Source organism: Gordionus sp. m RMFG-2023, chromosome 1 (genome assembly GCF_954871325.1).
Source record: "Gordionus sp. m RMFG-2023 chromosome 1, tfGorSpeb1-WG-v2, whole genome shotgun sequence".
In the NCBI taxonomy this organism is placed as follows: domain Eukaryota; kingdom Metazoa; phylum Nematomorpha; class Gordioida; order Chordodea; family Parachordodidae; genus Gordionus; species Gordionus sp. m RMFG-2023.
The window spans coordinates 11839328-11944929 of NC_088775.1; the positions used below are offsets into that span (position 1 = coordinate 11839328).

The 105602-nt window shown below is 26.3% G+C and overlaps 1 protein-coding gene across 6 annotated transcripts; it reads right to left on the reverse strand.

Moving 5' to 3' along the window:
• Positions 1-29429: 29429 nt before the first annotated feature.
• LOC135928447 (uncharacterized) lies at positions 29430-101079 on the reverse strand. Of its 6 annotated transcripts, none has more exons than XM_065464938.1 (7): positions 67432-67594; positions 38703-38795; positions 38425-38544; positions 36328-36371; positions 35901-35966; positions 35414-35531; positions 29430-31686 (listed from the first exon to the last, which is right to left on the reverse strand). In XM_065464938.1, exons 3-7 carry the CDS (start codon positions 38485-38487, stop codon positions 29812-29814), a joined length of 2166 nt encoding a protein of 721 aa, XP_065321010.1. In that variant the 5' UTR covers positions 38488-38544; positions 38703-38795; positions 67432-67594; the 3' UTR covers positions 29430-29811. The 6 variants fall into 6 exon arrangements, with proteins under 6 accessions (XP_065321010.1, XP_065321005.1, XP_065320994.1 ...); XM_065464933.1 differs by lacking the exon at positions 67432-67594 and adding an exon at positions 40531-40726; XM_065464922.1 differs by lacking the exon at positions 67432-67594 and adding an exon at positions 100953-101079 and having other exon boundaries at positions 38425-38795.
• Between the last annotated feature and the right edge of the window lie 4523 nt (positions 101080-105602).

Consider the following 105602-nt stretch of genomic DNA (forward strand, 5'->3'; position numbering starts at 1 on the left):
CGAAATCCTTTATAAAAGATAAAAATTATTTGATATATACTATTTAAAAAAAACACATCTTGTGTCGAGATTGCAATTCTTTTACAGGTTCCGAATTTATAAAAATATTTTTTTTATAGGAAATATATAAAATGAATGTATATGGCCGCGGTAATTTAACCATGCTACGCACAAATTAAACGTTTCAAACGTAAATAATGTGTTATAAATTTATCGTACAAATTGGGTAAATGGCGCTAGAAATCATTTTATGATAATGCAAAATGGCATGCCTTTTTCAGTATTTTGTTTTTATAATTTAAGTCTAGCATTTTTTTATGTTCCAAATCGTGTAGCCAGAAATTTTCTAAAGTGGGCGGAGGGGGGTGGGGATAATTTTTTTTTTTAAATTTTCCTTGGAACATTAAAAATTTATTAAAACTAATGAATATAAAATTTATTATAACCAATCATATTAAAAATGACAATTTCAAACACATAATTAATATTATATTGAATACAAAATATTTAAGAGCGAATATAATATTGTTAAAAATAGTGTTGTTATAAAGCCCGATTGGAGTCGATTTTTTAAAAAATGGGCTAATTAAGATTTTAGCCAAAACATTAATATGTAAGCATGGAGATTTTGCTCATAGATGACCTAAAGGTTTAAACATCTGTTTGCTAAATCTCGAGGCTTACATAATATTATTTTAGCCAAAATCTTAATCGAGCCCGTTTTTAATAGATCGACACAAATCGGGCTTTATAACAAGACTATTAAAAAAATATTATAGCTACAACCGGTATGTAAATTCCAATAAAATATAGAATTAAAAATTATATAATAATTCAAAAAGTAATCCAAATATCGTTATCAAATGAATTTTAATCTTCTTTGCGATTGGGCCAATTTTTTAATAATTAATTCTAAATGGGGTTTAAATAGCGATGTATATTAGATAAAGCTAGTCCATTCGATTTTAAGATGTCGTACTTTTGCGATGGGTTTTTATTCTCCGTAACGAAGAAAATATCCTCATTTGTGCTTTCACTAATTGGCATTATTGGCAGAATATACAGTATTTAATATATTTGGATAAATTTCCAAAATATATTTAAAGTGAGCAAATACATCTATTGCGTTTCTTGCAGGATTATCTACTAAAATTAATCTCTCATACCAATATTTAAATTCTGAAATTAAGCCTTCAGATATATTTATACACTCTGAATAAAATTTAGCTATTTATTTAATTTTTTCAATATGATTTAATATATTCTCAGCTCAAAAGGATTTATAGTTGATAGTATTTATAAATTGGATAGAGCCATTCGATGAATAACAAATAGTTCATTGATTTGAATCAGATGTATCCAAAAGTGGAATAACATCGGTTATTTTCAAATGAGTTCACGTTAACATTGAAACCATTTGTTTGTCTAGGTACAAGTCTAGACTTACGAATCTCAAAATCATATATTCTTCTATTTTTCTCAACAACATAAACATAAATCTCTTATGGTCGATATTATATCTCTTAGTTTTCTAAAAGATTCGCGATTCTTATGGCTCTAGCCAAATCAATATCATTTTTTGAAAAATTTATAGAATTGGGGTGTAGTTAAATAATTTATTAAATACATTCCAACTCAAAAAAAATCGGCTGTCATATAAAGCTAATAATGCATCGGCTGCAGGTGATAATTATCTGATTCAGGTCATTCTAAAACTTCCCCCAGGGCATTCAACTCTTTTAGATACAAAAATGCTGTAACAGCTTGATGTCGAAGACTCCCACTTGTCGAGTATGCCTAATTATTCTATTCAGCAAATTCTGTCTCTTTTCTAAACATTTCATACACTCTTGAAATATCTCGTCATAGATTAATTAAGTAGAATTTTTTTGGTTTAAAGTTTCGAAAATGTAAGAAAATACACTTTAAATTTTTGTGGGATAAGAAACGTTTAAATTATTTTTAACTTTTTGAGAAAATTTTAAAATAGAATGTATAACCTATTTGTAATAGAATATTTTGCAATTCACAATTCATGAAAACCTTATATATTTTTTCAAAATTTATGCTATGGGGAGGGGGGGGGGGGAGAGGGGGAATTCCCCCAACACTTCTGGCTATGTGCCTGTTCCAAACTAACATACTTCATTTTTTTTATATAAAATTACAAATCTCACTTCGACTTAAACAAGGAATGCCTCACGTTTTTTTATTTTTTAAAAATACGACAAAACGTAATCTCTCAATCTGTGTGCACCCCCCCCCCCCCCCCCCCCCCCACTCACAATTAGTGCCAATTCGCATTCGCGACGAAGTATACAAAATTCATGGAGAAGAATACACAAATATAGCATATCTTATAATTAACCGCTAATTCGCCCTAACTGGGAATGCAGGGTTATAAAGCTATCTTTTTCATAGATAAATTATCATTTTTAGAAGCAAAAAAAAATATAATTTTCAAAAAATATTAATTATTTACATGAATTGGTAAATTTGAAGGAAAAAAATTACTATATAACATAAGTATTATGTACAATATTATTTTTTAAAAAAAGTGTTTATAAAATATTAAATAAATATTATATGAATTTAATGCTAACATAAATAACCCAAATGTCAATCACATATAAAATGGCGTTTTAATGTGGTATTTTATAATAATTTTTTTTTTTGATAGGGTGTTTTTGATTATTTTTTAAAATTTTAAATAATTTATTAAAAATAATAAATCTTGCTGAAAATGTATTTCAATATCAATAATTCTTCTAATATTTTTCAAACAATTTTATTATATAACGAACTTTTGAATAAATTTTCGATTTATATTTCCCAGTGTTGTTAAAAAGCCTCATTTGGGTCGATTTTTAAAAACGACCCAATCTGATCAAAATTTCTGGAGATTTTTCTCGCTGGTGGCAGAAAGGTTTAGATCTCTATTTGCCAAATCTCTAGGCTCTCACGTAATGCTATATTGGCTAAAATATTAATTGGGCCATTTTTAAAAATCGACCCAAATCAGGCTTTTTAATAAAACTAATTTTTCCAAATATATATAAATATAAACTTGTCTATTGCAAAAATATTTTCTACTTGGAAGAAAGAAGAAGGGCAAGCCAAAAAATATTTTTGGAATAATTCAATTAATACTAATCCAAAATTATATCTATACAAACCAGAGTTGTTATAAGACACAAAAATTCTATATAGTAGAAGCTAGTTCACGGTGATGTCATTTTTAACAATTTTTGCCCACTTCGCCCCGAATTGGCGCTAACTGTTAACTAGTGATCTGCAAGGCCCGGCCCGATCCCCCCGGGTTCCGAATTTACTTTGGTATAAGCCTAATTTGAAAATAATCGGGCTGAGAGAAGATTATAAAAATTTAAAAAAACACTCCCCGATAAAACCTCTTTAATTAAGACTAATAATATAATATTCTTTAGTATAAATATATAATTTAGATATATATAATTTTAAAAAAATTTGATGTTCTCCACAAATAAATTTTGATATTTAGGACCAATTGAATTATACCCGGTGAAAGATAAGCCAATGCATGGGGCTGTTGCGGAAACCGAAAATTGGAACATTTTTGCATATAGGGGAGACCGGAATCTTGTGAACTAGGGCCCTCTTTTGGACGTTCAGATTTCTTTCTAGAGTATAATTAAACGCTTATAAAAATTTAATTAGTTTAACGAGGGTTTTCCCGATATGCGTAGAAGGCTTTAATTCCAATAAACTTACTGGTTAATTTATAGACACTCTTAAATATAGAATTTGTTTATTTTTAAATTATAAATATGAATACATTTGACTTAGCTCAGAATTTAGTTTCTTCATTATTTTTAATTATCGGAACCTTGAGATTTAAAGTCATGGCAAATAAACCCGTTTTTAAAAGGGTTATCTAAATAAACCAAAATTTAAAATTTATTTAATTTATTTTACAACTAAAAATATATCAATTAGGGAGGCAAAATAATAATTTTAATTATAATCAAAAAAAAATTTCATGGATTAAATTGTATGCAAAAAAACTGAATGATAATAATTTTTAACTAGGTCTTAATATAGATTTCAGAGTTGTTAAAAAATACTTTTTAAATGGATCTCGATATAAATACCAATACATCACCTAAAAGTATCTAAATACAAATAAAATTTAAAGTGTATCTGTATATAGATACATTTTTATCACACTTATATACAGGGTTTGCCGTTATTTTTGAACAGAAACTCTTACTATGAGAGCACACATTTTAATATTTTGTTCGCATTCAATAAGAACTCCATATAAAAAATAATAATAAAATGTCAAAACCCCTATTTTTAACGTTCTTTCAAAATGAGCATTTATTGCAAAAAATTTTTTTTACATAATTTATTCATTAAAAGATAGCGGAATATTTATAAAATTATTTTAAAAAATTCTAAATAAATTTATTTGAAAATAATTTTATGGTATTGTTTCTAGCAGGGACCCGAAGTGTTATTTATAACGGTTCAGTTTGATTACGGTTCAGTATGTAAAAAATTTTAATGGTTATGTTTTGGTTACGGTTCTAAAGAAAAAATTTATAAAGGTTCGGTTTAGCTAATTATAAAGGTTTATAAAAGTTTATTACGGTTATAAATTTTTTTTTATTGAAGCAACACCATCGTCTAATTTAATTTTATTATAAGCATCTATGAATTTTATATAAAATAAATATATATGATTCATAATAACTCATTTTTAAATATATTATTTGAACGTATAAGTAATATATTTTCTAATATAAATGGATTCCTTTTTGTTCATCGTAATGATAACACAGATTTTAGCTCCGAAAAGGCCCTTTCTACAGAAATTTGTGTTGCGGGAACCACCAGTACCATAAGAGCAAGTTTATATAATTCTGAATATACAAACAATTTCCAATTCTAAAATATAAAAACTGAACCGGTTTAACCTTTTTTATAAAGGTTCTTTATACTCCTTAAAAAATAATTATATCGGTTCGGTTACGGTTATGTTTCAGATCTTTATAACCGTTTATAATGGTTTAACGGTTCGTTGCGATTCACTCCGGGTCTCTGGTTTTTAGTAATTAATGGGCGTCATGGCTAAGCAAGAAATTATATATTCCTTTACATGATAAAAATATCCTTCACAGTCTTGAACTGATATCTATAGATTTAAATGTAATGAATATATTTACATATATATTAGTTTTAATATTATATATATATTTTTATTCCTAATATATTTTATATATTTATTTAATTTATATATGCTCATCAAGATAAAATGAATATTGCATTCAAATATTTTTATTTTTAATAAAAAAAGTGTTAAATAATAGTGTATCAGATATATCTAAAAACAGATATACATACTTTTAAATAGTATAATAGATATAGATTTTTTTTATAAAAGTGCATCTAGATACAGATATGATATTTTTGTATTTAGATATACTGTAACAACTCTGTTAGTTTTAAATGATAATGGAACGCTATTAAAACATATAATAGATTTTGGCCAAAAATGTTTAAAAAGAAAATATTTTTACAAATCACACGATTTCGATAATTTGTTTTTAAATTTTATTCGAGATATTGATGATCTTGGGGTTACAAAAAATTATATTATATGCAATAAAAGCCTAAAAAAAATGTATAAAACGTAAAAGATAATAGAGAACATAGGAAGATACAATAAAAATCAGATTATTTAATCTTTCAAAACACATCTATATGACTGTGATATATAGACCCAGGAAGATTAATGTATGAAAAAGTTATGACTAAAATTTAGATAGATAATGGCAGCAAGTTGGCGAATCTAATAAAAATAAAATGTGTAAATTTATAATGATATATTAATATATTAGCAACTAAATGTGTATCAAATATAATTATATAATTTATATTATTCTGTTTGCACAATTTTAATATTAATTCAATAATTAAATTAGTAATGATATGTTAAATAAAATTTACAAAAATAATTTATTTTTCAATCCCTTTGATTGTAGAAACAACTAGAGGGTTGCAATATTTTAGTTTATCTAATTTTTTAATTTTATTGTTAATAAGCTCAAAATTAATATATCATTCAAAATATATATATAAATTTAAAAATAGTATTAAAATTTATATATTATAATATGACTTCAGATATGATTATAAAATAAAAATTATTATTATTATATTTATAAATAATTAAATTTAGAAAATATTTATTTAATATAATTAGAAAAGGGCGAAATTGTGTATAGCTACTTTTCAAAAAATGCAGCGCGCTAACGTAAAAAAAGTATTCTTTTCAAAAAATTTGACGTTCTATCGTAAAAGATACAAATAAAATGAGCAGGCTAATTAAACAACACTGCAAAGCTAAAAACCAAATAATTATATCTAATAGTTCAAAATGTTTAAATATTAATAAATTTACAAATCTTTATTCACTAAAAGATGTCAATTATAAAAACTATTTATATATTAATTATATTGAGTATAGGTGGAAACAGAAATGCCTTAAGCGACTTTCCCATTTTGACTTTTAATCTGAAATGGTCAAAACATGTACCTCATCTACGAGTTCATTCATTCAGTTGACCAATCAGAAAATATTATTTTTAATATATATACCATATTTTGGTAAGGCGATAGTTTGATGGATATTGTTTTATTTCTTGTATTTTAAATGATTAATTGAGCGTGTTTTATTGAATTTCAAATTTTTGATTTTGTCGAAAATTCAAACACGTGTAAAACCACCTTAAAAATTTAAGATAATTTTATGACAAATATTTTAACTTTAATTTTTATATTAACCTTTTCATAATGTTTCCAAATATCTTTAATGTAAAGTAAATTCTTCAAAAGTTAATTATGAAATTGTCTGAAATTCATAGGGTGGGTATTCTAAACATTATTAGGATGCTCTGGCAAAATCAGATTTTTAAATTTACTAAAGCGCGCTCAATTAATGATAGGATGCAAACCTACTGCGCATGACGGGAAAATTCATTAAACTATTGCTTTACTTATATTTAGATCAATAGTTTGTGTAATATACTAGTTCATACTTATTCCGGATCTGATTTGGACATCTGTGAATTGGGCGAACTCCGATCTTTAAAATAATTATCGAAGGACCCGTTCCTACCATTTTTTTTAAAACAAATTCCGAAACTGAACCCGTACGCCAAATCTGGCGAAAGAAAGAAAGAAAGTAAAATCCCTGTTTTTTATTATATACACTTTTTTTATTTCTTTATATGATATAAAATCTAATAATCGGTAGCAATACCTTCACGCTATTATAATATAAAGTTCATGCAAGGATTATTTATAACCTAACTAACGTTGAGGTGTTAACAAAAAATACGCGCAAATTTTTTATTGATATAATTTTTTTTTCCCTAAATTATATATTATATAATTTTCTTCCTTTTTTATATTAAAATATAAATTTTACAACTTATATTTTTATATATTTTATTTTAACAAGTTATAAATTTATAAATAGGGCAACTCATCATCCTTTTAGGAGTTATCATAACAAGTGACTAATTAAAACTAAATTAACAGGAAGAACTCAGAGCAGTGGCAAGTCGGTCAATTGGCCGATGGCAGAGTCTTGTTCTATTCCATTTTATCATTTTCTTTAATATTTTTAATCAATCTTAGGTTATTATATATAAATTTACCAATTTTCTGGTTGTCGAGATCTTTAATCGATTTTTTTTTCTTCGTATTACCCAAAACAGACCTTTCTGAAAGAGAAGTAGAATTAGGAATTTTTAAAGAGATATTAGTCACTTCTTTTAATATTCAGGTGGGCAAAGCTCATTCCAACAACTTGACCCCTAAATCTGATTGTTTTTTATGAAAGTTACTGATTTTCACATATTTTGGCTATTAAATATATATACCGCCGCTTTTACTTATACTAAATTATTTTGATTTGACTATCATCACCTTTCAAAATTCCTAATTCTTGTATTAAATCACATGCTTCATCAAACTAAATACTAGTAAACTGCTCTTCCTATTTTGGGGATCCAATAAATAATCAGCAGTGTGAGCACATGTATTTGAATTGTTTTTTCTTTTTCAAACTTATTTCTTTAATTTTCTTTCTTCAGGTTGAGAAATTATAAAATCATGGCATGATTGAATTATGTGTTTTCCAAATTAAGCATTTCGTTTTTTATATGGGTCAAGGTACAATTCTCCCTTTGCACTTACAACAATAAGATGGCTAAATGTATTTTTCCCAAAATATTTCTTCATTTAATATATATGGTAATTTCTTTCAGACAAATATTTAACTTCTTCGACAGCTGCTTTCAGAGCTTTCTTATAATATTTATATTTGCTCCTTACATTTTTAACGATCCATCTTGTTTGGATAATTGTATATAATGTAATATAAATTTGCAATTTGTAATTTTCTCAAACCATGCTTTAGCAAAATTATTATACTTAATTTTATATTAAGATTCAATCAAATTAATAATGAGAAAAATTCTTTTATTATTATATTTCAAAGAAATTCTAATATTTTAATATGAATCTTATAATTAAATAGATGCCTTGATGACAAATATATTTTTAAATAAATTGTAAACTAATTAGATTGATAAACATGCTTTAAATACATATTTGTTAATTAAATCAATATATTTATTCACCAATAACATTTTAGAATATTTGACCGTATTTGACCAGGTCAAATACTCCTATGATTAATTGACATATTTGCTAAATCAGAACAAGACTTTGCCATGGAGAGCGAAGCATTAATTATAGAATTTTAAAAAATATTTAATATTACATAGATTCATTTTTTACTGTATATATAAAACAAAGTTTATATTGTCTCTAAAAACATTTATTTTAATATAACCATATTTAACAGGTCAACGGTCAATTGTCCCAATTATATTTGACCGGTCAAATGCATAACCCTGACTCAGAGTGATTTTTTTGCCTAAATCTTTATTAAATTTTAAACGAAAAAACTATAAAATATTTATGTATCGTATTGGGATCAATGATACATATATACTAATATATTGGAGATTCATTTATTTAATGCTTTTAAAATGTACATATATTGGATTTAACCATAGCCACCATTTTTGTGGTTTGTATGTTGATTAAATGACATTAATGTGCATTCTAAAAATAAAGGCAATTAAAATTGTTTTTAAAGATACTGCTATAGCGGTGCTAGGAATGAAAGTCTAAGATAAATATAGTTAATTTAAAATAAAACCCGCTATTTTTACAGAATGGCGAAAATTATATTAAACGAGGAAGCATTCATATCACTTTGCCTAACTTACTTATAAAGATAAAAATTAGCATATGTTAAACACCAACATATGCCTATGTTTAACAAATATTCTAGTAGCAGAATATTTTATGCAAATTATGGAGTTTAATTTATTTTAGGCCTAAGCTCAGATGTTATATTAACTGGTTTTACAAATTAAAGTTTGAGATGGGGGGGGGGGGGGGGTGTGAGTTCGAACCCAGATATTCTCCATTTTTTTAAGAGACGTGGGAGTCTAATATTAAATTAGTTTCATAAAAAAATGGGGGTGATCGACGGATCCTGCTAAAACACAGATATATGGACAATATACAGATGGTTAAACATGCATTTAATGAAAATATTAAATAATTAGTTGATGTATCAGATTTATTCGTCTTGCCATACGGTTATGTTAAGCATTACGCAGGAAAATGAACTAACTCCAGGATTCCTAGAAATCTGCTTATAACGAGCCCTAATTTGATATTATATTATTTAACCTTATAGCTGCTTTTAGCTCGTCTTAATTTTGTTTTAATTTTTATAAAAACATTCAATAAAAGAGTTTGGGACACCCCTATTAAAAAATTCATTTTAGCAGAGATAAAATTTATTTCAGAATCTGAAAATGATTAGGCGCCTTTCATAAATACATGACTATGTAGCGCTATAAAGAAAAGGGGAGGGCACGGAGGGATTAAAATTAGAGTTTTGTAAACCATATTCAGGCCGGATAACCCGGCCCGCTTTAGTTAGTCAAGAATTTTTGCATAAGTTATCAGGCCCGAAATTTTTTTAACGGGGCTCGGCCCATTATGATTTTCTAAAAAAATTCCCGGTCCACTTATAGTTTTTTAAAAAATTTGCCCGGCCCATAAAAATTTTAGAAATCACTACACCCGTTAAAATTTTATGAAAAGGCTTCTCCGGCCTGTTAAATTTTTTTGTAAGAATTTTCCAGCCATCATATTTTTAAATATCTCTATATAATCTGGCCCGTGGGCAGGGTCTTTAGACGGTCTAGACCTGACTTTACGGATCTCTAGTTCAAATAACCTATGGAAAGCTTCTCTTACCCTGCATTCACAGTTAACGCGAATTCGCGGCTAAAAATACAAAATATTTGCATTTTTTGTATTTTTTACTTCGCCGCGAAGATACCAATTTTTGATCTAGCAAATTTTAGATAAAACTAATAGGACTTTCCGCTTTGCAATTATTTGCTTATTTATCCTATCCGATATTTGTAATATTTTCTAAAATCGGATTTGATGCAATTTTTTAATTAAAAATGGCTTTGTTAAGGTTATTAATTAAATTTGAAGCGGGCCGGGTTATCCGGCCCGAATATGGTTTACAAAACTCTAATTTTAATCACTCCGTGCCCTCCCCTTTTCTTTATAGCGCTACTGAGTCAAAGGCGCTACTAATCATTAATAAATTTTATCTCTGCTAATTTTCCTTCCTTCCTTCCTATAAAGAAAGAAAGAAAGAAAGAAAGAAAGAAAGAAAGAAAGAAAGAAAGAAAGAAAGAAAGAAAGAAAGAAAGAAAGAAAGAAAGAAAGAAAGAAAGAAAGAAAGAAAGAAAGAAAGAAAGAAAGAAAGAAAGAAAGAAAGAAAGAAAGAAAGAAAGAAAGAAAGAAAGAAAGAAAGAAAGAAAGAAAGAAAGAAGAAGAAAGATGAAGAAGAAGAAAGAAAGAAAGAAAGAAAGAAAGAAAGAAGAAGAAAGAAAGAAAGAAAGAAAGAAAGAAAGAAAGAAAGAAAGAAAGAAAGAAAGAAAGAAAGAAATTTTCTCTTTAGAACATATCTTTATTTGTATGTCATTCTTATAGAATTATGATAATAATAAAAAAATGGATAATCGGTTAATTCAAGGAATGTTCTAATGAAGGAAATTTTTTAATTGAATGAAATATATTTAAAATAAAAAAACTATCTAAAAGTAGGGGGTAGGATCAGTGACCCCTACACTTTTTGAGGGATAGAAGCAGAATACCCCCCTAAAGTACCCCCCCCCCCCCCCCATTGTAAATTATTTTTTGACACCAATAAATTTTAAAAATAATTTTTATTGCATCAATATTTATTATAATATAAATATAATGTAAAAAATATATGCTTTAAAAATATTATTTTTAAATTAATAATTTAGATAAATTAGGGGAAGAGAAAGCAAAAGAATTTATAATTTTATCAATATTTAATTGTTTAAATAAATTATTTTCCATTGATAAAATGGTTAAATTATTAAGAAATGGATCTTTCATGACACTACGAAGTCTTGTTTTAATTAGTTTAATTTTACTCATGACCCTTTCGGCAGTACATGATGTAGTAGGAATAGTTAATAAATATTTATATAATATTGTTAAATTTGGGAAAGCAGAAAAATTTATAAGCAGATGATAAGGTAAAATAAATGAATAGTTTCTCCAGTCTGAATCATTCATCTCAGAATTATTATCATCATCAGAAGAAGCTAAATAATGTATTAGTAAAAATATTTTAATTAAATAAATTTACAATTCTCAGAATCTGACAAATCTTCTTTAACCTCTAGGTCACGAGTAATAATTACGTCCCCCGTTTTAGCCATTTTATAAATATTTCTAAACATCAACATTTCCTCAAAAACTTGATTTGTATTTAATTGATAAAATTCACAGATATCCTTGATATCATCTTTAACAATTGCCTTTTCCGCCATTCCCTTTGGGGTAAAAAATGATGTTTGACTCAAAAATTTTATCGATTCATCGTTAAATCTTTCACTAAACTGCATAATAATTAAAACAAGTGCAGCATAAAACACACTGATTTTAAAGCTAAAATAAAATATTATATTTAATGATGAAAGTATATATATATCTCTCCTTTTTGGATTGTAATGTTTGAAGTCTTGAACTTTCAAAATCAAAAGGTAAATTTCTCTTCTTCATAAAATCTTGGGCCTTTGAAAAGACATCCAAAAATTCAGTGTTATTATCTATTTTAGGATTATAAAATAATAAAAGATAATAATTTAAATTATACTTCTCATATTAATCAGGCAATCTTTTACCAATTGAATTTGATTTATTGCAAACCCTATATCCTTCGAAATGGTTTGCAATTTTGTACAAGACAAGCTTGTTATCAACAATATTTTATCCAAAACACATAGTGATAAAATAAAATAAAATTTTTCTATTCTATAGACTATAGCACTAGCCATAGTGGAAGTGGCAGGATCTTCAGAATCCTTTAAATTTGCCAAAGCTGCCCTCAAAGCATCATAAAGTAGGAAAAAAATTACAATCGCCTTATATGATGTTAGCCAGCTTCTATAAATATAAAATAAACATTATATATCGAAACAATTAAGATAATATTTAAAAATCTATGTGATTTTGTCAGTAAATCACTCTGACATGTTTTGAGTACTTCATATCTTTTAACACCATTAAAATATACGTAAATTTCGTCTAATATTCCCAAGACATTTCGCAGCTCTTTTACTGATTGGCATAATTGAACAACTATTAAATTTAATCGATGACAATAGCACCAAATAAAAGCTGCCTTTGGCGCCTCCGCTCTAATCAAAGCCTGCACTCCATTAATTCTTCCACTCATGTTTGAGGCGCCATCATAGCTTTGCCCCACTAGGAATTCGAGGGGTAGATTCATGGAGCCAAGCTTGGATATTATATTCTTTTTAATATCGAGGCCCGTTGTATTTCCCGTACAATAAATGTCTATCAGCCTTTCAACGGGCTTAGGTGCCTCGCTATTTTCAACATATCTCACTATCAAAGCTATTGCTTCTGATTTCGATACATCATATGTGCCATCAACTATAATTGAATAGCACCTGTTGAATTCAATCTCCTTTTGAATTTTTTTTATAACCATATTTTTCATGGTTTCAATAAGAATATTTATGTTATTATATGATAACAGATTTGAATATAATTTAGATTTTAATCCCTTAATTTTTTTCTCACTTCTTCTTTCTTCATTATCTTGTATATACATTTTAAGAACAGGCTCAGAATCTGCAATAAGTTTAATAAGGCTCATCATATTGCCATCTTGTTGCCTGTTCCCCCAGAAGGCTTGATTGCGGGATAAGCATTTATATTTTTTTGGTTAATATTTTTGGGCATATTTTGACAATGATCTAAAAATTATAAATGATTATATATAAGATTTAATATTTAAATTTTTACTATTCCCTTTGATAAAATTTTAATTTTGCGCCAAATCTTGAAAGTGGAAAAATAATTTTATGATAAGAAATATCGGATAACAAACTAATTTGCTAAACATCGACCATAAAAATAAAATAATAAAATAAAAAAATTTTTTTAAAAAAATTTTAAAATAAAAAATTAAAAAAATTAAAAAAAAAAAAGTACCCCCATAGAAATTTATAGAAGCAGTTGCTTCGGACCCCCCTCCCCCCCGTTGTAGGGGTCACTGGGTAGGATTAAAGGTCAGATATGGGTTAGGTTTTTTGGAAGGTTTAGAGATATTAGTGATCTGAATTGGGCCTAATTTTTTAAGACCGGCCAAGTCTAAAATTTTCTTAAAAAAATTTGTCCGGTTCCTACCCGAACCTCAAATTAATTTTAACGGGCCTTGCAGATCTCCAACATGGGTAAATGATTAGATTGGTCTTTAATAAATTAGATCCTTTTTGATAATAACCTGTCAAACCTATCAGGTCTTGTGATTGATTGCAAATGGACGAATATAAATTTAGATAAATCAGCTGTTGCAAACGCAATTTCCTTGAGTTGAACCATAATCTAAAAAAAATATTCAATAAAGTGTTTCTTTTTTTTGGATGTGCGTGTGCCAGGGATTAAAATAATTTATTAGGCAATTATTTAATTTTTAAATGATCTTGGGCCATCCTATATTTTTTGAAGCTGACCAATACTGTTACCAATATGATTTGGATCTTATATATAGAACTGCCCTAAAAATTACCACCCCTTTTTCTAAATTTATATATTTTTTTGCTGTTTTACATTTTTTTTGTTAATTTTTACATGTTTTTGATAATTTGCCCCTATTTTGTTAATTATGGAATTTTATAAATGACCCCCTATAATTTAAAAAGCTAGATACAACACTGATGTAACAAACGTCTATTATATCTAGTCAATTATGTTGAGGACTTGCAGTCAAATATCTAGGTCCGGATCGGATAATATTTTTGTTTTCAAGTCAGTCTAGAGATTATTATGTTTGATCATTTTCTGAAAGGCCTGGTAGAAATTTTATTAGTTTTGAATAATGTTGATTGTTTGTTCTTACAACTTTTCTAAAATTGAAATCCAAAATTGAAATCCAAAATACCAGCAATAAATGAAATATCAGATGCTACATTCATTATATGATTTTTAAAAATTTTGCAGCTGACCAGTTAATATAGTTAAGGTTTTGTTGGATTCCTTGCTTATAAAAACCGGTGCGATTATGCGAGGATGGGCCTTCCATATATCATGTGATTTCTCTTCATGACGGATAGTAGACCAACGTGCCAAATGAATGAATGAATTAATACATCGGATTTAAAAGTTTTTTGATCCCTAGCCAGATTTAAGAATTTTTTAAGGCTGAAACCGGATTTTAAAAATATTTAAGCCCAGGCCGGGTCTTAAAAATAATATCATCATTAATTCCGTTCCTTGCCTAGTCGTGCCTACAGGTTTTTGGTATAAAAATCACATAAGGGTATAATCAAATTACGTAACTTATGAATTCAAAATTAATTTTTTAATTTTAAAATTATATAACCTTGATTCTCGATAAAATTTGAAAATAATGAAGTTATTTTGAAATGTTGAAGAAATAAAAATTATATAAAAAAAATAAATTTAACAAAAACCTTGTTCGGTCTTTGATCTGAAAAACTTAATATTTAATTAAAAATAAAAAAACAATTCTTTGTTCTAAAGTAGGAGAAATGAATTATATAGAACCGGATAAAATTTGAAAATGTGAATTTTAAATGAAAAATGTTTAGTGTGAGTGTCTCAAAAGGTTACTAAACTAGCTTATCTTTCTATTATATAGAATTAAAAAAATGAGCATCATAGTATATGGGTATGTAGGACCAAATATTGTATAATATATTTTATTGATTTTTGTCCTCAATTCTCTCCTTACTAAACTAATTACGCTTAGGCTCCTCTAGATGACTAAAATATACAATAATTTTAGTTTATATTGACTAAATGTATGTTGATTGTTGACGAAAAGCTTTAAATCTCCCAAACTTGCTAACAAATAGATATTAAATGTATATGCGATTGAGAATTTGAAGGTGTCAAATTTCCCGCGTTACTTTTCATATTATCATTTTTTTCCCAAAATTATCACTCGAGAGTTTAATTATATAAGAAATAAATGAAAAATATCCAAAATTTTTATTTAGCGGGAGAGGGGGAAAATTTTTGGGTGACCTTTTTTTATCAGGAATTTCATTGGATATTTTTAGGTTCTATTCTTTAGAGGTATTTACATATAGGAAGGACCAGGTTAGGTTGGAACATTCTCTTTCATATCTAAATATTTGAGCCACTTAAATAGTTATAATAATATTTATTATTTAAAAAAATTATTTGTAAAATTTTATTGTTTGGACATACCATACAACGTGGTAAGTCGATTCAGAATATTTTTTTTAGTTGGTCTACCAAGGAAATGATATTTTTTTGTTGTTAACCATACAACGTGGTAAGTCGATTCAGAATATTTTTTTTAGTTGGTCTACCAAGGAAATGATATTTTTTTGTTGTTAAAAAGGTATATTCATTTATTGATATTATCATAATATGTGATAATTAAGTAGATATTTAATTTAAAAATTTTTATAAATTTTTAAGAATTTTTGTAAAATAATAAAAATGAAAAATCTTTTAAAAATATAATATATTTTAGATTGATAAAATATATTTAACCAGAATTATTTGCAATTGTTTTATATAAAAATAAAATTAAAAATTATACAAATAGAACCAACGTTCCACGGGCCAATCATCAACACACCCTCAAATTTTTAAATATATTAATTTATTTTTTGTAATTCAGAATTGTCAGATTGAATTTATTAAAGATTTTAAAAAAAGCTTTATTTTTAAATCGAAAACGATAAAGTTTGCATTTACTTTTTGTTACTCTTGGTATATATACATATATATTATATTAAAATATATAAAATTTCTAAGTATAATTTAATTTGGACTAAATAGCTTTGATTTTAGTAGCATCTAGGTTGGTTACTAATATCACTTAATACCGTCTAAAAAATATATTAAAGCATGATATATGATTATATAACTTTCCAAAATACTTAAAAGAGAATTTTAATATAATATCAAATTTTATTATTTTATAAATTGTCCCATTTTTAGCGCCACTTTGTATAGTGATGTTAAAATATTTTTATTTTTATCTCAAAAACACATTTTATCATAAAATAAAATTCAAAGAGCTGAGGGATTTAAAAATAAATTTCCCTTTAAATATGCACATTATAAAATGCTATTACTTAAAAAAAATAAACTTCTAAACATTATTGGGCTTAAAATAAAACCATCTGTGACAAACTCCTTGCGCTGACTAGCTCTGGACTCCTCTATCAATAAAATAATTCTTTTCGCGCAAAGAAGCTTAATTGGATTTAATATCACTAAGCTAGCATATATGCATGCCTATTTTCTCTCGAATATTTTTCGGTATCTTGAATTTACACTTTAAAAAATTTTTTTTTTATCGAAACTGTTAGTTTGAGTTATATTTTTGGATCTATTAATATCACGATTAGTTCCACAACCAATCACCAATATTTGAGAAATTTAAATCTTATATCTTTACAAACAACCAACCCTACATTATTTAATCTAAATGTAACTTAAAAATTTTAAAAAATATTTAAAACATAAAAATGTAATTAATATTAAACAAGAAAGGAAAGATATGTAAGTTAGAGAAAATAGTGCATATTTAAGTGGTGGGATTGATTTGATTCCCTATACTAGAGTGACCTAAATTGAGTTTTATTAATTACTGAATAAATATCCCTACTAATTATTAAGGTAAGTATTTGAAATGTATTTAATATATATATTGAGAATAGCCTCTATAAGATTTAAAAATTATATTATTAGATTATTCATCATGTCGAAATTTAATAATTTTATGCTGATAAAACTTATAAAGATTTAATTTGTTTTAGGGTAGTATTATAATATTCTGTACTTGGCATCAATAAACGATATTAAAAAAAACAAATAAATATAATATAAAAATAGGAAAAAGTGCCAAGTTTTAACAAAAAAAATTAAGCACGATCTCATCTCATTTTATAAAAAGGAGTTAAGTTTTCCCTTTGTAATTTAAATATGATGCAATAAAACAAAAATCTTATATATTATATACCCATAAATTATCATTTTTATATGTATTAAATGTAGTAAGGAATTCGCCATTAGCGCCATGGCTAGATGTGGGATAGTTGGAATTATAGGAGGGACAGGGGCTAGGCAAACCATCGTTTTATCTATAACTCTCCTTTCGTACCTTGATGTCTTACTATATATATCGATTGATACCTTTAATTATATACTATATAAGTTAATATATATTAAAATCTATATTAATACAAAATTTAAATATTCTTGAGTTTTTTAAATGAGATCAAGTGGTTTTCCGCGCCCAAAAGTTTAAGTAACTCCGATATTTCCCATATATATTAGATAAATATAATAGGCTAAAATGTAGGGTTGAGGATGTACACTAATGGTTTTTAATTCAAATATAAAAAAACGAGAAATACACATTGGAAAACAGTGTATATAATTTACATGCTAGGCTAATATTATTCGAAAATTGAAATTTATCAAATATAATAAAAACCTTAGCAACACGTTTAAGTTAACCGGGCAGATAAAGAAACAATAATACTCCATAGAAATAAGAGATTTTTTTTAAAAAAGATTCACTTTTCTTATTTACACAATAAATTAAGAAAATTCATTAAAAAAATCAAATAAATTAACTCGGAAAATAAATTAAAAAATTCCTTTGAAAATAAAATTTCGGACTTATATAATGTCGCCTAAAAATAATCATTCAGCACGGGGATTTACTTATTTTGTTACCTGCAATATTAATGAGTCTATAATGAAGCTCCAGTTAGACAGGTTATACAATTATATACATTCTTATAATTTACAAAATATCTCGATAAAATATAAATTTATGCAGCAATTATATATTATTTTTTCCAAATGATTGAATTTTGTAAAATTTTATAATATAAATAATACAATAAAAATTATTTTATAAAGTTCCGGGTTATGTTAGCATCATAATATGCATTTCACGTGTATATAGTCTTTCCTTTCTTTCTTTCTTTCTTTCTTTCTTTCTTTCTTTCTTTCTTTCTTTCTTTCTTTCTTTCTTTCTTTCTTTCTTTCTTTCTTTCTTTCTTTCTTTCTTTCTTTCTTTCTTTCTTTCTTTCTTTCTTTCTTTCTTTCTTTCTTTCTTTCTTTCTTTATAATCTTTTTATTACGTTATATTTTTAATTTGTAATTCTAATTCGTATTCGACTTTTACATTTATATCATAAACTCGTCTTATTCCGCTCGTTTATTTATACTAATAAAACAATATATTCTAATCAGTAAAGTCACTGGGGGGGGGCACACAAGGACTCGAGCCCACTGAAAAATTTAAAGAGCCCCAATAAGAAAATAGGTAAGTTAGCTATAAAAAAAAAGAAGGTAATTTTAGAAAATGTTAACTAAAAAAAGGGATAATTTTAAAAGCTAATGACGCCCCTAATTAGGTGTCCTACAATAATTTGTGCGGAAAATAAAAATCTTTAAACAAATATGTTTAAATACGTGGTTGAAGTCATAAATTAATTCATACAATAGAAAGATATTTTAAATAAAAATTTAAAGGTTGGTAATTGATTTTTAAAACATTAAAATCTAGAGTTCTCACGTTTATAAAATTTGAGAAAACGAGCCATTTACCAACACCGGACATATTCCAGGAGTGGAACTTGGAAAAAATTATGAGATGATAAGGGAACTGGGAAGGTGATTTTGAAAATATTATTAGAATGTTTGGAAAAATAATAAGAAAATATTTTATTTAATTAATTAACATAATTTATTATAAATATCATAATATTTACAATTACTCATTCATAAATATACATTTAAGTTGTTTGCTTTACACATAACAATATCATTTCCCATTAATTAAATATTATTACGTGATTTTTTAGGCTTAAAACAATTCTTTTTCAAAATCAAATTTAAAATTATTTTAACAAGATTAATATATACATGTTAGCGGAAATGTGTTTTTTCCGGCAATGTGTTATTTTTCAACTTTGAATCATTTTTTGAAGACCTTTTTAAAACTTAAGAATTTGATTTTACCAGAAATGTATTCCATCATGTTTGGAATACCTAACCAAATGATTTTCAGAAATTTTGCCATATCTTTTTAACTTAATTTAATTTATATTCGTTTTTCTATAGATTTTTTATTGAATTTATAAATGACTCAAAGGTATGTAGCAAAATTGACTATAATTCATAAGAGAGGCTGGAATGTATTTCCAGAAAAATTAAATTTTAAAAAAATAAAAAACACATTTAAAATGATTTATAACTTGAAAAAAATAACACTTTCCCTGAAGAAAGATATTGCCGTTACGTTAACATTTACAATATATTTTTAAATTTCGGGAAAATGTTTTTTGACAGTTTAACTTAAAAAATATAAGTGATTGTCTTGATCAATATTTAGATGTATAATAATGGTTATAAAGATTGATAAAATCTACATTAAAATACCTAAAAAAATTTTAACTTTCAAGTATAAATAGCATTTTTTAAATAATTCACACATGAGTTCTCGATGGAAAAAGATTGTATACTATTTATTTCATTTAAAAATTCAAAAATTTTCATTTTAAGAAAATAATTTTGAGGAAAATATTAAACTTTAAATAAGAAGTTATTTTTTAAAAAACGAATTTAAAACAAAGGTCTCTATAAAAAACAATTACTAATGATTAAGTTGTCATATAAATAATAAATTTGTAAAATAAAGAATCAATACTGTGATATATTTATAATTATTGTTTTATTTATTCAAACAAAAAAATATTTAATTTAAAACTAGGTCAACTTATTCCATATTATTATATTATATATTTATATATGTATGCAAATAATTCGTAATATAATCATCATTCCCTATATAAATTAAAAACCACAATTATTCAATTATGTCAATTGATAAAGTTTTAATAATATGCCAGGCAAGGTTTGATTCATGGGCAAAATGGCTAGCCATAGGGGCAAGTTGGAAAAGTGTCCACCAGGGTGCCACAAAACACGGATTTTGGAAATGGTTGATTGAGTGACAGATTTGCTGGCCATAAAGGCTAGTTGGAAAAGTGTTCACGAGGAAGACGCCACAAAATACAGATTTTGGAAACCGATTTACGATTGTGCCAAGGGATCAACAGATATAATAGTTGATTAGTAAAAGTATTATGTGGTTTTACAACAGGAACTAATTTTGTTTGCTAGAATATATGAAAATAAAATACTACAAATAAAATATCGAATTGAGAGAAGTTTCATATAACAATGAACCTTTGTACTAAATACCAAAAAATTTGTGTGTATAATTTGATGCATAGTACCGATTTCCATATGCATTATCACCTGATTATGAATTTATACCAATATTATCAGTTGCGTAAGTAAGTGATAGCTATAGCAAATTAAATTAAATAGAATATTGATTGCGTTAGTATGGATAGGAAAGTTTTTCCACCTATATGTCGATGGAACATAAACTATTGGATCAGATTGAATTTGAAGAATCCCTATCTACGAAACATTCGTTTTTATTATATAATTTATTAAAATACAAATTAAATATAGATATTATTAGTGCATAATGGCCAATTTTTTAAACTTATCAATGCAGTTGTAATATATTGCTTGTAAGGGAGATACCATAAGTAATACGCAATAATTAAGCAAATTAAATTAAATTAAGGGAATTTTAGATATTTTTGTAATTCTTGGAAAATAAATTAAAACGAAAAAATCATTTAGAGTATATATTATAAGAAAAATTAATATTATAGATTTGTTCTAATCAAAATGAAATATAAAGTAAATAATTAAAAGGATCAACCTATATATATTTTTTAACATATAGTTTTGAGATTTTTTTTGTCAAAAATTATAATAAATAACATTTACAACATTATTTCCGTTTCGATTTTTATAAATTAATGCATAATTCTATGCATTATACTAAAACTAAGCTCTTGCCTAACATATAATTTGTATAATAGAATAATAATTTTAGATTTTGGAATAAGTCAACAAAATCATTGACATTTTACAATTTTTTTTTGAATATTTTGTTCAAAGTCATTTATTGCGATATTATATTTGAAAAATAAGAATATACAATTTTTTAATTGCTGCATATTAGAGGTAAACTTTATATTTAGATGTACCAAGAGGCTCCATAAGAAATATGTGTTTAGAGCGTTTGGAAATTTTTATAAAAAGCGTCCCTAGTTTTCTTTCATGAAATTTTTTTTATTTAAAATATATTTAATGGAACTTTAATATTCTCAAAAAGAATTTGATAGAGTTATCGTTTAGAGAATTATGAAATTTTTTTGTCAAAAGCTGGCTAGAAGAGTTTCCATTGTGTTGACTCGATGATATGTATAAGGCCGAAACTGTAAATTTACTCATTTAAGTGTAAAGTAACTTGTTACAAAAAGAAATTGTAACCAGTTATTTTTGAAACAATACATGGTAACTGTTAATTCTTTACTTTTGTTGGAGTGTAACGAGAAAAGTTAACTAGTTAATTTTTTAAAATATGTTTAAATATTTATATATAATATCGCATTGAAATACTTTTTTGAGGATGTAACTTGTAATAGTAATTCGATACTATCAAAAAATAACTTTTAAAAACATTTTAAAAAAATTATTAGCCAATAAATTTCTTGTGTTTAGTGTAGATCCATATTACCATAATCTATATTAGGAGATCAAAATTATACTATCCTAGTTTCTCTTAAATCTAAAAATGAGAATCAAATGTCCCGCGTTTAGACTAACCTAGGTTTTCCTTACTCATAGTCGTCTGTATTTTGTGATGCAGTTGTCATTATATTTCTTTATGTTGCAAATTTTTAATTTCTTACACTTATATTTAAATGTAATTTAAACTATATTATTCACTGTTATGTTGAGTAATAATTATTTGGGGGTTTTAGTAGTATACTGTGTTAATAGGAAATTAATTTTCAATGGAGAGGTGACCAAAAATTTGGGGTGGAAACAGGAGGTTAACAATTTTCATGAGGAGAAGAAATAGAGGATTTTTGAGGGGGGGGGGGTGAGTTAATAAAAATCTTTGTGAATATCAAAATCCTAATATTTTTAAGTGTCTTTTTAAAAAAATTTTGAAATTATTCACCCAAAAGTAGTGTAACTAAAGAGCCCGACTCAGGTCGTGTTTTGAGATTATAACCAAAATAATACTACGAAAGTCTGGAGATTTTGCTCATAGAAAGTAGAAAGGTTTGGACATTTTGCCAAATCTCGAGGCAATATTATCTTGGTTAAATCTTAATCAGGCCGTTTTTGAAAATCGACCCAAATCTGTCTTTTTAACAAAACTACCTAAAAGAGAATCGATTAATTTATTCTGATTTTTTTAAAAAATATTATTTATATTGCAAGGTAGCTTCTATGTAATATTATGTAATATAATACATTTTTCGTATTTTTAAATTTTAACAAAGATTCTATATTATCATTATAAAAAAAAACAAATTATATATGTATAAAATAAATCTACAACTTATTATAAGTAATATTTTTAGTTATTTTATTTTATTTACATCATAGAAAACAAATCAATAAAAAAAAGTTTGAGGTTAATCTTTTAAAAGAAACTATTAAAGTAATGATGCCACATTTTAAAAACTACAATGTTACAAGGTAGTGATGGTACATTTAAAAGCGGGGATGCTACATTTAAAAAGTCCCTTTGTTAGATTTGAAATGTTCAGCGATTTCTATCTGTGCAAAGGAAAAGGTGATGATGCACGATTGTCATTAAAATTTGAGGGCGAGTAGATGATTGTGTAGATGTTATCATCATTTGTATAAAAATTGGAAGATGCAGGGCGATAGTTTTGATTTGAATTTTTTTTGCTGATTTATATTTGGTAAAGGGTAGTATTGTGGTAAGTTTTAGATTGAGATAACATCGTCATGATTATGGGGGAGGGTTGGGTATAGAATCCCCGTGACTGCTACATTTTAAAAATAGCTAAGTCTCATTTATGAATTGTGATACTATCTAAAATTATAAAAGTTTACAATTCGAGAAAATAATATTACATTATTTCTTTTATTTTTAAGATAAAGGAAGTGGTAACGATTAGTAAATTAATTTTTAAAACTAATTAAAATAGATTCAGAATTTAAAAAATGTATAACTTAAATAAAAACATCTCAATCAATAATTATAATCACATAAAATCTTCTGTCACGAGTGTATGACGAAGAATCTCTAGAGATTGAGTGAGAGAAAAATAAAATTGCCATCTGGATATTTTAAAAATTGTATTTATTATTTAAATTGTAATTTTAAGAAATGAAAAAATGATAAATAGTAAATTTTTTTGTAATACAATTTTGTCATCACAGGATTTAAAGAGACATTTATTTAAATTTAGTGATAATATATTTTAATTTATCTAAGTTGGTTGTTTTTTTTAAAATTATTTTATTTTTTGGGATAAGATCCTTTCGTCTTATTTTTTACTAGCCTAAGCTGAAGAAATTTCTATATAACAGATGACACCCTTATTTTGGTTTGTTTAAATTGTGTAACATTATTTGCCATTTATATATTTTTCCCACAAGGACACTTTAACCTTTACGTAAATTTTAACGACCCCTTTCTTTTTTTAAGCGGTTTATAGGAAGCTATGGTACACAAACAGATTATCGTTTAGAAATAAGACGAACCGGGACACGTTTTCTCAACGTTTTTTCGGAAATTTTTTTTCCCTTAATTTTTTTAAAGATTTTGAATTTTAAGTAAAATTGGTATCAAAAAACTTGTTAGAGCATTCTCAAAAAATATTCAGAGATTGATATTTTTGTTTTGAAGAGTATTTCAAATTCTTAATTTTTTTAAAGTAAATTATTTTGGTGGATAAAGGTGTGTTTTGTTTACAATTATATACAACGCTGACGCGAACTTTTTTCTCTAGTAAAACAAATATATTTAGCCCCCCTCCACACACTTTTGTGGGAGACTTTTCCCTCCCCCAATACACCTCCGTAAACTTTCGGCCCGGGTTTGCCTGGTCAGCTGGGTTTATATTCATAGATGTAGTTAATATCATTTTGGTAACCGTGACTATTCCTTCGAAGGTTTTACAATTTTCTAGGAAGAATAAGGAATATTTTTGTTATATAAAGATACACGATAACCACTAGATATAAAAATAATTTAGCCACTAAATTAGAACGCTTTAAAATTAAGAAATTAATCGAAATATAAATGTAAATGAACTATTGTAATATTTAATACGTTGAAATAAATGGAACAATAATTCAATTGAATTATAATTAGGCAAGAATAATCCCTTTTCCCTACTATTTCTGTTGGATATATACTATTTTTAAAAGCCAATGAAAATCGGGGTTTTATTAATTTTTTAATGAGTTGGGCTAAATAAAAAAATACTATCTGTAATATCAGCTGTTGAACATTTAATTGCATTATTAAAAATATGAGATATTATATACACATCATACCAAGACAAAAATATGAGCTAAAAAATTCAAATCAAATATTTTTATAAAAAATGTTTTAATGTTAATTTGCATTTTTGTTGAATCAGCCGTTCTCAAAAAATCGTAATCACGCTCTTATTGTATTGCTCTATCCGGGAGATTCTAAAATTATTGAATTTGCCATACAAGCTGCATAAATCACCTTATGGGGCTTCCTAAACCACTTGGTTTCCTGCCTTATAAGATAAAAGTTTATTTTCATTTCTCAGGATTGACAAATATATTAGTATATATATAAAATACTTGGTTCTTTGCATTTTTTTTATAAGACCTTGCGAAATTTGATTAATCCACAAAATGATCAAGGATGAAATATAAATTACAAAAATACCTTATAATGATAAATACGTTATTCAAAGTCCCCTAGTTTCGCAAGCCCCCATTAGTTTTACTATTCAAGATTAAAATTATCTTTAGGCACCATAAACTTCTCTTGAAATTTTTCAAATTATAAAAGAGAGTTCAAATTTTACTATAAAAGTAAAATTGTTAATATTTTCTAAATTTGATATAAATTATATCATAACTTTTTTTTATATCTTGTATAATTGTTAATATACTTAATTATTTCAAAATTAGATGCACACAACTATTATATCACGGCAGAATTCGAATATTCTAGTGTCTTAAATTAAAAAATGGGATCAATGAAAGGTTCAATTACCCAATCTTCCCCAGTCACTCTATGAATTTTTGACAATTTCGTCATAAAATTTTGTATATTTTTTTTGTAAATTTTACATGGGAAAAAAAATAAATATACTAAAATGGTTTAAAAATATGGGAAATGGTTTGGAACTAATAAGGTAAATATTACGGTATGATCAGATTTTTATAAAAATTTATAAGAGGCATCTGTAATTAGCCACATATTGAAAAACTTTTCATATAAAATGAATTCACATTTATTTCAAGTCTTGATATATGCTACTGCTAGTGGATATATTAGATATGGGTTAAGTTTGATTTTAAAATTTACACTTTTATGAAAATTTGTTACAGAAAACGCCTAGTTATTCTATTATTGTCGATTTTATTAGAGATATCAAATTTTCGAAAAGTTTGTGAGATATTTTCAAAAAATAAACTATTTATATAATGCGGTTTGAGCAATCATTATTCGAATATTAATCAAAATACTATAATATTTAGAAATAGTGATGTAAATTTGCTCCATTTGAGCCGATTTTTAAAAAGGCTCACTCAGAATTTTATCCAGAAAAATATTACACATGTCTGAAGATAAAGGTTTGGACATTCATTAGCAATTAACTCGAGGCTTAGGCAATATTTTTCTGACTAAAATAATGAGTTAACCGTTTTTAAAAATCGGCTTAAATGGAGCGATTTTGTATCACTACTTAGAAAGTCAAAATTTAAAAAATACTTCATAAATCTTTGAGGAATTTATATTGGGGGAGATCGGGGTAAAGCGAATGACGGGGTAACAATGCAACGCAAATAACTTCTTCTTAACCCTTGAGCATAAAGACCTTAAATATTGTGTGAAGATGTATTTATTAGTGATCTGCATAGGGCCTAATTTTTCAAGCCCGGCCCGAATTTTTTTTAAAAAGTTTTACCGGCCCAGCCCGAACCCGAAATTTATTTAAAAATAATTTATCAGCCCGGCCAGGCCCGAATTTATTTAAATATAGAAATTAATTTTTATAATTACTTAAAAAAAAAGACATATGTTATATAGCGTTTAGTTTCTATAAATTAAATCAAAATTTTTTATTTTACATAAAAAATTCAATATAAAATTGATAAATTTAGATATATTTTAAAAAATTTCCAAGGTCCGACCCGATCCGGCCCAAAATTTTTTTAAAAATATTAGGCCCGGCCCGATCCCGTATATTTTAAATGGGCTGGGCTCGGGCCGGGTACGGGCTGGGCCTAACTTTGCAGATCTCTAGTATTTATATATCTAATTTCTTACCTATGTTCATCTTTTGAAAAAATTTTCTGGTTTGATATATATTGTTGAAAAACCATTTTTCACCTAGAAATTACAAAATTCACCCTCTATTTTATTTTGCTTTTAGCAAAATATATAGACTCGGAATTTAGAAATTTGCATCCCTTAAAGCCATAGCTATAAGATAAAATTTATAAGCTTATAGCTCAACTAGAAATCACGCAATAACTTGTACAATATATATCGCCTGGGGAAGCTATGAATAAAAAGATTAAAGTCTTCAGTATAATTTAAGCTGTAAAAAGATAATTTTTAAATATAAAAGTTTACACTATATAAAAAAATAATTTTGAGCAAGAGGGAACATTAAATAATATTTTGTGTTATTTTGAATGAAATTTTAAGAATAGTCGTAAAGAAGAATAATTGAAATGCATGATGTGCCTAAAATTCACTTAATATGTAATATTTTTGATATAATTTTTTATATTCAGGTAATGTATTAATTCGTTTATACTAAAAATGATAAATGGATGTAATTGCAATATTTTGTTCAATTTTATTTTAACCACGTTACCCCGATTCTTAGCTACTTTACCCTGGGTGGCACACTTCACATAATTAATGATAGCTCCTAAATTACTATAATAGAGAGCTACACTTTTTTTTATTTTGTAGAGGGATTTGTTTTCATATAAATCTATAATTTGTTCTGTTTTGTTTTTGTTTTAAAATTTTATGGTCAAAATGCAAATCGTTTTACCCCGGTCTTCCCTAAATTTATTATAATATTATCAATGGAATTTTCTTTTTTTGAAATATTTTTAGTTTGTTTCGAAGGTTGCTCATTATATTTTCTCATCGAGGAGAAAATTGGTGCATCCTGTTCCCTTATATATTTAGTGTTTTATACAAAATTTGATCTCACAAAAATACACTCAAATTATGTATCCATTTGAAAACTTTTAATTTAAATGGATATTCTTCCATATCTTGGCGAAATTAAATCCTTCCAGAATCAAAAATAAAGCTATACACCAAATTCGCCATTCCTATTAAAACCAGTATGATAATGGGTTTCCGCGCCAAAACAAAGAATGGTTTCATGAATTCCCAATTATCAATACTATACCTTCATCCGATAACGATCAATATCGCAAGGAGAATTAGTATTTATATGGTTCTAACAAGTCATTTCCTCTAGACCATCAGCGAGATAATTCAGTAGGAAATTTCCTGGGTCAGGCCAAAATTTATTACTGGTAGTAGAGGATGTTGGAATATCGTGCCTCTTTTTTCGCTTAAAAAACATCTTACTCTTTACATTTCTAGTTTCTAATTCAATATTTGGCCAAAATTCAATCAGAATATCCTTAATTTCTTTATAAAAAAATTCCTACAGAAATTAATTTCATATGCATTGCAATTGTTCTTTATTAAAATAAAGATTCTTATAGTGTTATCCAGATGACAGCCATTTATTTTGTTTACAAAGACCACAAGAAGTTCAAATATTGACAATAGAAAAAGGTATTTATATTTACTTATAAAATCTAGAAATGTTTTGGATAGTTTTTTGAGTAGTTTGAAGTTAGAAATATTATATATAATATACTATTTTATTAAACAATATAAACAATTATTCAATTATGTTTCTAGGCTATCAAGATATTATTATAACTCAAATGTATTATATAATATTATAATTTTTAACTTCTTTTCCTTGTTATAATTTAATTGAATTATATATTATGAGAATTGATCCAAATATCAAAATTCTGTAATAGTAAAGTGGCGTATAGAGAGTAAATAGCTAACTCAATAAATGAGCAATATCATATTCGAGAGAAAAAAATTTTCAAACACGCTCAAACTAAATCCATAAAATGGACCTTTTTATACTTAAAAAAAGCCAATCTTAATTTTTGGGAGACATGATTACCAAATGATTTGTCCAAAAAACTTTAAATTATTTTGATGGACGCGAAAAGTAAGAAATTTCATATTCGAACGAAAAATCTCCTTAAACTTGGCTAAAAGAAATCAATATACACTTTTTTTATGATTTAAAAAATTCAATCTTAATTTCTGACAGACATTATAACCAAATGACTTGACTAAAAAACTCAAATTTCGATATTATCCAAAATTATAACATTAGTTAACTATTTTATTTAGAATTAAATCATATTATAAAAATGTTGTAATTGTAATAAATCGCTGGTTTTATAATATGTGATTTGATTTTGATATTAAAATTAATTAAGGTTCCCATTAATAAAATTTTTATAATTATTATTGATTATTTATTTTTTTGCGAATATTTGATTCTATAATAAAATATATTCATAAATAAAATATAAATAATTAAATTTTATTAATATAATAATATATATATTTTAAGAAAAAAAACCCACGGAATAACATGTATTATCTATTTTTATAATAATCAAATTTTATATTTCAAATTTTTTTTATATCCTCTATATAAATAAGGTTTAAATTTGACAAGATTTCATGTTTTTTTTATAATAATAATAAAAAAAATTTCTAATTATAAATATAATGCACTATGAGATTGGGTTTATTATTTTGTACAAATTATCGAATAATCATTGAACGAAAAAGTCCTTCGGATTATCGGACGTGCACTCCAATATAGTGACGGGATAATCGGTTCCCATGACGTCTGTTATCATGAGCTTATCGATGATTCGTTTGTGAGTGTCGTAGAAGGTGTGAAAAGGCATGCATTTGGGATGATACATAATGGGGAAGGTATTTCTGGGCTGGGATACCAGCGGTGATGGCATCGATTGAAAATTCGAGACTGGAGAAAGTGGTTTCATGGGTGTTGTTGTTATAATCGAGCTGGTTGTAGCGGTTAAAAGTTTCTCCGAGTGACCAATTTTGTCTTGCTTAAGGAGATCACAGGTATGCACGATAATATCGGAATGGGCGATCTGGGGTTGTTTAGGATTTTTAGATTTGGTGTGGTGGTGATGTATTTTTTTCTCCTTTTTGGAAGAAGAATTTTTTTTACGGACCCCTTTAACGATAACGCGGGGATGAGAAGGAGTTTTATCATCACGATCATGATTTTGGCTGCGCGAAACGAAAAATTTATTAGGTTTCACGGTTTTAGGGGAGGAGATGATTCGGAGATCTTTTTGAGAAATAATTAGGGGTTTAACGGTGGGCGCTTGATTATCGTTCAGTTCAACTATTCGTAAAACAGTTGTTTCTTCTTTTTCGTCTTCCTCTTCGATAATAAGTTTATTTCCGGATTTGGAAGATGATATGGAAAGGATTTCGCAATCGTCTAACTGGGATTCAGAAATATCCTTTGATTTAATCAAATTATCGACGGTAATAGTGACTGGGGGGGAATCGAGAGAATGCTGAGAGGAGAATGAATAATTGGACTTGATAACACTCGATTTCATTGGCAGCACTTTTACATCAATTTTATCAGGGCAGACGGAGAGGTTAGGATTGCGCAATATAACCGCGTTTGATTCGGATAGGGATGTGACTAAACCAGCACTCGAGATGTATTTTATCACGGCGGAGGTCTTAGTTGCGGTAGTGGAATGAGGTAAAGTCGTTATGATATCATCTGGAATAAATCCGTCGATGTTAAGTTTTTTAGAAGAGCTGCTGTGAGACGAAACTTTAGCGGAACAATTTTCGCTTCTTTTGACGAGAAGATCACACGAGGGTGATACTGGAGATGAAAGACTAATTGTTAGGCTAGAATTAGAAATGGATGAATTGGTGGAATTATAAGAGAGGGTCAAACTTGTACTAGCGTCAGACAAGGGGGAAATGGCATGGTCGGGTTCAGCTGAGTCTGAATTGAGGAGTATCCTTTTCATGGGTTTAGAGGCTTTTCTTTTGTTGCCCCCGCCGTTGGAGTGTGGTCCGTTTGGACTCCCGTTGTTCGAGCCAATACCTATACCATTTCCGTTTTCCATCATGAGAGGTGATAAACGGCTAGCCTCGCTTTTAGCGTTGGTCATCAAATGTTGGGATTGCACCAATTTTTCTACAAAAGAATCTATCGAACCTCCCACGTTTCCGCCCGATTGAGAAAAAGTGCAAGGCAATGATATATGGTAGTGGAAGGACGCTTTATTGACCTTGTTGTCAATTTGATCGGCGAATAACGATGAGGAAATATTCCCCATTTTAGCGAGGTTAAGTGGATTTATAACCCTGTCTTCCATGGGATTTAAGGTGATCCTACGCGAGTCAATGGAGGGCAAGGCATTAGGATCGAGTATTGTGCTAGTTAGAGATGTAATGCTATGAGCGTGCGCTGATGGCATATGAATATTTGGGTTGAGAGGTCGATACGTGGATGACATTGATGTCTGTGGAACGGAATTTATATTGTAATCAGGGAGAAGTTCGGGTCCTTGATCGACGTTAGAATTTCTTCGAGTCCGTCTAGAGGATATTCTGTATCTTTCGCTCGTGCTTGGCTGCAAATATAAAAAAAAAGTAAAATAATTTCCATATTGTTTTGATTTAAATCATTATATATGATTACAAATTAGCAAAATGTAACCCCTCCTAACCATTCGAGCATTAGGTTGTGGTCAAATGCTATCAATAGATAGTATAAGGCAAATAAGGGCTAGTCGACGCATTGGGCTTGTCATTTAAGCGAATTTTATTTTAAAAATAGTAAATGTTTCGAAGTTAAAATTTAACTTAAGAATAGCACTCTATAGGAAATGTATATTTTGATGCAAAAAATGAAAAATATTTTAGCATCGCGATATTAAGTTGTTTTAAGATGATAAATTGAAAATCTTCCTTTAGTATTGGGGAAAGTTTCATAATAAAAAATTATGCTTAAAATATATTTTTTAGAAGGCATTGAATAGTAATATTAGTAAGTCAAGAATTAATAGAATCAGAGCTAGTTATTTATAAGATATTATATATCATGCATGGTATATTTATATTATATGAAATTAGCGTTCAAAAATTTTATATATAGTGATAGTATTATTCTAAATCCCTGTTTTTTATATAATTTTTCAATAGAGCATTTAAAAAATAATACATTTCTTATATTAGAAAGGAGATCACACTATAATAATGCTAAAAATAATGGATTACTCTAAATTATATTTGTTTAATATTTTTAATGGTGATATGTAAGAATATGTATATTTATCGGAAAAATAAATTCTGTATAAATGTGATATAGAACAATAATATAATACTCAACCGAAACTATATATTTTAAATTAAAATAAATTTTATATTAATTAAACAAACCATAAAAATTGTGCATCAAAATATGAAAATAAAAATTAATTAATCTTATAGGAGACATTAATAGCCACTTTTATTCGAAAAGCCCAAAATTGGGTTAGTTAATTCAAAAATTCAATTTTACTAGAATTAATTTTGAGGAAAAAATTGTCAGTTTATAAAATTATAAGTTAGGGTTTGAGTTAACTTCTTTGTAAATTCCAATTACGAAAATATTTTCTGACCTATTATAATTTTGATCAAAAGACACCAAATAGCCCTGGTCCGTCTCTCCCCTATAGTTAATAAGAATCTTTAATAGGATTGTGACAAGAGGTCAAGATAAAAAGGTTAAGTAATATAATATTAAAAAGAAATATACAATCTTCATATACACTTTTCATTTCTTTCACATAAAAAAAAAGAAGGTTAATATAAAATAAATTATTATTGAAAGATTGCGCCAATGAAAAACAAAAAATAATAATAAAAACGGGGTAGGGACAATAATAAAAAAAAGAATTATTTAACTTTTAGGATTGAATATTGTGAAATGACATGACATTTTAAAATGACAATAAAATAATATAAAAAATTTTATTTTACGTTTGAAAAAAAAAGGAAAGAAGAAAAAAAAAAGGTCAAAACGATTTGATCCTTCCTATCTTTTTTGTTTTGTTTACAAATTACATACAAGGTATATAATATTTGATGTAATGATTTTATGTGTGTAGATATTTTTTTTTATTATATTATTTACAATAAATGAAGTTTTATTTTGGTAATAATATAAATATACCAACAAATATAATTTTTTTTTTAAACCAGCGATGCAAAAATTAACAAATTAAGAGATATAATATATACTAGTGATCTATATCGAGCCTCTTTTTTAAGCCCGACCTGATCAGTTTTTTTTCTATTTGTTCCTGAAAGACCCTACCCGAAATAAAAATTATTTATCGGCCCGGTCTGAATTTATCTAAATATAGAAAAATTTAATTGTAAAAAAATTATTATAAAAATAAAAAGATGTTAACGTCTTATTCCTTGCAAGAATTTTAAAATATATCAATATATTCCATGAAAATAAAATATTTATGCCCAAACCCTTAAAATATAGACCTGGCCAGGTCCGAAGCACGTTAGGACCGGAATTTGCAAATCTCTTACATGCATATGAGGCGGGGGAGGGGGAAGATGTAGGCTAGGGTGATATAATAAAGTTCAAAAAAGCCGAGTTCTCATGTTAAGTTTAGGATCTAGCCTAACTCTAGAAATTTTTTTTATAGGGTTTGTGTTAAATTAGGTAATAAAGGCAGGCATCGGACCGTTCGATCGGATCCAAAAAAGTTGCCAAAACCGGAATTCGGGCCCGGCCAGATAAAAATTTGAATCCGGGTAATGTGAGTTGGGTCAAATCGGTTAGATTCGTAGAGAGCCCTAGCAAGTAATGTTTTTTCGTTCCTCGATAGAAAAAAAAATCAACAAATATTTTTATATATTATTTTTTTTATACAACCATTATTTATAAGTAAAATATAATAATTTTGTTTATTAAATTAAAAAAAAATATGGAGGAAAGAAAAATTCTAGCTAAAATTAATCAACAATGGTCATTGTTTATTTATATTTATTATGTTTTACTATATATAATCAAAGGAAATTAAAATATTGAATCCTTTTCAAATGTAACAGAGTAAACGTGCGAATGCTCGGTCGTGGCCAGGGCGAACCGATTTTCGGGTAACATCTTGCGCAAAATATTTCCAAAGGGCCGAGTCAACATTTTAATAATTTTTTTAAAAAACCTTGTTTGAATAACCCAAATCTATGATCTTCGCAAAAAATATATTTTCTGGTCAGAACTTGTATAAAAATATTATACATAAGCCGAAAATAATTTTTTTTAGATAAATGCAATAGAACCAAAAAAAGTTTAAAATTATTCTAGAGCCGGATCTACCATAAATAGTTTCGATGCTGAGAGCATCGACCGATACTTTTGAGTTCTACCCAAATTTTTAAAATTTCATATTTTTTTGTGGAAAAAAATGTTTTAAGAAGGGTAAGTTGTAAATATGTGAAAAAAATGAATGTTGAAATGATTCATTTATATAAAATTCACCAAATAGTTAAATTTTAAAAAATTCGGTCCGGTCGAGCCGGGTATTTAGTCCGGTTTTAAAAATCAGGCTACTTCCGACACATTCATTGAGAGCCAGATATACGGACCAGAACCGGCATCTAATTTATCTTATTAATTATTTTTTCCATATAGAGAAAGAATTGTAGTTTGGAGCTATTCTTATTTATTCCGGGCTAGTAGGATAAGTGTATATTTCTTATTTATTCTGGGCTAGTTGGATAAGTGTATATTAGATACGGATAAAGGCTGGATTTGGGCGGAAATATAAATTTTTTATTAAAAAGATACATATTTAGAAAACAGTGACGTCGTTGAGGAGGGAGTGCGACAAAAGGTTCTTTGAAAACCTTGGAGAGATCCCATGAGGGCCCTCAAGTTAAGGAAGATAGCAACGCCACTGCTCTAAAACAACTATCATTAAAATATTCACCTGAAAAGAGGTGGGGAGGGGGCTATTTTTGAGCGAACGGTATTCGACCCTAAGACTCAATATTAAATTGAATATTACGATACAAAAAACAACATGTCTAATCATCTCATTTATAAATACGTTCTTTTTCGTCAATATACATTAAAGACATGACTTTATAACACTTTATATAGGTAAAATTGATAACGGGAAGTAAATATTATAATCGTTATTTTTTTAGTCCGAATCAGATCAAGCTCGCATTTTATTTTATGGGTTCGAACCCGGGTTTAGGCCGGCTTGCAGTTGGCCCCGGTTATATCTTCAAGGTAATAATATCTGCTTTTGTTCTTATAAGAAAAAAATAATTTGCCAATTTATATACCTTATCTAGGTTTAGGTTTTTGTTACGCAATCCGCCGGTATCATTATACTCCTCGTCCTCGGTCAAGATTTTATTCTTGGGTCCTTTTTTGTTCTTTTTCATGAGCAATTTCCTCTCTCTTAAATAATTATATGTATAACATAAAATAATGATATTTTATTTTTCTGTGATTCGAGACTTAACAGGATAAGCCCGGATTTACATTTTCCGGGCAACATAAATGCTTTAAATTAAAATTGATTGTCTGGTCACATATTTAGGCAAAATTCCAAATCACCCCTCTCTATATGTGGTTACAGTCCTACCAGATTTTTATATTCGGTTTTTCGACATCATTCCAGTTTGTAAAATAATTAATTTTAATACTCGGGCTGAATCAGCAAACGAGGGCCGTTAAGTCTCTGAATAAAGAATGGAAAAGCTAGTGTTAGCAATCCCAATTGGAAGAAAATATAAAAATTTTATGTCAAAATTTTTCTTTATAAACCGTAATTTAAAGGAATCCAACAATCGCCGATCTAAAATATTTTCTTGCGGTTCCCATGTATTATACCTGCAAGAAAATAATTGTATAAAAATATGAAAGTATTAGTCCTCTAAAATGAATTTTTTATTTTTTTAAAAAAAATAGTGTCCATTTATAAGTAACAGAGATTATGAATTTTTAAGAAAATGAGCATTATACCAATTATGTTATATCGCTGAAAATGGTATATTATGTGACTAATAAAGGACTATAGTAATGTTAGGCCTATTCGAACGAATTAAATCGAATAACGAATTATTCATATTCAATTGTTATAAATACGAATAGTTTAAAAGAATAGAATACGAATAATCCATCATTCGGTTAAGATTATTCGTTTTTGAATAAAGGTCTGATACATAATATGTATGTTTAATGTACAAATTACTTGTCGCTCCAATCCCTCCATTTGACAAAATAAAAGATCTTGCCCTAAAAATAAAATAATATATATTAAGTTATGTTTTGTTATATAAAAAACGTTTTTTATATTTTGAAAGGGGAGAGGGGAAGGGATTAGATTTAGCTCCCAGTTCAAGTGCAATATTATAAACGGTTAAGGTTTAAAGTGGAAATACGGTTTTATATTTGCAAATTTTAAGAAAAAAAGAGGATACATTACAAAATTTAAAATATTCCAGTTTAAGTTTAGAGAAATGATACCTTTAGCATAGTTGTACAAGGTTTAAAATATTATTTTTTATAGGCGTTAAAAAGAAGGTTTAGAAACTAAAACAGGTTATACATTCTTCTAAAAAACCGAACCCATTTTGCCGGAAATCATATATTTTGGATTTTTCTATCCGTTGTAGATAATCGAAATTAGAATATTTTTCTTTAAAAAAATACAAATGTGTTTTAAAATTAACTTTAGGAGGGAAACATAATTTAATGGGCAAGGAACGAGATAGTAGGAAAAAAGAGCGCTCATCTCAGCGAGTCTAAAATATTTAAGGATTGAAGCATGACTTTTTATTAGTTTTTTAAAAATTCGAATCGAAACAAGAACCCTAGGTAACAGGTATGCTTAAAAACCGGAACCAAACAAAAATCAGAAACAAAAGAATTAAAATTTCCGGAAGGAAACAGGAAATCTCAATTTAAATAATTTTTTATAGGAAATGGAATCAGAACGGCTTATTTTTTAGTTCGAGTTTTCCAAACTCTTTCTAAATAATGAGAACTAATGACATTGCTCTATTTTAGTCTCTGTGGTTTGAAAGTCTCACTTTTTAATGACTGGTTTGGATTTACTCATTTTCTAGCGCAGCACGGGTTGAACCCATATAATAAACCTAGACTGACGATTCATTCATTAAAAGTGTAGGGGACGCCATCTTGGTTACACTAATCATTATTAAAATTTTAAACGATAGCCTAATTTATTCCTATATCTGATGCAAAATTTATTAAAGAATTTCCTGATCATCGAGATAATTAAAGAAGCAAGTTTCCGATCTAATTGTAGTTTTTAACATGAGAATAATTATCATAAGGGTTACCAAAATGGCGGATCCAGCTGATTTGCTTTTAACGACGCTTAAAAATGCATTTTAATGAATGAATCGTCAGTCTAGGTATTATATATGTCATTGTTTGAACCAATAGTCTTAAAAAATAAGATAAATAAATAAATGGCATCATACCCGGGTCAGGCTTCAGGCCTTAATGTTTAATATATATACACATTTTAGGTTCTGGTTTCAAGAATTACGATTCCAATATCCTTAAATATATCTGACTAATTATTAGTCTTGTTTTAAAGTTACTTTTGAAAAGTAATTATATAACTATACCTATTATATTTTCAAAAAAGTTTAATAATTATACCCAAATATATATAATATTTATATTTCATATAAGTTAACGATTGTCTACGATACTTTATTCAAGAATTAGGTAACACATATAAGAATAATAAGATGGAGGGGCATTAAAAATCATCTAATACTATTTAAAATGTAACAAAATAATATTTCTGAAATGAAATAAAATAGCAGAAGATAATTATAAAAAATCAATTCCTTCTTTTTTTCTTTGTAATTTAAAAGTTATTTGAATCGACAATACTAATTCCAAACTAAAAAAGGTAAATACAATTTAAACAAAGAATGTGTTACATTTTTTTAAATTAAAAAAGTAACAGCAAAATGTAAAGCTCAATTTGTGCGACTAAGGTCTTTATTAAAAATTATCTGAAAATTTATAGGCAAAAATCAGATTTATTAAAATGTAATAAAAAAAAACATTTTTAAACAAGTAATTGTGCTTACTACCTTTAAATAATTTATATAGCACATTTTTTAAATTTTTTTTAATAATTTTGTAAAATATTACGCGATTTTAATGAGGCAATAAGCCATTTGATTGTGGACATAATATATATTTTAAAAAGAGTAACGACAAAAGTAACTAAATTTTTTTTAAAAACATAATAACAACATTATTAACATTATAGTATATTAAAAATGAATTAATTGTTTACCTTGTGAAGTCGTGATTTTATTATTCTTTCGGCCGCGTAAATTTTATCGCTAGAATTACTCATAATTTTGTAAGAAAATAAGTAGATTTTTTTCTCTTCCTCTTCTTTATTGAATTTTTCCTAATTCCGAAAAAAAAATAATTTTCCGCCTTCGCAATTAATAATATTTTATGTTTTTAAATTTAATAACCGATTTACGTAATAAATATAATTATTTGTTATTTTTGCTGCGTTTTGTTTAATCAATTGTGTTTTATTTTATAATATGAATCGTTTACGTCATCGTCAGTCTTTTTCCGATTTGCTGACGTAGATTAGTTGCGAATCGAATAAATCTATTTTTTTTTGGAACAATTTTTCCTGCAGAGGTTCTAAAATAAATAATTTCAAAAATAAATTTGATTTTAAAAATAATTAGTGGAGATAAATAAATTATTGACCAAACCAGGACATTATGCGGAAAAAAAGTTGGTAATTTATAATAAATAATTCCCTTTGAAGGAATAAAAAATTAAAAAATTCTTAAATTCACCGACTATTATTTTAAAAAATGAATTAATAAAATTTAAAAAAGTTATTTGTAGATGAGGAAATAAAGTTAAAAAATAATAATAAAAGGTTCCCCAAGGAATATGTTGAATTCTTTACGAATAATTTCGAATAAGTTTGAAGGGTTGGAAAATCGGTTAATTAACCGAAGGGGTATTTGATCTGGTCAAATAAGGTCAAATACCTAAAAACCTGAAAAAATATAAATTAATTTATATGCTTGAAAAGGGTTAACACAATACTTGTTATTTATTCAATATATAAGTTTAATGAAGCACGTGATATAATACAAGAATTAGGCATTTTATAAGAAAATATTTCATGTGATATCATAAGTAAAAACGGCATAATTAATAGCAAAATTTGTGAAAAGTATTAACTTCCATATGAAAAAAAATTAGATTTCGGTCCCCAGTTGGTGGAATGGGCTTTGCTCACCTTACTCATTAAGAAAAGTGTCATTTTACTAACAACTCTGTGGTATTGGGGATGGATTCTTCCAGAATGGGAAAAAATTTCCCCTTCCCTAATTTTTAAGAGTTTCAAACTCTGATTAAAACGAATTAACTTCCAATAGAAAGAAGGGTGGCTTCATAAAAATGTCTTGATTTTCGGGGAAGGGGGTACAATTTGTTTTGTTAGATTCATATTTTATATAAATTATATTTATGACGAGGTTAATTATAAGAATAAAAAATAATTATGTAAAGTAATGTAGTAAATACTATTTTATTTTATATTTTTTAGTTTTAAGTTTCATATTATTTGGGAATAAATAAAATATAAAACCCCCGACTTGGTGGTTTTTTTTTAAAAAAAAGAAGAATATAAATACAAATATTTGAAATATCTAAAAAGGTAATATTTCTAAATGGGGAGGGGTAATAACTTTGATAAAGTGACCTAATTTATTGTATCAAATTTGGACAATCATTATAATTAAAACTGCATTTAAAACGCGTCCAAACATATTTTATTTAAAGATTGTATTTTGCAAGCCCACACAAACGGGGAAGCGGCCATGGATCTAAATTTTTTTAAAAAGGCCATTTAAATTAGGACAAAGCAATTAATAACTCTAGTTTTCGTGTATATTTTTCAATTAAAAGTTTTTGGGCGGGACACTTGGACCTTAATATAAATATAATTTTCGCTGGCTTTCCGCATATATCGGCCCGCGGACCCGATAAAAAAAATTCTTGCGCCAGGTCGAACCTGAAGTATTGCGCAAAATATATTTCATAGTAAGTTTCCGCCAAATCTCTAGCATTAATATCTGTAAAATTCCTATTTTTATTCTTCCCATTTCTGTTTTTTTTAAAGCTTTGTTCAAATGAATTAATTATAAAATTTAAGATGGATCATTTGTAAAATTTATACTAGTATTGATAAACGGGTCAATTTAGTCAAATTAAGATTTTAAGCAAAATAATATTCAAACCCTCGTGATTTTAACGTTTAAGTTTGCATAAATATTCGGTTAGCTGTTTTTGAAAATCGAACCGTTTAACAAAACTAATTTAAACAAAACAAAATTATTAATAAATTGTTTAATACCTTTATAGGATTGTAAAGATAATGGACATTCATTAGAAATATTTTTTTCCGGTACGTTTTTTCTAGAAAAAGATTAGACATCCTTCAATATTATATTAAAATTTATTTGATTTTCTTAATTATTTGGGGGAAAAAATATTTAGGTATGAATCTTATACTTTTCCCCAATCCATTATTGTTAAAAAAGATTTTAATTATTTTATAGAATTTTTTTTTTATTTTAAAAAACAAAACATATGTGGATTTTATTTTTATTGAAAAAAAATTGAATCAAAATTTAGATTTTTTAAAATAAAATTTATTCTTTTTTTCGTGTTATTTTATTTAAAAAGCCCTGAGGGCAGAATTGTATTTTTTTTTTGGATTATTTGTATTAGAATTGTTGCGATGGGTTCTTTAGGAATGGTTTAGCGGTTACTTACGATACAGCGAGGACAAAGAATAAAATTAGAAAAATAAATCCCAAAATAAATAAGAAATCTCTGGAATTACTATTATTCTCCAATTGCGCCAACATCGAATATTTGTATAATTATAAAATCTTCTATTCTAATAATGGTCTGGAATATAAAATCTTTCATTTTAAATCGTCAATAATTTTTATATAATTAAATTACATAATTGAAGATGGTCAAAAAAAATAATAATTTTAAATAAATTTCAAAATTTTATTTATTCAATTTCAAAATAATTTTTTAGGAGTCAATTTTTTTTATAAAAAAATTTTTTAAATTCACAAAAAAAAATTTTCAAATATATTTAAAAAAAAATAAACAAGAAAATGAAATTTAAATATAAATATAAAAAATATTATTTTTATTATTTATATTATTATTATATTTTTAACGAGAAATAAATAAATATACTTTTCTAATTTGAGCAACAAAGATGAGAAACCGGCTGGGGGAAAAAAATTAAAAATTTGTAATTTTTTTAAAAATTAAAACAAACATCTAATAAATAATATTTTTAAAAAGTCCCTCACTCAAAATCAAATTGGACAGTTGTTTAATGAAAAGAAAATGATGAATAAATTGTAATATCATATTTCATTAATTTTTTTATAATTTATTACATCCGATAAAAAAAAAGAAAAAGAAAGTATATATAATACCTAAAAGTTTTTTTCACCAAAAAAAAGTAACTATATTTAGTTACAATTTTAGAATAAGTCTCAAAATGGAACTCACGTTTCGCGAGACAAGCGACAAAATAATTATTTTTGACTCAATTTGAGAGAGACAAGCTTTGTTTGACATTTCATTTTTATATTTATTTATTTATTAAAAATAATAATAATTATTTATTTTCCTTTTCTACTTATTTATTATTTTGAAATAATTTTATTTATTATTTTGTAATAATTTATTTTTCTATTTTTTTTTTCTATCATAGTCTGTAAAATATTTGATTGATAACCCTTTATCATGTTCATTTTCCTCCTTTCTTTCTCCCTAAAAATAATAAAATCATTAAAAAATTATTACATTTTATAAATAATACATATTATATATAAATCTTCAAAACCACGTTTTTTTTATTTAGTATTTTGAATTTTACAATTTATTACATAAAAATCTTATTTGTACGATTGATAAACTTGATTAATTTGAGCGTAGTCAGTAAAGTTAGGTAGGGGGACCCAAAAACTTTTCTGTATAATATAAAATTTTACATATAGGTGGATGATCCAAATAAGATTTTTTTGCCACGTAATATTATCACTTTGTTACCTATTTTTGAACAATTTTTTTTTGTTTGCCAAAAACATTTTAGCTAATAAATAATAACTACTTACGAAACCGTTTAGCGTTGTGTGTTTTTTAAAAATAAAACGCTTGCGTTGTTTAAATTTGCGTTTCTAAACGAAAAAAAAAGTTTATCAATTTGCATACAACCGTTTTAAATACATTTTCAAATAAAACGAAAAAAAACAAAACGCTCAAATCAGAAATTAGTAAACTTATTGGCGAATTTTTTAGATATCTAAATAAGTGTTCTGTAATCAGTGATCAATATAATAATTGGGTTAGAGACAAAGTGTAACAATAACGTGATTTATATAATACCTAATTTAGATATAAATTGTACCCACCCTGAATTTAGAAAATTCGATTCATCTTGGGATTATTATGAGCAACACTAAATTTTGATTCATAATTATTTAATTATTATTTGATAATTAATATTCAGTTAGAAACAATTTAACTTTTTATAAATATTTCGGTATTCATTTTTCTTTGCAATGATAAAAAAAAATTCATAATATATTAACTATCGATTTTGTCATTATATTAAGAATTTTATGAACTTTTTATATAGCTCGGATATTTGTAGTCAACAATAAATGAACAATTGTAGTACATTTAAAGACAAAAAAATCCAGAAAAACAAAAATTTCTATGAGTTAATACAGTTTTAACAAATAGGTTTAAAGTTAACATGCCAATTGCACTCCTTTCAGCATCACCATGCGAAATAAAAGTAAAATTAACCTCACCTCCGTCCTCACTATCAAAACTTTTATTTAATCGAACATGGGCATTTTCTGTATCTTCTTATTTTCCATTGGCGTTTAAATAAGTGACTGATTCTTCAGGTATCTAAAGCCTTCCACAAAAACGTGGTGGGTCCTTTTTATAATTATTTCTCATAACTTTCTTATTTTCTAGTATATAGGACTTGACGCTTAGTATTATCATATAAAAAAAATAGGAGAAATGTATATTTTAAAAAAAAACGAATTAGACGTCACTAGAAATTATGATTAAAAAAATTTTATTTATCATTTAGATAGTGATAAAAAGTGAAAGCTGTTTTAAAACGAAAAAAAAAACGATTTCTCATAAATTGTAAAGTTCGTAGAGGTAGCTTGGGTGGGGGGGGGCAAGGGGAAATCCCCCACCCACAAATCTTCCACTTCCCTAAGTCCCAAAAATATATACATTATATCACCATAAACAAGATTCTGAGAGAAAAATTGTAAATATTTTTTAAATAACGAATATAATTCAAATATTTTAGAAAAAAACATTTTATTAAAATAAAAAGTGAAAACCCTAAATTATTTTTATAACAATTCTAATATAATCAAAAGTCTATAATAAATAGACCTAAAGACCTTTAATTGAAGGGGGGATCTCATCTAATAGTGCTCCAGCCCCCCCCCGTTCCCCCAGCAAAATCCGGGTACGTCTTATGCTAAAGGTGTTGCCTCTAGTTATGTTTAAGATGTGCTGATGATAAGCTCATTTTTTTTGATCATTCCTCGGTGATCCTACTGTTTTTAATCAATACCAGATTTTTCTTGCACAAGGAAGCACCAACAATCCGTTTCCAAAATGAAATGCAAGAAACAATTCTAGAAAGTGCGAAAAAAAATGTTTTCTTTTCTTTTTTTTATAGCTAATACCAATAAATATATACTTGTTTTTTTTTATTTTATAAATAAATAGCAAACGTAACCAAAAAATCGATAATATTTTTTCTAAATTAAATATTAAAAAAAATTTATATTATATTATATATTTTTTTAAAAGTTTCCATTCCCTTTTAAATGAAATAAGGTTTTTTGCAATCCTTTATTTTTTTTGAATAATAATTTTTTATTATTCATTAAAAATTCGATGATAATTAAAAATGAATGTCATTTTTTTTGTACCATATAAAAATATATAATAGAGCATTATAACAAAAAATTTTAAAAGAAGATTTAAAATGGGGTGTGGCGGGATAGCCTCAGGAACGGGATGGTCACTCGTGAAAATTTTAGTGGTATATTGTATAAGATTTATATAGAAAAGAATTTATGAATATAATCCAAGTAGTTAAAGTATTAAAATATAAAAATGTAGTATCTGTATCTAGATACAGTTTTATAAATAGTATCTATATCTAGATATTTTTTCTCTCTAGGTATCTCTCTTATAATTTTTTTTAAAATTTTTTAATTTGAATTCAATTCATTAAATATATCATGTTCGAGTTTATTTTATTATAAAATCTAACTACACAAATTCCATTCTACACAATGGATGATGACACCATAGTAAATTATACCTAATATTTTTATTTATATTAATTAAGGAAAGTTTTTTTAATATGTGATGAAGAAGAAACAGAAGAAATAATTAACCCAACATCAGCCGGTTTAAATATTAAATTTCCTTGGCCAAGCCTATTTTAAAAGAATCACTAACATAAATGCCGGGATAAAAAGACCCAGATAAAAGTACCCGGGAAAAAACCTGGATAAAAATACTCACGGACAAAAAAACAAAGGACAAAAATGCCCCAATTTTCGAAAAAATTTTAAATATTTAAAAAGTATAATTTTTTGATTTTTAAAAGCATTTAAATTTTTCCCAAAATTTAGGTATTTTTAAAGTCTTTTTTGTTAGTGGGTATTTTTGTCTAGTGTCTTTCTGTCCGGGGTTCTTTTGTCCTCGTCTTTTTGTCCATTGTTAGTGAATCATTTTAAAATTGTGATCCTTATCTCAAACTAGATTAGACTTCGATTCGATTTTTTCCCATCACGCCATGGAGGATATGATTATGACTAATTAACAAAATTGACACTCATTCAATTTTTGGATGATTTTTTGACAAAATGAGTGTCGAGATTTTAATATATTTAAAAATTATCCCAATATGAAATTATTCATAAAGTATAACACCATACTACCGTCAAGTGTCCCTCCCGGTAGAAAGACTTTTTAGCCTTTCTAAAACTGTCTTTACTGATAAACGGGGAAGCTTTCATGATGAAACATTTTTACTGAAATTTAACAATTAATTTTAAACATTTAATTATATATTTTATATATGAATGAGATATCAACTCAATAATTTTTCTTAGCACACTTCAAAATTGATAATAGAATTCTAAATTAGGCATTTTATCTAAATACATTTGTATGAATGTATCTGTTAGTGGAGACTGGGGATCTTATAAGTCCATGGTTCTGGCGAGCCTGGAGTTTTCTTCTAGAGTACTCAACTTTAAATAGTCAATTTTTATGCATATGTGGTTTTAATATCAGATAACATATAAAAAAATTTATAACATATATGATTAACATTTATAAATATTACAATTTATGAAAAATAAAAAATATTTAAAGGTTTTAATTGCCAATAATTCTCTCATATAAAAAATTAAACTCTATTCTATAAGAAATTATTCTTTAAACAAAAAATATGTTTAAACTACCATAAAATTAAATCTTAAAGATAATGAAGGTCTGGGGCTACTTTTCAGAGATTCATATGAGCTTTTTGACGAGCGAAATTTTTCAAATTTATTTTTTGCTTATTAAAATTTGAATATGGTAAGAAATTATATCAGAAAAAAGAAATAACTAAAAAATGATAAAATTTTGTCCCAATTAAATTCTCTATTTGGGAATATGGATCATCTTGCTATTTTATTCCATTCTTCATTTGTTTAAAATGTCAATAAATTTCACTAATTTTTTATAATTATTTTCCAATATGGCTTATTTTTATCAATAAATTAGTTGCAAATTATTTTTATATAATTAATATTTTGCAGCTCCAAAGCGCTTCATGAGAAAGCTCACCCTTCTCCGGGTTTAGCTCATCTATTTATCAATCTTTTTTTTCGGAAAAATTAATACTTTTGAAAAAGTATATATTTTTAAAAAATTATTTTTTATATATAACATAAAAGTAGTTAAGCGGAATAAGATGAAATATTATTTATTCAATATATTATCAAGTAGTTTTAATTTTATTGACGTTTGCCTTTTAGGGTTTGCAGCCTTCCCGGTCTCCCCTACTTAGATAAATTTTTAGACGATATATTCATATTAGTTTTTAGAATATGTAGCTTTATATAGATCCATTTTAAAAATATCTGTTAATAACTTTGATTATAATATAAATTGTATTGGTCATTTTAAAGGAAACATGGAGAATTCTTTAGTTTAAAAGCAGATGATCGTAACTATATTGTTTACATCTTCCACCTAAAGATATAGTCCAACTCAAGGAAGTTGCTGTTAAAACAGCCGATTTATTAAAAATTGTTTAACGTCTGTTTACAATCACATGACTGCCAGATTTGACAGGTCCTTAATAAAAGATCCAAAAAACTAATTTATAATGTATCTTGATACTATACCCATATCATCAATAACCTATAATCCTATTCCTTGCTTCTTACTTAATCTAAATTCTTCTTACCCAATTTCCTTCAGTTAAACATTCCTAAGTTGTGCTATTTCCTACTCATAAGGTCTCTTGACCTATGAGTCTTCTTATTTAAAAGAAAAGGGTGACACCATGATCAGTTTAGAAAATGGGAAAAAGTTTCGTGTAATCTTAATAAATTTATTGTATAATGATGGGTATTACGCATGCGAAATAATTTCTATTGGTGGGTATATAACTACATCTTGTAATCAACGATTAAAGGATTATTAATAATTTAAAAAAAATAATAATTTGGACCTATATACCCCTTGATTAGATGTATTACCATCCCTCTCGCTTAACTACAAATTCTGGGATACATATGGCTAATCCCTCACCCCCCCCCCTAAATACAGGAAAAAAATTGCGCGAAAAAAAGTATGAGTGACGTTTATTACCTTTTGGGACTAATGTCTTCTTTTGATTTTATTGATAGTGATTGGATTAAAACTTCTTTCCTTTCCAAATACAAAAATCAGAATATTTTTAACTTACAAATATAAGGAAATGAAATCAGGAAAATCAGAAGTTTACAAGGAGGCAAGATTTTTTAATGAGGGAATTAAATTAAAAAAACGTTCCAAAACTAGTATTTTTAAATATTTATTTAATGGATGAAAAAGATAAATAAATATAAAAAAATAATCGTTTTCAGCATATTATAAACACAATATATAATAAATTATGTATAGTATAATATGTTACGGCTAATATATAAATAGCTAATTTTAGCTAGTGTATAAACTAGCTAGAAGGCATAGATAGATGTTTTTGTAAAAAAAATCAAAGATTTTAAAAGAATTTTATGATTATAAATTTGTCAATTTTTCTCCTTCTCATTATTGGAAAATATTTTCTCTTCAATATTCATGATTTGTAATTTATTTTTTTATCCGTTTTCGGTTACCTGCGTATTCTACTCATTTCTAAGTAGGGGAGACCGGGGATGGTTGGGACACTTTTCGTTCAAACCTTAATAATTTTAATATTAGTAGACTAATCTGAATAATTAAAATATCTTCTGAATCCCAAAAGTATAGGCTATTTGAAATAATTAATATATATTTTATGAAGATTATATATTTTTAGAAAATTGAATTTAAAAAAAAATTTTTTTTTGTCCCAACTATGACAGACTCTGTGTACGTTGGGACACACATATGTGATAGTTGGGACACTCGTGAAATAGAGGTCTAAATAAATTAAAAAATTTAAAATCAGTAATCCAGTAAGACTAGAGACTATGACACATATGATTTTATTGATAATATTATAATTCATAATCAATAACTATATAAAAAAAATTTTAGCAAAATTTAGGAAATTTATTTTGGCGAAAAAAAAATTGTAAAGAAAAAAATGTAAAAAAATTTTTTTTTTAATCATAAACATAGTGAAAGATAAGTATTTAATTATTTATTATTCACAATACTAAATTAATAATAAAATTATAAAATTGTTGATAAAATGAGCTAAAATGGCGTGTCCCAACTATACTATGACCAACTATGACTGAGCCCACTAACTTTATAAATATCATCCAAAATCATATTAATTCATATTTATTGATTCTGAAAGTTTGCCAGATTGGAAAATAGGGTTTAGGCTTTCCTAAAATCTATTTATTATGATTTTTGAAGCTTTATTTATAAATATAAACGATAAAGTTTGCAAATATTTTTTATTACTTTTGGTATGCCAAAACACATTCTTCTGTAAAAATTAAAATACTAAATATTTTTCAAATCTTTTTTAGCCAATCATGTGTGACAAAATTATCTATGTTAGGCTCAAATTTCCAGTCTTATAAAATAATAGCTCAAATTATAATTAGAATGTCCTAACGTTCCCCTGTACTCAATGTACCCCGGTCTCCCCTATATGTTAGCGGCAATGTTTTTCCAGGCAATGTGTTATTTTTTCAACTTTAAATCATTATTTGAGCACGTTTTTTAAAATTTAAAAATCTAATTTTACAGGAGATGTATTTCAGAATGTTTAGAATACCTGTCTTATGAATTGTAGGCAATTTTGCCGTTAACCTGTAATTATTCATAATTTATATAAAAAAATCTATGGAAAAATTAATATAAATTATATTAAGTTCAAAAGTTTATGGCGAAATTGTCTGAAATTTATAGGGTAGGTATTCCAAACATGATAAAATATATTTCCGGTAAAATAAAATTTTTAGGTTTAAAAATACTTGCTCGAATTATGATTTAAAGTTGAAAAAATAACACATTGACGCTAACATATACATTTTATGAATATAATTTAACCTGATTTTTCCAAATTTTTATCATACTATTTTGCATTTTTTAAAATCTATTTTTAAACCTATTTATTATTCATTTTCTTGTATTTTTTGAAATTATAAATTAATTAACCTTATTTTTTTTTAAATTATCATGTATCTTTTTTACCCATTGTTGAGTATTATAAATTTTTTAAAAATTTACTTAACTTATATTTTCGTTTTTCTGTATGTTACGATATTTAGGCATAGTAAATAAATTTAATAACTTCTCTTAGCGTTATTACTATTGGGCCCTAATTGTTTAATAGAATCTATCTACTTTTCATCATTTAATATTTTTTCCTAGTGGTATACAACAACAACTTAAAGTATGAAAAGGCAAAGTTCTTGAAAAAAAATTAAAATTGAATCCGAAAGTTTCTTCAATAAGTGACTGATGGAATATCATTATGTATCAAGTCTCTGGAAATGGTTCTAATAAAAAAGAAATGCTAAATTAAGATGCTAAAAAGAAGCAGAGAAAATGTCTGCAGTATTTAAGATAGCTATAATTCCCGGAAAGAGTCAGAAATAATACTGTTCGGGTTTGCATCCCCAGATTTTAATAATTCGAATCAACACCATGAATTTATTCGATTTGCGATGATTCAAAGCTGCATTTATAGTATAAGCGTGATTTGCTCAAACGATACGAAATTAATCGCTAAGTAGGTTACAATAGCATGCCAATAATAGGTTATAATTAATAAATACTGAATGAAATTATTAAATCGCCACAGATGTGTATATATTTCAAAAAGTATTATAACTGTAACGAATAAGCTGTGATTTTGATAACGATTATAGATTGAGAGAATCGCGCCTACTCTAATTGAGCCGTTAAGGGGGTTTAAAAATTCGTTTACGAGAAACGAATTCGACATATGTGATACTAAGTTTTTTCTTATTGTTGAAATCTCTACCAAAAGAAAATATAACGCTAATAGATGTTACTGAAGTTTTTAGTATGTCACAAGCAATGTTGCATTTTTTAAATAAATCTTTAAAGTTATTTCTTAAATAATTCCTGGTAATTATTTGTGAGGGGAGAAGGGTGATATGAAAGCAGACCAAAAGGGAGAAAAAAAAATGAGTTTATTTAATAAACTCATAAAAAAAAATACTGAAAACGAGAAATTTAAAATCGTTTGTTCCTCTTCTACAAGCAAAATCTTCAGGCTTGCATAATATTATTCTGGATGAAATACTGACTTAGCCGTTTTTAAAAATCGGTTCAAAACGAGCCGTTTAATAACACTAATCTAAACAGAAATAAAATAAGTTTCAAAAATAAGACATATGAGAACAAGGTCTAAAAATAAGTTGTTATTTTTAACGGATAAACCCTCATGTATATTTTTTATGTTTATACTATAATAATAGAAATATTGATAAAAATATGTAGTGTAGTATATTATATAATTAAACTGAAAAAATTTAAGAATAATTATTTCATTGCTCACTGCATTACACATTTTTAACTGTATCGGCTATATGCCCAAGAGGCCACAAGAATATGTCAATTTTTGAGGCTGATAGAAGAAAAAAAAGTATCAGAAAATATATAAAATAAATATTTTTTTTATTATATAAGTAAACATGATTTTTTTTTCAGTGTTGAACTGGATTGGGTTGATTCTTAAAAACAGCCCGATTAAGATTTTAACTAGTAATCCTAAAGAATTTGCTAATAGGTGGCAGATTGGACCTATATTTACCAAATTTTAAGGCTTACATATTATTATTTGGGCTAAAATTATAATCGGGTCGTTTTTAAAAATCTACTTAAATCGTAGTAAAGTACCATTCAAATACTAACTCAGCTTAGTGATGCAAAATCGCTCTATTTGAGCCGATTTTTAAAAATGGCGAACTCAATATTTTAGAAAAATATTGCCTAAGCCTCGAGTCCAAACTTTTGTGCTATCTATGAGCAAAATATTCAGGCTAGAGCATATTTTTTAGCTAAAATACTGTTAGCCGTTTTAAAAAATTTGTTCAAATGGAGCGATTTTGAATCACTAAGTCAAATTACAATTAAATTAAAAGGTTTAAACGTCCAAAAATTTTTTTGGGAAGTGCCAAAATTTTTTATTCGATACTTATAAAAATAAAACCTATCTCTATAATTGTTTCGTATTATTTTTATTATTTTTTTCACTAACTTTTTTAAATACAAAAAAAGATTTAGGAGATGATTTTATAGAATTAGAGAAAAAAGATTTATCAAGATATTAATACAAAAGGGTCATAATTTTTTTTACCTAATCATATTTTCCATGTGGTGGTAGAGTATGTCAACCCTAAACCACCCATCACCACCACTGCCATTTTGTAATTCTTAAAAAATAAAGTGAAACCTTTGAAAAACAAATAAATCATATTTTCTATTATTATTTATTTTACAATTATATGCCAAAAAAGTTGTATTTAAAAAATGTATTTCGCTATAATTGCCTAAAGATAAATTTTAAAATACTTCAGATACATTAAGCCAACAGCTTAGCTTAACTCAGTAGCCTTTGAAAATATATTTCGTTACAATTGCTGAAAGGTACATTTAAAAAATGCTTCACATATATTAAGCGAATAGCTTAGCTTTACCCAGTAACTTTTGAAAAAATATTTCTTTGATGTCCAACTCTGTTTATATTTTATAAAACTATGTTCGGATAGCTAAAAGGGTTCAAATTATAAATTAGGATATTATCATAAATAATATTTTTCGTTTTTTTTCTTCTTTAATTTTATTATATCTATTAAATTATAGTATACATACATATATAATATAAATATAATTAAATATTACAACGAAATAATTGCTGAGTATACACGAAGTCTGAACTGGATATATAAATATATTTTACATACTTACCAGTATCATATGATAATATGATACAATAATATTTAATAAAATTTATATCTAGGAAATTTATAATATTAATTTTTTATTATTTATAATAGGTATTTATTTATCATTATATCGAGGATAGAAAGGAAAGGACTATTAGGTATAATTTTTCAATTTTTTTTAAAAAATTTGTCTGGCCCGGTCCGATCCCGAGCGATTTTTTTATTTGTCAGAAGAGCCAGACCCGAAATAAAAAATGTAAATGATTTGTTCGCGCGGCCCAGCCCGAATTTACATTTTTACACTGAATATCAAGTTTTTGCTCATTCCACAAACAATAAAAATAATATATGGACCTCTTGCGAAAATTTTAAAATATATGAATTTTATTTCAAAATTTAAACCTGGTCGGAATTTTAGCCCTATCACGGTTAAACCGATTATTTTAAATTAGCCTGGCCTGGCCGGTTCAGCCTACTTTTGGCAATCTCTACTATTAGGGGCTCTAATCCCCAACTTATGGAAAGCTTTTTCAATTTTTCCTGACCATTTATCATATTAGTAATACCGCCATCAAAGGCCCTCTATAACGAGCCATTAAAATTATTCGGAATACGAATAACAGTTTGACGAGTATGAATTTAAATTATTAATTATACGAATTATAGATCTGCAAAAGTAGGCCCGGCCCGTACCCCTCCCGAACCCGGCCCGGGCATATTTTTTAAAAATAAATTGGGTTCGGGCTGGGCCGGGACTAATATTTTTTAAAAAAATTCGGGCCGGGTTGGGTTGGGCTTTGGAAATTTTTTAAATATATCTAAATTAAAAATTATATGTTGAATTTTCAATGTAAAATAAAAATATTTGACTTTATTTATAGAAACTGACACCATATAACATATATCATTTATTTTGAGTAATTATAAAATTAATTTCTATATTTAAATAAATTCGGGCCGGGCCGGTAAATTTTTTAAAAAATTTCGAGTTCGGACCCGGCCGGCAAAACTTTCTAAAATATATTTCGGGTTCGGGTCGGGCCGATAAAATTTTTTAAAAAAAATTTCGGGCCGGGCTTGATAAATTAGACACGATGCAGATCACTAATACGAATTATTCCTATATTATACGTAAATTTATGGAAATTTAAAATTTTTTCCCCACTATTTTAGTAAATTTTAATAATTATATAAAGTAAAAATATATTGTAATGTTTTTTTTATTAAAGGGGCTATAATTAAAATATTTTATCTTTCTGGCATCTGAATTATTGATTTTATTTAATTATGAATATGATATTTTACTCCAATTTTTTAAATATTCCTAAAACTTTTAAACCAAATTAAGGCGAGAAAATAATAGTTCTTCTACATCTAATGAACCTAATTTTATAAGCGCAAATGTGATTAGCAAAAAATCACATATCTCTATTATAAGAAACAGATTAGCCAAGTGGAATATTTTATGCTTGAAAAAAATGGCTTTTTTTAAAATAAATTTATTTAAAAAAAATAGTTAATTATAATTGTATCTTATATTTACCATTATGAATTTTTGCAATGTTTAAATCTTAACTTTTTTATCTATTCGTACAGTTGGTAAGTGATGAACATATGAAAATTATATTTGGGAATGTTTTAGAATGATATATACAGGTGCCCGTGAGAATTTTTTGAGGGGAGTGTAAAAAATATTTTATAAATATGGCAAAATTTAAGGGCATTTTTGTCAAATAAAACGATCTGTTAGATTATTGTTTTTCTCCCTTTGGAAGCTCTTACGTCATTTTAAGTGCTTTTATGCACATTTTGCTTTGTGCGACATTTTACTTCTTTTTTTTTATTTTGGGTGATTTAAAAATAATTTTTTTCGCAGTTTACAATTTTGCTGTTTCTGCATTTTTTGTCATCGTTTTCCTTGTTTTGCTATTTTTCTTAGTTTAGTAATTATTGTTTGATTACTTTTTGCGCCTAAAAAAAATTCCGATGCTTTTGCCTCGGTTTTGCAAAAATTTATTATATTTTAGTCAATAATTATATTATATATTTAAAAATGATAATTATTCATAATTTTGAACTTATATCCACAAGTTTGTTTTGGACATAAATTGTTATAATATTTATATCTACATTGTAAGTTAAATGATCATTGAAATCATCTCGACTTTTGTGAAAATATTGATTTATCTTTGCCTATGATTCGATTGAGATGGAAAATTAACATATAAATGCTATTGTTTACAGAAAATAGTTATTGACTTTTTTTTCAAATGTCTAAAATTTTATTCTAAGGTAGGGAGACCGCGGATAGTGGCAGCCCACGACGGGTATTTTATCATCAAATAATTTTTAAACTAATATATTACCTTGATATTTGAGATTTAAGCCAAAAAATGTATCCTAAAATAAGATGCCAACTGGTTCTAAAAATGATTCGGGAAAATGTGTTCACCAATTTCCAATATTAGCACCTGAAAGGTAACTTAAAAATTTTTTCTGCTGATAAAATTTTTTATGAGAGTTTCTTACGTCTAAATATTAATTCTAAATGATGAAACAATCTTAATCTTATCATGCATAATATATTGAAAATATTTATAAGTTAAATGCTAATTTAATGTAAAAAAAATGGGGCAGTTTTGGCTTTATTTCATGAAACACTAAAGGCGACAATTTAATCTAGTGCCACAAATGACAATAAAAAGTTAGCTGACTTATTTTTTTCAAATTATATGTCAGTTTTAATTGACAAGTTCCACCAAGTGATATATATATACGAATCCCATACATTACCATATTTGACAAGTATTTTCATTTATTTATATAGGATTGACATTTTCTATTAAAAAAATTGGTAGATTGCAAAAATAAATAGACGCTAAAACACGCCCCCCGCTAAAGTCTAATATGTACCTCGGGTATTTTTCATAATTTTTTAAAAAAATCTCATAAAAAAAATATTTTATAATATCTACCGTATAAATTATATGTAAAAAATCTAAACTAGATTGCTTCATCTATTTTTTATATTGACCTTCATTTTTTGGATGATAATAACTCCATTCTCCCATATGTGTCGTGATAAGTGTTGATTAGCTAATAGTGATAGGTGTTGATAAGCTAATAAAAGTGCGAGTTAATTTGATTTTAAATATATTATATCTTTTAGTATAACTTGGAAATAATCATTTCAATAAAATTAGGAAAATTATTATATATACTGTGTATTTTATTATCTCATTATCTTTTTCCGAATTTTCACAAACTCATTTTTACCTAGAAATTAAATATATTATAAAAAATGGATTAATTTTATTATACAATCTTATAAACCTCTTTCCATTACATTTTTGAAATCTGCCGATGAGGGCGCCACTTTAAATAATATGAATTTATGGTTTATATTATATTTTCCCAAAATCCTAATGAATCAAAAGTAAAATTTTCTAATAACTAAATTCTCTTCAAAATAACATAGAAAAATCAAAAGTATATATGTCGTAATGAGATATGGAATCCATGGGAATTTTATCTCCTAGATTAGTCACTGAAGGCCATTTTAAAATTTAAGAATCCGCCATTGGGAAATGTATTCCAATATTTGCAGAGTAATCTGAAGTGGTGGGGGGGGGGTCGAATGCCTGGTTTACACACCTTTTAAATTTGCCAATGATCGCGTGTGTCTGAAATTCATAGCGCGTGTACATTTCACACATTAAAATACATTTCTAGTAAAATCAGATTTTTTAAAATTTAATGCCCTCAGTAAATGATTTAAAAATTGAAGGATTCCAAATCACGATGAACGAAATATAAATGATCTTTAAATTTAATTTTCCAGGTGGGGAGTAAAAATTTAAATTAACACAAAAAAAGGTATATTAAGATAGGCAAGTTTAGGGGAGAATAACATGACTTGCCATGATTTTGTTTTTTTTAAAAACGGGGTAAAGAATTTGGGTTTATAAAATAAATTTAATATCAAAAATGTTGTCCAAACCTTAATCTATAAAAGTAAGTTTAAATATAACTATAATATTATTTGAGGTTAGATAAGTATAAGTAAAAATTTTGTTTTGTTATTATAGTATCTTATTTAAGAATATCATTATAAATATGGAACATTTTATAAGTTCATATACCATTTCTATTTATTAATTTATTTTAATTTTTTTTAAAAACTGTGATCAATTATATGCATGCAAACATGCTCATTTTACTATAAATTTAAACAGATTCATCTATTTAATGGTGCCACTGAACTATCTATGTATTATTATTCAAATCCTTTATATATAATGAAGAAAGGGGTATACGTTGAATACAGGGGAACATCAGGTCACTCCAATTATAATTTGAGCTATTATTTTATATGAAATTTGAGCCTAACATAGATAATTTCGTCATACATGATTGGCTAAAAAATATTTAGTATTTTAATTTTTACAGAAAAAAATGTGTTTTGGCATACAGAAGTAATAAAAAATAATTGCAACTTTATCATTTATATTTATAAATAGAGCTTTTAAAATCTTAATAAATAAATTATAGGAAGGTTTAAACCCTATATTTAAATTTGACAAACTTTCAGAATCAATAAACATAAATTAATATGATTTTAAATGATATTGATAAAGTTAGTGGGCTCGGTCATAGTTGGTCATAGTAAAGTTGGGACACGCCTTTTAGATCATTTTATCATTTACTAGTTATGCGAAATTACATTAAAAAGGATAGGAGTATCTTCTGTACAGAAGATTATAGCCTTAAATTTATATCAGAAAACCTCAGACAGAATATTATCATTATTTATAGGTAAGATTATATATATATTTTTTAGGCATTTCAAAATCAAACATAGTAAGATATATATCAAAAAGAAGAAAGGGGAAAAGAATACATGACCTACAATGGGATATTTGCTTTATAAAGATGTTTTTAATAAAGTTGAGGAAGATAATATTACTAATTACATATTAAAAACATCTAATAATTTTTTGACTGACCAAAAAGGTAAATAAGATCAGCAGGCGCAGGCGCGTACGCAGAAATTTGGTCTTGGGGGGGGGGGGGTAATAAAATTTTTAAGAAATATTATTGTTAATTAAAAATGCTAAGTATAAATTTATTAGGACTAATACCTTTTCTAATACACAATTTTAAACTAATGTGAATTACAAAAAAATTATATTGAATCACTTAAATGACCCAAAATTGAAAATTTTTTAAGCCTTTAAAATATATAATATATAAAGTATAAAAAATTTAAATCTTGGAAATATAAATTAATACACAAAAAGTTTCTTAGAAATAATTGTATTTTGTATGGTTTGAGCTAATTTTTCAATAATCTATCCTTGCTTGGCGTTAAATGTCTATGAATATTCAAAAGATACAAATCATTAAATCTACTTTTAGAAGTTGTATTTCATAGGTATGTTTTTCAGAGACTTGCAGGTCCGGCCCCCGAGACGGACCGTATTTTAATTATTTTAAACATACCCGGGCCGGAAATTTTTTTTAAAAAATACCCGGGCTGGGTCTGAAATTTTTTTAGTAGAAAAAATATACCGGCCGAGCTGTATTCAAAACAAAATATTTGAAATCGCCATTATTAGCTATAAAAATCAAAAATAAATTTAATTTATTTTAAAAAAATTCGGGCCGGGCCTGAAAATTTTATTTTCACAAAAGCCGGGCAGGGCCGAAAATTATTTTAAAAAAAATCTGGGCCGTGCCTTGCAAATGGTACCTCTGCAGGCCTCTGTTATTTTTCTTAAAAAAGAGAATGTTCTCTCATTAGTTTAATAATGGGAAGAGTTGCTAATATATATATAACCATTTTAATACATTGGGAATATAATCTAAAATGTGTTTGAAATAATGCAAAGCATTCATATCATTTTTTGGGACTGTATCAACCCTAGTTAATCTTTTAATCATAGTTATTCAGCTAATAATGCATCATAGGATATTTTAACATCTTCATGATAAAAATCTAATTTTTTTTTTTATCACCATCTGAAAAAGTTATAAGGCTTTTGTGGAAGTAATATCTGCGGATTTGTAAGTGCTGCATGATGAATTAAAAACCATTCATTTATTTGGGTTATAAATGTATCTAAGAGAGGGAACATTTGTTTTATAATACTCTTAAACTGATCCTATATTAATGTTTTGACGATGAGCTTGCTTGCTGCAAGTCTAGGGGGACAAATATTAAACACGTATAGCTCTGCTTTTGACTCAATAATAACATATAAATATGAAATTCTTCATCAACATTAGCTCTAATATCCTTGAGTTCTAAAAAATTGCTCTCCGCTATTCTCATCTTATTAATAAAGTCAATGTTGTCATGTTTTTGAAAAGTATTACATAAAATAGTTGTATAATTAAATAATATATTCTAATGAGAAAAAAAAATTTGGAATAAGTATTGAATCCAATAATTTTCTTGCTTCTAAGGAAATATATCTTTCAAACTATTGTGATATTTCAGTAATAGCATTAATCGACTCTTCACTCCATAAAAGCTGTTATTGCTTGATGGCGGAGACTCTCTCTCGTTGGACAAGCTTGCAATTTCTTTCTCCCTGTTGGACAAGGAGTTTCAGAGATAATTATTATTTGACTAAAAATTTAGATAAATATTACGCCACTAAAATTTGAAAATAATAGATAAATTACGCCAAGGAAAACTTGAAATCGAAATTATTTGATAAAATAACTTAGTAGATGAATGTGAAAAATAAATGTAATTAAATATATATATATTAGATAGGAATAAATATTAACAAATATAAATTAATATTAACAAATAATATTTTTGAAAAATATAATCCGGCATCTGCATATTTTGGCTTGGGGGGGGATTTGTCCCCCTGCCCCAAATTTTAATTTAATATTTTATATGCAATGATTAAGGTAAAATTTTATTCCAGTTCTTTATAGGCTTAATGAAATTTATTATTCTTAACCTGGGATTTCTTACCATTTAAAATATCATATTCACAATACTAATTAATAAATTGGAATATTCATTTAATACTTAAAAATTATTAATTTTATTATAGATTCTCACTATGATAATGTTCTAATCATTTAAAATTATATCACTATTCCAATGGTAATTAATACTGAAATGTTCATTAAATATTTAAAAATTACTTGTTTATAGATTTTCATTGTGATAATCCTATTTCTGACCATTTAAAAGGGGTATAGAACATTATAATAATATTATTTATACACATATATAAAAATTTATTTTATTAAGCCAATAAAGGTCTACAATATGGTTTTACCTTAATCAGGAATAATTAAACTAAAATTTAGTATCAATATATATTTAAAATTATTAATAAAATAAAATTAAAATACTTTTGTATATATATCATTTAATTTATATATTATTATGCATTTAATGCATGGGTTATTGGATGGGCACACGAAAGTTGTATCAAATTTGATAATTTTTTTATGTGGAATAAATATAAGATTTTTTTTTAACCAAAATCAATTTCCTAAATTTTGCGAAATTTTTTTTATTACAGTTATTTGTTATGAATCACAATATTATCAATAAAATCAAATGTATTATAGTTCCTAGTCTTACTGGAACACGAATTTTAAATTTTTTAAAATTTATTAAGACCTCTATTTTATGAGTGTCCCAACTATCATACACTGTCCCAACGTGCACAGAGTCTGAGTCTTTATAAAATATATAAATTAAATGACCTATATTTTTGGGATTCAGAAGTTGTTTTACTTATTAAGATTAGTCTAATATTATTGAAATTATTCAGGTTTGAAAAAAAGTGTCCCAACAATCCCGGGTCTCCTCTATACCCAGGCACGTAGCAAGGAGTTTCCAATTGAGGGGCAATATAATTTTTGAAATATAATAAATAGTTTGACATTCATATAAAATTTTTGCTATTTTTATTAATAATTATGAATATATACAAAAAAATACTATAATATATAATACTATGATTTATATTTAAATTTTAACTTATAAATGAATTATAAGCCAAATTTATGGTTATTTTTCTTAGATTCCCTGGTGCTCGATAAAACCCTCTTGAGTGTAGAAAATGAGGCTCATAAAGCTGTTGATATCCCAATTATAATAGCTGATGAATGACATTTATATAATTCTTATTTTTTTTTTTACATAATAATAATATTTCAATAAAATAATTAATTATTTCTTAATAATTTCCTTTTAAAAACGTCTAATTAAAACCATTCTCACAATCAAATTTTTTTGGTTGGGTTCCAAAAAAAGAACCCTAGAGGTTCAGAGGTCCGAGTTCGGTCCAGAGTTCTGCTTTAAAACGACTAAAATAATTCGTTTGCGAAATTAAAAATTACAGGAATACTGTTATGTTAATTATTAATCATAAGATGCAACTTATGATTGAAACAATTATATAAGGCATTTTTTTATCAAATTTTTTGGAGCAAGGGTTGTACTCCTCCATTTCGATCAGACATGACATTTGCACTATCATAGGCCTGGCTTATTATATTAAATCATAAAGTTGTTTTAAAATGAAATTTGCAACGTTTCAGCAGAAAGACTTTTCTCTTGAATTTTTCCACAAAATAAATATTGAATAATTAAACTCAAATTATCACAATTTGCTATATCTTTTGTTTCATCAGCTTTAAAAACGGCATCTCCCTTTTGTTATAATCTAATAAAATAGATTCAAACACCATATCCACCAAGATATGACTTCATTTTGAATTTTAACCTATGTTCAGTGGGCATGTTTGATATTGATTTTATAATTTTTGAAAATTTTTCATCTTTTTGTAAGGTGTATGAAACCATTGCAACAAAATCCCCTGAAGAATGGATTGTTCTTTCCTCTTCAACCTCGTTTATTATGGTGGAACCAGATCCACAACTGTATGCTGTGAAATTTATCAAACAAGTATTGAATTCAAATAATATCGATTACGCTAACTTGATGGTTCATCAAAATTGTATATTTCTGTATCCTTCTTTATATAACCATTTTACCAAGCCTTATTAAATTTAAATGATTTTTAGAGATTTCGTCTTTTAACATCCATATTTTTCTAAGATCCGTTATTTTTTCATTTAGATTTTAAGGGTTAATGGTCACTGAAAAATAAAATATTTATATTTTTGTAAATTTAGGAGTCATAAATATTTTTGGAAACCATTTCTGAGGCCAACAAAATATTTGAAAGCCAGGTTTAGAGGTCTGAAAAAAAATTTGTGAGCCCCGTAGCTATGCCCTGAGTATACCGAATGAAACTTGTCTGTTCTAAAAAAAAATTTGTGGGAATAATATTAATAGCCTAACCCTGAATTCACAGATGACGCGAATTCGCGGCGAAGTATACCAAAATTAATTAAAAATTATTATATTTCATATTTTGTGTACCTGCCGCTAGTGTTTGCAACGGTCCGGTCTCGTCCGGTCAGGTCCTTTTTTCTAAAATAAGACCCGACCGATGGACCGTTAAGTCAAATGAGACCGGACCGTGGGACCATCGGTCCGATCCAGTCCGGTCGGTCCGGTCCCATCTAATTTTTTTATTAAGCTACAAAAGTTTATTTACCATTAAATTTATTTAAATATTTAATTAAATCAAAATCATTTTTATAATATTATACAATACTTGCCTAATATTACAAAAGAATATTAAAATACAAATTTATTTCAATTTGATTTACATAATTAATTAGTTATATATATATTGCGATAGATATTTGATTATTTACATGTTTTCCCAGCTTTATCTTTTTTATAAAATTTATAAAGATCTTTCACATCCTGTAAAGAATTTGATGAATTTTTTTCCAATGATGAGTGTTGTGGTTCATCAATAGTTATTATTACATCCATTTATAAGTAAAATACTAACTAAATATTGAAACGGAAGAATATAAAAAGTAAAAGGAGAATGAGATATTATAAAGTGTTAGGCATTAAATAATCATGTTTTATGTGTTCATGTACGTGGCAATGGCACATTAACTAAAAAACAATTCATAGTATAGTTTATCTTCTTTACGGTCTTCGGTCTGACCGGACCGGACCGGACCATAGAACCGCGTTGTGGGACCGGACCGTCCCATGGGACATAAAAGCATGATGGGACCGACTTGGACCGAACCGGACCGTCGGTCCGACCGGGCCATTGCAAACACTACCAGCCGCGAATTAGCGATTACTGTGAATTCAGGTCAGGCTATAGATAATATATTATCTGAAATATCAGTAATTTGAATGGTTATTTTTTTTATCGAACAAAAGGATATTTAACCAGATTTTTTTTAGGAAAGTGGTACTAAAAATTGTCGGCTTTCTTTCGGGATAAGAACCAACATGAATATGTGAAGAAGGGCCTTGCATACTTCACATATGCTCTTATCAGGACTAACCGTATACTAACGTGCTATGGGTTGCTCAGTTGAATAAATGAACTTAGATAGGGTAGTACTGTTCTCACATATGCGCATCATGACCAATTTCGAGAGAATATGGTCCAATATATTCACCCCTAGTCAACAACAATATATTTATGCCCATCATAGTATCAAATGCTCATTTGGGAAAGAAGCTATATCCCTAATTAAAAAAATTAGCCAAAAAGAGCCCTAAATCAACAATCTCGAGGGTCCTTTTGTTCAAAACAAAAAAATCAGCTTTGAAATCACGTTACAATTTTAAATCATTCAAAGATTCATGGCCGTCACTCACCAGAGAAGGATGACTATTTTTAGCATCATAATATGTATTTTAAATTTTAATATATGGTCATTTTAGACATAGTTTACATGTTATTTTTAATTATATTAATATCCATTATTAAATTTATAAAACTCTAATACTAAATAAATTTTTATATAAAAGCAAACCAATGGATAGGTGGTTAGAAATTTTTTTTTAACCTTTAAGAAGGTATTTCTAACACCATGGTAGCATGCATCATCAACACTGATGGAAAGACGTCTTTTCAGTTTTGTCACCCTCCGACATTTTTATTTCAATAAAAATGTATTTTTATATAAACTTTTAAATAGAGGGCTTCATTCTTCATTTTCCGTCAAAGATTCTTTATCCATTTCCTAAGTTTAGTGAGCTCGATTTCTCACAAAGGACTTATCCTGAGGATTTAATAATTACTTTTTTTTTCTTTCATGTGTTATGTTATTATCTTATTTTTTTTTATTATTTATTATGAAGAATATAATAAAAATGAATACAAAAAAGTTCATAATATTAATAAAATTATCGATTTTTTTTTACAACAATCAAAGGGGAAACCGGAGTTATCCAATCCACCTTTTTAAAATCGTTTATACTTTTGCAACTTTTAATATTACCGCAAATACTATTATCCATAGATACCTGCAACTATTTAAAATAGGTGAATGGCACTGTTTAATAATAATAATATATTATAATTTTTTGAATTTTTTTGTAAAAGTAATAATTTTGCCTAGCAGTCCCCAACCTGGGGTAGGTCGAACTCTATTGCGGGGCTTCATCCATTGAATTTTGTGCCTTATATGAATGATTAAAAATTATATTTATTTCTCAAGATTGATTATTTATTAATAATTTTAATATTTAAATCAGGGCTGAGAACACGAACCCTATTAGAACTCTCAAGATTTTACTGAGCCCAAACATAAACTCGAATTCCTTTTTAAAATTTTTGGTTCAGGGTTTCAAGAATTGTTTTTTTTTACATTTTCAATATTAAAATTTTTTTTGTCAAATTCATTTTTATTATACTTTATGTAAAAATTTTAAAATTTTACTGTCACATTTTGTAAATTTTTTTTATCATAGATAACTTAATAATATATATTTTAGGAATATCTATTGATGGAATTTAGTATACGATTTTAGCAGTGGAGTATCCAGGATTTTCTTATTGGGGGGGGATTTTTTGGGGGGCTTCGTCCATAAACCCTTTTTACCTGGCCTAGGGCCAGCTTTTCTCCGGCCCTCTGTCGGGTCTTATGTTTTAGCCTATTAAATTATTCATAATATAATAATAATTGTATATCTATTTTTAACTATTATATACTAATTCGTGCTTATGGATATTACAAGCCAATTATTTATTATTTTAAGTTAGGTATATTATATTTAATAAAGTTTTTTAAATGTAAAGTTGAAATAAAGTTTAATGTCATTTTTTTTATAAAATTTGTTTTATAAACTACCCTCAGCTTAAATTCTCATACAATATAAGTAGAATATAATCTTTTTATTTAAAATACTAATAGTAGTGTGTATAAAATATTGACTAGAAAATAATTTAAAAATTAAATACTATTATTATAATGTGATTTTTAATTTTCGTGGGAATGTTGCCAATTCATCAAGAATTTCGTTTGTCGTTGGAACCAAATCTCTGTGGATATTTAACAGAGCTAACCCATTCAGCCGAGTTTCGGAAGTAGTACTTCGTAAATATGTTTTCAACCTACTCAAGTTGGAAAAAGTTCTTTCATTCGTACATGTTGTAATAGGCAAACATGCAAGAATATAAAACAACTTCAAAATAATAGGAAATTGAGCCAACGTTTATTTTCATCGATTGAGCGCATCAAAGCATGCTCAGGTAAAATAGCTAATCGTAGTAAAAATTTATGCCACAATTCGAATTCACTGATTAAATTTATTTCAGCATCAATATCATAGGACTAAAATTTTGCTAAATATTTAATTTTACCAATAGTGGCATTAGAAAACGAAGAAGGATCTTTGGGTAATAGAAGATTGCTAAAGGCTTGTTTTTTTATCTTAAAACCGTATTTTTATTTGCGATAAAAAAGTATCTAAGAGTGGGATGAAAATGGATATTTTATTCTTCAGTTGAGCCAATATTTATTTTACATTTCAATAATTGCCTAGGTGCTAGACGAGGTTAAGTGTTATATCATTAAATTTAGCCTTCGATTCAACGTCTATATAAATATTATGAAAATATTCATCTACATTCATTCTTATTGTATCTACCTGTTCATATATATTTTCCGCCAAATCAATGAACCAAATCTAAATTTGGTTTTTGTAAATTTCTACAAAGTAGTGAGCTATAGGAAAATAATTTATTGTTGCAACTAGCAGCAATGATAAACTCTGATTGATCAATTGAATTCAATAATGATATCGCTTCTGACGACATATTACTTTTTTTCATACTCAGCCTTATTTAACTTTTGTATTTCTATTTCTTCTGTTCTACAAAATGTAAGTAAAAATGAAAAATATTTAAAAAATTATAGATATTTATTAATAATTAAAATATTATAGATATTTATTAATAATTAAAATATTATTAAAAATACTTATTAATTCTAACTCACTATTATTTTAAATTTAATACAATAGTATAGTTATATATAATAATAAAATAAATTACCGTTTGATTTCAATCTCTTTGACTAATTAATATTTTTGAATAATGTTAATGTACTCACAAGGAGAGGAAATTTTAATAAAATTTATTTATAAAAAATAAGTTTTATGTTAGAAAATTGATATTCAAATATTTGTAAAATTTTGATTGGGGGGGGGGGGTAAAATTGTGATTGGCTTAAAATGATATTTATGAAAACAGTCAAATTTACAATGGGGGGGGGGGAGATTTTCCCCTTCCGCCCCCCCCCCCCCATTGGTTACGCGCCAGGATTTTAGTATTATAATATTATTAAGCGTAAGTTGTCTAAGTTGCATAAATAAAATTAGTAACTAATTCTTGGGAACTAAATTTTGGAATCATATGTTTTTCTTATAATAAAATCAACACGTATAAGTTATGTGAATCCATATGAATAAATTAGTTCATTATATAGTAACTAATTAGTCAAATTTAATTAAAGCTATCAAAAATTAGGTAAAAAAATAAAAGAAGAAATATAACATAAAACAGAGAGGAAAGCCCCTTGGCAAGACAGCCGTTGAAATTTATATAGTTTTAATATAGCCAGCCTCTGTCTGAAAAAGAAGACTTCTATGATTGTCTGAAAGATTTTAGATGTGAGATCCTAAATATTTAAAAAAGGATTAGGCAAGTTTACCGAAAATAGTTAAAGTAGGATATAATTTGGAATGAAAAAGACCAAAAATAACAAGGTAAAATAGTTTAATTAAATGCAAGTTATAATAATGCACTGTCAAAGTTAGGTAAATGTATATTTAAATTTTAACATCTAGATTTTGGAAGATATCATGATAATTCGCTTATATAAAATTTTTGAAAAAATAGAAAATGATAAATTATTTTTATGATTAATATCTAATAATTATAATATAATAAATTTTCTGCTATTTTTACTAAATTTTATAAGTCCTTATTTTTCTAGACTCCAACGGAAACTGAACTTGGTTCAGAAATTTTTCACCAGAATCCTTTTACAAAAAGTGGGTTCACAGTCCTGGTTTAAATTATAACTATATAATAAAATTTTGCCAAATTATTTTTAATAATTTTAAATACATATAGGTTCTTTGCATTATTTTTTATTGTAGTATTTCATGCAACTTAAAATAAGTACAATACCAAAAGATACTAATGCACGGCTTTGAAAGTAAAGTGGTTACTAAGGGGTTATCATTTTTGAGGAAAAGGAACGCCGTTCGTTACTTGTTTTAGAAGGGTAGCGAGTAACGCGTTTATTTTTTCAAGTAGTAGTAACGCAAAACGTTACAAGTTACTTAAAATTATGGAAGAATATATTCTATTTGTATTTTTTTAAAATTTTATAAATAATTTAAACCTATTTAATTGGAAAAATATATTCTTTTCTATTTTATTGTATTTTTTTTAAAATTTTTAAATAATTTAAGCCGAGTATTTAATTTCAAATCAACCACCAAAATTCTTCATTTTTATTTTATTTATTACATTTTATTGCTGAATTTTATACAGTGAAGAAGTTAATCTAATTAATATTAAATCAATCAAGGTTTCTCTAATATTATAATTTATTTTGTCCATAGTACTTGTTTGTTTAAATGAAGATGATTTAACTCTGCCCTGACTAGAGTAGAAAATATATTTTACACAAATAAAGAAAAATAAGAGCACTAAATCTACATTTTTTAAGTGTAGATTGTGCTTATATTCAAATTTCAACCTCGATGTGCAATAGCTCAAATCTAAAAAAACACAAGGAGGTAAAAATATGAATTAAGAATAAATTCTGATAAAGATAAAAATATTTTCACGAGAATCTGAAAGAAGATTCTTTTGAAGATTATGTTATAAATTTTTGCAAATAAAATTCACTCCTATTATTAAATATAATTATAATACAACTCTCCTATTCTCTGCGCTAGTTGAACATATGTTTCGCATAGAGAGTGCTACGTTGGGCACTAAGCACTTTTGTTTATCTGATTAAAATTTTGAAAATCAATTGTTGTTAAAATAAAAAGTATTTATCAGAAAAAAAATAAATAAAAAGAAAATTTTTATATAATATTTAGTATTTTAAGTAACGATTAGCGCGTTACTTTTTTTGTATATTGAGTATGGCGCTCCCATTTTCACAAGGTAAGAAATAATGGCAACGCGTTCCATTTCTCTATAAGGAGTAACACGATTCTTTTTTGAAGTAACGTATGTATTCACCGGTTCTAAGTCCCTGAATGGCAAGCTCCACTAGCATTAACTTTACTAAATAGATTAAAATAATATCTGGAGGCAATAAATGTTTGTAAAATTTTATTAAATTATAAAAGAGAGTTAAAACTAGTTGTTAAACGGCTCGATTTGAGCCAATTTTTAAAAACGGCGAACTCAATATTTTATCCTGATAAATATTACGCAAGCCTAAAGATTTTTCTCATAAGTGGCACAAAAGTTTAGACATCTATTACCCAAATATCTAGACTTGGGTAAATGTTTTTGGTTTGTCGAGTTTGCCATTTTTAAAATCGACTCATATCGAACTATTTAACGACACTAGTTAAAACTTTGTTTATAAAAGTTAAAATTATGTATTCCTATTTTTTAAATTTGATACTAAATATAATTTCGTTTTGCAAAGATTATCCAAATTTGATAAATGTGATCTGCATCGGGCCTAATTTTTCAAGCCCGGCCTGGTCCGAATTTTTTTTAAAAATGTTTTACCGGCCCGGCCCGAACCCCAAATTTTTTTTAAAAGTTTTGCCGGCCCGGCCCGAACCAAAATCTATTTTAAAAAAATTCCCGAATTTATTTAAATATAGAAATTAATTTTTATTATTACTTAAAATAAAAGACATATTTTATATAGCGTTTAGTTTCAATAAATTAAATCAAAAATTTTTATTTTACATAAAAAATTCAATATAAAATTGATAAATTTAGATATATTTAATAAAATTTCCAAGGTCCGACCCAACCCGGCCCGAAATTTTAAAAATATTAGGCCCGGCCCTGCCCGAACTTTACAGATCTCTAATATATATCATTTAAAATTTTTAAGTCAATATTCCAAAATATAATTAAATATCCATTAAAACAAAAATAAGACACTAAGAAACTTTTTAAATATTATTATGAAATATTTAAAAAAAAATAAATATTTAAAAATTATGAAAAATAGTCTGGATAAGTTTCAGCCTTATGCGATGATAATGGTATTTAATTCTTAAATTTGATTATTTTTTTTTATATAAAATTGTTAAATCCTATGTAAATATAAGACAAAAAAATTGTCAATTATGTTCAGTATACCAGGTTCATCCAAAAAGTTTTTATTCGATTGTAAATTAAATTAAATGTAATATTAAGTGTAAGAAAATTACATGTTTTTTATACTGAAATATTACTAAATTAAATGAAATAAAAAGAACATAAATTTACAAAATCCATCTTTAACTTAAGCTGCATTTATAATAAACGCCGCAGCAATTACAGCTGATTTAGCTTTAAAACTAATTCAAGATAGAACTAAAATTGAAATAATTATTTTATATAATATTTAAGAAAAATTATATAGGGAAGATGATAAATTGCCATGTTTGAAGACTGGCCACCATCCTTTAACTTTTTATCTATTGGATCAATTTCTCTCAAAATTGGTCAAAATGTGTATATTTATGATATGTACCTTATCTAAGTTCATTTAAAGATTAGAGCAATCAAATAAAAGTATATCTTAAACTGTTTTTAGTACCTCTTTCTAAGAAAATCATGCTATAGTTGGTAAAAAAATTAATTTAGGATATTTAATTTTATATAAATATCATCCTTAGACTTTTACCACTATTCACACAAAAAATAAGAGCTTATAAGTTTTATTTAATATACATATAATGGCATTTAATATACATATAATGGCATTTAATATACATATAATGGCATTTAATATACATATAATGGCATTTAATATACATATAATGGCATTTAATATACATATAATGGCATTTAATATACATATAATGGCATTTGATAATAATAGACACATGAGTATTGTCTGGCCATGTAATGACTGGCCAAAATCCATACATTCATATTGAAATGAAAAGCTTGTGTAAACCATTCAAAGAGACTTTGCATTATCCCCATATAGAATAGAATTCAAATAGATTAATATTCGAATTTTATAAGATTATATAATACAAGACAAACTAGAAAATCATTAATGAGTTTAGCATAAAATCGTTAAAACTTATCATGTTAAAGCATTTTTATTGATATTACATATTAGAATTAACTTATAGATTATTAGTTAACATAGATTTATCAATTATAACACGTTAGAGTACTTTTTAATGGTATTAATTATACATTCGAATTTCATGTTAATTAGTTATCATAGATTTAATTATATAAATTTTTATGTTAAAAATTATTTATTTTTTAATAAGAATTTGCACAGAATTTTATGAGTTAAAGTTTAATAAACCTAAAGAAGAATTATGATGAGTGGCTGTATATTATATGTGAGAAGAAATATTCCTACATTTATTATGAAGAATAGGCTTATGCTTAATATATTAATAATGATGATATATTTGTTTGTTATTTATGTATAAATAATAATATTATAATTTTCCCGTTTATAAATTAATAATGACATAAATTATTATTGCGTATTCATAATTAAGTTTATTGAACATCAAAAAATTTTAATGAATGATTACATTATTGAAATAATAGTGGTTAATTTTAGATTGAAATAAGAATGTTTAACAAAAAAATAATTAAGATATTCATTTATAAAATATTATAATTAAGTAGATGATGATAAATTTAAATGTTACTTAATACTAATTAAATTAGTGAATAATTAAATTTTTATATATCTAAAAAGTGAAAAAATATTAACATAATATTAATTAAATTAGTGTATAATTAAATTTTTTTATATCTAAAAAATGAAGATAACATAGGTTTACAGGTATTTCATGTTGTAATACTTAATATTTATAATAAAATTCTATTATGGTCATAACACATAGTATCTTGTTCTGACTGGCCAGGAAAATAACTTTCACATAACCTCATTAAGCTCATACATAAACTATTATAGATAGAGCTTTTGATTTAAAATTTATTTTAAAGATTATGAATTGCGCTACATATTGATATAAAATTTGCTTGGTTAAACCCAAATCTTAGAGCCTTTTTTTGAAAAAAAAACCGGCCATTTTGGCAATTTTCCCTACCTTTTATCGAATTCGCTATTATTTTTATAATTTTTTTATCAACATATGTTTTTCAAATTTTATCACGGCGTTATCATAACGCTCCATATTTATAAATTTATTACTATTGGATTGCCTTTATTTTGTAATAACGCAACGCTTAAACAAACGGCGTTTACTATTAATGCGGTTAAAATTTTGAATTGACGATACCAATGAAAAAGTCAACCTCTATTTAAACAAGGGATAGATAGTGTTACGTTTTTGTTATTATTAAAAAAGTTTACAGCAAAACGTAAACGCTCAATTACTGCGCATTATTGAAAATAACTTTATTTTTTTCGCGATTAGTTTGCAATTAAGAATTGATATTTGCTTTGAGTGACCTTTATAAAATAATTTTAAAAGAAACTTTCGATATGTTGAAAATTTTTTGCATTTGTATATCTTCCTAAGAAATTCTTTACTAAACATTTTTAGAAAATTTAAATGTCAAATCTCAGGGTAGGGGCAAGGCTACAAAAGGCCGGATATCAAAATATATTTTGAAAGCTGATTTAAATATACTCATATTTTTTAATTGATCGATCAGTCACTATTTATAATTATTTTTATATATTGTTATTTGATGTTGGCAGCTCTTAAGTTAGATTATAGAAAATATTTTGAAGCATATAATTTGCTAGAAGATACCCTGTCAAATAATAAAGAGCAAATCTAAAATTTGCCCTCTTTTTTTAAGGCATTAATCAGAAAATTGAGGAATTTTCCATAATATATAATATTTATGAGCAAATTATTTGTATCATATTTTGTAAATCATATTATATTTAAAATATCGATTTTCATATTATCTCCAAAAGTTTTCGTAAAAAAAAAAAATTTTCAAATACCTATTCATTTTAAACATTTATATCTTTGAAAAATTTATTAAAGACGTAGATTAAAAAAAAATTTTGTGTAATTGTAAAACATGAAACCATCTGAAATGCGAAAAGGGGTTTTTAAATTTCATATAATGTCAATTTTATTATTTTTAAACTCTTCATATTTTAATGTCACCTAATATTATGGTGTAAAAACATTTTTGGTTTTACCTAAAAAACATATTTTATCATAAAAATAAATAGCTGAGGGGCATAAAATATTTTTAGCTTCAAATATACATATTATACAATGATATTACATATTTAAATTTGAATTTTTAAATATGTCTGGTTTTTAAATAAAATCCGATGAACTGACAAGCCTCTTGCGCCAACTAGCCCTGATTTCCTTTATGTAAATTTTAGTGTTTAAAATTAGTACAAAATAAAGAAATCGAAAATGCAAAAAAGAAGAAAAATTTTATAATTCTTACTTTTTGTTAGTTTTCTTAAACTTTTATAATTTTTGGTTTTATTAATTTTATTTTATAATGATTATTGAGCTATATATTTTAATAAATAAATTATAATATCCTCAATTCTTGATTTTAATATTTATTAATTACTTTTGGAGTGGGAATGATTAACTATCTTATTCAAAACGTTGAATTTAACAAAATTAGTCTTGCTAGGTGAGCTTTCGCAAATATTATTTTAGATTTTTTTATTGCTACACAAAGCCCACACCTATAATAAAAATATTTTTAAATCATAAATTACAAATATCTACAAATTTTTATCATTATAATTGATGTCTTATTAAGATTTATAAATATTTTCAAAATTATTTGTGTACGGTTGAAAGATACTTCACCAATATATTTTATCAAAATAAGGGAAAATTTATGAATCACTTCTCATTAAAATATTGTTTCTGTTTTATATCTTCATGAAAATATTAAAAAAGAATTTTTGATTTATTTTAATAAAAATGAATTTTTAATAAAAATGAATATTTTAATAAAAATAAATTTTTAAATTATCGGTTTGGGAAAAATCCGAGAAAAAATTACAAAAATGCGAATAAAAATCTCAATATGGGGAATTTTAACAATACTTTTTTTTAAAATGTTAATTAAACATCATTTATTTATTTTAGAAAGAAAATAATGTTTGACGCAAATGTAAAAATGAAATAAATGCATTTTAAGAGTGGGTTATATTTTGCATTGTCATAAAAATGAAATTTAAAAAGGGAGTGGGGGAGTTAAATTTTGGCTTAGCGTGAACGAAAAAAAGTTAAGCTCTATGTTAAATGAACTTTTTATTAAAATACAAATAAGCTGAATGAGCAAATATTTCCATAGAATAATAAGTAGTGATCAGCATCGAGCCAAATTTTTCAAGCTCGGCCCCTCCTGAATTTTTTTTGAATTAATTTCTCTTGCCCATCCTGACAATTTTATTTATTTACACCGAAAAGGCCGACCCAAAAATAAAAATAATTTGTCACCGACCAAGCCCGAATTTATTTAAATATAGAAAAATTTAATATATTTTTTGATATGTAAAAAAATATTGTGTAAATAAAAAATATTAACGCTTCCTGCAAGTTAAAATATATCTATTTATTTGTCAAAATGTAATGATATTATATTTAAAAATTTAAGCTCGACCCGGCCCGGCCCAAAATTTTTTTAGATAATATTTGGCCCGACCCAGCCCGAACCAAAATTTTTTTTTAAAAAAAACCCAGCCCAGGTACGGGCCGGTACGTGATTTGCAGATCTTTATAATAAGCTCGAATATTTTTAAAATAATATTCTATTATAAGAAAATTAATTATAATGCTTCATTTTTGGAAGATGAATTTTGAGATTTATTAATATTATTCATTTTTATTAAAATATTCAATTTGTTATGTAATATTTTGTACATTATATTACTTCAACATTAAGTTTAAGTGATTATCTCATTATTTTTATATACAATGCAGTAGTGATTTGCATCGGACCTAATTTTTCAAGCCCGCCCGGTCCGAAATTTTTTTTAAAAAATTTGTCCTGCCCGTCCTGAACAAATTTGTTTTTATTTGTCCCGAAGCGTGATTTGCCGATCTCTACAATACATCCTATTTTAATGATTATATTATTTATAATGGGTTTTCAATTCCCACGCTGCAGAATGCCATCAACTGATGAAAGTGAGTTGCCACTTTTAAATTTATAATATAATCCCCCATATTGGGAAAATAAACCTTGACTAATTCCTGCACCACCTATTAACTTTAATAAATATATGGGCCGATAAAATATTGGAGAAGACAAGAAGACATCACTCGGAAGAACATAGTGTCACTTAAAACCGTCAGATAACTTGAAAAATAATTCAACCATCTTCATATTGGTATTCGTGACCATAGACAAAGCTCTGTGTCTTCTAGTGTTTTTATATATAGTTCCCCTAAAAATTGCTAATACGCTCCCCGTTAAAATCTGCCCAAGGTCTTCACACCTAATTCAAATTCAAGATGTTAAATTACCATAAATATTATCAATATTTTATGCATGATAAAATTGAGATCATTTTAAGCATTTAGAATTGATGTTGTACCAGGTTCATCCACATTTTAAATATGGTCCGGAAGAACTTATTGTCACAACTGTCATATAATTTACAAAAAATAATTCAACCATCTTCGTATTACTAATTAAAATTTAAATTATTACCATAAATATTGTCAATATTTTTATACATAATAAATTGAGATTATACTTTATAGTTAGAATTGATGTTTAGTCTTATTAACTTTTATAAAAAACATTAATGTAAAAATTTAAAAAGTTACTCTTGACTTGCTAAAATTTAAATTTCATTTAAAACCTTACGTGAATAATATTTTCTGCGAAAAAACACATTTGGCTTAAATTTTAAATATCAAAGTTTATTAGTTTTTAAAACATGCTCTGGGATCGCCCGATCTCTCCTATTCTATTTTTAGATATAAATCAAATTTTTTTGATGGTTGTTATCGCTTCAACGTGAGTAATCATATTATTGGTCCAATAATTAATTATTCTCTAAAATATGATTAAATTTTTTAATAAAATTCAAAAAGGGGATCTGAAATATTATTTTTAAACACAATTTGCTAAGGAAGAATGATATAAATAAATAAACATAGCGTGACACCGGAGCACGCCAGATTTTTTAAGAATTCTTATAAAATCGGTAAATATTAACTTGTATCTTCAAATTGCATCTTTAATATTTTTTTTATAGTAAATTGAGGTATTTATTTATATTTTGATTTTAATCCAAAAAAAGGGTTACCTATGATCATGCCAAACATAGGATCATGTTTATTTTTAATGATAAAACAAGGATACCGGATTTAAGAAGAAAAAAGATCAAAAATCGTAAAGTTTTATGATACACAGTGTTGTCCAGATTTGATGGAAAACATTTCCATATTTTTTAATTTGTTCTGCAAAAATTATTTGACTTGCAAAAAAAATTGTTACAATAACATATTTAAATATTAACAATTTTTACAAGTTAAATAATTTTATTTACAAACGAATTAAAAAATATGGAAATGTTATCCATTAAGTCTGCAAAACGCTGTAATAAAATTTTATTATTTATATAGTAATATTGCATTAAAAATAGTTTGATTCATATAAATGGTCGTACTTATCTCTTTTTGAATTATCCCAGTTTCGCGACAAATTATGATTTAAATAATATTAATAGTTAATCTAATGGTTAGTGTTGTTAAACGGCTCATTTTGAGCCCATTTTTAAAAACGGCTAACTCAATATTTTATCCAGGAAAATATTATGTAAGCATAAAAATTTTTCCCATATATGGCAAGGTTTGAAGACCTACGAAATCTCGAGGCTAACATATATTCAAGTTAAAATATTGATTTAACCTTTTTAATCGACAACACTACTATTGGTAAAAATTTTTTTTATATATATGATAGAATTAGGGCTTGCACTTGAGTTGATATTCATGGTGGCGACCTACTTTGATCGTAAGATTTTAATCACATTTTAGTCTATTTCAGTTAAAATGAATGACATATTTATTAATACGAATTTTTATGCAGGTAATTATTCTATTCATGCATTTATTTAATATATCGGATAATTCTAAGTAAAATTTTAACAATATTTAAGATATATCTTAATTTACAACTATTAAACGGACCAATCAGAAAAGTGTACTAATTTACGATCAAATGACTTTAAGATCTTAGTTAAGCAAATGTGACGAGGGTGACATTAACCTTTACAATATCAGGAAAGCTCAACTTTGTAAAAAGAAGGGATCTTTTTTAGAAATTGGCATACTTTTTTTAGATAATATATTTTTAAAATGACCTACTCTTTAGAAAATATCTTTAAAATTACCCTTTTTTAAAAATTTCAGGTGGCGCTTAAAATATTTCAGGACACTTCAGCACGTCCTTCTCCCCAATGAGTCAACTGTCATAGCACTAATTATCAGAGACCCGCAAACCTCACCCTGAACAGGCCGAAAATGGTATGATCCGGGCCGGACCAAGTTTAAATTTTAAAAATCCAAAATGGACCGGACCAGGCTTAAAATTTTTAAAAAATTATCAAGGCAAGGGCCGGGTCTGCCCGATTTTTAACAAATTAATTTAAATTATACCAATTAATCAGTTTTAAAAAAAATACTGGGAAATCATATCATAGAGCGGTCAATATTTCGATTATTGCTTATATTTTCAATTTTCCTTTTAAGACTTTTTGCAACATACAAGTCAGAATTATTCAAAATAAAAAAATTTTAAAAATTCAGGGCAGAGCTGAAAAACATAAATGAAAATCCGAATATAGATCTAGCGAAGAAAAGTTATAAAATTTATTTTCTATATTTTAACATAGAATATAGAAGAGGCCAGGGTTACATTTGAAAATTGGGCTATATTATTTGATTTCTTTTATAACCCGATTCCAATGTCCTGGCAGCTTATGCCTGCTAAAAATCGACATAAACGGCAAAAAATAGAGTTTACCCACCTATATGAGTTTATTGGAAAAAATAAATAATTTTATGATGATCGTTAACTTACATATAAAAAAATTTACTAATTTATTGAAGCTCTTTAAAAATTAAAAACTCAAATTACATAACTTATATTATTTTTGAAAAAAAAATACTTTTGATACAAATATAATATCGATTTTGTTACGATATTTTTTTTAGAACTTTAAAAATGGAATCATAAAAAATTATAAATATTTGATATAAACTTTAATTTATGGAAAAAAACAAAACAAATAAAACAACATAGTGTTGTTAAACCACTCGATTTGGGCCGATGTTTAAAAATGGCTAACTAAAGATTTTAGGCAGAAAAATATTACCTAAGATTTCGTTTCAAACCTTTGTGCCCAGCATTTCGCATTATCAAAAAGAACGATATTTATTTCTCATCCCATAGGCTGCCATTTTGTTTCGTTTCGTTTTATTTTATAATATTGTAATTATGTAATAATATTATATATGCCATATTGTGATATGGAATAGAATACATAAAAGGAGGAGGGGGGCGGAAGATAAAATGATTTTTTAAAAAAAAATTTGATACGACCGAAATTGTATTCTAGCATTGTTTTTAGATTAACTGTGAATTTCAGAGTAGACTGAACTTTGTATATACTTAAAGCTGTATTAATTTAAACATTTCGCATAAATAAAAATATAAATTAAATTGGTAGGGGGGCAGGGGGGCAAAAATTGTCTTAAATGACATATCGCTAGAATATGATCAATTCAGATTTTTTGATATTTAGAATTCCCAGGAGTTCAATATCTCAATACCACATATATATAATTTCATCATAGTGATTGGGACACAATTAGTTCACTATAATCAGTGGCTCATATAAGACCAAGGCCATGAAACAAAAACCACATGGAAGAAAAAACGCCCTAAGAAAATAAGCATCAATATTTATATAAAATTTGTTCACCCCCCCCCCCCTTTATCTTTAATTGTAGAATCGAATATTTCCATTATTCGTATTCAATTCATATCTTCGAATCGGATAATATTCGGTTAGATTTGTCAAATATTCAATTCGCAAATTGAATTTTTTTAAAAAATATTTTTAAAAAATGAATTTAAGATGTGGAAAAAACGTAAAAAAAATAAAAAGTTCCGCAAGGAACATGTTAGAATAATTTCAAATATTTATGGATAATTTTTATTATACTTAATAATAATTACGAATTTACAAATAATTTCGAATATTTACAAATATTTTTCAATTTTTAATTTTTAATAAAAATACTAAAGTTTTAGGAGTAGGATAAAAATTTGAAGTGCTAAAAAAATAAATGTAGCAAATTTTTCAAATAGTTCAAACGTAGTTTTATTCTTTGCAATGTAATATTTAAGACAAAAATCATATAAATTTTTATTAATATATAATTTTTTTTAAAAATGAAAATTTAAGAAATATATAAAAATCACCCAGCTATTGACATTAGAGTTGCGTGTCATGGGGCTTCCTTATCTTTAGATTTAAAATTTTTTTTAATAAATGTTAATCCGAAGTTAAATAAAATATAAATTGTAAAATATGTTAAATTTACCAGATTTATCTAGATTATATTTATCACCCTGAAGAACTTGTTGTCACTTATATTTATAAAAAAAGAAGTCAATCATCTTCAAATTGTCATTGTGATTTTAGACAAACTCGTGGCTTCTAATGTGTTTATATAGTTAGATTATTTTTTTATTCAAAATAATCCCTACTTAAAATTGGCTAATACGCACCCGGCCAAAACCTGCCCCAAGTCTTTACATTTTCTAAAATTTAATTTCAAGATATTAAATTACCATAAATATTATCAATATTTTTAATACATGATAAAATTGAGAATGCTTTATCATTTCGAATTAATGTTTAATCTGAATAATATTTATAAAAAAATTATTAGTAAAAATGTAAAAAAACATGTTAAATTTCAAATTTGCATTAAAAACTTTTCAAAAGCATATATTTCAGCGAAACATTTTTAGAACACCACATTGAAGCGTCATATTCAAATAAATTTATGGTTTAAATTTCAAATATCAAAGTTTACTAATTATAAAATTATTTGAAAAGGCCTGCCCAAAGATAACACTATCCCAGGTCTCCCCTATATTGCAAATTAATCCCTCATTCATAGTTGGCACTAATTCGCTGCGAAGTATACAGAATTTTTGGCGAAGAATAAAAAAGACAGCATATTTTGGAAATTTGGCTGCAAATTCACGCTAACCGTCAGTGCAGAATAATTAGTGCATTTAGACTAGAATAGGTTAAACTCAAAAAAATGAATACCAGATTTACGCATTTAGCCTATCCCTGCCCACTATACAGATTAAGTGAAAATACGTGCATAAATTTTTCAATATTATACGTATTATACTCTTAAAATGGGTTTTTAATATAATTTGAGATATATATATAAATATTTTGGAAAAAAAGGGAAACGAAGGGGGCTAAAGTAAAATTAAAATTTTAAGAAAATAAATTAATAACTGAATTAATAATTTCGATAAACTAATGAAAGAAAATGTTGCTGTTAAATTGCTTGATTTAGCCAATCTTTTTTTAAAAGATAAGTTAGATCAAGATTTTCGCCAAAAAAATATTATGTTTAAACCGGTAAATTTTGTTAATAAATGGCAGAAAGGCTTGGGAATCTATTTGTGAAATCTAGAGGTTTAGGAATTTTAGCCATTTTTTTTAAAATCGACTTAATTGAGTTAACAATATAAGAAAGTGCAAGGTGAATTTATAATATTATTTAATTCTGTAAATAAATAATATTTTCCATTTATCAAATTGTTTAATTATTAAGAAAAAGATGATATTTTTATCATGCTACTAAATCTAGATTTTATCGGTTTGACTTTATTATTCTTAGTAATTAATATTAATATCATCATAATCTAAAGATATATGCACTTTTTACTTTAAATATGAATGGATATATAAGTATAAATCACATCATAATATAAATTAAAATATTTTCTTTAAACTAAATTTCCACCATTATTTGGTTCTTTTTTTCTTGAATTGAGCTACCCTTTAAAGCTAAGATTAGTAGTAGGAAACAATATTTTGATCTAATTTAAAATAAAAATTATCTTCCTGCTATTCTATTCCAACTATATAAAATGTATTTGAATGCTAACTACTTCATATTTTTTTTAACCTCGCCAAAGTGAAGAGATAAAAAAAATTTTTCATGATCTGTCCATTTACCATTCCTTTCATTTTGATAGATATATTGATTTACAAAACACTTATTTTTTGCACCATTAGCGAACTACCACTAATATATTTAAAAGTGTTTGAAAGACATTTAATTTATTTGTGCAATAATAATTATTGGGATAGGAAATATAATAGATTACCTTATAATTAATAAAATATTCTACCTTTTAATCTCAAAAAGTATAATATGTCTCAGACAGAAAGATCGAATTATTTGCGATAATGGGGGAAAAAGCGTTAATGCATCAACCACAGTATCACTGGTATTTAATTAGAATAAAATAAATTTCATGATATCATATCTTATCATTATTTTTTTGAGCGATCCTCGTAGTGTACCAGCTGCTATATTATCGAAGATATTTATTTGAATAGAAATCAAATTCATATAAGTAATTATTTCCAGGATATCAAAATCATTTTTTTCCCAAGATATACTTATACGTGTTCATATATTATATCGAAGAACACTTAACCCTCCATTTACAGTTAGCGCGAATTGGCGGCGAAGAACATAAATACACAAAAATAGAGCCATATTTTTTATAGGCGAATTCATGCTAACTATGAATGCAGGATAACCTTTCATTCACCTTTGGCACGAATTCACGTGTAATTTGCCGCGAGTTCGCGCTGATTGTGAATGCAGGGGTAAGGTTGGACTCTTCGTTAAGAATCATGTCATTTTTAATTCTAATTTTAATAAAGATTTCATTTATGACTATGTTTGCAGTATTTTATTATTAACTCTAACCTGTAGGTTTGCTATTAGCGAGTTTTTAACCCGCCCACCAATAATTTTTTTTTAAAATTTTACCAATCAAAAAAAAATTTTTTTTAACCCACCCTACCAATTAAGGATTTATTTGACCGGTTAAGTTCCTTATTTTTATTATTTTAGTTTTACTTAAACTTTTAAATATGAAAAATTATGAAATAAAAAATTAATTTTAAATAAAGTAAGTTTGACCAACATTCGTTTATAGTGAACCTCTCTAAACTCCTAGAGCGAAACAAAAAGGATAAAATACCAGGCAGAATTTTTAAAGTAACGAAGGCGTATTTAATAGCGATAGTTAAAGCACGCATTCATTTGAAAAATTACTAATAAGTAGCGGCCAGGCCGCTTCATAGCTTGACTTTTTCTTAATTCTGAGAAAACCATATTTTATACTAAGATTATTACATGAGGACATTATAATCTTTAAAAATTAAAGTTCTACTTTTGCCTATTTATTAAATCTAAAAATCAATATTTCTTACTAGTGTTGTTAAACATCATGATTTTCTAAAAACGGCTAACTCTATATTTTAGCCTGAAAAATTGTCTTAGTCTCGAGATTTCATACTAGATGTCCAAACCTTTAGGCCATTCATTTGCAAAATCTTTAGTTTTGCGTAATTATTTTCTAGATGAAATATTGAGTAGCCATTTTAAAAACACTATTCTTCCTTATACTTTTTTTATGTAGTTTCTTTTTATTAAAATAGCATCGTCAGGATTGATATTATTGTTATATTAAACTTATAGTATATATTATTTAATGATTCACTTTTCTTAATGAAAAAATAAAAATAAAGAAAAGAAGGTATAGAGAATCTCTAATATAAATTCTATTATAATTTTTGTTTCGAATACAACTTTTTGAAAATTAAAAAAACTTGGATACCATTTATATAAACTAATTTATTCAGGTTTCTTAAAAAATATAGACGACCACAAAATTAGACAAAACCAAAGAATTTTTATACATTAATTTTGAGATATACAATTAAAGTTCATTTTTCTTTGGGAACACACTTATTAAATCCATAATTAAATATATATTATATTATATTCTTTAAATTAAGGAATTTTTTAGTGGTATTTTTATACTTATAATATAATATTATTTCCATATTTATAAAAATTATATTTCGAGAAAAATGAAAACATTATTTATTTAAACCGTTCGCTAAAACTAAAAGGAAAAAAAAAGGTATTTATTCTTATATTTATATATTGTATATAGGTCAAGATTAATGCAAAAGCAATTTAATTTTAATGGAGAAAATAAAAAATAATTTCTTTTTTTAATATTTAAATAAAATGTGTTTTTATTTTACAATAATATCTTTAATTCATTATTACCAAAAGCTAGAAGTTTACGACAGATGAGGTTTGAGCCCGCCCACCTAAGCTCGCCATTGGGCGAGTTAAACAACAGGTGGTCGGGTAATTAAAAAACAGGCTGGTGAACATGTGGGTTTTTTAAATATTTTACGGACAGGAAGGACAGGGCATGCCTAAATTTTCTAATGAGGAGGAGGAGGGGGGTAGGAAATTACCCCACCGCAAATTTGCCTGTTCTCGTAAATATCATTTTAAGTTAATAAAAATCCCACACCCCCTCTTTCTTAAAACATAAAATATGAAAGAATTTGAGAGAAATTAGTAAAAAATTAATAACTTTAAAATAAAATAACGACCATAATTTAAAATTTTTAGAAAAAAAGAAGTATTTAAAAAATGCGAACCCCCCAAAATTATTTTTATAAAAATCTAATATACCCAAAGGCCTATATTAAGTGGACTTAAAGATCTCTAGCAAATGTTATGAGGAAAAAATTCACCCAATAGTTTTCCCCCCGCCCCTTAGCAAAATCCTGGATACGCCAGTGCTTGTAACAAATTTATTTACGAGTAAAAAAGAATTTGCACCTTAAAACATTCAAATATCAATCTATCATATAATATTTATTAATAAACTAATTTTTTTTTCGTAAGCATATAATTATAGTAGCACTTTGCGCTAGCTCGGCCTCCGGCCCCGCATAAATGGCGAAGGATTTTCAGTAAATCTAATTTTCCTCAAATAACTTGACAAGAGAAACAAAACGGCATGTATTTTTTTTAAATAAATTAAAAAGTGATCAAATAAAGGAAGACTAAGAATAAATGAGAAGTGTGGCGAAAGAAAAAAAATTATGTGTAACATTCGTCTTATGATAAGAAAGGCTTTTCAAAGGAGTGAGAAACCGGGGATAGTGTAATCCCGGGGCAGGTATTTCCTTATCGAGTATTTTAAAAAATATATACATTGATATTTGATATTTAAACCATAAATTTAGCGATTCATTGGTTCAAAAAAATGTTTAATGTGATATACGCTCAGAAAAGTTTTGAATGTATAAATTTAAATTTTAACACGCTGAAAGTAACTTTTTAAATTTCACATTCTTCGTATTAATTTTTTTTATAAAAGTTATTCAGACTAAATATAAATTCTAATTGGTGGATAAACAGGAATTCGCTATAGGTGCGGGTGGGAGGGGGGAGGGGGTAAGAGCTAATGTTAGCCATGGGACTCCGGTATCCGATAATACGTGGGCTGAATGCCATAGCACGGAACAAGTTGGTATCGTCTGCTAGGTAACTAAATCATGTTGGTTAGTACTATCTAGTTATGTGAATTTAGATAAAAATATCTTAGGTTTCATAAATTTATTAGGACTAGTGACTATAAAATATTAACAATTTCTACTAAACAAAATTAAATATAAAGCAATGATAAAATATTAAGTGTATAATCGGTATATGAATATAAAATAAATATCTCAAAAATGAATTGTAAAAAAGAATATATAATTTTTAACCATTTAAAAAAAAATTAAATGTTGGAAATATAGATTATTTCACAAAATTATTCTTAAGAATTATTGCATTGAATATAGACTTTACAAAGTATATTCATGGAAAAGAATATGGTGTATTAAAAAATGTAATTATATGAAACGATATAATTAAGAAGCATATTATAAATTTATAATGTATAATTCAATCCATTGGTTTTAAACTAATTTTTTTTAATGATTTCATAACTTGGTGCCAATTCCCTATGTATATCAATAAGGGCTAACCCATTCAATCCATTTTCAGAGGTAGTACTTATCAGATATGTTTTTATTCTTCTTAAAGAAGAAAATGTTCTTCATTGGCAGAAGTACTAATGGTTAGAGTTGTCAAAATATATAATAAATGTGTTTGAAATTATTGAAAGCATCTATAATTTTTTGAAACATAATCAACTATAGTTAATCTTCTATGCCATAGTTTGCATTTAAATTATGGGATACTTTAACATCCTCATAATAAAAATATGCCATATAGTATTTAATTTTTTCCCTAACAGGATTTAAAATTGAATAGGCAATTTTATAATATTGACAGTATATGTGGTAATTAAATATTTTTAAATTTAATTTAAATTAATGTGAAAGGTTTGAGAGGGATGTTTACTAGCCATTTTTAGGCAGTGATTTATTCTTAATAAAAAATCTAATTATATTTATAAGTATAGAATGGTTAATAGCGAAATTCCGGCTCTTTCGCTCCAATCCACGAACGCGTACCGGCAGTTAACATAAAAGTGTTTTAATTAATATTAGTTTTTTTCCAAATTTGAGCTCATATATTTTTAAGAAAACCACCAAAGGCCAAAGTAATGGTTTTCGGCAAAAAATAGATTTAGCCGATTTCTTTAGCTTTCTACAAATTCGCTTAAACAGCTAAAAAATATAGTTGTTAGCGGCAATGTTATTTTCCGGCAATGTGTTATTTTTTTCAACTTTAAATCATTTTTTGAGCGCTTTTTTTTATAAAATTTAAAAATCTGATTTTACCGAAAATGTATTTTATCATGTTTGGAATACCTATCCTATGAATTTCAGATAATTTGGTCATAAACATTTGAACTTAATATAATTTACATTAGTTTTTTCATAGATTTTTAATACAAATTATGAATGACTTAAAGTTAACGGTAAAATTACTTACAATTCATAAGACGCTCAAAAAAGGATTTAAAGTTGAAAAAAACACATTACTGAAAATACACACATAGTTATTACACAACTATAATAAGAACACTAGAAGCCATAAGAGTTTGTTTATGGTCCCGAATGACAATCGAAGATGATTGGCCTGTTTATTATTGTATAAACAGTTTAAGTTGACAGCTGGGTGATATATATAATGTGGATGAACCTAGAACATTTAACATCTGTGACAATGTATTTTCATCTATTTACTTGGGATTAACAATTATAAATAAATATATTTTAAAAAAATCTAAAAATAGAGAAGAAGTATAATAAGCGGCGCGGAAGGGTAAAAGTTACCCCTGACGTTCGTAATTTTTAATTTTAATTTTTTTTTAAAAAAAACTTTATATTAATTTTATTAAAAAACACAAAGATTTTTCTCTTAAATATTAATTAGAAAATAAAACTGCTTTTTATATTTTTGACCTTACACTTTTTGTATCTGAGTAAGTTCCATACTAATAACCCAATCTGAATAAATAAAATACATTTATAATCATAATTTGGAACATGAATTCAAAATGAATTTTGGCTATATTATTTTCTAAAAGTAGTTCCATGGAATTTGTTATAACCAATCCTATTTAAAGAATAACAATTTCGGACACATAAAAACATAATTTGAATAAACAAAAAATTTATAGCTAAATTTAAATAAAGGTATGTAAATAACAATAAATATTGGATCAAAATATGATTATTTAAAAATACTAAATAAAATATGGTTCATATTCATAAGTGAAAATTTAATCATCTTTGTGATTGCGCCAATTTTAGAATAATTAGTTTTGGGTGGGATTAAATCTCGATAAATATTAAGTGAGGCTAAACCATTTAACCTACTTTTAAGATAGGCTTTTATTCTCCGTAAGGAAAGGTTGTTTTATTTGTACTTATACTTATTGATAATATTGCCAAAATATATAGTTAGTTTTAATATATTTTAAAAAAAATTTCAAAATATATTTTAAACTATGCAATGATTCCATTGTATTTCTCATGATATTATCTAGTTTAATATCTCGTACAAAGATTTAAATTCAGAAATCAATTGGCTTTCAGATGCATTAATATCCCTTGAATAAAATTCAGTCAAATATTTAATTTTTTGTGATCAAGATTTAAGACCTCAAGATTAATAGGCAATAAAATTTGTAAATTAGATAGCCTCATTTTGTGACCACAAATCTTTCATAAATTTGAGTCAAGAATGTGTCCAAAAGTGGAATAAAAACTGATTTATATTGGAACGATTCGTTTCAAAAATTTCATGAAATTTATGATCAATTATATTTCTTAATTTTTAAAGTTGCTATATATTATAATGGCGAATCTCATAGTCTCCTCCAAATATATATCATTCTTTTGTAAAATATTGCACAAAATTGCTGTGCAATTAAATAACTATACATTCCAATGCAAAAAGAAAATTGGTTGTCTTATTGAATCGAATAAAGTATCTGCTTCAGATAAAATATTTGGTTCAAAACACTCCTTTATTTCTCCTAGAAATAATAGACTCTTTTATATCCAAATATGAGGTGACCGCATGATGTCGTATAGACTCCTTCTGGTTGGGCACCTACAGTTTCTTCCTTCTTGTAGCACAAGAAATCTTAGAAATAATTATATTAAACAAATTTTATCTCTTCAGATATCTGTACCAGTGGGGTATCCAGGATTTTCTTATGGGGGGGGGGGATTTTTGGCCGGGTCTTATGTTTTAGCTATTCCATTAAATTATTCATAATTTTAATAATAATTATATTTTTATTTGTAACTATTATTTACTAATTCATGCTAATGGATATTACAAGCCTATTTTTTATTATTTTTAGTTTTAATAAAGTTTTTTAAATGTAAAGTTGAAATAAAGTTTAATGACATTTTTTTTAATAAAATTTGCTTTAAAAACTAGCCTCAGCTTAAATTCTCATACAATATAAGTATAATATAATTTTTTTATTGAAAATACTAATAGTAGTGTGTATAAAATATTAATGTTGTTAAACGGCTCGTTTTGAGCCGATTTTTAAAAACGGGAAACTCAATATTTTCGCCAGAAAAATATTAACTAAGCCTCGAAATTTCGATATTATATTTGTAGACCTTTGATCCTTCTATGAGCAAAATTTTCAGGCTTGCATAATATTTTTCTGGATAAATAACTGAGTTAGCCTTTTGTAAAAATGGGCTCAAAACGAGGCGTTTAACAACACTAGAAAATATTGACTAGAAAATAATTTAAAAAACAAGTATTTTAAACTTCTTATCAAATACAATATTATACAAAATTTTCTTAAATACTATAATTATATTGTGATTTTTAATTTTCGTGGGAATGTTGCCAACTCATCATGAATTTTGTTTGTCGTTGGAACCAAATCTCTGTGGATATTCAACAGAGCTAACCCATTTAGCCGAGATTCGGAAGTAGTACTTCATAAATATGTTTTCAACCTTCTTAAGTTGGAAAGTCCTTTCATTCGTACATGTTATAATAGGCAAACATGGTAGAATATAAAACAACTTCAAAATATTGGGAATTTGAGTCAAGATTTCTTTACACCGATTGAGTGCATCAATAGCATGCTCAGGTAAAATAGCTAAACGTAGTAAATATTTTTACCACAATTCGAATTCACTGATTAAATTTATTTCAGTATCAATATTATAGGAATAAAATTTTGCTAAATATTTAATTTTACCAATAGTGGTGGCATTAGAAAACGAAGATGGATCTTTGGGTATTAAAACTTGAATATTGCTAAAGACTTGTTTTTTATCTAAAAACCGTACTTTTATTTGCGATAAAAAAGTATCTAAGAATGGGAGGAAAGTGGATATTTTATAATATTCTTCAGTTGATCCAATATTTATTTTACATCTCAATAATTGCCCAGGTGCTAGATGAGGTTTAGTGTTATATCATAAAATTTAGCCTTCGATTCAACGTCTATATAAATATTATGAAAATATTCATCTACATTCATTCTTATTGTATCTACCTGTTCATATATATTTTCCGCCAAATCAATAACCTGAACCAAATCTAAATTTGGTTTTTGTTAATTTCTACAAAGTAGTGAGCTATAGGAAAATAATTTATTGATGCAACTAGCAGCAATGATAAACTCTGATTGATCAATTGAATTCAATAATGATATCGCTTCTGACGACACATTACTTTTTTTCATGCTCAGCCTTATTTAACTTTTGTATTTCTATTTCTTCTGTTCTACAAAATCGAAGTAAAAATAAAATATTTAAAAAAATTATAGATAATTATTAATAATTAATATTAAAAATACTTATTAATTCTAACTTACTAATAATTTTGAATTTAATAAAATAATTATATATAATAATAAAATAAATTACCATTTGATTTCAATCTCTTTGACTTAAAATTTTTCCATTTTATTAATATTTTTGAATAATGTTCTCACAAGGAAAGGAAATTTTAATAAAATTTATTTATAAAAAATAAGTTTTATGTTGGAAAATTGATATTCAAATATTTGAATTTTGATTGTGGGGGGGGGGGGGGGGGTGGGTGGAGGGTAAAATTGTTATTAACTTAAAATGATATTTATGAAAATAGTCAAATTTGCGATGGGGGGGGGGGTAATTTCCCCGTTTCCCCCCAATTGGTTAGGCGCCTGATCTGTACATTCGTACATTCTAGAAATTTTGCCTAATCATAGTCATTGGTGGAAATTAATTAAATAGAATTATACTTAGGGAATTTATTATTATACAACAGAGAACAGGAATTAAATAGGGCTAAGATAAGTGAATCTGGGGGGGGGGAGGATTTTCCACTGTCCGTGCTGGCTACGCGTCCGTATATTCAAAAATGTGCATTTTGCTTCGGGGCGATTTCCCCTCCTCTCCCTTCCTCCGCTGGCTACGCGCATATTGGTTCAGTTTCTGGAAGATTTAAAATGAATTCTTACTCTAGTTCCTATAAATTTTTAAAAGAGAGTTCCAGGTTCTATTTCCAGCTCCAAACTCTGTTCCCTTAAAGTGCAGCCGAAAAAAAAACGCGGTATATATATTTTTTTTTGCACTGAAGTACCTCATCACGTAATTTTGTTTAGTTAATAACACCAAAAAAAAATGAGTGTCGAAAATATAAATTTAATTATTATTGATAATATCTTAATTAAAAATAATTATGTTTAAATGTGAAATTTAATTTGGGATTCTGAGAAAATTTTTATAGAAAAAAAATTATAATTTTTATATAATCAATGTGAATTTGGGATTTCAATTTTAAATCATTTACTAAAGGCCATTTTTTAATGTGAAAAATCTGATTTGACCGGAAATGTATTCTGTCTGCACGTGTAGAATACCCGTCTTAAGATTTTTAGAATAAATGGTCTAAAAATAATTGATTCAAAATTCACATTGATTTCATATAGGCGCGTAACCAATGGGGAAAAAAATGGAAATTCCCCCCCCCCCATCGCAAATTTGACTGTTTTCATAAATATCATTTTAAGCTAATAAAAATTTTACCCCCCCCCCCCCCCCAATTAAAATTTTACAAATATTTGATTATCAATTTTCCAACATAAAATTTATTTCGTTTCCTTGTGAGTACATAAACATTATTCAAAAATATTAATAAAATGGAAAATTTTTAGTCAAAGAGATTGAAATCAAACGTTAATTTATTATATTATTATATATAATTATTTTATTTAATACAAAATTATTAGTGAGTTAGAATTAATAAGTATTTTTAATAATATTTTAATTATTAATAAATATCTATAATTTTTTATATATTTTTCATTTTTACTTTCATTTTGTAGAACAGAAGAAATAGAAATACAAAAGTTAAATAAGGCTGATCAGAAGCGATATCATTGAATTCAATTGATCAATCAGAGTTTATCATTGCTGTTAGTTGCATCAATAAATTATTTTTAGCTCACTACTTTGTAGAAATTTACAAAAACCAAATTTAGATTTAGTCAGGTTATTGATTTGGCGAAAAATATATATGAACAGGTAGATACCATAAGAATGAATGTATCTAGACGTTGAAAAGAAGGCTAAATTTTATGATATAACACTAATTAAACCTCGTCTAGCACCTAGGCCATTATTTAGATGTAAAATAAATATTGGCTCAACTGAAGAATATTATAAAATATCCATTTTCATCCCATTCTTAGATACTTTTTTATCGCAAATAAAAGTACGGTTTTTAGATAAAAAACAAGTCTTTAGAAATCTTCAAGCCCAAAGATCCTTCTTCGTTTTCTAATGCCACTATTGGTAAAATTAAATATTTAGCAAAATTTTATTCCTATGAGATTGATTATGAAATAAATTTAATCAGTGAATTCGAATTGTGGTATAAATATTTACTACGTTTAGCTATTTTACCTGAGCTATTGATGCGCTCAATAGGTGTAAAGAAACCTTGGCTCAATTTCCTAATATTTTGAAGTTGTTTTATTTATATTCTTGCATGTATGCCTATTACAACATGTACGAATGAAAGGACTCTTTCCAACTTGAGAAGGTTGAAAACATATTTACGATGTACTGAATCTCGGCTAAATGGGTCTGTTTAATATCCACAGAGATTTGGTTCCAACGACAATCGAAATTCTTGATAAATTGGCAACATTCCCACGAAAATTAAAAATCACATTATAATTATAGAAAATATTTTGTATAATTTTGTATTTGATAAGAAGTTAAAAAAAAAACTTGTTAATTTAATTATTTTATAGTCAATATTTTATACACACTACTATTAGTATTTTCAATAAAAATATTATATTCTACTTATAATGTATGAGAATTTAAGCTGAGGCAAGTTTTTAATACAAATTTTATAAAAAAAAAACATTAAACTTTATTTCAACTTTACATTTAAAAAAACTTTATTAAATATTATATCTAACTTAAAATAATAAAAAATAGGCTTGTAATATATCCATAAGCACGAATTAGTAAATAATAGTTAAAATTAGAAATATAATTATTATTAAAGTATGAATAATTTAATAGAATAGCTAAAACATAAGACCCAGCCGAAGGCCAGTTAAGAAGGTATTGGGGGCGAAACCCCCCCCCCCCCAACCCCCCTCCCCCCATAAGAAAATCCTGGATACGCCACTGATTTCATAACACATCACTACTTTATTATTATAAGTTTTTATGTCCTCTTTTAGTTGAATTGAGGCCGAAATATTATTATGTCTTTTTATATAATAAAATAGAGTTCTATCTTCTTTTGGCCCAATCTTTTAAATATCATGGGATCTTATTTGTTTAACCAATCATAATCATTTGCCCCCATTTTTGTTTTATCTATCCTAATCTCTTATTCTCTTCCTTTATCTGAATTTATCTACTTATCAATCTAACAATAGATTAATAATAAATTTAGTTCTATATATAGGGCATCAAGATTATCGAGAGCTACAAACATAAATATTTGAAATTAAAGTAGGAAAACCCGTGGATAAACGACAAGGTGCTTTGCTCTTTTGTTATAAAAATTTACCAATATTTTAAGGTTAAAAGAAATACTATTCGTTAAAACGATAAGCTACAAAATAGATGTTTAGCTCACCACCTAAATAACTAACACAAAATAGACTCGATGTTTCTAACATCAAAGAGGTGTCATATTAATCTAATTTTTTTATCCTATTTTCTTTAAATAATATTTTTTTATAATTTCTTAATTTTCAATTCTATTCTTAGTCATATTTTTAATAATATTAAGATATTAAAATCAATAAAAGATAAAAATTTTAAGAGGTTTATTGTTTCATATGGGGAAAATATAATTTATATTGATTATTTAAAATATTTATAATAAAGGAGATAAATTTATAATTATTAAAATAAAGTAATTGTATAACCCCTAAACTTGACTGTTTCCCTAAATATAATTTAAGCTAAGAACAAATTTCTCCAATACTCCTTCGAGAAAAAAAGTCATTTTATCAAAAAAAAAATTAAAGTTCATCAAAGTTATATTAAAAAAAATGTAACCAGGGCTTTTCAAAGAAGGAATCTATAAATGTCCAGTCCTATACGAAAATCTTGGGTTCGCTAGTGAGTACAAATATATAATATATCATGTTTCATAATAATATATGGCTTAGATTTGGTAAATAAACAGTACTAAGTCAACATATACAGTAATCTGTTAAATAATGATCAAATCTTTTTAAATTTAATACTACTCATTTTAAACATATTTTAATGGATGGAATCATGTTCTAGCTTTCGATCTGCACTACATAGCTTATCTCATAACACATATAACCATCGAGACTAGCATCAGATAGTAGAATCAGCAATCTCATCGAAAACACCGAATTTATTTGCATATTACATAGCTCGCCTAATTCGTGAATTACAATGTATAAGAGACGAAAATGATGCTTTTTATTTGAAAAAAAATTAATAGTCTTTGTATACAAATGCTTAAAATGATAAAATCCTTGATATTGTTAACATATTAAATTAAATATTATAATATCAATAAACTAGTTTTTGCGTTTATAATTTATATTATATTTTTTTTCCTTTTAGACTTTTACAGAGAAAATGAAATGAATCGATAAAATTCTTTATGGACTCTTTTTTCCTTTTTAATGTATATAAATTTTTTTTATAATCTTTAGGAGAGACCAGGGCAAGTTGCCGCAAGTCGCTTATCAGTTCAGTGGATTTTATTTAAAATCCAGAAATATTCTGAAATTTAAATTTGATTATTTTATAGCATTCTGAAGGATTTTATATCACTGAGCTATTTAAATTTTTTTATGATAAAATGTGACTTTTAGGTATAAATATTAAAATGTTTTTTCAGAATATGTAAGTGGCATTAACATATGGAGTTTAAAATAAAATTATTAAAAACCCTCTTTTTGCATTTGCTTAAATATAATTTTAGAAGGTATTGATCATTAATCATATTGGTAACTAAGGGCTAGTTGGAATAAAATTATTCAAATAATATAATATATTTATATAATAATATAAATAAGTATTTATTGGCTATTATTAAATATTTAAAATTCTATATGATAATGTAATAGAATTTGGTAAAAATTTTACGCATTTTTTAAAATTCAAATAATATCATATTTTATATATGTATTATTTATACTTGAAATGGTATATTATATCATTAAAACACTGTCCATGTAATTAATGAAATTATAATATTAATTATCCTATAAATTAACTGGGACAAAAATTTTCATTTACTATATTCAACCTTGAGTAAAAAGTATAAAATATTTGAAAAAATTTATTAATGGTCTGCTCCTATATGTTATTCTAATTTAACCTATTTTTTAAGGTAAAGGTGGTAATTTAATCGCTTAACCGCGATAATGGCGCGGTAACGGTATTAATTTTTCCAAGTAATGTGCCAAGTCCTGATTGTAATTTCCTTGATATTTAAAATATTTGAAAAGATATAAATGAGGAGAGTATTGTATACACACTATTGATATTGTAAAATTATAGAGAAAAACAGATAAAAAATAATTTCAATTGTAAATAATATTTTACTTAAAAAATGACGAAAATCATAGGGAAAATAATGGTTTTTTTTTTCAAATAAATCCTCATCCAATAAGTATATTGTTTTAAATATATGTTTTTCCATAACATAACAGAAAAGAATCATTGGCTTTTGAATTTAGGGTTTAAAATCAAAGCTTTTTTTAAAAAAAAGAAAGAAAGAAAGAAAGAAAGAAAGAAAGAAAGAAAGAAAGAAAGAAAGAAAGAAAGAAAGAAAGAAAGAAAGAAAGAAAGAAAGAAAGAAAGAAAGAAAGAAAGAAAGAAAGTTTATCACACATAAATTTGGAGAAATAAAATAAAGAAGAAATAAATCTTCCAAAAATGGTGCAAATGACGTTGTGACTCTTGAATGAAGAATTGCTTAAATTTGTAGAAAACTAGATGACAGGATTGGGAATCAAAGATTTATTTTTAATTTGCATAAATAATATCACATTTTAGGATTTTATAAATTGTAGGCATATTAACGATTATTATTCTGATAGATTTAAGTCACCATTACTAGAAGAGAGAAAAATAGTATAAATCATTAAAATACCCCCCTCTCCTCACCAACTTTACATTAGAAATCTATGACGATAATCTTCTTCATTTAATCAAGAAAGAATGCCTACCAATAACTGGAGATCTTAAGTAGAAGTTTTACCTCCGCTAACCAAAGGATCAACTCGGGGATTTATTGATCCAAATTTTCATAGTGTCCCATTCTCTCTCGGATAATCCTCCTTCTCACTTTTTTGAATATATTTATTTTGAATTCCTTATTTTTTTAAAAAAATGTTTGTAGAAAATTCACACTCTGAATAAGACAATTTTGTCTATAACTTTTGTATTCTTTTTATAATGGTTTTATAAAAATAAATTTAAAAATTCATAAAAGTTTATGGCGAAAATTGTCTGAAATTTATAAGGTATTTAATCTATATGTTGGAATGAATTTCCGGTCAAATCAGATTTTAATTAAATTTACAAATCTTCCTCAGATAAATGATTCAAAATCGAAAATTTCTGAAACCCCATAAATTTCCTATCTCAATAAGAAATGTACAGTATCTTAATTACAGTTGCTAAACCCCCCACCCCACCCGATTTGGGTCGATTTTTTAAAACAGCCTGATTAAAATTTTAGTCACGATAATATTATGAATGCCTCGAGATTTGGTAAATAAAAGTCCAAACCTTTGTGCCATCTATGAACAAAATCTCCAGGCTTACACAATATTATTTTTGCTGAAATCTTAAAAGGGCCGCTATAAAAATATACTATTAATGTGAATTTGCTATCAGGAAGTGTAATTTTTTGATAATAAATTTAATAATTTAGCACAAATATGCTTGTAAGGCAGGGGCAGCTAAATTGATGACATTAACGATTGGGTAAATAAAAATGGCAAGTTAAGTTTTATGTAAAAATGATATCGCGTTTAATCTTTCTTTTTAGAATTCTAAATAGCTAACTCAATAGAACGTGTTTACTAGATTTAATAAGTATAAATATGCCCCTCTCAGTTACTTTTAAAAAGTAACTAGTAATAGTAACCAATTACAATTTTGAAAAAAACAGTTACTAATTACATTTCAAAACTAATAAGTTACATTACATTAAAAGTTATTTTATAAATTATTTATATAAATCAGAGACCTGCAGTGGTACCATTTGCACGACCCGGATTTTTTATTCAAAAATTTTTTTCAGTCCTTTTGGATTTTATATTTTCAGGCCCGGCCTAGATTTTTTTCAAATATATTATATCTATTTTTTTTATAGTTAATAATGGCGATTTAAAAATTTGGTTTTAAAATATATGGGCAGAACCGCCCCTGGTATATTTTTTAAAAAATTTTTTTAGATCCGACCCGGGTATATTTAAAAAAAAAAATTACGGGCCAGGCCGCGCTTAGGGCCGGGTTTGCAGATCTCTGATATAAATAACATATTTTATATGATCTTTATTATAAAAAACAATTTTATAATTCCTAAATTTTAATTAAAGTATTTAAATAAAATAAAATAAAATTTAAAAAAGAAATGATCACTTTCGAAAAATATTCATTTTTACCTAAAAATAATATAAATAAAACATTATAATATTTATTTTTCATAAAAATTATGTATAAATTATGGAAATTAAAGGTGGGATCGGGCCATGAAATTGCGCGTGACACGATGAGTGTGGGAATAAATTTTAAATTATTAGGCGTGACTGGGCGTGATGGGCCTTCCCAATATTTTTGCCAGCGTGATTGGGCATGAACCTTATCCAGATCCGGAAATTATAAATTTTTTTTAAAATAAATATAAATTTGTAATTTTAAAATTATAATTTATATTTTCTAATTTCATTTAATTCTTTTTAAAGGAAAAAGAAATAATTTTTGAATACAAAAATTACATATTTTATAAATAACATCTTTTCCGCGTCTTATAAAAAGTCTCTCAACTAGTTTAGCAATAGAAATTTTATAATAAATTTAATTTAAATATGTTTTATTTTCATTCACCTTTAGTACATGCTAATCATTCGCACTCAGATTATAATCAGACAAAATTAAAAGAAAAATTTAATATCTTAATGAACTTATCGTTTATTTCCTCATATTTACCAAAAATCTAAAAGATAATTGATACACATGCTGTTTAAAATGTAATGAATATATGTGTTCAAAGATAATTAAAGGATATCATGTTCATGCAATATATTAAATAACATAATGCAATATATTTTTAATAATTGCTTACCTTAAATAGCTTTAAGTAGAAATTATGTAAAAAAGAGAGTTCAATATTTTAAGCAATCTGCAGCAGACAGTAAGCTAAGCCATTTCATTAAGCAAGATATAATAACGAGATGGAACTCTGTATATACCATGATACAAAGTTTAATAAATTCATATGATAAAATATAAGTTTACCTGCTTTACAAACAAGAATTAAATGGATTAGCGACCACAGAACTAAATAACATACACCAGTTAGATAATTTTTTTATCACTATTTAAATAATGTTGGATAATCTGCAGATTCTTATCCTACTATAAATGAAGTTCATTTATGGAAATAAAAAATTGATGAAATTTAGTCAACCTACAGAAGGTGATACGGTAATAAGCAACCTAAGAAACAGGAGAATATCTCTTTTAAGGGAAAGATTTATTTAGCAGCCACTACATATTGTAGGTTTCTTTCTAAATCCAAATTTAAAACGTCTTAAGTTATTAACAGATGACAAGGAATATATAAAACAACTTAGAAAATGCTAAATGATTTGAAATTCGATGACATGTATAAGACAATGACTATCATTTTTAACTTTTCTAATTTATCCTGTAAACATAAAAAAAACCAGTAATATTCTAAATAAATAGATAATTATTAAATTATTCTGATTCTGATGAGGCAACATCATCTACCAATGAAAGTTGTGAGGATGAACTTAAAAGATTAATCATTCATAAAACAAGTAACAATGAAAATATATGAAGTTTTGGAAGGTAAATTCATTTCTTTTTTTGAGAAAATTTGCTAATAAAATTTCATTAGCTCCGGCAAGTTCAGCTTCCAAATTATTTTTTCTATAGCCACTCGCTTATTAGAGGAAAGAGGAACACAATCGAAATAAAAAAATATGGAAATTCTTTCTATTTTTAAATAAAAAAATTCGAATTATAAATGGTGATTATATGTTATTAATATGGAATTAAAGAAATAAAAAACTATGATAGAATAAATTTAAAAAAGCTTAATAGAAGCCCAAAAGTTTTGAGAAATTTAGGAGAAAAAAAAATTAAAAACCAATATTTCTGGCGTGATCAAAATATTGCCTTTCATGATCGGGTCGTGAATAAAAAATTAGGCCCGCGCCCACCTCTAATGAAATATGAAGATAATAAATGAGATATATATAACTATTTAACATAATTTAAAAGGAACTGGTTACTTTTGTCGTCACATTTCAAAAAATATAGCTAGTTTACAGTTACCCTCCTACATTTTTCAAAGGTAACCAGAATTATTTTGGCAAAAATGTAACTAAGTTACTTTATCAACAATACTTTAAACCTATTGTCAAAATCTGATATTTAAAAAAAAACGCAAATTGGAATGATTTCCTAACTGCTTTACTAAATAGAATTCTCTACTCCAAATTAAGAGCAGAAATTAAAACAAGCTAGGACGCCATCTTGGAGAAGGTGCTAAGCAAAAAACATTTTTTAAAAAATCGCCATACATCCGCATCTTTTTATATTAATTTACTACCTTACAATGGACAAAAATATCATTCTTTATTTCTTAAGAATTATAATATTTATAGAATAATTTTTATATTTTATAGTTTAAATAATAACTATTACAATAAAATTTGGCAAAAATATATATATAAATTAAATTATAATTTTATTTATTACCACTTTTTACTGAATATTACATCCCTAAAAATTTTAGCATACCCCCCCCCCCCAATTTTTTTTTAATAATACCTACCCCCGAGTGGCGTATCAAAAATTTTCTTGGGGGGGGGAAAATTATTTGGGGGCTTCGCCCCCAAACCCCTCTTGTCTGGCCTTCGGCCAGCTTTCCCCCGGCCTAGCTATTCCATTAAATTATGAATAATTTAATAATAATTATATTTATATTTGTAACTATTATTTACTAATTCGTGCTAATGGATATAACAAGCCTATTTTTTATTATTTTTAGTTAGGTATATTATAATTAATAAAGTTTTTTAAATGTAAAGTTGAAATAAATTTTAATGTCATTTTTTTCTAAAATTTGCTTTATAGCCCTAGCTTAAATTCTCATACAATATAAGTATAATATAAATTTTTTATTGAAAATACTACTAGTAGTGTGTATAAAATATTAATGTTGTTAAACGGCTCGTTTTTAGCCAATTTTTGAAAACGGCTAACTCAATATTTTCGCCAGAAAAATATTAACTAAGCCTCGAAATTTCGTTACTATATGTCTCTAGACCTTTGCTTCTTCTATGAGCAAAATTTTCAGGCTTAATATTTTTCTGGATAAATAACTGAGTTAGCCGTTTTTAAAAATCGGCTCAAAACGAGGCGTTTAACAAAACTAGAAAATATTGACTAGAAAATAATTTAAAAAACAAGTTTTTTTAAACTTATTATCAAATACAGTATTATACAAATTTTTTTATTAAATACTATAATTATAATGTGATTTTTAATTTTCGTGGTAATGTTGCCAATTCATCAAGAATTTTGTTTGTCGTTGGAACCAAATCTCTGTGGATATTTAACAGAGCTAACCCATTTAGCCGAGATTCGGAAGTAGTATACTTCATAAATATGTTTTCAACCTTCTTAAGTTGGAAAGTCCTTACATTCGTACCTGTTATAATAGGCAAACGTGCAAGAATATAAAACAACTTCAAAATATTAGGAATTTGAGCCAAGGTTTCTCTACACCGATTGAGCGCAATAATAGCATGCTCAGGTAAAATAGCTAAACGTAGTAAATATTTATACCACAAGAATTCACTGATTAAATTTATTGCAGTATCAATATCATAGGAATTAAATTTTGCTAAATATTTCATTTTACCAATAGTGGCATTAGAAAACCAAGATGGATCTTTAGGTATTAAAACTTGAAGATTGCTAAAGACTTGTTTTTTTATCTAAAAACCGTACTTTTATTTGCGATAAAAAAGTATCTAAGAATGGGATGAAAGTGGATATTTTATAATATTCTTCAGTTGAGCCAATATTTATTTTACATCTCAATAATTGCCCAGATGCTAGACGAGGTTTAATTAGTGTTATATCATAAAATTTAGCCTTCGATTCAACGTCTATATAAATATTATGAAAATATTCATCTACATTCATTCTTATTGTATCTACCTGTTCATATATTTTTTCCGCCAAATCAATAACCTGAACCAAATCTAAATTTGGTTTTTGTAAATTTCTACAAAGTAGTGAGCTATAGGAAAATAATTTATTGATGCAACTAGCAGCAATGATAAACTCTGATTGATCAAATGAATTCAATAATGATATCGCTTCTGACGACACATTACTTTTTTTCATGCTCAGCCTTATTTAACTTTTGTATTTCTATTTCATCTGCTCTACAAAATCGAAGTAAAAGTAAAATATTTAAAAAATTATAGATCTTTATTAATAATTAATATTAAAAATACTTATTAATTCTAACTTACTAATAATTTTGAATTTAATAAAATAATTATATAATAATAAACTAAATTACCATTTGATTTCAATCTCTTTGACTTAAAATTTTTCCATTTTATTAATATTTTTGAATAATGTTAATGTACTCGCAAGGAAAGGAAATTTTAATAAAATATATTTATAAAAAATAAGTTTTATGTTGGAAAATTGTTATTCAAATATTTGTAAAATTTTGATTGGGGGGGGGGGGGTGGATGGTAAAATTTTTATTAGCTTAAAATGATATTAAACAGTCAAATTTGCGATTGGAGGGGAAATTTCCCCCTTTCCCCCCCATTGGTTACGCGCCTGATACCTCCTCAATATTTATAGCAAAAATAGTAAATCTAAACTATCAAAATTAGCTTAGAAAAAACATACCTCCTCCCCTCCTTCCATAGCCCCTATTTCCTTTTCTCCTTTCCAATCTTACTATATTTCAATCAATCTTACTTCAAGCCCCCACCCCCCTTCCCGTAGAAAAGTATCTATCATTATTCAATAGTTAGTTGGCTATAAACTCATCCTAAACATACATAAAAGTTTCGGATATCATTAGGAATAACGTCATCCATAATAGTTTTATCTCTAGAACGATCATTATGAATAAATATAATAGGTAAAAATATCGGGATTTAGTGGGTAGATTCCACGGACAGGAAAAAAAACTACTTAAAATATTTTGTGGGATTGTTGTTCTGGGAAATTCCTTCTTTAAAATTTGTCATTTTATCTCTTACCGTAAAGCCTCAGAGATGTTGAATTAGCTTAAATGGCTCTCGCAATCTTTCTTACAAGCTGGAAATCCCGGACCAAATTTATTTGATAGTTTAGACATTGGGTATAACCTACAAATGTCCTAAAATTTAGAAGAGTACCTTTTTCAAAACAAATAAATATCAAATAAAATAATAAACGTTAGGGAAAAAGGAGGGAAAAATATGGTTTTTCATTACTATATCTAGAATTTTGAGATTCTACTACTAATTAACATACTCATTTGACCAAATTTAAAACAATCCCAGTTCAGGAACAATAAAAGTAAAAGCTGCGGCGTTCTTGCTATTAGACTTTTGCATTTTTACCCAGCTTTCCCTAAAGCCCCCTCCCTAAATCTCTAAAATAACCAAAGATAAACCCTGTTTTCGCAAGCACCCACTAGCATTTATTTTACTAAAGATAGAATAAAACCAATTATGTTTGTAAAAATTTCTCTGATAATAAAAGAGGGTTCAAACTGCTATAAAAGTATCTTGCAAAAAATTTTTTAATAGTCAATTATTTCAAAATATTTTTTGTGTATAGACACACTTATTAAATAGATATGACAAAATTTAAATGTCCTAGTATCTTTAACTTAAAAATGGGATCGAGTTGTTTGCCACTCCCAACGATTCAACTAACCCCGGTCTCCCTACTCATTAAAAGTTGATAGTTTGGATATTCTAAATTTACATAGTTCGAATTTACATAATTAATATAATATGTATATATATAATTAAAATAAAATTAAAACAAATAAACATCAAAGAAAAAAAATATAATTATTACCTATTCTTGATGTGTTTTATCACGGACTTGTCATTTTGAAAATATTTGCTTATTTATACAGTGCTTCTATAATTTCATACCAAAAATTAAGGATTTCTATATTATGTAAAGATAGGTATATTATATTTATAAATAATTAAATGTAGGAATTTTCACTTTTTTAAAAAAATGATATAATTTATAATATTATCGCAAAAGAAAAAATATATATAATGGCCTTGAAAAATTTGTGTTTTAAAACATTATATGCCATTTATTTATTTTATTTGTGTTTATCTTCATAACTATCACTTTATAAAAGTTTTAATATTTTACCGATCTAGTTCCTTTTTCCATTTGATCATTTATCATCTTGCTTTTTTTGTGTCAATTATTTTTGTAACTATTCGACAGGATTTAGAATAATTGAGGAAGGACTTAAAGATTATCCAGCATGATAAAATATTTTCCCCTTGATTGAATAAATTAACTCTCTGCCGATCAAAATCTATGCACAATAAATTTTTCCCTCATTTGTATAAACGTGCTCTTAAGTATTTATCGGTAGTTTCAAATGTCTAATAATCCCCTAGTGTCTGAAGAGAAAGAAAGTGGTCAAACTCAACACACCTAGACATACTTTGAGGAAGTCCTGGGTAAGATGACCCGGGTGCCGGGTGTTGCACTTGCGGCGAAAAATATTGTTTTAAATAGTAAGACTACATATTATATAAATCGAAAAAATTAATCCCAGCCAATATATGAATTACTGTACTAATTAAATGTCAATTGAATGTGCCCATTTAATTATAGTTCATTCAATTTTAAGCCTTTCCTTTGTATATATTTTATTTTGAAGAAAGAAGAGAATACAGATAAAAAACAATCATTTTGCGTTTTAAGCCTCAATAATAATTTTTTTTTTTATTAAACGACCAACGATGAGTTGATAATTTCTGATGTTCTTTTCAGACTCCTTTTTTATTAAGTCATGAATTGAAAAAAATATTTTAAAGTAAGAGAATCATAACTTTCAAAATCAAAAGTTGATTTAATATTGTCCATAGAATAAACTAGTGTTGTTAAACGGTTGACCTAATATTCTTACCAAAAAATATTACGCAAGCCTGGATATTTTGCTTATAGATGGTAGTAAGGTTTGGACATCTACATCTATTCGAAATCTCGAAGCTCCGTATATTATTTTGGTTAAAATCATAATTAAAAATCGGCTAAATCGAGCCGTTTAATCAACACTAAAACAAATTTTGAAAAATAGTATTTTTAAAATTAAATTCTACATTGTTTTCCAAATTCAAATCAATAGTATTTATAAAATGAATTTACAAGCGCCACACAAAGCTTTGTCTCTTAGTTGCAATATATAGGAACGGGTGAGTCTGTACAACTATGCCATTCGATTTTATTATATATTATCTTTTTTTTCTGTTTTAATGGAGATCATTATACTAACATAGAAACTAGAATACCTATCGTTACATGAGATGAAATTCTTAGAACCCTTTAAATTTAGTTTCGGCATCAAATAATCTACCATATTAAATTTAATGATATCAGAAGCGTCGATATTTTGATCAAAATATCAACAATTGAAACCTATCATAACGTGTTAAGCCCGCCCACCCAACCCATGTTTATTTTTTTTATGACCAATTATTATGAAGTTATAATCCATAAATGATGAATTAAATTTTATGTTTTTTAATCAAAGTATGAATGTAGTGTTGTTAAACGGCTCGATTTGAGCCTATTTTTAAAAACGACTAACTCATTATTTTATTCAGTGAAATGTTATGCAAGCCTGAAGATTTTTATCATAGATGGCACAAAGGTTTGAAATCTAATTGCAAAATCTCGAGAAGAAAAAATAAGAATTGAAAAAGGGCTAAGTGTAATATAAACTTCTCACTCAATATTTTAGCTAGAAAAATATTGCCTAAGCCAAGAAATTTCTTTAATAGTTGTACAAACCCTTGTGCCATCTATGAACAAACAGGTTGCATAATATTTTTTTGAATAAAATATTGAGTTAGCCGTTACAATACTATTAAAGTGAAATTAATATTGTAGGAAAAGAAATTAAATGAATTTCCTTAACAAATAACTAAATTAATCATACCGATAAATTAAAGGAAGAAAAAAGTATAAACGTATATATAACATTATCAATATCTAATTTTGTAAATAAGGTTTTTTTTCTATAGAAAAAATCGTTAAATTATTTAGAAAATGATCTCTTATTATGTTTCGAAGTCGAGATTTAACCAGATTGTGCTAATTACTCTTCTTAATTTTAATTATCATCACAATCATTATATTTAAAAATTTAAAGATTAAATCATCATAATAAGGAAATAAAACATTCTACTTAAATTCCTACTATTTTGAGTTTTTTGAGATAATCGGTCAAAAGTATCCTGGACAAAATGACTGGACAAAAGTACTTCCGGCAAAAAGATACTGAATGACAATACCCCCGGGAAAAATACTCCTGGATAAAAATACTCTCGGATAAAAAGACATCAGGAAAAAAATACCTTTGGACAAGACGCCGGACAAAAATTTCCAAATCTTTTTTAAATGTTAAGAAAATGGGGATTTTTTAAAAAATATTAATTTCTTTCACATATAAAAAAAATATATTTAAACTCTGTTTTTGCAAAAATTCTTAGTTAAAAATACATGCACATATATGTGGAGTAATGTGGAAATGTTTAGAATGCATTGCTACGGGGTTCATGGCAAGGCCTGATGTTGTCTATTGTTAATCTAAGTTAAAAAGTAGATAATGGGAAATAATTTTTTTAGACACCAAATCCACTACATTCAATAAAATCTAATAGATATTTAGAGCTGCTGACTATCATGAAATAGCTGTTAAATATCTATTTTTTTACCGAACTCCCTGGTTCAGGTTTAGATACTTGAAGATACTTGATACCAAGCTCATGGGAACTATGCAAGAAAAATAAGGCCTAATGTTTATATTAGGCGAGAAGAAATTATTAGACACCAACCCACTATCGGCAAAATCTAAAAGCCACTTGAAGTAGCGCGAGGCAGCCAATTGGTTTCTTTTAGTTTATACCGAACTACGCGGTTTAGGTTAAGACCTAATACCTCGTAGTTCTCGTTAGTGGTTAATTTAGGGATACAAACATAATCTTTAGTGTTTATATTAGATGAGGAGAAATACTAATTTTATTAGACACAGAAACCTAATACATTCTATAAAATTTATCAGATCCCTGGGGCCGTATAGAAAATTTTTTTTAAATTCCCCTTTCTAAGCATTTACAAGGTTTCTTAAAATTGAGATATTTTTTGTCCGATGTCATTTTGTCCGATGTCATTTTGTCCGTGGGTATTTTAGTCTAGTGTCTTTTTGTCCGGAATATTTTTGTCTGAGTCATTTTGCTTAGAAAATCTTTGCCATCCTGATATTCCATTCCTAATTGCGGCTTCATATTTTCTTTAACCTCGTCATAGTTAAGAGATAAATTTTTTTTTTCAGAAACATAGATTTTTTTAAACACTTATTTTTTTGAATTTGATATGAAAGCAAACGCAAAGTAACAAAGTTTCAAAAAGAAAAATAACTTTTTAATTTTTTTGCTTAGGATGTGTTTATAATATCGAAAAAATTTAATTCGCAACTTATGAAACTTTATCAAAAAACATAAAATAAGCTTGTTTTTTTTTAAATATAGAAATAAAAAACATGTCCTGGTTCTAGAAAATTTAACATTATTTAAAACTTCTGAAAGTTATTGGACATAGCCTTAAATAATGGGATGAAAAATGAACGATCTATCATATTTTGTTTTGTAAATAATCTAAATTTAAAAAAAAAATTCATTTCTATTTCGTAAAAAAAAATATGTAAGGTATACTATGGGAGGTAATTTAAAGTTTAATACAATTGTTTCGAATTTATGTACCCCCTCCCCTCACAAGTTTAATTTAATGAAGTAATTGATTCGTACCCCCTCCATTCCCCTCCATGCAATAGCCGGCAAATCCTATATATATTCAAAATTAGTTAGCGGAAAAACCTCTCCATTTTTTTTCTTCTCGGGAGGTATAAGGTTTATTTTCGATAATTTAAGAAAAAAATGATTAAGGGAATTTTTCTCCAGGGTAAAATATTCAGTGATTCATATATATATATATATATTATCTCCAAAAAATTATTTTAATATATTATAGAAAAAAAAGAAGATATAATTTAAAATGAAAAATATAAATTATTGAATATGACATTGAGTGATAACCATCATGTTTGAATAATTGGAGAACGTTGCAGATAAAGTTAGAATTTAAAAGGTTTAAATATCGAAGAGATGTTAGCAGAACTTGTTTTAGGCCTAAAAATTACTTTGAATTCAAGCTGTTCCAAATCAATTCGCAAAACGGTGTTTGATTGGTTTGAGCCGTGACTTACTATCAATTCTTCATTTCCCATCATAATTCTAACTAAGTTGCAAATTAAAAAACAATGGAGTAATTTATTTTAATAAATACGTTATTGAGAATAAAATTTCTTCACTGCCATTCAATATATTAGAAACCGATTTAATAATGAAACAAAATTTAGATATTATTTGACGAAATTTTGCGAAATTTATTTCCAAAATAGGACAACTCTTA

Coding starts and splice junctions, on each gene's coding strand:
- LOC135928447 (XM_065464922.1), bottom strand. CDS start 38,487: ATGAGTAATTCTAGCGATAAAATTTACGCGGCCGAAAGAATAATAAAA. Junction 35,967..36,327: donor TGGAGGGATTGGAGCGACAA/GTAATTTGTACA, acceptor ATTTTCTTGCAG/GTATAATACATGGGAACCGC. Junction 35,532..35,900: donor TTGGATTCCTTTAAATTACG/GTTTATAAAGAA, acceptor TAATTATTTAAG/AGAGAGGAAATTGCTCATGA.